General features: G+C 41.7%; 11 protein-coding genes and 1 long non-coding RNA gene across 13 annotated transcripts; 8 read left to right on the top strand and 4 right to left on the bottom strand.

The window, feature by feature from the left end:
* Positions 1 to 22,652: 22,652 nt before the first annotated feature.
* Positions 22,653 to 26,824, top strand: LOC128444775 (arylsulfatase A). The gene is made up of 8 exons (XM_053427431.1): positions 22,653 to 22,959; positions 23,610 to 23,850; positions 23,963 to 24,181; positions 24,253 to 24,422; positions 25,141 to 25,265; positions 25,386 to 25,513; positions 25,599 to 25,701; positions 25,793 to 26,824. Exons 1-8 carry the CDS (start codon positions 22,730 to 22,732, stop codon positions 26,086 to 26,088), a joined length of 1,512 nt encoding a protein of 503 aa, XP_053283406.1. The 5' UTR covers positions 22,653 to 22,729; the 3' UTR covers positions 26,089 to 26,824.
* A 2,225-nt stretch (positions 26,825 to 29,049) lies between these two features.
* On the top strand, positions 29,050 to 34,760 carry LOC128444776 (arylsulfatase A). 2 transcript variants are annotated; one of them, XM_053427432.1, is made up of 9 exons: positions 29,050 to 29,149; positions 29,936 to 30,210; positions 31,554 to 31,794; positions 31,905 to 32,123; positions 32,203 to 32,372; positions 32,584 to 32,708; positions 33,100 to 33,227; positions 33,328 to 33,430; positions 33,522 to 34,760. In XM_053427432.1, exons 2-9 carry the CDS (start codon positions 29,981 to 29,983, stop codon positions 33,815 to 33,817), a joined length of 1,512 nt encoding a protein of 503 aa, XP_053283407.1. In that variant the 5' UTR covers positions 29,050 to 29,149; positions 29,936 to 29,980; the 3' UTR covers positions 33,818 to 34,760. The 2 variants fall into 2 exon arrangements, with proteins under 2 accessions (XP_053283407.1, XP_053283408.1); XM_053427433.1 differs by having other exon boundaries at positions 29,067 to 29,149; positions 29,939 to 30,210.
* A 2,497-nt stretch (positions 34,761 to 37,257) lies between these two features.
* On the bottom strand, positions 37,258 to 64,864 carry mapk8ip2 (mitogen-activated protein kinase 8 interacting protein 2). The gene is made up of 14 exons (XM_053427125.1): positions 64,800 to 64,864; positions 52,257 to 52,362; positions 46,769 to 46,993; positions 46,572 to 46,650; positions 45,930 to 46,133; positions 43,031 to 45,278; positions 42,725 to 42,933; positions 40,920 to 40,995; positions 39,699 to 39,871; positions 39,490 to 39,599; positions 39,274 to 39,396; positions 38,729 to 38,799; positions 38,542 to 38,640; positions 37,258 to 37,330 (listed from the first exon to the last, which is right to left on the bottom strand). Exons 1-14 carry the CDS (start codon positions 64,862 to 64,864, stop codon positions 37,258 to 37,260), a joined length of 3,861 nt encoding a protein of 1,286 aa, XP_053283100.1.
* On the top strand, positions 55,025 to 58,182 carry LOC128444573 (gastricsin). The gene is made up of 9 exons (XM_053427126.1): positions 55,025 to 55,080; positions 55,165 to 55,306; positions 55,450 to 55,567; positions 56,261 to 56,379; positions 56,843 to 57,042; positions 57,132 to 57,248; positions 57,366 to 57,513; positions 57,688 to 57,786; positions 57,960 to 58,182. The coding sequence occupies exons 1-9, from the start codon at positions 55,025 to 55,027 to the stop codon at positions 58,113 to 58,115; spliced, it is 1,155 nt and encodes a 384-aa protein (XP_053283101.1). The 3' UTR covers positions 58,116 to 58,182.
* Positions 64,865 to 69,391: 4,527 nt separating the features above from the next.
* On the bottom strand, positions 69,392 to 71,568 carry LOC128444592 (zona pellucida sperm-binding protein 3). The gene is made up of 8 exons (XM_053427144.1): positions 71,088 to 71,568; positions 70,849 to 70,967; positions 70,596 to 70,699; positions 70,314 to 70,491; positions 70,087 to 70,204; positions 69,898 to 69,980; positions 69,673 to 69,797; positions 69,392 to 69,514 (listed from the first exon to the last, which is right to left on the bottom strand). The coding sequence occupies exons 1-8, from the start codon at positions 71,505 to 71,507 to the stop codon at positions 69,453 to 69,455; spliced, it is 1,209 nt and encodes a 402-aa protein (XP_053283119.1). The 5' UTR covers positions 71,508 to 71,568; the 3' UTR covers positions 69,392 to 69,452.
* Positions 71,569 to 74,545: 2,977 nt separating this feature from the next.
* Positions 74,546 to 83,410, top strand: chkb (choline kinase beta). Its single transcript, XM_053426415.1, has 11 exons — positions 74,546 to 75,431; positions 76,535 to 76,643; positions 76,808 to 76,921; positions 77,490 to 77,623; positions 77,705 to 77,809; positions 79,603 to 79,661; positions 80,420 to 80,507; positions 80,651 to 80,759; positions 81,567 to 81,667; positions 81,769 to 81,850; positions 81,953 to 83,410. The coding sequence occupies exons 1-11, from the start codon at positions 74,896 to 74,898 to the stop codon at positions 82,007 to 82,009; spliced, it is 1,494 nt and encodes a 497-aa protein (XP_053282390.1). The 5' UTR covers positions 74,546 to 74,895; the 3' UTR covers positions 82,010 to 83,410.
* Positions 83,411 to 87,693: 4,283 nt separating this feature from the next.
* LOC128444110 (uncharacterized) lies at positions 87,694 to 88,584 on the top strand. The gene is made up of 3 exons (XR_008339108.1): positions 87,694 to 87,827; positions 87,931 to 88,380; positions 88,458 to 88,584. It is a non-coding gene; the product is annotated as an uncharacterized LOC128444110 (long non-coding RNA).
* A 111-nt stretch (positions 88,585 to 88,695) lies between these two features.
* LOC128444109 (high affinity choline transporter 1-like) lies at positions 88,696 to 90,234 on the top strand (the record flags this gene model as incomplete). Its single annotated transcript, XM_053426416.1, has 3 exons — positions 88,696 to 88,858; positions 89,128 to 89,345; positions 89,421 to 90,234. Coding segments are annotated over 3 exons (942 nt in total), but the record flags the coding sequence as incomplete, so codon positions are not given.
* Positions 90,235 to 92,941: 2,707 nt separating this feature from the next.
* On the top strand, positions 92,942 to 100,493 carry cpt1b (carnitine palmitoyltransferase 1B (muscle)). The gene is made up of 19 exons (XM_053426417.1): positions 92,942 to 93,154; positions 94,759 to 94,911; positions 95,049 to 95,188; positions 95,328 to 95,499; positions 95,678 to 95,779; positions 96,270 to 96,407; positions 96,489 to 96,566; positions 96,792 to 96,899; positions 97,358 to 97,442; positions 97,685 to 97,880; positions 97,970 to 98,155; positions 98,247 to 98,352; positions 98,432 to 98,548; positions 98,625 to 98,789; positions 98,875 to 99,009; positions 99,390 to 99,542; positions 99,635 to 99,748; positions 99,829 to 99,921; positions 100,045 to 100,493. The coding sequence occupies exons 2-19, from the start codon at positions 94,771 to 94,773 to the stop codon at positions 100,177 to 100,179; spliced, it is 2,364 nt and encodes a 787-aa protein (XP_053282392.1). The 5' UTR covers positions 92,942 to 93,154; positions 94,759 to 94,770; the 3' UTR covers positions 100,180 to 100,493.
* A 337-nt stretch (positions 100,494 to 100,830) lies between these two features.
* On the bottom strand, positions 100,831 to 106,402 carry sephs1 (selenophosphate synthetase 1). The gene is made up of 10 exons (XM_053426537.1): positions 106,301 to 106,402; positions 104,346 to 104,468; positions 104,147 to 104,243; positions 103,789 to 103,892; positions 103,565 to 103,672; positions 103,264 to 103,418; positions 103,065 to 103,155; positions 102,862 to 102,961; positions 102,516 to 102,728; positions 100,831 to 102,104 (listed from the first exon to the last, which is right to left on the bottom strand). Exons 2-10 carry the CDS (start codon positions 104,439 to 104,441, stop codon positions 101,890 to 101,892), a joined length of 1,179 nt encoding a protein of 392 aa, XP_053282512.1. The 5' UTR covers positions 104,442 to 104,468; positions 106,301 to 106,402; the 3' UTR covers positions 100,831 to 101,889.
* Positions 106,403 to 107,788: 1,386 nt separating this feature from the next.
* On the bottom strand, positions 107,789 to 112,438 carry bend7 (BEN domain containing 7). Its single transcript, XM_053427716.1, has 10 exons — positions 112,375 to 112,438; positions 111,376 to 111,453; positions 110,932 to 111,294; positions 110,542 to 110,661; positions 110,119 to 110,471; positions 109,356 to 109,463; positions 109,075 to 109,192; positions 108,852 to 108,965; positions 108,612 to 108,653; positions 107,789 to 107,847 (listed from the first exon to the last, which is right to left on the bottom strand). The coding sequence occupies exons 1-10, from the start codon at positions 112,436 to 112,438 to the stop codon at positions 107,789 to 107,791; spliced, it is 1,419 nt and encodes a 472-aa protein (XP_053283691.1).
* Positions 112,439 to 114,151: 1,713 nt separating this feature from the next.
* Positions 114,152 to 120,359, top strand: prpf18 (PRP18 pre-mRNA processing factor 18 homolog (yeast)). Its single transcript, XM_053427487.1, has 10 exons — positions 114,152 to 114,336; positions 115,399 to 115,476; positions 116,786 to 116,890; positions 116,989 to 117,102; positions 117,303 to 117,449; positions 118,348 to 118,416; positions 118,638 to 118,778; positions 118,862 to 118,933; positions 119,024 to 119,179; positions 119,630 to 120,359. The coding sequence occupies exons 1-10, from the start codon at positions 114,271 to 114,273 to the stop codon at positions 119,708 to 119,710; spliced, it is 1,029 nt and encodes a 342-aa protein (XP_053283462.1). The 5' UTR covers positions 114,152 to 114,270; the 3' UTR covers positions 119,711 to 120,359.
* The last annotated feature ends 21,553 nt before the right edge of the window (positions 120,360 to 141,912 follow it).

Here is a 141,912-nt window from a genome sequence, read left to right on the forward strand (position 1 = left end):
AAAATAGAAGAAACTTCCTATATTCATCGTCTGATCTGGATCTGCACAAACATTTCAGACCTTATCCTTCCACCAAGTTTCATTGAAATCTGTCCATTAGTTTTTGATCAGTCCAGCTAACTAAATGACAAACAAACAAACAAGTGGCCGAAACTATAACGTATATCCCATTTGAATTTCACTGATCTTGCATTTGATCAAACTCACGTCTGCAGAGAAATAACCCCTCATGTCATGTTAAATAATGGTCATAATTAAGAATAACCTGCTTTCTAACAGTATCCCACCAGCACATCATCACAAACACGACCTAAATGTCATTTTAACTTCAGAAATGCTCACACAATACACAAGGAGTGCATGTGTGTGTGCTCTTTGGAGTTTAATTACCTGTGTTAATAGGTGTAATTGTGTCAGATGTTTGGGGATTACAGCTCCAGTCAAAGTTTGATTACTGAGCCGTTTCATCTCACTGGTTTTTCAGGGTGAAAGATTCTCAAGGGGTCGAAGATTCAACAGGGAAATCAAATTGCTGGTGCTGAGCTAAATTCTCATCAAACCAAGACCCTTTCGAAATTATGGAATGATTGTGAAATGAGCCAAATTTGGCACCAGACCTCAGTCCTTTTTTGGTAATATCTCTCTGTTTTTGTGTGTTTTCATGTGAAACCTGGGTCCTGGAGACACCTGCGGTACCACAGAGGCAGGTATTAATGTCTTTGAATAGATTTTGTTGACGCGATTAAATCTCAACTGTGTACGACAACGGATCTGGTCCTCCTCGACCCATACCGCATGTTTTCCCTAAGTTTTATGGTAATTTGATGTCCTGTGGTATTTACATACCCTTGTTTATAAACAAACAAACCAACCAACAGATAAACGGACAGGGGTAAAACCATTGGTACCATAGGTAATGGCAACTCAAGGGTCAGAACGTAAGTGGACTTATACACTTTACAGACAAGCGTCACAAAGTGCATTACTGTTTAAAATCATTCCACAGAATCAGCAAACCTTAGATATGTAGGTATAGGGAATCCCAGAACTCAAAAGATTCATCAGCACAAGTCTTTAGAAGGGAGCATGGGATGTGTAATAGATTTAAATTACTGGACCTGAGAGAGCAAGCAGATGAGTATAATAACTCATCAACAACTAGATGATGTTTTGTTTAGAAATCTACCTGTTTCCATTGGATTAAAAACCAACCAAGGATCTCTGTAATGGTAACAAATCACATGTACAAGTATAAGTAGCTCCTCAAGTGCAGAACTTCCGAAATTATTCAACAGCAGTAAGTTTCCAGCAGACGCCATCCTCTGACCTCACTGTCCGGAGCTGTCACGAAGCAACAAATGCTCTACACGACATACGGAGGACAGAATCAGACTCAGGGACGCATTTAATAAAAGACACACCGAGCTCTGACCTGTTCGCTGACAAAACTTTCCCAGGAGCATCTGTTCTCAAAGCCAACCACATACTGAGGTCAACAGGAAGACAGACACTCAGAGTGACAGAGCACACACACACACACGCACACACACAGACACACACACACACACACACGCACACACACACACACACACACACACACACACACACGCACACACACACACACACGCACACACACACACACGCACACACACAGACACACACACACACACACACGCACACACACACACACACACACACGCACACACACACACACGCACACACACACACGCACACACACACACACACGCACACACACAGACACACACACACACACACACACACACACACACACACACACACACACACACACATGAACATGATAGTTACCATTCTTATACAATCACTTTCCCAGGCCTGACCCTTACAGCAGCCATCCTAACTGTATGTGTTACCTATACCCTCACAGTCGACCTGGCCTGAAGTCTGACTTGTAACCTTCACCCCATGGGAAACAAACTCTGCTAATGAGGTCTAGAAAATCATCCTTGCATGCAATCACTTTTCGGAGTTTTCAATTGTAGTGGGGACAAGGTGACTCCGCAAGGACGAGCCATCTCCCCCGTCCCTCGGTCTGTGCGCTCTATCTCATGTTCTCTTTTGCTTCACACAGAGAAAAGAATCCCATCCGAGAGAGGGACGGAGCTTTAATTACTCGTCCTATCAGCCTCTCTTCCTCGACTCTGGCTTCACAGAGCTGTTGGCTGATTGTTTGGTGGTGTTGTGCCATTGAGAATTTTGCAGCCTCTGAGGGATGGTCTGGACCTCTGCCCAGCTATGTGATGAGAAGCAAAGGCTTCTATGTGGCCACTTCTGGCAAATCAGAGACAATGTAGGCCCAGATCAGATAAAGAGGAAATGCATCTGAGACAGAGGCAGATTAATCAAAATGATAAGACTGTGTTAGTCTTGCCCAAATATTTATTTCAGGACTTGAAAGGTTTGGCCGGGGTCTTTCGGTTTGAATGTTCTCAACTCTGCGTGGATTTTATTTAGGTACTCCAGATTCATTCCACGTCTTAAGACATGAAGTTTGGGGTTGGGTCAATTAGACCCTCTAAATTGACTGTAGGTGCGATTGTGAGTGTATATGAATATTTATCTTGATGTGTTGTCCCTGTGATACGCTGGTGACCTGTGTAACCCACCTCTTTCCCAATGTCAGCTGGGATTAGCTCTGACTCTTCCTACGACCCTTAGAAGGATAAGCGGTTATAATGGATGGATAAAAAGATTTAAAGCTAGCCAATTGACATGCATGTGTCGGTGCAATGTTAGACTGTAGATGTGAAAATCTTTAATTCAGTGATGCCAAGACTATTGCAGAAAACACATTTTCTTTTGTTTTTGGCTGAAAACCGTGAAAGGTCTTATGAGACATCTATTTCTCTGCCAGACCGACACCCATATCTACGTAAGATTTATGAGGTCTATCAACCCTGTGAGACAGGACTAAGCATTACTGAGTCATACATACACAAAGACAGACACACACATGCTTTATTTATTTCTGGAACTTTTTGCAGCCTCTCCCTTGAAATAAATAAAAAATCAACTGGAAGGCTGGAGGAGCAGTAATGAGTTTCTCTGTTTTCTTCGTTTTTGGCCAACAGCTGAGTCGTGATCAGAGCGAGTGTGCAAGCAGAGCACAGAGCAGGGAGAAGAAAAGTGCTACACAGATGAGACACATTTCTCTAACTGTATGCAGAGGGCAAGGCTTCAAAGACAAATCCCTCAGAACTCATCTCCAACACTGTTAATTAGGTTAGGCCGTTTTATATGGAAACAAAACACAGGAATTCAATGAGAAATTGAACGTCTCATAAAGAGGCTGCAATGTCCAAATTCATATTATTATCGTCATCTTCCATTTGTAATGGCCAAGAATGGTTGATTTTGCTGATATTGAAAGTGTAGCAACCTTAATGTTGTGTGTTCACCCCTGCAGTTCTCTGTAATTGCATTTATTTCTCTTGGTGTTTGTTTGTACACAGGTTTGTGCATGACTTCTGACTGTCTTACTGTTTCTGAGGGTACCTGACTGTCTCCCCTCTCCATACGACTAACCCTCTCCATCATAATACTATGGGCTGAACCCCCTGGAGCAGAGGCTCAGAGTTCTGACTCCACATCTGTGAAGCATGTAAATTGCAGCTCCTCAGTCACTGTCCTGCTGAGCCTTTTTCCATCTCTGAGTCCAACCACATGGAAGCGAGTGAGTTCATTCTGCTTGTAAACAGCAGGTTACAGCAGCGGCCTAACCTTCCATCAGCTCCGGCTTCGGTTCCAGCTCTCACCGATGTTAATGGAGGTACTTGTGATTATGATTTCATCAAGATCCCCATTAGCTGATTCAGAACATTAGCTACTCTTTCAGGGGTTGACGCAAAACACATCAGACAAAATATCCATATGTCACGAGGGTTGGTGCGTTCTACCTCAGTCCTCTTTTTATCCATCTGTAGCTCTGCATCTGTAGCAAGCGTCTTACGGGCCTCGACATCAGATTACTCCCACCTCTTATATTGAGACTGAGGAATTCCATCTAGACTTGTATTTTTCTATCTCATCGACCTTCTGGTGGTTTGTTTTCTTAGTTATTGACAAGAGTCATTCAAGCACTGGTGCAGTGGTTAGCACTGTCATTTCACAGCAAGAAGGGTCCTTCTTCAAATCTCCCCTTTGAATCTCATTCTGTGTGGAGACTGCATGTTTTCTGCTGGTACTCTGGCTTCTTTCCCCAGTCCAGAGATATGCGGATTTGTGTGGGGGTTGATTGGAGATGCTAAATTTACCGTAGGTGTAAATATGAGTGTAAATTGTTGTTGGTCTCTGTATGCTGGCACTGCGATACACTGTCCAGGGTGTACCCCTCCTCTCTTCCAATATCTGCTGGGATTGGCTCCAGATCCACCCCCCACGACCCAGAAAAAAACATTATGGATATTGGATGGATGATTCAAACTCGGTACTGATTACTATATGTCCTTTCACTTTATCTTTCACATACTTTTGGGTGAACTGCCAGCTGAACACAACCTTTCATGGCTCAATTAAACATTTTCATCCAAATGGAGCCACACAAGTCAAAGTTAAATTATCCTCTAAATTGATTCTGCAGAGTTAAAGATGTGTCGCTGCCATTTTAAAATCCCTCTCCAGCTCTGAACTGAATGGTTTATTTCATTTGGACATGACAAACTAGTTAGGGACAAACTACCACTCCGCACCTGTTTTCTATTATGCAGGAGAAGACCAGCAACAGTTTTCAGAGTGAGGACCCTTACACATAAAGCAAACAGTGCATGCTGAATAGACTGGCTGTCATCTGTTTTGCTGCTACACAAATCTGCTGCACAGATATTGCACTTAACAAACTGCTGAGGCAAAAAGGTGTGTGAAATGCCATCGCACACTGCAGAGGGATGATAGAGCACAGGCCCATATATTTGCATAACCAGAGACACAACCCTGTGCTGTGCTGGTGTCAGAGCAGGTGAGTGCAAGTATCTGACTTCACCCTCCTAAGCCCTAGAAGCCCATTAGAGGGTAAAACCTGTGTGAAATAAAACCAAGGTTGTGTATCCTTACTTTAGCTCAGTGCACAGAGGTGGAACCCCGAAGCGTGGCAGCTCCTCGGCTCACCTCAGACTCCAGTTAGAGTAAAACAACAATTTATAAAGGTTAGAGAAAGAAGGAAATCTTTTACATTCTTTAAGAGCCTGTAACACGGTGTTGGTGTCAATTACACTCAATTTAATTAATTATACCCATGTCACCGCAAATAACAAATATGTGTGTGAAAACTTAAAATCCAAGCGACTGTGTAATCTTTAATCTTTTGATTCATAGCATAGACTGTATATAAAGGATGGACAAAGTGAGAACTCCCTAAAAGTGAAGCCAAATCCTTTCAATTGTCCCCTGGTGGCTGGCTGCAGCATAGGTCATGAACCTTGTCTCCTCCATGTTAGTGGATCAGACAGGGATCAAAATAAAAAGTGCTGACATTTTTACTCTCAGTACCAGATGCATCAGAGAGACCGGGTTAATGAGCCTAACAGAAAGTAAACAAGTTATCAGTTATATTAAACTGACTAAATCTGAGCAGTCCTTGCAAAAATAAATGTTATAATCTCAACAAGTCAAAGTGGCCACAAACCATTAATCCTCATGTGGAGCTATATTGGACAAATATATCTAAACCTTGGCTCATCTCTCCAAACCATTGTTGTGTCTTCTCTAGTCTTTGTTTCTGAATGAAGGTCAGTGTCCTCTTGCAGAGTGAGTCACCTTCCTCCAGTTGTTATCTGTCTAGCTTTCCAACTCAACCTTGGCTCCTACTGATACTGCAATAGAGATTAGGGGACTCAGTGAATTCGAAGAAATTCCTCGGACTTAGTCTATGTAAAGTCCCCCTGGGTAAGAGAGGCCCAAAATAAGACAATGCATACCAAGTGAAAACGAAAAAAACCTAATTAACAAAATAGACTAAAACCGTCAGAAACTCCAGAACAGATGGGACCTTGACACCGTGGCTACAACACCACTGCTCAAACACTGGCTCCAAATGACGTCAGAAGCATTAGATGGTGGCACCCATCATTTTTGTAAGTGGAGGAAGTGGAGACGCGGCATTCAACAAGTCCATGATTCATAGAAGTATTTTTTTACCAGGTATAATTTCTGCGCTCATAAACTGTGTGGGAGGAAAAACATTTTTTTTTCTGTCCTTATACTACAACCCTCCCACACATCACTCGTACACAGGGATACACAAACCTGCTCTACGTCATAACAACATCATTCACACAAGAGTTGACTGATTGAGAACAATGCGTTTAATTACAACATGAGTGTTTATCACGACAACAACCTAGAGTCAGCCAATAACAGTTGTTTAATTATAATGTACGTTCCTGTGTCATGAAGTGAGCGAAATATAATGCTGGAGTGGTTGCAAGAAAATTACACTTCAAAAAAATCCATGACTTTATTAAACCTCTTGTTGTATTGATCTGCGTTATTAGATGTAAGCAGACATCAGCAGTTATGGCGCTCAACACGGTGTTGTATAGAGAGCACACACCATGCTACACCATGTCCAAGGTGGATGAAAAAGCTTGTCTAAATGTGAAATAAAATTCAAATGGAGGCAAAGTGGGACAGAAATCTGACACTTGAAGTAAGAAAAAGAGACGGAGAGAAGAAACAAAGGTAGAAAGAAAATAAAAAATGAGAGAGGGATAGACTGAGGCCCGGTGGCAAAGTCAACACTGTCATTACGGTGACGATTAGATCAGCAGGAGGGGTGAACCATGGAGCAGACACTAAACACCTCAGACCACAGCTGAGCGGTTCTGACACGACCTTCATGAATTAACCACCAATGCTGCTGGGACTCATGTGACCCTGCAAAACCAACACATATACCAATAACATAACAATCAGTCTCACTGAGGGGAATCAAAGGGTAGACACACCATACTAGAATGATGCAGATATGGAACAGCGGCACACAGATACCAGCGTTTTGGCATTATGCATGCATATTCTTTGTTGTTCGAGCAATGAAGGGAAGATCAGATATATTCACTGCACAGATAATTAGGGTACATCTGAGATTACACAGTGAATAATTAACTGTTGTTTTAAATGTTAAATCAAAGTAAGGTATACCTTTACTACTAATGGATGAGTTCATTGGGGAGAAAATGTAACATCAACCTAATTAGTAAGGAAAAGACTGCAATGGATTTTCTCCATAAATAAATATAGAACGTTTACTTATCCTGTATTTCACATGAGACTGGTTATAGTGGTTACACTGTATGGATAATAGAACAGACCATGTGAGGATGTGCTGCTGTTAAATAATTAGTCCCATCTTTAAATCTGCATGTTAAATTATTTAAATGACTAAATCAAAACTGTGAACTTTAAACCCTCCGTGAGGTCTCACAATCCAGATGAGATTATGTGACGTCTGTAGACTGAGGAAAATTAACGCAATCAAATACCATCTGTGGAAAGAAGAGGCTAAATGTCAGGTGAAATTTTGCAACTATAACCTCTGAAAGTATGTTTTTCAGATAAGGGTTTTTCAGGCCGTCTCAACCGGTTCTCATGAAACTGACCAGATTTAAACACAAGTTCAAATATTTCAGTCAAAGTTCACTTACGGTTTGTTTTCAGGAGTAAAACTAACGCAGCAACTCTGGATGTTCTGCTTACAATGATAAATCCGTTCTTTGTTGTTTTCTACAGCATCAGTTGAAATGTTGAGCTGGAGAAGTTTGTACTACTCACATAGCAGAAAAAAGTCAAGCTTTTGTCAACACACACACAGTGTTTAACCTCCTGCAATGATCGACCATAAGTCCACTGACCTCAGCCTTGGTGTTTTTGCTCCCCACCCAATGTTTGTGAGATCGTCACAGCAGTGAATGAGAGAGAGAGAGAGAGAGAGAGAGAGAGCTGAAAGTGACAGATGAGGCCCACTGTCGCCCCAAAGTGCTCGTCTCATCCTTGATGGGGGGGTTAGAGACAAACAGTCAATCATTCTTCACGATGGCTCCCCCTCATAGGCACCTATCAGCCAGTGAGCGATGAATTCACCAAAAGCTTCATGTTTGGAGGGAGAGAGACACCTCATCAAATGGAGGGAGAGTTTTTTCTGCAACCTATGTGAAGTCTAATTGCTTGTTGTTGAGCTGAGGAGATCTATAGAGAAGCGTGGAAACAAATTAGATGAAGCCTGGGTGTATATGACGCAGGAATCTTCTCCAGAGGAGGAGGAGGTTTGTTCTATACGTGTTTTAAAAATGTATGACGATTCCTCCCTCTATCGAGAAGTGAAGCCAAAACATCCAGGATACAAACACCAGGCTGTCTCAGCTTTCATTCATGACATATCACATCGTTAAATAAATAATTTTAAAAAAAGTCCCCGAAACATGATCTATAAAAGAACTATAAAATGACAAAACCCATCATAGAGAAAGAAGTATTTAGTTTGTTTTTCACCTCTTTAGGTTTTCCTACACACTTGCAAGTGGTTGGTGGAAATCTGTGACATCAACGCAAGATTCCACCAATGAACCCTCAGGAGGAAACATGAACATTCTTATCACGCACATTTCCTAGATCCTGTTAACTGCACTGATGCCTTTAATTGCAAAACATTTGCTGCTTCATATTCTGACTAACCTCTTATTACTCCTGCACGATGATCTAAGCTGTCTGCAGGCTTAGAAGTGACCAAAGTGAAAGAGTCATTAGTGTTTCTCTCGATACATCTCCTCAGTGCCGCAGGGAGAACATCATTTGCATCTTTTCTGTGTGACAGGGAGTCAAAAGAGCATCTGCCTCTGCTCTGATGGTGTCACATCCTCTATCACTTATCCCTCGAGGGCCTTACCACTGCTGTGCACCATTGGTTTACCTGGCTGTCATTCATTAGGCCAAGCACAAACACAGAGGGCATCTGTTTTATTCTAGTGGTGGAACATGTGGTTCAAACCTATCTTGGTTCAAGGCTGAAACACTTTGCAGGTCACACGCAGATGAATGGATTTAAAAGCTGATCGGTCGGATCACCGTCCTGAGGACACCGCCAGCAGCATGTTAGATTAGAGAGATAGACTCAGATCTGAAATTAGTCACTTTTACCTGTTCAGTTTGTTCTATAATCTCACCTCAGTGTGTCCTGGCTGTAACTTCATGTTTATTCCATCAAATCTTATTGTCGTTGTGCACAGATGTGCAGAGGTTTCAAGTTTTATCCTTTGTGTTCACTTTGAAAAATAGTTACACCACTAAGCCACTTGGTTACACCACTGTGGACAATTAAAAATTGATCTGAGCATGTGTGAGCATTTTATACAATTTTTTTTACTAATAGTTGTTTAAATGTTTTTATTCTTCCTCACTTGTATTTTGTATTGCAATACGAGGTGTGACCTTATAGAGTCTATGGGTGTGACATGTTTTTTTCAGAATTGAGCTTCTCTAACACAGCACCAGCCTCCAACTCGCACTGCTCAACATATTCTGCAGCACCCTCAGGTGCAGTGGTTTGCATGATGCATGTTCTCCCCGTGTCGGGTCCGATCCTCCGGCTTCCTCCCACAGTCCCAAGACATGCAGATTCAGGTTAGGTTGACTGGAGACTCTATACGGACTGTAGGTGTGAATGTGAATGTGAGTGGTTGTTTCAGTCCTGCAATTTACAGTTCCAATGTCTGTTGGGGTCAGCTCCCCCCCCCCCCCCCCCCCCCCCCTTTCCGCACTACCCTCCAAGCATAAGCGGTGTAGATGATGGATGGATGCAGCACCCTCCATTTTAATACACAAAGACAAAGTTTCATACATGCACAGCAGAAAATGGTGCAGGACGGGGCTCCAGTCTGTGGTCCGAGGGTGGAGGAGATAATCAGGTGATGACATGAGGGGGGGGTGATAATGCATGTGTATTTGTATGCCTTCCCCTGTGTCTCTGGTGATTTGATTGTCGCTGAATGCCTGTCACCATGTTCCCAAATGGCTTCAGCCTTCCACAAAGCTCCATCACTGCCATGACAGCCGCACGCTCGCACCTGTGACAGTTTTAACCGTGACAGGCCCAGAGTGAGTCCTGTTTGTCAGCCGCGTGCTACAGCGCCGCTGTACCTGCCACGCTCTGCCTGTGTGATCGACCTCTGTGCTCCACCCTGCACTCTGGCTAATTGAAACAGATGGAGGAGTTGAGGAGGGTGAGGAGGAGCCCTGAGGGCAGCGGTGATGAAAGGAGAAAAGAGGCAGAGAGCATGTCGAGGCCATCAGGCGAGGACGCAGAGGACCCTCTCCCTTTTCTGCCACATGTTAACAAACACTTTTACCTACTGAGGCTTCCTAATGAGCGGCCCTGAAGGTGTGAGACATTCTGCACAGCACTGAGGAATGCTTTTTGGGGGGGAAAGGTGAGTTCATGAAATTCTCATCACCGTCTATGAACCTGAAGATGTATTTTTAATATCAGGTATTGTTTTAAATTGTCCTAGAGTTATTACAGGTAACATTGAATCCAGCATGGGCTGTGGGCATTAGTCAAAGGCCGTTATTAAAGATCCTACAGTGTGTGCTCACAGAGCTCCGAGTTCAAGTCAACGCTGCAACTTTAAAGTTATGGAGCAGATGTCACAGAGAAGCTCTCCCTCTTCCCCACAGACTGTGTTTGCCTTATGGTTTCTCTTATCTATTGCACGTCCTCCTGATTGTGGCTCGAACAAAATAAACCTCAGGTCTCGTTCTGTTCCTGCTGGTGATTTAACAGCGATGCTTTGATATTGATGTAATTTCATGGGGGAACATATTTTTTCTGCTCATACCTGCTGCTTTTTTGTTATTCTGCAGCTTCCTATATTGAAGTTTGTTGATGATTCCAGACTAGTGGGAGCGTGTTTATTTATCCTGTTGACATTGATTACCTTTACATGGAAGCATTTATTCAGACATTGACCAGACTCATTCAATATTCTGAATAAGACACAGCCATTTTAAGCATTTTCTGATTAACTTAACCCGAATAAGCTCATACTCAGAATACACAATAATCCAATTAATGTTGAGTATTCCAACCTTGACATGTGTATAGCTATTAATTGCGTAATCACATCCACAGGTAATTACCAACTGGGTGTAAACAAGATGGAGCTTTTGCAATATTAGAAAGAAAACACCCAAACGGTAACACTGACATTAAACCATTTCCAAATCGAGTTTTAAAACTGGTTTAAAATCATGAGACGTAATGGTGTGAATTATAATCAGACAATTCTCTGTAAAAATGCAAATATAATAGAATGTGAATGTATTATTATATCAGCTACTCATGTAAACACCATAATCAAAATAATGTCCTATTCTGAATTAGGTCACCAGTGTCCATTAAGACATAATTATTTTCGCTGGCATTTTCAGTCCTTATATACTGTATTTGTGCTAGTTTTTCACTTTTGATCATATTTTCTGACAATGTAGCAGTGAGATGTTTAAGTGAATGAAATGTAAAATATAAGAATGTAGGCAACACTTTTGACCAATCTCAAGATGTCTGAGGTGAAAAAAGGACATTTAGTGACGTCATAATCCTTCCCCAGATCAGCTGGCCAGTGTGCTTAGCTATTAATCCAGTGCTAATAAGTCCAATACATACATACAATTCAATTTAATAGAGTGATGCACCCCACTTTGTGATAATTCAGATTGAAAGAACAAATATTGTTTGTTATGGCCATCAATCAATATTAGTCAATGAGAATCTACAAACATGAAACGAGACATTTTACCTTTAACATAACACTTGTTCATTCATTTGCTCCGTCCTACCTGAAGAGACAGATCCCAAACAGCAGGAGGAGAGAGCCCTGCCGAGTTCCACCAACAAAAGTGCAGGAGGATTCTCTAATGGAAAAGCAGAAAAGTCCAGCCACCACGAAAGGAAGATACGGTATCTGCTCCTCTTAAAGTCGAGAAAGAACTTGTTTCCTTCACAGCTCTCCAGGCAGACGTCTGGCAAACACGTGACTGCTGCTCTCAGACTGTCCGCCTGAAAACTGTTCCACCATGTGTGTGTGTATGTGTGTGTGTGTGTGTGTGTGAGGAGGGGGTAAGGCGGCCTCTCTTTGTTGATCACGGTAAGAGGATCCTGGCCGGTGAAACAGTAGCTGCCCATTCAAAAGGAGATGAACAGACTTAACTGAGTCATGGTGAGGAGATCTTAGACTAGACTAGAATGGTCATTCAGAGGCGGGGGGGGGGGGGGGGGGGGGGGGGGGCTGAATACCTCCTCTGTGAGAAATTGCAGGAGGCAAGCCTTTCAGCAACTGGCCAGTAATTAGGTATCAATGTGTGTGTGTTCTGTGTGTGTGCATGTGTGTGTGCACGGTTCATCATTGGGCAGATTCAAAGGTGCTCTTGTTAAAGGGGGTGATGTGACTGAGGGGGGTCTGATGGGGATGAAAGCAGGAACAGGAAATGGGGCAGATAGACCGGAACAGATCTGTTTTTTTGTGTTTTACCTGTGCCTAAACTCTCCCTCTCTGCAGATGTAATCTACACCTGCATTAATAATTGAGGAATGCTCTTTGTGTTGTGTGCCTGAGAGGAATCCAGCCATTGTTTATCTCAGCTGCATCATGTATTTTTTCTTTACCCCCCCTGCATTCAAAGACAGCAAAATTCTGTTACTCCGGTTGGCAATTTACCAGAGCTGAATTAGCAGATAAGGATTTACCTCTGATAATTACCACAATCTAGATGTGGCATGGCATCTTTATACACACACACACACACACACACACACACACACACACACACACACACACACACACACACACACACACACACACACACACACACACACACACATTTTCCCGTGGGCTTGCTCAACCATCCTAACATTCCTCTCACTCTCCCACCTGAGAAGGGCAGCGTCCGTCACTCATTTCAATAAGGTTTCTGGGTATTTAACAGTCTGCGAGTCAATTCAGATTGATCTCATCTGAAACGGAGCCAAAATAAAAAAGACAATTTGCATATTCACGGTGAGACGGAACAATGCTGACTAAATCTGATGAAGGTCACCTTCAAGGAAAGCTGCAGCTGCTTTCAGCCGATCAGTGTCAAGTACAGAGAGGGGCAAGAGGAGAACAGTTGGTGGGATGCTAATGTTTTTACATACTTGCAGCTTTATTATTTTCCCTCCGTGAAGTGTATAGGAAGGTATAGTATTAATTCCAGCACTAGAATAATTCCCCTAACCTTCAAATATAACTCAAACATCCAATTAAAGTTTTATTTCCAATACAAATTCTGCCTTTTTTCTTCCCTTAATCCATGTCAAAGCGATACACCACTTACTTCACTGCTCTCAACGGACCTCTTTGAAAATGTTTTACTCGAGTGTGTGTGTTTATACAACCTTAACTTTATCCCCATGTGTATTTTTTCCTTTTGTTAACAGTTTTTATGACAGGTTTTTTCTCGACACTGACAATTTGCCGTATATACCCATCTGTTTCAGCAGGGAGCACAGAAGACTTTGTTGTCAGCAAAGGAGATGCAGTATGTTCATAAGGGAAAATGTGGCACTACAGCCACTTCACTTTTGTGTGTGTGTGTGTGTGTCAGTAGCGCCAGCCATGACAAGTATTGATCTTTTTTGTTTGAAATAGCAGAACATCAGCATATTTGAACAGACAGGGGGGTTCGTAGATAAATCAGAGAAGGATTATTTCAAGTGTACTAAAAGTGTGCTTGCATACTTGCTGTGATAAAGGTTTACGAATCTCTCAGAGAATATTAATGGCAATGTGGCAATGACTTTTGATCTAAATTAGATAATGAGCATTGGGATAATACCATCAAGGTGTTACTCAGTACTTTAACCCCTGGAGAGGTACTGGGTCAAAAGTATCCTCATAAAAAAAAAACTCTGCTTTTTTGCTGCAAACATATAAAACAACACCAACTCGATTATATAAATTCTTGAGTGTGTGTGTGTGTGTGTGTGTGTGTGTGTGTGTGTGGGTGTGTGTGATGACCCTCTCAAAGCAGGCCTCTCCCTGCAGGAGCCTGATGGGAGGAGTTTGGTCACCAGGCAGAATCACCTCCCCTGGTCTGGCTACAGTAGCTTTACAAGCTGGTGGCATCCATTCATTCATTTCTTTAAAGTTGAATGTGACGACAATATTATCAAAACTTAAACTATGAAGTTAATTTATCTTTTCAGGCAGAAATTGTCCCCAACGCCAACCAGAGCTTTGAGACATTTATCAAATTGTGAAAAAGCCGGCGCTTTAAAGGTCCAGGAGACGAATGAGAAGTGGCTTCATTGCTTGGAGACAGACGGCGCAGAAAGACAGGGAATTGCTTTAATCGAGCGTGACACGAAGAAATAGAATCTGGGTTTGCAGGCATGGAAGTGGTTGGTTAATTGACTTAAGGATCGAGATCAGCTCCGAGGCTTTAACCCCAGGAACATTGTTGTATGGGAGCTGATACGCAGCGTGACAGCTTAAATACCCGCCTGACGGAGAGCGAGAATCCGCTCCGTGAAGAGTCAGCCCTCAAACACGATGCGGCTAATAGCTTACCATGCTAATTCAGAGTCAAAACTGTAATTAGACACTTTGTATGGCTATAGCTTTTAATTCATTTACAGCTTCTCTCTGCTTCCTCGCCAAATGAATTCCATGTGATTAAAGCAGTGTGGGACTGGATATGGTAACAATGATACTGCAGCTGAAGTCAGCACAGAGCCTCATTATGCAGCTGACACGAAAAGCTACGACTTCATTTCAACCTTCTGGCTTTGCATTTATACACGGAGTGAAAGCCATTCATAAACGGCTGGTGAATCCAATTAATTCCCCTCAAATAGAGGCAATGGTATTTTTCCACCTATGTATTTAATAAATATAAGTCATATAATTAGGAATGTGAAGTAGCAGCTATAATCACATGTGTCATGCATATATTTTGTATGTTTACAAAATATTATAAAAGAGCATGGTTATTATATGAAGTGAATAGAGTAAGTCGCTTTTTTATCATACTTCTATTTCCAGGGATGGCTAATTAACCTTATATTCAACACCGCATTCATAAAAAAGACTGTGAATGGTTTCTATATATGATCAAATGAGAGGAAAATCATCTTGTCTTATTAGTTATTAATACACAGCGATGCGATTAGTAATGCTTCATTGGAGAAGTTTGACTTGACAAATACATAAATAAGCATCTGGGCAACACAAGGTTAGCACTGCTGCCTCAGAAGGTTCTTGGTTCGAATCCCTGTCGAGTTTTCATGTTCTCTCCGTGTGTCTGTGGGTTTTCACCGGTACTCCGCCATCCCCCCACAGTCCAAAGGGAAGTCGATTGGGGTTAATTGGAGACTCTCAGTAGATTTATTTACTACAGGTGAGACTGTGAGTGTTAATGGTTGCCCTGCAATAATCCATCTATCATCCAACGTCAGATGGGATTGGCTCCAGCTCTGGCTAACCTCAAAGGATAAGTGCTTTAGATAATAAATGGATCATTGCATGTTATAACAAATATTATGATCTTTTTGTAATGCTTAAAATATTCATAATAAGCTGTGAAGTGTCAATAAAGAAAATAGCGATGATTCTCACATGCAAAACGACTGATGTGATATAGCTCGTCTCTCGTCTTTGAGCTTGCATGACGAGCACATTACATTACATTATTATAACGAGTCGCAGAGGAAGCCGCGTCTACCAACAGCTGATCAAGTTCAAATCTCAAATGGGGAAATAATCATTAAATTCAGCTCATTAGATTGCATTCATTACAGTGTGTGGCTCCAAAGTCATTAGGAAGGATTCAGTCGCATACTGTAACTGACTAAAGCACTGGAGTCGCTAATGAAAGCCAGTTTACATCTCTGACTGTGACATATGTCCTGTTTGTTCTGTAAATATGTTAAATGTGAAAAGATTGAATATAGCTTCCACATTGATATGAATGGGTACATTATTCCTCATCTCGGAAGCATGATTACTGCAGGAAAGGAAATTGTCAACCTGAGAACTGTAAGTCAGAATTTATTAAATCCATCCATTGCTCTGGTTTATTCTTTTTAATCAGGCAGAAGAAGATGGGGGAGGGGCAAGGTGCAGCTCAATGCGCTGGCTGTATCTGTTCCAATTACAAATGATGACAATGCAAAAAATGCTCTGTGAAAATTTGAGGAATCACAGTTTACTTTTGGCAGCAGAGTTTGCAGGAATATGGAAATGTGGACGCGAGGAGCTGATCTTTGAGATTATGCACACATGACAGATGAGACAGATGTTTTTCTAAATTCAGACAGAGCTGTTTACAATCAAAGCTGTAGCTTTCTGTCCCCGAGGACTCATCTCAAGGTGAGCTGAAAAGATAAATCTTAACATCCGTACACGTTTTTGAAGTTCATTTCACGTAATTCAAATCGGAATATTTTTGTGTTGTTTGGCCCTTAGCATGCATCAGTAATCTCATATCCGAATACATGCAGCATATATCTCCATTTGGTTATCATACTTACTGTGCAGGCCTGTTCCTCTGCGTGTTTCTCTCAGGTCTGCATAACAAGGTGCAGAGAAGATGCTGGAGTCAGGCCGAGAAAAGAATGGATCACTTGTGGAAGCAGCAAGGCAGCAGATGACAGCCGGAGGGTGGGGGGAGATGGTAGCGGGCACGAGGGCCACTCAGACTCCCCTTCTTTTCAGTAATGTTGCCAGACAGTTGTGAAGGAACTGGTAGCAGGGACAGGTCGTGGTTAATACCAGCAGTCTGTCAGCAGAACGAAGGGATCACATGGGGACACGTCGGCTGGGATCACAGGAGGTGTTGCAGTTGCAGTTCATAACTGACTGTCTGAGTGTGTTGTCGGGGAGCGAAGACAAAACTGGCAAAACCCTTAATTTTGACTGTGATGTCTCCTCTGTGTTTTGTGAAAGGCTGTTGTGTGGCTGAAAAACGTTGGCTCTATGTTTAGTACAACCAGATCATCCGTGTGTATGAGCCGAGAATGTCGACAAAAGTGCATATCACCCCGGCAGGTACTCAAACATTTATGAGTTCTTCAGCTCATGTTGCTCCGCAGAGGCCTGTTAGATTTCATTGCATAATTCTGTGCTCTGTTTCAGCCTCGGCTGTGCCAATGAAGCTCTGTTTATTTGCCAGGATGTTTTTGTGTAACTGCTCCCTAAGCTCACGAGCCAGAATAACAATGACTTTTCATCATCGAAAGGACCACTTCATCCCCAGTCAGACAGGAGATTGTTGCAAAAATGGGCTCGACGCAACCGCCCTCAGCAAACACTTCAGGCAGCCTTGACGGCATCATGAACTTAAACTCGCCGCCGAATCCAAAATGAAACCGTCTTTTTATACTTTTCTAATGCTGCACTGAGAACTCGTGTAATAACTTTTATTTATCTCAATGAACTGCAGTTTGTCTGGGGAGTCTATAATGAAAACCACAGGATCTGAAGCACTTTTGGGTTATTTTCAATTTGCACTTTTTCATCACTATATCTTCTCTGAGGAGCAACTTCAAAGATGTTGTGCTGTACGCTGCTCAAAGTGCATTTGCATGACGACAAGATAATAGTCGTCTCGCTGATTGAAGACGTTCTGCTGTCAGGGCAGCGCTACATCCAATGATTAAGAGCTGTCCATGGTTCTGAATCTGATTCCAACACCTATCTATCTGTCTATCTATCTATCTATCTATCTATCTATCTATCTATCTATCTATCTATCTACCTATCTATCTATCTATCTATCTATCTATCTATCTATCTATCTATCTATCTCTCAGTTTGCTCATCCTTCCTTCCTTCCACCTGTCTGTGCATCCATCCTTCCACTGATCCCAAGACCTACCTTTCTTTATCAATAAATGGATCTATCTACCACCTACTACCTCCACCCATGCATCCGTCGATCCATCCATGTATCCATCCATTCATCTTTCCATCCATCTGTCCATCAATCAATCCATCGATCGAACCATCCTTCCACCTGTCCGACCATCCATTCATGAATCCCAACACCTAGCTTTCTTTATAAATCTACCTATCCATCCACCTACCTACCTACCTCCATCCATCTATCCATCGCTAACTCTTTTTCTATTTCACGTTGCATATTTGAAATTCTCCTCAACTGTGAATTTCCTTAAAAACCTGCTTAAGTTAAATAGAGATTAAATGTCTTCGAGAAATGGCAGCAGGATGCAAAGCTGCAGAGGCAGATGTGAGGAAACTACATGAGGACTTGAACGAGCAGCTTTGCCCAGCCTCTAAATGTCAGAAAGCTAGCCTGCAATTTAACATGTGCTATCAACCCTCAACGACTCCATTACTACTCAATGTATTGTGCAGCACAGCCTTGGAAATCAGATTTAAAAGAGATTGTCTGCGGAACTAATGGTAAAAATCTGTCTTTGGCTAAGATACAAGGAATGCATGCAAAGAAGGAAGTGAGGGCCAACTGTGATCCAATGGTGCCCACTAGTGTTAAAACGTTTCCCCCGCATTTCTCATACACAGCAGCTTAACAGTTCACAGCTTAACTCACAGCTTCTGACTGTTAATAATGTGTGAAATGACAGCAAGAGGGGGAGGAGGACCAGTAGAATATTTTCACACAGTGGCCTGTTGGTGCTTATTAACTGTTGATTTACGTCCCAGTATTTACTGTTGCTCTTGTGCAACCAAATAAACAGAATCTGCAGGGAACTATGAGCATGATATTTTATTCCCACGAAGAAGAGGAGGAGGTGAGGGGAGGATGAGCGGCAGGCTGTGAAAGCAGATGTTACGAGTAAAAAGCTGCAGACTATTCACACATGCACCCACACACATTCACACACACACACACACACACACACACACACGCACGCACGCACGCACACACGCACCCACACACATTCACAAACACACACACACACACACACACACACACACACGCGCACACACACACACACACACACACACAAACACACAAAGCCTAAGGTAGGGACCCTTTTTTGACCCCAGATTCTTCAAGCTGGTTGACAGCAGATTCCATTTACCAACAGTTAAAGGTCAGATCAGTCACATTTTACTGAGTCACGGTGCAGCATGACTCTCAGGGTCAGCTCTGGTCAGGTAGGTCATGTTTTTATCTGCGTTTGTGTGATTTTCAATTTCCGCATGATATTTTGTGGAGGGGTGGGGCATGAAGGAAGAACCCATTAAAGTTTGGTTTTTGGTTTTGGCCGTTCAGGGAGCAGGTCCAGCAGGTTTTTTCTTCCATTAACCTGTAAGTTTTGCAGCATTGTCGTTGATGTCTCAGAGAATAATTCATGGATCCCATAGAAAAAAAAGTCAGAAATGTTCAGGGGACTGATATTCATGAGTGTGTGCCATTGGTGCAGATACGAATATAAATGGAGATGGAGTAAATATAAATGTGGTTTCATCAGGGGACTGTTGGGCCCTGGCGGAGGTATGAACTCTATTGAGTGAAAATCTAGTTAATAATATAATGCAAGGCTGTTTTTGTTGATGATGTTGTTATTGTAACCATGTAAAATACAATTAGCGACAATCTTGCAGAGCATTGATTAAATTTTGCGCCCTAGGCAACGACTGAGGCTTGTGCCCTGTCATCCATCCACAGCTGGTCTCCTCCTTCCTCTCTCTGACACTGTCTGGCAAAACCTCTCAAAACTTAAATGGTCATAATCCTAACTTAGGCTATTCAGCTGCTAATGATGGCTAATTGTATGTTTTCCAAAACTAACTGAAACACTGATAACTGATGTGTCATGATGCATGCTGCTTTGAAAGGATTGTGGTCTTAAATTCAAAAGGAATGGAGAGGCAGGAATGGTAGTCCCCCCCCTTCCAGGGTTGCAGCACCATATTGTTCCCTGCAGAGACGTTTCCAGAGCTCAGTGTTTCAGCTGATTAGATGAAGGGAGCTCGAGCATTGAGGCAATTCTTCAGAAGCTCTCTGTTATCTTTACCTTTCCTTCATGCACCAACTTCAATGACGTTTTTGACAAGAACATGTGTGTATTTGAATATAATTATGAGTTTGTGTTTGCGCTTTCTACTGTTTAGATGACTGGGTCAAGTATTGCAAGGTATTACTCGAAGGGAACATGCTTCTATTTATCTTAGGGCTTGACTGCCGCTAGATGGTTAGAACACAAACACAGTAAAGACACAAACACAGCACATACTGCAGACTACAATCGTGGTTACAATCCACCATGGGTGTGTGGTTGAGTGTAACATTCCCACAGCATGAAAAAGTTCAAGTCGAGAAAGGAAAATGCGGATAAAGAGAAAAACATGCAGTTGATAAAATTGCTTTAGTATTTTTGGAGCATCTCTCTCTCTCTCTCTCTCTCTCTCTCTCTCTCTCTCTCTCTCTCTCTCTCTCTCTCTCTCTCTCACAGTCAGGTGTAAGTTGTAGGCTCAAAATGTTCCTCACAAAGAAATCTTTGTAGTACACACACACAGACACATAGGCCTACATGGCAGCTGCTGAATGTAGGTCAGTACTGTGGAGAGATGTGAAAGTGAATAGTAAATCAAAGCTATCCATCAGCTGATGCCACAGCAGCGTTTCCCTGAGGCTAAACAGCAGAGCTGGACAGCACGTGAGCTAAACGAGTGCCAAACACACACACACACATATGATTTGACGTGTTGCATTATTAATCAGGACCAAAGAAAGCAGCTATTATTTGAATTCCAGTAGTGGTCCCCTCCTCAGTGAATGTGTTTTAGGTGTCAGCATTATTTTGCATACAATCACTTGGGAACCACATGAGAGTGTCCTGGTGATTCAAATTACATTTGTTGTTGGGATTTATATGCCTTCATGTCCCCATTGTATCCCTGCCTCGCTCTCGTAGACACACACTATGCCAGCTTATCAAAATGCAGATAGCACCTTTCTGTTCTTTTCTCCTGTCCAGCCGACTGAGGCTCGACTCAGAGAATAAATAAATAAGTGGGCCCGGTACTGAACTGTTCATATCAAAATCAACTGTGACGTCCATTTCTCCTCCAACTGGTGGCTTCTGCAGCACTGCACCACAGATTTATTTCTCCTCCTGTTTGTGTAATTGACCATTTGTCGGGTTGAATCAGTGACAAAATCCAAGGTTACCACTGAGGACAGAAGCTCAGCCGCAGGCCCCAACACTAACAGCTTCAGTCAAGAGGCAGATTAAACATCCGACGTGCAGGGTGCACAAAGAGCTCAGGACCTTCTGGACAGTCAAAGGACAAGCACGTTCTCACATATGCCATGTTGATAAAAAGTCTTGAGTATTAAACTCTAAGTGCTTAAAGTGGCTATTATTGGTACTTTTAAAATATTATTGGTACTTTTAAAATATCACATATCAATGTGAAAACATGTGAATGGACATAATGATGCAACTCCTGAGATATATGAACCAAGCTCTCCTGGGCTTTACACAGTTTTCTCTCTGTGCTGCTCTCACTGCAGCATTTTCAGCCACAGAAGGAAGCTACTATGATCAAACCCAACATTATGTGGATCCATGCTTTCCATATGAAGACTCATGTAGCACAAATTATATCCAATAAATAAATCCCTATCCCTCTCATTTTAAAACCACAGGGAACTGTATACAGTTTATATATAAACTATCAAGACACCTGTATAGCTGTATTTCTAATTGCTTGTCCCTGCATATGTATGATCACTTTTGAGATGTATAAGTGCTCATCAAACCATTTTCACATTATATTGTGATGATAATTCAGTTATTTCCTATTCAAAGGTGAATGTATTGATTGTCCCTAAGTGAAAGTCCAGATCCAGAGTGAATGTGTGTTGAATATCAAATCTAAAACTAACCGTGTGCAGAAAGAGACGAAAACCTAAAGCATGTGATGTACAGAATAAATGTATTTTTTAGAAGAACCTTATTCAAGACGGTAAAAAGAGTATCAATCAATCAATCAAATTTTATTTGTATAGCCCATATTCACAAATTACAATTCGTCTCATAGAGTACAAAGAAGACATAAAAACACTCAGGGTTAACAGCCAAAGAGGAAGAAAACAAAATACACACACACACGTTTGCATTTCTTCTTAAAGATAAAGATAAAGATAAAGTAGCTTTATTGTAAATTTCTTAACATGTTCAAAACATACAAGGAATCGATACGACGTTTCCCACTCTCCCACAGTGAAACATATAAAGTGCACAGGCACAACAGATAACACAAGACATTTCCTAGTAACACAAGACAACCTAAACCTAATTCTAACACCAAGTCTTAACCCCAAAACAGCCCATTGATAAAAGTGAGGACCGCTCAAAAGGTCCTCACACTGCAGGGTCTATGCTTAGAATGGTCCTCACAAAGATATAAGTACAGGAACAGACACACACACACACACATTATTTATTCATTAATTATACTCATTGTACATTATTATTATACAACTAATAATCATATATAATTTGTCTTATGAGGTCTTGTGTAGTCCATAATCCTACACGGAACTACATTTTCTAGTCGTGCGTGACGTCAACTCTCCGCGACAGGACACGTGACGTGTTGTTGTGGTTCCTGTTTATGCAGCAGGTTCCTGATCTTCTTCACTCAGCTGGAGAAGTTGTCTCAGGATGGACCTCACCTCCCTCCTCCTCCTCTTCCTCTCCTCTCTCGGCTGCTCCTGCTGCTTCGGGGTTGCTCCTCCGAACTTCGTCCTGGTTTTCGCCGATGATTTGGGTTTCGGGGATCTGGGCTGTTACGGACACCCGACCTCTCTCACCCCGAACCTGGACCGTCTGGCGGCTGGAGGACTCCGCTTCACCGACTTCTACTGCACCAGCCCGGTCTGCAGCCCGTCCAGGTGCCGGGGCTTTTTTACACTCACGCTGGAGAACATGGACAATGATATAATATAAAATAATATATAATATATTTTAGCCTCTTATCCAGATTTCCTATGCAAAGGTCAGGTTGTATTTTCTTTTAAATATAACTCACTGTTATTCAGAAGCTGTGCAGTGTGACAGGTCTACTGTCTCCTGTAACTAGAGGCTTCAACCCATTATCACCTGATACACAAAGCTATGACAACACTCAGTATTCAGATGCTTGGTCTCCTTCACCTGTTTGACAAAGGTTTGACTAATAGTTATTGTGAAAGGGTTGAAAGGGTTGTGGTTGGTGTGAGGATGACCTAAATGATCTGGGACGATTAGAGCCGTGGGTAGTTGATCACTGGAATCGTCAAGACACAATAACAGTTTTCCAGTGACAGATGACTCAGTCACTTTTCAGCTCTGACTTGTCACTAAGATAATTCGTGTTTTTTATCTGCAACCCAGACAATAAAGACCATTAATTCATCAATGCTTTTTTCTTCTGAACACACTGGAACTAAGCCCATCAACACTGTTTATATCCAGTCTGAAAATACACCCTTCTGATTATAAACACTTTCCAGTCCATCCTTGTTCTGTTAAATAACAGCCTTGTTTGGTGACGTCTTCTCAGAGCTGCGCTGTTGACGGGACGTTACCAGACTCGCTCCGGCATCTACCCAGGAGTGTTGTACCCGGGCTCTATAGGCGGTCTTCCTCTGAACGAGACCACCATCGCTGAGGTCCTGAAACCTCTGGGCTACGCCACAGCTGCCGTGGGAAAGTGGCACCTGGGATTTGGGGCCAATGGCAAGTTTCTTCCAACCAAGCAGGGGTTTGACCAGTACATGGGGATCCCTTACTCCCATGACATGGTTAGTGTGATGGAGTTTTAAGATAGTTTCTGTGATAGTATATGTTAAAGTATTTTTTTTGGGTGTAACATCCATTTGAATGTGTTTTTCTCTGTGCCTGTTCGTCCCCCAGGGCCCCTGTCAGAACTTGACTTGTTTCCCTCCAGATGTGAAGTGTTTTGGATTGTGTGATGTCGGCGCAGTAACCGTCCCGCTAATGTACAATGACGTCATCAAGCAGCAACCGGTCGACTTCCTGGACCTGGAGAATAAGTACAGTGACTTCGCAACCAACTTCATCACCACATCGGCCAAGAAGAATCAACCTTTCTTCCTCTACTATCCCTCTCATGTAAGTAGCACATGTTGAATGTATGTTTTCATAGATTGTGGAAACACTTCACTCTCCACTTTCTCCTCCAGCACACCCACTACCCCCAGTATGCTGGTCCAGGGGCCGCCGGGAAGTCTTTAAGGGGCCCATTTGGAGATGCCCTGCTGGAGTTTGACAACACCATCGGAAACATACTGACAGCCCTGGAGAAGACAGGAGTCATCAACAACACTCTGGTCTTCTTCGCTTCAGACAATGGGTTGGTTTGTGTTTTCTTCAAATTAATTGAAGGCCTGTATTTGCACTTTCTTAGCCTGGATGCCAGACGAACTTAGCCCCGCCCACAACATTTGAGGTCGGGAAGTTCGGTCTGGCATTGCTCCGTTGGGGAGAAACTATGCCCGAACAGAAGCTGTTCGGACCAATCAAATTGTCAGGGCGGGCTTTATACGATTATAGACAGATGATCAACAGTAACGTTATCAAACACGTCACCAAAGAGCGCTTGGGTTGAATTCGTTTTCAACAAACATGCCTGCTGCTGGAGAGCTGAGATGTGTAGATGCTGCCATTGAGTCTGTTTTAGAAGACATCGACAGCGCATTCATTTTGAAAGAGGAACAGAGAAACGCGATCAAGGCATTTGTAGATCGAAAAGGTGTTTTTGCCGTCCTTCCTATGGGATTCAGAAAAAGTTTAATTTATCAGCTTTCTTTTCCTGGTTCGGTTGAAACACGCCCTATAATCACAGCCCAATGGAGCAGTATCAGACTCATATTCTGACTAGAATTACGAGTATGACAACGTCAGGCTAGCACTTTCTTACTCTAAATTGAAAAGCTTTGGAACATTATTCTCTGTTCGACGGTCAAGTTCCATGATATCTTTAGATTTATCATCATATCTTTAGATTTATGGCCGTCTGGTTCATTTATTCTCCTTTATCAAACCTTTTATTTCTGTTGCTCTGTGTGCAGACCCGAGCTGATGCGTATGTCCCGCGGCGGTAACGCTGGCCCTCTGAAATGTGGGAAAGGGACCACATATGAGGGGGGCATGAGGGAGCCAGCCATCGCGTACTGGCCAGGGACCATCAAACCAGGTGAGGACTCCAGTTCAAAGACCATATTGATGGTTTTGCATGTTTCAGTCACATTACACCAAGGAGGTCTTGTCCCCCCCCCCCATTTAAATGTGACTTTTTCTGCGTGCCTCTCTTTAGGTGTGACTCATGAGCTGGCCAGCACTCTGGACATCCTCCCCACCATCTCAACCCTGGCAGGAGCCAAACTACCCCAGGTGATGCTGGATGGAGTCGAGATGACGGAGATACTTGTCCAGCAAGGAAAGGTAGCTGGTGTCATACCTCGCAGCAGAACCAAGATGATGTATTAGGATGAATTTTTTATGTTTTTCTTAAAATCTTGTTTTGCAGAGTAAAAGGGAGACGATGATGTTCTACCCCACAGACCCCAGTGAGATGTTTGGTCTGTTTGCTCTCAGGTTGGGGAAGTACAAGGCCCACTACTACACTCGAGGTAAACTAGGTTTAATCTGCTCAAAAGCAGAATCGCACCATCAGAACTGAGGTGGAATTGATTTGTGGTTCCTCATGTGTTTTTGCATCAGGTGCCTCCCACAGCAGCACGACCCCGGACAAAGACTGCGAAATATTCGCTGTTCTCAAGGCCCACGACCCCCCTCTGCTGTTCGACCTGGAGCTTGACCCCTCTGAGAACTACCCTCTCTCTCTGGAGGGGAAACCTGACCTCCAAGCCCTGCTTGAGAGGATGAAGAGAGTCAAGCAGCAATTTGAAGCCTCCATGGTGTTTGGGCAGAGCCAGATATCAAAAGGAATAGACCGCAACCTGGAGCCGTGCTGCAATCCTCAGTGTACCCCCAAACCCAGCTGCTGCCGATGCTGATGGGACAGATGTGTTGGGGAGGCTGAAGCTACTGGACTGATTTTACTGTACTAAGTGCTCAAAGCTCGAAAGATGTGATTTTGAAATTATGCAATTCAGCTACTTGTTTTTGGAATGTTAAGGTTTCAGTATTACTCATGCTGAAAAGTAATTTTGCAAATAATCTGTTTTCCTCAGTGAGGAAATCTTCTTTTTTTGTGTTAATATTGATTATATTTCAAATTAGAAGAGCAACCAGAGTAGGAAAAGGCTAACTCTATCTTATTGTGTTAAAGACAGTGGAACATTCATGTATACACACATTTATCTGGATCTACCCTTCTTTCGTGGGTCATTCCCGGCTCCTACACAAAATGTCAAATTTCAGTAGTTTTTGTGAAATCCTGCTAACTAAAAAACAGAGAAACAAAGCCAAAAGAAAACATATCCTCCTTAACGCACGATGAGGAAGATATGTTTGTTTGTCTGTTAGTAGGATCAGGCAAAAATGACTTCTGTCACCAAGAAACCTGATGGAAGGATGTATTACGGGTTTGGAAAGAACCCTTAAAATGTTCTGGGGGCCCATCCAGAAATGTTGCATTGTAAGATGGTATCTTCAACATTCTTTATCCTCATAAGTTAAAGAATGTGGATAAATAATATGGAGGTGTTTGTAAAAATGTTTTGCAGGACATTTCAAGCACACAAACAAAGTGTGGATATGAACAATAAAGACAACACGAAAGGTTTTGGACATCAAGCAAATATTTGATCCATAACATTTTCTTGTCAATTTTCTTTGTTTTTCCATTAAATTTTACAAGTCCTTGTTTTTGAAGATACAAGATAGGATATGTTGGTTCTGTCACATACGGTTTTGCTCTAGGTATACCGAGAAAAATCCTGTTAATCTTCTTAATGTAGTGAAGTCAAGGGAGGATAAACCTAGACAGTTACAGATCAGTGATGGGGATCGCTGTCGGGGCTCAAAGGAGATTATTACAATCTGTAATACAGTTTACCAGCGACAGCTGACCCAGTCACTTTTCAGCTCTAATTAGGGCCCAAGCACCGAACAGTAGGAGACAGTGGGAGGCCCTATATTGAAATTGTAAGGATTATAATTTTTATTTTTTTCAGACAAATGAATTGGCTTTTTGAGGGGTTTAAAATGCTCTTTGAGTGTGTGTAATGTAGAACTTCATAGAGCTGTTGGGCCGAGGTGAAAAAGTTGTATTTCCAGTCTGGGGCGAATATCATGAGGGGAAGTAAAAAACAAAGACGTAAGTAATGAAGGAAAGAAAAGAGGATTTCTGTGATTTGCTCTGCACTTACCTCACTGAAAGGCAAAATCTAAATGTGCAACGTAGATTAATAAAGAAAATATTAAAGGAGAGGATCAATAACTTCCTCTAAGGAAGAGGACAGCAAAAAACTCAAAATCCTACTGAGGTTAAATACATGTAATTACCTCCCACAACTGAGCTGCATCACTTGTCAGGCCCTGCGGTCAAGCCAGCCGACACTCGCGTCTCTTTGGTCAAATCACCCGACACAGAAATTCTACTGCACGCATATACTGACATTTATGGTAAACGCATCCAAAGCTTTTTTTCAAAATAAACTGTTAACATGGAGCATATAAATCGAAAAAGAAATGGATTGGATTATATTCACTAGAAGTATATATCGTTTCACGTGTCATTTTTATGAATAGCATTTTTACTGTATCAATTTAGAGATTTTACTAAATAAAAGTCACAAATTTTTAGCTTCAAGTAGCTAATTTCTGGATATTTAAAAGTACTGTTAATACACTTTGCTCAATTATTCCAGAGAGAGACTGATATGCCTGTGTTCAAGACCTCTCTGACTACCTACAAAGTGAATATCAAACATATTTACTGTATAGATTAAGAGATTTTTCAAAGTAAAGTCCAACATGAGTACAATCAAATCAGTTCATTTCTGGATATTTCAAAGTACTGTAAAACGACTTTGCTCAATAAGTTCAGAGAGAGACTGATATGCCTGTGTTCAGGACCTCTCTGACTACCTACAAACTGAATATAAAAAAAATTACGGTATAGATTAAGAGATTTCTCAAAGTAAAGTCCAACACTTTCACTGTTGAATAGATATTTCAAGAATACTTCAAAGTACTGTAAAAACACTTTGCTCAATAAGTTCATAGAGAGACTGATATGCCTGTGTTCAGGACCTCTGACTACCTACATACTGAATATCAAACATTTTTACTGTATAGATAAGATATTTTTCAAAGTAAAACCCAACATTTTCACTGTGGAATAGAACATTTCAGGATACTTCAAAGTACTGTAAAAACACTTTGCTCAATAAGTTCAGAGAGAGACTGATATGCCTGTGTTCAGATTAAGAACCTTTCTGACTACCTACATACTGAAGATCGAACATTTTTTACTCTGAAGACTATACCGGCGGGGGTTATACCCCTGGCAGGTACTACCAAGCCAGGCGGTTTTCAGGTTGGAGGCCAGTCTAAAAGCAGCTTTGCCATCACCCATTGGCACTGGGATGATTGGATGAAGATTGGGCCGATGTATTTGTCATACATATGAATTTTGTTTCTGCCAATGCAAATTATGACATATTCAATAAGTGTGGAGCTCATGTGCATTTTCAAGTTAATTTCACAAGAAAATCATAATACAAAAATTGTTGCTACTTTCATTGTGTAAAGTTTCATCTTGATAGGAGTAAAGGGAAAAAAATAGCCCCATTGGGTTGTATTGTTGCCTGGCCTTATTGGCCCACATTGATGAGAATTAAACATATTTCCTCAACTAGGATTTCTTAGGACTTTTAGTATGTTGTTCTGGACACCTCATAGAAATGATCTATGCTGAAAAATTTTACAATTAGTCGGTCGTAAAACGCTACTTTGCCTGGACTAGCGGTGCGTCGAGAAGAGCTGCATTCCTCCCCCTGGCTGCAGTGTGTCGGTGGGTGGAGTGTTCGGGTCTCAGCCGCCCTCCAGACTGAGCTCCCGACGCTGCGAAAGATCATAGCAGAAATTGAGAGAAGCTCGAATCCACAGGTGAGTGTGTTCCAACTCCTCTTTAAGGCCGCGCGCAGACAGGACATCAGGGTTAAAGTGACGGGACGATATTATGACATAGTTAACTCATGATTATGATACTGACTCCAGGGTCTGTCTGCGGGAGTGTGCGTTTCTGTGTGTATGTGTGAGTCCCGATCGTTCCGTCAATTTAACCCTAATGTCCTGACTATGCGAGGCGCGTAACGTCTCGTGTTGTGTGGAGCGGGGGACGTGCACACAGTGTTTAAACATGTGTCTCATGAACTCAAACAAACAAAGTTAACGTCAGTCCTGCACGTGTCCTAATAACTTGTGATCAGTGCTGGTGTTTATTGTTAAAGTGTGAAGTGAGCGCAGGTCAGAGGGGAAGTGAGGCGGAAACAGACTCCGACACATACAGGTCGACCGGACCTTTCATGAGCGTCTGTTCTGATCCTGGAGCAGCGCTGGTTATAATGACGCACATCGGTTAGACAATGAACGGAGCAGAAAACATGAATCGAGGATGTTGTGTCACTGACTCGATGCATCGTCGCTCACTTCCGCCATACAGGTGGCTGTCCGCTATGGCTGTCCTGCTCTGTTGCGCCCCGCCCACAGTCAGTATCTCATTATTATGACTTAGTATATATCTCATTATTATGAGATACTTAGTCATAATAATGAGATACTAAGTCAATATTATGAGATACTATCTCATAATAATGAGATAGTAAGTCGTGCGTGACATCGACTCTCCGCGACAGGACACGTGACGTGTTGTTGTGGTTCCTGTTTATGCAGCAGGTTCCTGACTCTTCTTCACTCAGCTGGAGAAGTTGTCTCAGGATGGACCTCACCTCCCTCCTCCTCCTCTTCCTCTCCTCTCTCTGCTGCTCCTGCTGCTTCGGGGCTGCTCCTCCGAACTTCGTCCTGGTTTTTGCCGATGATTTAGGTTTTGGGGATCTGGGCTGTTACGGACACCCCACCTCTCTCACCCCGAACCTGGACCGTCTGGCCGTGGGAGGACTCCGCTTCACCGACTTCTACTGCTCCAGCCCGGCCTGCAGCCCCTCCAGGTGCCGGGGCTCTTACACACACTGGGGCTGATTCAGGCTCACACTCATACTGGAGAACATGTACAATAATATAATATAATTTAAAATATTTTAGCCTCTTATCCAGATTTCCTACGCAAAGGTCAAGATGTATTTTCTTTTAAACATAGCTCACTGTTATACAGAAGCTGTGCAGTGTGACAGGTCTACTCTCTACTGTGACTAGAGGCTTCAACCCGTTATCACCTGTTACACAAAGCTATGTCAACACTCACTATCCAGTGCAGCTTATAGGTTGATTTACTACATTGTTATAGAGCTAGAGCAGATGATTGTTATGGACCTTCTTCAAAAGCCAGTGTTTAAAGTGACTGTCACGTTTTAAGTAGACATGCTGTGGTCAATATTGTACAGTCAGCAGTGATAGTTGGAGCAACTACCTGTAATTGAGACTCTAAATCATAAGCCCTGCATGATTAACAAAGTAGGAATGAAAAGGAGGTTAAATGTGTCAATTCTAGGTCTCTCTGTAATTATATGATCATTTTTATGACCAATTTTTGTCCTGTATTGACAGAAAAAAACTCCTGGAGAATAATTTCGCAGAAAGACTGGAAACCCTGCTGAAGTTATTTACTCTCCGTCATTTAGAAGAAAAATCTGACTTTAAAACTGCTGGAGAAACAAATCAGCACATATTTTATAACTTTAGGAACTTTAAGAGTATATGAAAAGCTGAATTTACCTCAAAGCAAGTGGTTAAACCTCTAAATCATTTATTTTAGTTAAGAGATGACTGATAAATATATGCTTTATGTGTGTGACTTTAAAGTTATAGTAGTAAGATGTGAAAAAAGATGCAAAACCTCTCTAATGGTTTTTATTCTTCTTTCGAGCACAACACCTGCATATGAATGTCCTCTATAAATCTATGTAGACCAGCATGTGCTTGTGGCAGTTGTGCTTGCCAAGAGGCTCCCCCACACACAGCCAGAGACGGAAGTGCTGCTTCTTAACTTTATTGATCCACCACACACATGTGAACAAACGTAAACTTAACAAAAGTGACAAGCTTTGCAGCTTAGTCCGGCTTCTCTCCAGTGTCTGAGGCACCCTGAATCAGCGGAGACGCTGCCTTTTAAGTGTGAGGACCAATCAGCTAACAGCTCTCACTTGCGCTGATTGATCCTCTGTGGTGCAGGTGAGGGTGCTCTCCCAGCCCCCCCCACCTCCATAGTGTTATGCAACAGGCACCTAAGATAAAGTGGTAATATAAACTCAGAGCTTGACTTGTTGTGTGTTTCAATGTGGCCAGGAAACAGAGACACATCTATTAAATGCCTTGTTTGGTGACGTCTTCTCAGAGCTGCGCTGTTGACGGGACGTTACCAGACTCGCTCCGGCATTTACCCAGGAGTGTTGTACCCGGGCTCTATAGGCGGTCTTCCTCTGAATGAGACCACCATCGCTGAGGTCCTGAAACCTCTGGGCTACGCCACAGCTGCCGTGGGAAAGTGGCACCTGGGATTTGGGGCCAATGGCAAGTTCCTTCCAACCAAGCAGGGGTTTGACCAGTACATGGGGATCCCTTACTCCCATGACCAGGTTAGTGTGATTGAGTTTTAAGAGTTTCTGTTATAGAATTTGTTAAAGTATTTTTTTTGGGTGTAACATCCATTTGAATGTGTTTTTCCCTGTGCCTGTTCGTCCCCCAGGGCCCCTGTCAGAACTTGACTTGTTTCCCTCCAGATGTGAAGTGTTTTGGATTGTGTGATGTCGGCGCAGTAACCGTCCCGCTAATGTACAATGACGTCATCAAGCAGCAACCGGTCGACTTCCTGGACCTGGAGAATAAGTACAGTGACTTCGCAACCAACTTCATCACCACATCGGCCAAGAAGAATCAACCTTTCTTCCTCTACTATCCCTCTCATGTAAGTAGCACATGTTGAATGTATGTTTTCACACCCCCCAAGATTGTGGAAGCACTTCACTCTCCACTTCCTCCTCCAGCACACCCACTATCCCCAGTATGCTGGTCCAGGGGCCGCCGGGAAGTCTTTAAGGGGCCCATTTGGAGATGCTCTGCTTGAGTTTGACAACACGATCGGAAACATACTGACAGCCCTGGAGAAGACAGGAGTCATCAACAACACTCTGGTCTTCGTCTCTGCAGACAATGGGTTGGTTTGTGTTTTATTCAAATGAATCGAAAGGCCTGAATCATTCCTTCCTACTGTAAATTGAAAACCAGAAGCTGTGGAACATTAGCCTCTGTTCGAACGTCAAGTTCCATGATATCTTTAGATTTATAATCATATCATTGGATTTATGGCCGTCTGGTTCATTTATTGTCCTTTATCCAACGTGTTATTCCTGTCGCTCTGTGTGCAGACCTGAGCTGATGCGTATGTCCCGTGGCGGTAATGCTGGCCCTCTGAAATGTGGGAAAAGCACCACATATGAGGGGGGCATGAGGGAGCCAGCCATCGCATACTGGCCAGGGACCATCAAACCAGGTGAGGACTCCTTGGTCAGCTTTCCACACAGACCATAGCTGGTGCCCATTTAGTCTTTGAAGGAAGCTAAGCCAATATCAGTTCAAAGACCATATTGATGGTTTTGCATGTTTCAGTCACATATACAAAGCCACAAGACACACCTGATTGCCACAAAGCTTCAGTCGGAGAAGAAACATTTTGGTGTGGATAATTCATGGATCTGGATGAAAAAGGATAAATCTGTCACATTTAGGGAACTGATATTTTTGAGTGAGTGAAACTTGGTGCAGTTTGCTTGGATTTAAATTGACTGCTTGGCCTTGGGGGAGGTATGTGCTCCGTAGGGTTCCACTCTTTTTTTTGTATAAATCCCATTTAAATGTAACTTTTTCTGTGTGACTGTCTTTAGGTGTGACTCATGAGCTGGCCAGCACTCTGGACATCCTCCCCACCATCTCAACCCTGGCAGGAGCCAAACTGCCCCAGGTGGTGCTGGATGGAATCGATATGACGGAGTTACTTGTCAAACAAGGAAAGGTAGCTGGCGTCATACCTGGCAGCAGATTTTGTGAAAACCAAGATGATGTGTTATAATGAATTTAAATGATGTTTTTATTCTTAAATTCTTGTTTTGCAGAGTAAAAGGGAGACGATGATGTTCTACCCCACAGACGCCAGTGAGATGTATGGTCTGTTTGCTCTCAGGCTGGGGAAGTACAAGGCCCACTACTACACTCGAGGTAAAAAAGGTTTCATCTGCTCAAAAGCAGAATCGCACCATCAGAACTGAGGTGGAATTGACTTGTGGTTCCTCATGTGTTTTTGCATCAGGTTCAATCAAAAGCAGCACGACCCCGGACAAAGACTGCCAAGAATTTGCTGTTCTCAAGGCCCACGACCCCCCTCTGCTGTTCGACCTGGAGCTTGACCCCTCTGAGAGCTACCCTCTCTCTCTTAAGGGGAAACCCGACCTCCAAGCCCTGCTGGAGAGGATGAAGAGAGTCAAGCAGCAATTTGAAGCCTCCATGGTGTTTGGGCAGAGCCAGATATCAAAAGGAATAGACCGCAACCTGGAGCCGTGCTGCAATCCTCAGTGTACCCCCAAACCCAGCTGCTGCCGGTGCTGATGGGACAGATGTGTGGGGGAGGCTGAAGCTACTGGACTGATTTTACTGTACTAAGTGCTCAAAGCTAAAAAATATGTGATTTTTGAAATTATGCAATTCAGCTTCTTGTTTTGGAATTTTAAGTTTCAGTACGACACATACTGAAAAGTAATTTTGCAAATAATCAGTTTTCCTCAGTGAGGAAATCTTATTTTTTGGTGTTAATATTGATTATAGTTTTAATTAGAAGAGCAACCAGAGTAGTTAAAAGCTAACACTCGATCTTACTGTGTTAAAGACAGTGGAGCATTCATGGATACACACATTTATCTGGACCTACCATTCTTCTGTGGATCATTCCCGGCTCCTTCACAAAATTTCAAGCTTCAGTATTTTTTGTGAAATCCTGCTAACTAAAAAACCGAGAAACAAAGCCAGATTCCTCCTTAGCGCAGGAAATAATGCAAGACAAGGAAGGTATGGTTCTATTTCTGTTAGTGGGATCAGGCACAAATTACTACTGTTACCAAGAAGCCTGATGGAAGGATGTATTAAGGGTTGGAAAGAACCCTTAAATTGTTCAGGGGGCTCATCCAAAAATGTTTGATTGTGAGGTTTTTAAAAAACGTTTAAGTTTATTTCCCACATGAATATCAATGGGTCTTGATTTAAAAAACCAGGCACTCTGTGGGGACTGATCAAGCGCACATCAGAAAAAAATCTGGATGCGTGAATAATTTTTTTTTGTAATACTTTCATAAGGGGATTTAGGGCCTTGGTGGAGATTTGCAGTCTTTAACCGCCCCTCTAGTTTTAATTGATCCATTATGAAATGTTAAGTTCAACATTCTATATCATCATAAGTTTTTCAATATTTATGGAGGTATTTGTAAAAATGTTTTGCATCACATTTCAATGACAAAAACAAAGAGTGGATGTGAACAATAAAGACGATACGAAAGGTTTTGGACATCAAGCATATATTTTATTCATAAGACCAGATCCATGACAAGGCAGAATGACTTTTTTTTGGACATTTTTTTCTTTGTTTTTCCCTTTAATTTTACAAGTCCTTGTGTTTGAAGATACAAGATAGGATATGTTGGTTCTGTCACATACGGTTTTGCTCTAGGTATACAGTGAAGAATCTTGTTAATGTAGTGAAGTCAAAAGTTTGGTTTAACTGTTAATGTATGTCTCAGCGGCTAATATGGGACGAGATCATCCTCAGAGGTGGTTTTTGTGTAGCTGAAAGTGAGGAAGGATTTGTAACAAGGTAGAAAATCATAATCGGAAGCAAATAGATACAGATCGGAGCTCAAAGTTGATTATTACAATCGGTCATAGAGTGTATCAGCGACAGCTGACTCAGTCACTTTTCAGCTCTAACAGCTGATAGGTCAGTAATCTGGTGGGTGTGTCACGTATTCACGAATATGCCCTGAATGTGCTGCTGAAGCCCCGTTCATAGAGACCTTATGGAACCCAAATCCCACCTGTGTGACAGATACTGGGATAAACACCTCATGTGAAAACATAAGACACTGAAATAAAATTATTGCAGATCACAGATATTTAACGTGTTTTTCTAATCTTTCAGGGCCTTTTGGTCTGGTTGTGATCTTTTATTATTTTTTATTATTTCTTTTAATTAATGTACATATTAATTTCAGTAACATACTCAACATAAAGGACACAGCACTATCTTAGATTCGCTATTGTATATACATGATCTAACTGACAGCGATACATATGCAGATAACACCCTGCTTCCCTCCTGCCATATCAACATTCAGTGAAATCCTGCAGATAATATGAGGTGCTTGTTTGTTCTGGTCAACTGTGACTGAAAGCAGCAGAACAAGAAGCCAAACAGAACCAGCGATTGATGAGGACGGTCGGGAGAGGTCAAACCTCAAAGCCTAACATGTCATGTAGCAGTCGCCTGCGGTGAATGCATCGAGTTCTAGATCAAACCTCTCCCCTTTGTAAGGTGCTATAAAATAAGTAGGTTGTTGTGTAACGTGTGAACGATGCTGTAATCCTTGATCGGACTAAAAGCAATAAATAAATAAATATGGGACTGCGTCGCCATCCCTCCTGTCCTTCATAGTTAAAAACAGATCAAAGTCTAACCATTTACATAACTACAAAACTTCATATTCAACTCTTCATTAAAGGTTTAATTCCACTTTGACACTGAGCCTGAGAATTAAGCAAGTCGCTCTCACTGCACAGTAGCCACAACTCGGCCAAACAACTTCACTGCCACGTGGTCAATCCAGTCGTTCCTTTTCCGTCGCTGAAACCGCTAAGTCAAAAGCAAAGCGGAGACTAGAGCGAAATCCAACAGTTCAACAGTCAGAGGTGGGAGGATATGGCTTTTCAGAGGACCTTTGACCTTTCTGCTTTCTTTGACCTGAAAGTCACATCAATCATTGCAAAGCACACAGTGACGAACAACGGTTTAACACGGTTAAATGATTTCCTGTGACGGCTCCCCACTGCAAAGCTCACCAAACATATTTTCAGGACGGGGACAAAAGTAAAAAAAACGGTTCTGTCAAATCCCTACGGATGTGCCGACAGGTAGCGCGCTAGGGCTGAATAAAATGTCTGCAGGGCTAATGACATTCCAAGTTCAATTTCGATCATTACAACTTTTCAAAAAGAACCAGTCGTAAATAATCTCTACTTACTTCTGTCAGTCATTAATACCTTCAAGAGAACTCAGAAGAAAGTCGCCTCCATTGGTCCTAAATGTGAGCGTCTCTTAATTAGTGTGGATGAGGCGCCTGTATGTCTACTCTCTATACATGTATTTACAACACACACTACGTCTTGTTTGCAACAGAGGGGTAAGCTCGGACCAAGGACGGTTCACTGTACTCTCTCTACTTTGCTCCAATGTCACTATCAGTAGAAATCTAATCAGCAGTTTGTCAATATTGAACAAATACATATTTACAGTTAATCAAACTCCCGGCCTCCTGATTCCACACCGCTCCCGTACTGATTGTTGAGCTGCTTGCTATTCACTTGGATATGTGTACTTCTTGTGTGTGTCTGTGTGCATTAACCCTACTAGCCATGCATTGAAAAGTGAAACAGCAGTAGTAGGTAAGATCGTTTTTTTCTTTTTTTGTCATTTCAAAAGAGGAACCTTTAAATAAACAGGTGCTCAGCGTCTTGGTTTTATATCATAGAAAAGGATCAAAGAAACAGGCAATCAACCCATTGCGGTGAGAGAGACAGAGAGAGAGAGTGAGAAAAAGAGAGAGAGAGAGATGAAGTAAGTCGCATACTGTAGAAATGAAGTTCCCAGTATTTAGAGGGACACAGAAGAGTATTTTTTTTTTTACGATGGAGAGAAGACCCCCACTCACAGTGCCCTCTGGTGGCAAACTTGATGAACATACACAAGCTGTAGAGGAGGAAGGTGGTCGTCGTGGCAACACTTCTTACTCTAGGTAAATGTCCTCAGTCGGGCAAGCGTACTCCAGGTGTTCCTGGTAGTACTCCTGGAAGGCTCGACTGCAGGAAACACAGATGAGAACATGATGACATTTCTCAACAATGAAACGTAAATTAGGTCATAAATATGACAGATGACGTTTTGAAATGCTTTAGAATAGTTGAGAAAAGTGCAAATGTGATTTTTTAATGAAAGGGTTTAATTGTTATTTATCTACAACAAAACAAAGAATGAGAATCCATGTGCAATGACGTCAAAGGTGCACAGCTCCTCTCCTTCATTTTTGCACTTTTTCTATTGTAAATTGTTATTTTGCGCTTAACAGCTGCACATACTCTCTCAATTTGATTCTGTCTCAATTCTACATGTAACTCATGTACATGTAAGAAAAAGTTTGGTTGAAGAAGTAATTTTGCCTGAATTCAATACTTCAGATTGTAAACTGTGGCTCAGGAGGGGCCATTTACCAACAGGGGGGGTCAGTGGTTTGATTCCCTGCTCCTCCAGTGACTTTGGACAGGACACTGAACCCCAATTTGACCTGCTGGCTGTGCCATCGTAGTGTGAATGGATGAGTTAACTCTTTCCTAATAAATGTGGAAACACAGAGCTGATCTCTTTGAATCAAAGGAGGGAAGCTTGTTTTTCATGTCTGCCTTCGCCAGTCGGTCTGGCCCTGAGAGAGAGAGCAGGATGAGAAGCTGATAGATCATGTGATCAGCTCAGCTCTTATTCAGCTGCCTGCTCTCACTCCATCCAGAGACAGACATCTTTAATTATTCAAATCTGACCTTACACACAAGCTCACATACAAAAGAACCTGGATCATTGTGTTCTTATCGAGCTTCTATATGGAGTAAAAATATTTTCTAAGATGTCAACATCATACATGAAGACCTGTAATTCAGGCTTGATATTTTACACTTTAACAATAAACTTTAAACACAAATGCAATCAAATATATAGAACTTGATTTGGATAATAAACATAAATGCACACCTCTTTCTGTATTGTTAATTATGTCAATAAAAGTTTTCATATAGGTGCCATCGAAGAACACTTAAAAAGGGATATAAGCTAAATATATTTGGCATAATTTACACTCTCTTTTATGGACATTTAGCATTTCAGCATCTTGGCAATTACAGAGCACTTAGAGTTTAAGTCGAGTAAATATGTCGACTCAGACATGATTCACAGAATAAAAAGAGCATTACTGTCTCATGGTATGTGCTTGATGTATAGTAACTGATCCAATGATGTAACTCACCCAACACACTCTGCTACAGGTCGCATGGACTCCTGGGAAACAAACACATGGCAAGCAAATCGGCTCAGCATGGGGTGCTTGGTGATGAAGCCGAAGTAGCTGCAGAGAGAAGGAAACAGCGTGATGCAATCAGTCGGCTGTTCCAAAGGCAATCTGCAAACAGCACGGCAGAAGCTTGTTTGTTTACCAGTTGTTCCTGGGATGGCAGCCACAGAACGAGATGTTCTTCATCTGGAAGAAGTGACTACATCTGTCGTACTGAAGAGGTGCGAGAGAAGGATTCAAACTCATTGTGTACAGAAAATATGAATAACAGTTTGCATTCACAGTCTTTACATACTTTCTATCTTAAATTGGTTGAAATTACCTTGAAACTTGAACAAGAAATGACAGGAAATGGGCCGCTAAATCCATCGGATCAATATGGTGAGATCATTTTTGGTTTTGGGACATTTTCACAGATTTCTCTGAATAATTCATGAATCCTGATATGATGCAGATCCAAATGAAAATCATGATCAAGCAGTTTTAAATGTGGTTTCATAAAGGGACTGTGGGCGGAGGTATGACCTCGACTAAGTGACATGATACATTTATTTTGTTATGCTTAACTCTACATAACGGGTTAATTCAACATACTTTAAACAAATTGTGGTAACTCGTCAATAGAGCACTAATCCAATATCATTGCATTTTAAAGGAATTACACTTCATTCATTCGTTTTTCCATACCTCATCGAGGGTGTCAAAGTCATCCTCCAAGCTCATGATCAGTTTCACTCCCTGCAAGCTAATCTCCAACTCACACAGGGAAGGAGGTCGCACGTGTACCGTCCGTTTCCTCGATATCGCAATCTAAGCATCGGAAAAACCTCCATGTTAATAAAACATCATTTCACACTGGAAGCTGTACGTGAACATATTTAGTTTTTTTCCCACTTTGCTTACCTTCTGCATGGCAGCACAGAGAATACCGTTTCCTTGGTGATAAGGTACTTCAACAGACCCCAAAAACTGAACGTTGAAGGTCTCAATCCACGCTGGATTTCTTTTCATTCCTACGTATGATGTGGACACACATGCACAACATGAGACTCCTCTGCCTTTCATAATGACACAGGTGAAGAGACAGTGGGTTTGTATATTTGTCCACTCACCCAACAACTCCTTAGACTGGCCCATGACCTCATGGGCATAGAAGGCAGGGAAGATACCCCTCTCCCCTGTCCGCATGTTGTAGCCTCTGTACCAGTAGTCATCCTCTTCTTCCTCCACGTATAAAGGATCGTCCACGTCCAGCTCCAGCTCATCCGCGTGTCTGGGAATGAACCTGCAGAGGGCAGCAGAGAGGCGGAGTAACAATAATCAAATCAACTCTGACACCATTTGTCCTTTTATGGAATCCTTGCAGCTGAGCATCCTATAGCCTTGATCCTATAGCATCTATCAGGGTGTCAGGTGACTCCCAGTGGGGAGCAGAGAGAGAGAGAGAGAGAGAGGAGGGATGAAAGAGCTGACCAGGAACGATAATGGGGTGGAGAAAGAGAGAGAGACAGAGAGAGAGAGAGAGAGAGAGAGAGAGAGAGAGAGAGAGAGAGAGAGAGAGAGAGAGAGAGAGAGAGAGAGAGAGAGAGAGAGAGAGAGAGAGAGAGAGAGAGAGGGAGCTTTAAATGTGGAGACGTGATTACTGACAGTGGGCTGTGGTAAAGCAAATGCATAATTAAACATGCACAGGGTGTTGTTGTATACAAGAGAGGAAAATGAAGCTTACTCTCTCGTGCACATTCACATCGCACAAACACAGATGGTGGTGTTACCGGCAAACCTTCAGCCCTGGTGCCCAGCTATAGTTTGGACATCTACCCACAACCCTAACATAATGAGTGATTCCATTATGCTGCATCACAACACATCGAAAGCCATTAAACATTGAAGGGACAGTGTTTTAAGAACGTCTTTAACATTTATACTGATTTCCATGAAACTTGGTGGAAGGATGCAAAAGATATTAAGATTTATTTTCCATTTTCTTCAACATTGCAAGATATGATGTTTTTCTAAATTTCCATTCATCGCTCAGAGAGTAAATCATGGATCTTGAAGGAAAAATCCCACTCTCCTCTGTCAATTTGAGTTTCCCTGTACTTCAGTTTTGCTGGTTTGTCCTCATTTCTCATCTGTTCATAATGTTTCAGCTTTTCCCTGTGTTGCCTGATTTCTTTTGCTTTCTGTAATTTTTCTGAGTAGCCACTTGGAGTTGCTTGTTTGGATTATTTGCTGCCTTCCTGTTTGGTGTGCTTTTGTGTCTGCCAGTAACACAAAACATAAAAAAGCTCCCATTGTTGTCCTCTTGTTGGAAATAACTGTGGTGGTCTTACCTGTAGACGGCCCTGTGTGTCTGGTCCTTCTCCTCGCCATCGATGGTACAGGAGAAAAGTCCAAAGGATTCTGTACCTATCAAGCGAAGAGACAGGAAAAAGCTTTTAAAATTTTCTGAGAGGAAGTCCAAATTAAAGTTGATTGGATTTGTCAAAAAATAATAAATGGGGCTGTACGCCTTCTAATGAGCCTTCATTATGCAAATCACCCTTCATTAGAGATACAAATCTTGAAAAGAGAGCACTGACTGATGGTGGTTGTACTGGGAGGCAGAGACCTCCCATTCATCTTGTGGGATCTTCCTGACATATTTGGAACAAATGTAAATGCATCATGCTGACAGTAATGAGTTAAACTCTAATAAAGAATATTCATCCTAAGGACCATGGAGGGATAACTGTACCACATAATGCTAAAAAGCTTTAACATGTCGGATATGTAGTTTCCACTGGCTTGAGTTCCCGGTTTTGGTAAATACAGCTATTCACTTTCTTGCACAGAGTTAAATGACATCATTACTCTCATGTCTGTACAATAAATGAGGTCACAACCAGGCAACGGTTAGCTTAGCTTTGCAAAAACCCTGGAGGCAGCAGAAAACACATCCAACGAATCAATCTGACCGTGAGATTCTTTCTTCATCAGTGACACCGAAGTTGCCATAATAGACATTAATATGTGGAAAAAGTACAGCTAGGGATCACATCTAAAACTTAAATTGATTAAAAAAGAGTTGCCCCATGATATAATAGTAATTTTATGAAGTATCTTTGCATCCTATATAGGGATGCACCGATATGGAAATTCTTGGCCGATACCGATATTTAAAATAACAATCTGGCCGATAGCCGATACCGATATTTGTTTATTTTCTTTTTGTTGTTATTCATTCACCCTTTTGTGCCAGAAAAATAATTAAATCATTATTTAGAAAGCACTATTTAACATTTTTTATGATTTATGAAACAATCTTTGATTTAACTAAACTTTATTTAACAGAGACATATTATGCCCATTTTACCGCAAGTTGAAATGGTTCCTTGGGATCTTAATGAAATGTCTGTAACATATTTTGGTCAAAATACCACGAGGGTAATTTAAAACAGCACCTTTTTACCCTGTCTAAAACAGCCCTGTTAAAGTATCATTATAGAGAACGCTCTTCTCATTGATTTACGGTAGCAGTATTGCCCGTTTATTAGATGTGTTACGGCTTCTGTGTGTATAACGTATGTTGTCAATTCCCTTGTTACCTGTGCATGAGACGGATGAATAGAGCCGGTGCACATGAGAATAAAGTACTTAAACAGACGCTACGCTCATACTTTTTACGCCAAGTTACACTGCGTGAGTCAAGATAACTTAACAAGCCCTCCTCAGTTTGACCTGTTTTGAGTGTCGGGCAGAAATCACATCGCGTCAACACCCACCGTGGCCCTTCGCGATGCTTGTTTTAATTAAACAGTCGGATTCCCCTGGTCCGCACCAGTTCTCAGTCAGCTGCTAGGCGCCAGCCGGAGGGTTCCCCCAGCAGTCGCCGTAGCTGAGGTGATCCGCGAGAATATAGGATTTTAGACCCGACCTGGTGCTTACATAGTTTATGATGATGTGGTTTAAATGGCGTTATTATGACAAGGGCACTATTACAATATGACATTGTCATTTAATCTAGAAAGGGCCGACAGCAGTGCCCTGCTTGTGCGCCTATACTGATGCGAAGGAGGCCTCCAGTCTTTATGCTAAACTAATTCTAGTTTCAGACGGACAGAGTCATGACTTTCAAACAGCATCGTGTGGGACTTACTGGAGGAGCGGGAGGTGCTGTTGACGAACACGTTGAGGAACTTCTTGGAGAATGGGAGGTCAGCTTCAGGGGAGGAGTCCTCGGAAGAACTGAGAAGTTCTGACCTCACCTTCTCATCATCTCGACCGTAGCCCACCTCCCTCCTTCCCAAAGGCTCGTCGTCACATAGCGTGGAAAGCTCACTGTCATCACTCAGAACGGAGGTGCACCTGGTAGAACAAGATTCGTCAATTTCTATCTAATATCTAATATCGAAATGTAAAAAGACTAAGAGTAACATTATATTCTTAGCTTGTCACAGCGCACCTTCTGAGGCTGACTAGCTCCAGCGTAGTATTTTCATCCACCACTAGTGTGTATTTCATGGAGTCATAGGCCAGTTCATCCTCTTCATTCGACGGCCTCAGAGCCAGATCTTTCTCACACAGTGGGAGGTCATGGTCGGATGAACGATGGTCTTGCACACTGGAATCGATTGGCGGTGAACTGTCCAGCTCCAAGTCACTACCTCTGAAGGACTGCTTCCTCAAGTCACTCACGAATGGATAAGAGTCCCCATCGTCCTCCTCTTCGTCATTGTCTGTGGAGTAGGTAAGGCTGAAGCAGCGGTTGGTCTGGGTGGTTGGGATGTCGAGCGTCAGGCTATGTTTGACCTCCGTGATACGCTCAAGAGAGGCTGACGAGCGGCTCCCCGGCCTGGGCTCTGTCTCTCGACCTTCGTCCTTGTCGCTGGCCACACTCTCACTGAAACTGGGTGAGTCCAGATCCTTCCTTTCCTTCAGCATCGTCAAGTCGTTATTGGGCTCCTCATCTTCCTCCTGTCTCCTGCCATTCTTCGATGTTTTTTCCGTCAAGTTCTTCTCAGAGTCTTTAGTGGAATACAAGGAGCTGAAATCGGCGATTCCACTCCCATTGTTTGTACAGCGCTCTAAAATAACAGGGGTTGCTGTGTCACCAGTAGAGTTGCTCATATACAGACAGGGGCTTATAACTACCCCTTCGTTTGAAGACTCCACACTTCTTCTTTCTCCAGGCTCCATCCTTTCCATTCTGTACCCTTCACCCTCTCTCTCTTCTTCCTCTGATTCCTCCATCTCTGCTTTCCTCTCTCTGTCCTCATCATTGAAGCCATCTACCTCTCCAATGTCTGAGGATGGTGAGATGGTGTCTGACACTGACACCTTCCTCTTGAAGCACTCCTCGGGACAGCTGATTGGGTACGAGCCCTCTGAGATCATCCTGTTGACCAAGTTGCTGAGCAGCCAGGGTGAGTCGGAATTCTCACTTAAGTCGTCCTCACTTTCTGATTCTGAGTCTCCCTCACTTGTTCCATCGTATTCATCTGAACTTTGAATTAGCCTGGGTCCCACTGGAAGGTAGAAGGAGCGTTTGAAGCTCTCCAGGCTGTGGTCTGGTTCTATCTGGAGAACCATCTGTCTGGACAGACTGTCCTCGCAGCTTTGGGCCGGTGGCAGAGTCTCATCTGGGTCAGCCAGGTGCTCGCAGGACAGCTCATCATCCACATTCTGCAGCCCCATCAGAGCTTGACCGTCATCATAAGGCTCAGGCGGTAAGATGGGCGAGTCAAGAGGGGATGGTGTAGCCATTGTGGGTGAGGGTAGAGGGGAAGGAGATGGTAGAGGAGATCCTTCTTTGATTGGGTCGGGCTGGCCCAGAAGCAGAGACGCTTTCAGTCCAACAATACCACTGTCCTGCTCCAACTCGGTGTCTAGGTCCAGTTCCTGGTCTGATGTAGGTGAGCTAGCTTCCTCAATGGAGTTGGTGAGATGAGATGAGCGTCCACTGCTACTTTCATCACTGGTAAGGTCCAGCTCTGTCTCTGAAATGGAGGAGATCATGTTTGAGACAACAGGACCTCCACAGGCAAACGCTGCCTCCAGCTCTCCTTCAATGTCAGAGTCAGACCCCGGAGAACTGAGGTCCTTTTCCTGGTCTGAAGTAAAGTATCCCCGCTGGTTCATATCTGCTATCCCTGGATCGGAGGATGGAGAGGTGGAGTCGTTAGCTGCTGCCTCTATGGCAGAATTTGCTTGAGTATCTGTACTGTTGGACTGCTCAAGAGCCTCTGAGTGGCTGGAGGACATATAGCTGGAGAAGGAGACAGGCTCAGAAGGTTCAATGCAGGGGAACTCGATGTATGCTGACTGATTCTCCTTACACACCATATCATATGTCTCCTTACACATGAACTCCACTTCAAAGTCCTTCTCTAGCTCCTCATCGGTCAAGGGTGTGTCAGCGCCATCATTGGCTCCCATGGGTGCAGTGGATGACAAGCAGTGACTGGTTCCATCTGGGTCTTGGTCATTCTCCGGCTCGATACCTGACTCGCTGGTGATTGTGTAGGTGTCGGTGGTACACCGGTTTGAGTGTTTGTGATTGTGGTGGCTGTTGAGGTCATGGTCCACCTCTGTGTCTGAACACTGGGAGTGCTCGTCTACGGAGGGAACTCTGGCTGTCTGGATCAAAGGGTCAGCTTTTGGCTCAGTGACATCACCGGAACGCGAGTGGGACTTAAGTTGACCGAATGAACCTGCAACGATAAAAAGGTGGAGAGAAAAATGAAGGGGCGTCAGAGAATAAAAATAGACAATGACATCTGCTCTTCATCGGCTATTGTGCAACTCCAAATATTTATGATGTTTAACATTTTATTTCTTTTGCATGTTCTATTTATTCTGTTTTTTATGCTTTTACTTTCATATTTTAATCCTGTTTAGCAATTGTCTCCTTCTTCTTCTTCTTAGTTCGGTTTATTGGCGGTTGGCAACCAGCATGAAGGTGCATTATTGCCATCCACTGTGTGTTTCAACATCCTACTTCTTCTTCCCCTGAGTTTGGTTGTTTTAAACATGCTATTTAAATAACTTTGACTTGCAAAACATAGCAAAAAGAGAAAGGAGATAGGTCAGAGGACTTGTAGAGGTCACACATAGTAAATATAGAAAGAAAGGACATAAAGACTAATGAACGAATAGACATGCAAGATGTAGATCTCTTTCACAAGTTGATGATGGATGAACAAGTTCAGCAAACTCTTCTTATTTCACTAAAAACACGAATTTCATTTCTTGATCCAATTTGGTTTGTAAGAATACTTTGCTGAACTTTTAGTCAAATTCACAGCACGACACTAATGTGAATGAAACGAGCTCTGATCTCGCCCGGTGGGCCTTCGTGTTACCGTATTCCGGCCTCTCGCGCCTGTTGCCCTCACTGTCGCAGAGTAGGGGCCTGTGAGGGGACTGGGGGTTCCCTCCCTCCCCTGTCTGTTTGTGTGGAGTACCTTTGGTCTGAGACCCTGGTGCCTGGGAAACTGGAGAGACTGGGCACTGGCCTGTCACATGGCTGCCATCCTCCAGACATGAGTGAGTTGGTGACAGACGACCTAGAAGAAGAGTAGATGTTGTAAATGGTTATTATTAATAATCACCAGGCTTCATTTGAAGGCAACAAGAAAATGGAATAAAACAGAGTGTGGCAATTTCAGAAACATACAACAGAATATAATTGATCTTTATTGTAACATATACTTATTTGTATTTTTTGTTTTCCTCATTTGAGCCAATCAATGTCATTGTATTATATTATATTATATTATATTACATCATATTATATTGAGAGACATTACTCGAGAAGTTCGATCAGGTTGAAGTAGTAAAGACAATCAGGAAATTTCTCCCTAGGTCAAGAGTTTTCCAACTATTATTTAACTGATTAATTATCAATTATCAATAATATATTTATCTTGTGAATATAATGAAATTATGAAAACATCTCCACTGTCCACACCTGATTTACAATAGCTAACTAATCATGTACTCACCCTGTGAGGTGGGGTTGCGCAAGGAATCCTGCCAGCTTCCTTTCTTTGGGGACTGACTGCTGTTGTTGTTAAGAGAATCCTGGTAAAAAAAGAGAGAGGAAGGTCTTTCACAAGCTTATTGATAGTTATTATTTAAGTCTAAACATTAAGTATAATCATTGTTTATGTTTTCGGGAGAAGAGCTTCTGTTTGCTCACCTGCGACACAGCAGTGGTGAGGTTCAGCGTGGTGGGTCTGCTCTTTATAGTGCCAAGGGTAGGGGAGAGAGGAGGGGAGGCAAAGGGGGATGGGGTCGCATCGGGGTCATCCTCTTCCTCCTCGTCATCGTCGTCTTCGTCATCAATCATCTCAAACTCTTGGAAGTCGTCCTGGAAGGAGCAGATGGGGTGGTGCATGTCACTCTTCTCCAGAATGAGGGAATCCTGAACCCAGAAAAGAAAGAGAGCGACAGAGTTAATGATGGAGAAAGAGGATGAAGTACAGAATGTATTTACACACACTGATTACATGTCGGACGAAAGATAATTTAATGAAAGCATCCTTTCTTCTGACGGCACAAGGGAAACTAGTTTGTAGTGAACAAACACAAAGGGTAAATGGCTGCTACCTTGGATTCACTACACACTTCTTCCTATTTCATTAAAAAAGTTGCCAAGAATGAACCTGTCTGAGAATGAAAAGGAGTTGGAGAGTACAGATGGACGACATGGCAACACAATGTTTGACACACATACACACTAACCCTGTATATATGTACTTCTATAGTTAGTCATAACTACCCCAACAGTAGATGCCGATATAAACAACTTTATTGGCAGAGGTAAAATGTGACATCACACTCTCTCGCTGACGTTAGTAAAAGCCGCCACAGCATCAGTATCAGTGTTGGTGGGTTTGCTTGAGCATCTTATTCTTACTTTAAAGGTAATTGACAATTCAAACATCAGGATTGATTCATCTGGTTTGCAGGTTGAACAGCGCTGCAGTTTCTGTGCCGCCGTTCCAATGGACAAATCAAAGCTCATCCTCTCACCGTGCACAAATCTGCTGACACCCGGTGCATCCACTTTATGCCACAGCACCAGAAATCTACTCTCAATTTATTACCCAGAGAGCAGACATGAATATTCAAAGTCAAATAAATGTTTCCCTGTGATTGAGCCGGGAAGACGTGTTCTGAAAAAGTTGGCGGCATAGATCATTATTTACAGTTAGTTCACAACCTAATGTCAAGCCTCACTATGCTGTTTCCCCACACCAGCCCATTATAAACCATCACTGGGGCGATGTGACCTATAATATGACGGTGTAAACATATCCTGCCATCCATCAGCCGGGTTGTGAAAATGCCACATCTGCTCGGGAGAATAATCTGCGCCGTCAGGAGACGTTCTGCGAGGCCGACTGACAAACAGGCGAGCTCGAAGAAAAGAGAGAGAACTATAAAAAAAGAGTTGTGTCATGGCGAGAATCGATGCCCATGGTCTGCGGTTCCCAAGGGCATCCCATCCGTCGCTGTGCCTGTCGCCCAGCAGCCTCATACAAGCATCTCCTCCTGCTGGCAGCGGAAGTGAAAGAATTTAAACCCTCTCCCACACTAACAAGCATCAGAGAGCGCTAATGTATTATATTCAAATGAAGTGAGTCTGAAGGAAAACTGGTATTACTTGTTTTGCATGAATACACTCAGACCCATACAAACTGTACTGATCCGAATAAAACCTTATTACCTGAACCAAGGAGATTATGTTTTTCATTTCCATTTGTTAAATGGTTTGTTTGTGGGCTTTATTATGAAAAACTAATGGACAGATTACCATGAAACCTGGTTTACTGCAAGCAAGGGAATTGTTTTCTCTTGATTTCTCAGAGAACAGGTCATGGATCCTGTTTTTTAAGAATCAGGCATGTTTAGGGGATTGTTCTTTATGAGTGTGTCCAATGATCCAGATTCAAATAGAAATCTGGATCTAGGGGATTGAAATGTGGTTTCATAACGGTACCTCGGTGGAGGTATTTACTAGACTGAGTCAAAGTTACTTAAATGTCCTGTAAATGGCTCCTTCGTTGTCAGTTCTGCTCTATTACAGCTGCTCAATAGAAAATGTCTCAGGCTCAGGAGGTAGAGTCAGTCTTCAATGAATCCGAAGGTTGGTGGTTTGATCCCTGGTTCGTTCGGTCCACGTGCCGAAGTGTCTTGGGCCAAATACTGACAAATGCATGAATATCCAATGATGTAACATTAGTGTTTGTGGTGTAAGTGAAGCACTGTTTATATTGAGCTATACGAATGGGTAGTTCTGGATCTGGACCCAGTGGGCGAGCCGTGGGGTACTTCCTGTACAGGTCATCAGTCCATTACAGGGCTAACAAACAACCTTTCTCTCTCATTCACACCTAAGGTAAATTTAGTCTTCGATTAACATAATCCTGATCTGCATGTTTTTAGACTGGGAGGAAGCCAGAGTACCTGGAGAAAACCTTCAGAGACACGGAGAGAACCTGCGAACCTCACAAAGAATAACCTCAAACTGGGATTCAAACGCCTTCTTGCTGTGAGTTAACATGCATTTCACCGCATCACCGTGGATATCAGACCACATAGAATCCATTAACCATTTATTGAGCAGTGCCTTTGCATGCTGCTGAGTTAGCAGATAAATATTCCTGTGACAATTAGAAGATGAAGGCAGAGCAACGTTTGATCTCTAATGAGCAGAGCACGGGCTGGTTCAGTCTAATTCTGTATCTACTGACTGTGCTGCTGCTGCCGCACATCACAGAACCATGAGATGGCAGCACCACTGTACAGCACTGGCCTCAGCAGCCGATGGAGCTGAGGCTTCAAGTCAGAATTTTGGGGAATCCTGGTTAATAAGCTGATCAGCTGACGTAGAGAAACTGAGAGAAGGATCCTCAGTCGAGAATCGGCTTCACGGCTTTGTGGGAGATCGTAAAATCTCGGAGAAGAGAAGTAGAAGCCGGGAATTAAGCAGTGTTTAAGATGTAAGAGATAGCAGTGGGTCAGAAAACTAAAAAGGATAGTGGTGCCACAACTGTTTATTGACCACGTTTGCAACGCTGTCCAAATAGAGTAGATATGACGATTTTCTGATCCTTAATGACCTTTAATGAGACCATGTTGCCTTTGTTCATCTGCGTTTTTTTTTTTTTACATTGTGGAAGCTGTCTATGTCGTGCATAAAATCCCTGGTGCATCGCTGGGCATATTTTATTTCGTTTTTATTGTATAATTAAAGCAATTGAAACAGAGTTAGTTTGCAGCTAATTTGCATGTGTTGTCCCTAGGCAGTTAAAACAGGAAAATAAAGAAATAATAATATCCTTGAAAGTCATGAGCAGTATTGATTCAGTAGATAACTCATTACAAAATCACCAACACTGCAAAATATCTATTTGTCTGAACAATAACACTACTCAATGTGCCCAGTTAAATCAAATGTAGCTTGTAAGGTGGTTTAGCTTTATGCTGGAATTTATGACAGATGCAGATTTGTCTCCCGTTAATGGAGACCCCCTAGGGAGTGATGGCCTTCCACCTGACTCATGTGGGTCCTAGTGGTCTTCACGTGAAAAAGAGGAATCAGAGAGAAAACGAGGCAGAAGCCGCAGGGACAAAAGCATGTGAACTTGTTATGTTTCAATGCTTTGAAGGTCAAGAAAAAGCCAAATGACTTGTGAAAACACATTGATAGTCCTGATCCCCAAATAGAAAAGAAGGACTGAACTAGAACTGCAGAAACATTTTGGCCTTTGACCTGAAATTACCATTTGCAAAATGAGACATTGATCGTGAGCGATCTTTAACTGCATGCCCTCTGCTTCAAATGATAGATGAAGCTATTTTAAGGCACGGTGCATGTGTGTGTGTGTGTGTGTATGTGTGTTTGTGTGTTGTTTGCTTTCACATGCCATAACGAATTGGAATTAATCAGAGCTGGGGATTGGGGCCGGAGGATAATCCCACTGTTTAGATTGGCTGATCCTCGGGAACATCAAAGGCATGCTGTCCAGTATGAACGAATCTCACTGACACAAAAAAGCAAAACCATCAGCAGAGGTCAGGGCACGAAGGAGGCTGACGAGCTGACAAAGTGTCACAAGCCCTACTGATGCAGGCAAGTGAAATAGCCTCTGCATAAAGCTCTGTCTCGCTCTCCTTCCTCTGTTGTTCAAACATGCAGCTGGACGTGTCTCCGATCCATCGCACGTCAGCAAGATTTCCTCCTCTGGGCAATAATGAAACATAACGAGGACCGACACTCTCTCGGCCCTGTGCTTTCTCGAAGTGAGCAGCCAGGGCCTGTGCTGATGTGTGTCTGATGTGTGTGACTGCATGTGGGAGGCAGAGAGGTGAAAAAGGGCACTGATGCCTGGTTCACTACTGTAGGACCTCTCTGGCATGAGAGGGGAAAAGATGACTGTCTAAAGTCGCACTCCCTCAGGGGTCTTTCAACATCCTATCGAAAAAAATACAACATCATCGCAACAGAAGGGCTTTGCTCGCCATCCATAATGTGTTTTTGTTGGTGGATTAAAGTGAAGGGAGCGAAATATCCAGCACAGATTTATGCCGAGAGCTAAACCCTCAGAGCCAACCATGCCTGAGCTAAATCACGTCGGCGGAGAAGAGCAAAAGGGAGAGGGAGAAAATCCGGGGAAGGAAATCTGTCAGGGGGAGGAAGGGGTGGTGTGGTGGTAGAGAACAAGGGAGGAGGGAATCTAAGCTCTGTCTCCAAGCAACACTCTGCTTAGCAGGGAGGGAAGACATATAGGAGGGAGGGAGGGAAACACGGAAGGAGGGAAGGAGGGGGATGTCTCTGCATAGCAGCAAACTGCACTGGGTCACCCACCCTCTGCTGCAGCTGTGGCTCCACGCCACCAGCATCAAATATTTACATCCAACAGGATGGAGAGCGAGAGGGCGAGGGAGGGGAACGAGATAATAGTTCAACATGTGTAATTGTCTAAGATGGTCAGACATGTAGGATGATGCTTTGAATGTCTTGTTATTTGCATATATTTCATAACACAGTGATTTGAGTAGCACGCCTTGAGGACGTGATGCTTAGAGTCAATGAATGTACGTGTGGCTGTTTGCTCAGATCCAGAGTGAAATAATGCTTGATAATGATCTGTATGATCTGAGACTGCTGTAGAAGAATCTTCCTGTTAACACATTATCCAGCTCGCCATCGTTCTACCATCACCCTCCGGTGGTTTTTAATCCAACACGATACTGTCAATTGAGACACGAGCTGTTGTCATTGGAATCAGTAAACAGTCTATTCAGCCAACAGTGAATGACACAGTAACTTTTGTGAGTGAAAAACAGCTGATTTCAGTGAAAAAATTATATATTTGAAATAGAACTGACTGACAGGAGTATAATTATATATATAACGTATGTTCATGTTTAACTGATGCACCTTGTTACTGTGTTTTGAAAGGTGCTTTATAAAGTAAGTTTATTATTTTGTATCAGTGCATATCAGCAAGCAGAGATACCCTTGATGTCTGTGAAAGGCCCAACTGATAAAATAGATCATATCTATGTAAAGTTTTTATAAATGTCGATATTATATACAGGTTTTCATGTTTACATATAAAAGACACAACTCAACAAATGGGTAACGTATCAATGACAGGATCAAGCAGCCTCACCTTCTCGTAAGGATCAGAGTCATAGTTGAGTCCAATCCCACAGTCATCTGTAATTTCGGAAAGATCTTCATCATCAAACTCCTCAAGGCTGATGTCATGGGATGGCCTGGAAACACATGAGAAAGAAGCTCACTACATGACGTAGAAACAGAACGCTGATACAGTACATGATATAACATGTCTGTTTCACCAGTGAACGCTCCAGAGGGGAATTTCTCATCGATATATGCCCGCACACGGAGCCCTGATCTCAGGGAAAACTACTGTAAGTGATGGCCTGTCATGTTCTAACTGGGTCTCAGTCTCGTATACTGGAACCCACACACCTCAATCTTCTCTTCTCAAAAACAGACACATAAAGGTGAAGTGAAATACTTATAATTAAGTTGATTTGACTGTGAGCTGTTTGTGTAATGTACAGAGTTGTAGGTGAAATATTGGTTGTTGCCTGTTTTTTGTGGTAAAGTTTCCCAGCTGCCATTTACAGCTCCATTACATTACAGCAGGAAGTGAATATGTCTCTTTAATGAGCCGTTCTATTGCAAGTTGGTTGATGAGGCTCCATCTCATCTTTGGCCCATTAGTTTCAGCAGCCTCTTGCTTCTACAGCAGCCGGCTCACAATGTCTGGAGGTAAATGCTGCATTGCAGTTTTCCTGCTATGGAAAGGACACTCGACTTATTACGTATGGTTGCAAGCTTACATCACAAACACACACACGCACACACACACACACACACACACACACACACACACACACACACACACACACACACACACACACACACATACACACACATGTGTATATATATATATATAGGGGTGTTATCTATCTACACAATGTCAAATGTACCAGGTAACAAATGAGAATGTGCTGAAGCATCTAAAAGTGGAACATAGAAGGTGAAAAGTCACAGAAGTCTGAGTGTCCCCATGCTACTGGACTGTTCTAATGCACAGCGAGGTGCTACTGAGAGAAAATAATGGGAACTAATCAATAAAAGGGTAAAAATGTTGTTTACAATTAAAGTTTTGGAGTGTAAAGAAGAGTTCATTTTCAAAAGATTATAAACAAGTAATTCTCAACACACAGCTCATCCTGAACCTCGGTGAGGTTTTGTCACAGCAGCCGTTATTAGCCTCTCAGGAGAAGTTTGCTTTCCAGGTTTTATGCCAGAAGCTTTTTTCTGTCAGAAAAGGTTTCAGGCTCTTCAGGATAGAAAGCAGCAGAATCTGAAAGCGACTTGTAAACAGGTTGTGGTGGATGAATGGGTCAACCACTTTCATCCAGGACACTGGGGTGTACAAATCCTGTAATATCTTTGTTTCTCACAAGAAGCCTTTAAGGTAATGCTAGTGCTGAACACAACCTGGTACATGTCTAATAGTCCATGGTCTGGGTCTCAGCAACAAAATAAAACATAACCTCTGACACATTGCCAACTGGAGGTGGTGCTCACAGAGCAAATGAAACCGCATACTGAGTTACACTGGGCAAAATGCAGGACTTACACTGTGAAACAATGGGTAAAACTGAATACTGAGGGAGACTTAATACAGTTAAACACTGAGTAACAATAACTAATGTTTCCAGGGGGGTGCACTTCCCGAATTAAACTAAACCTGTGTCAGACTTTGAGCTCTGTGAGTCAGGTCTGCAGTGAGCTTGATGTAGTTTCTCTTAAACTCTCTTAAACAAAACGGCTTTATTCTCTAATGACCCTGTGAAGCTCAAAACACTGGTATGTACAAGCTCAGGAGTGTAGTTGTCTGGCAGCGATTTTCCAAGATATGATCTTATAAATGTTTAATATTTGCCCATGAATGGGTTGTTTTCGTTGCAATTTTTAACACTTTACACTTTACACAATTGCACATCCATTACAGAACATGGCTTTTCTTCAACCCCAAAGAATAAAATGTTATTAGGCTTTGAAACATAAAATATTAACAAAACTTTTTTTATAAATCAGAAAAATCTAATATAATAACAAACATTGTATGATGTATGAAAAAAATTTATAATCTTAATTTTATCAGAGGGAAAGAAAATGCTATCAAATGTCAACATATTAAAAGTTATGATAAGCTGAAGAGCACAATAAGGTTATGATAAAACTGTATGGTTATGATAAAACACATAGATTTCCCATTAGTGGAAAATGTTGGTCTCCTGAAAACTATTAAACTTGACCTTGCTGTTGATATATATTTAAATAATCAGATAAAACTATTCTAAAGTGGCTCTCAAGGATTTAGTACAGAATAGAAACAGAAAACCTATATTGTCATCGTGGTCATCATCACCAAGAGCATGTAAACAATTACACAATTAACTCTTATTACAAATGGTTTAAATTAAATCACGATATCGATATATAATACGTAGCTCAAGCATCAAGAAAAAAAGATAGAAGCAGTTTCTGTAATATAAACATGATATTTTGAAGTGATGAACCAACGTTTTTACTGTGACCACAATATTATTCTACTACCCCAACTGTAAAACTGTTTACTATGTGGTTGTTATATAATATATCTATTTAGGACGGTTTTTTTGTCAACGTTTGTGCAGCACAGAGTGTTACATGTACAAATAAACTGTGCAGCTGTAGAAAACAACTCTGAGGGTCACCCTGTCTTAACTGATACGACTGAAATCTCGATAAGAGCCTGGCTGATATGGGACCACACAGGCGTGTATATAAAGTGTGTTCAGATCTGGAGAGTCGGATCCACCCAGGAGAGCTGTGTGTACAGGAGGGATCATGAAGTGTCTTGTTGCTGTTCTGGTCTGCGCCGTGCTTGCAGAGGGAGTCGTCAAGTAAGGAATCTGTATTTCCTAATTCTGACTTCGGAATTCTAGCATGAGAAGACTTTAAGGTTTTGCTTCCTTCTTCTTCCCCAGGATCCCTCTGCAGAAGCACAAGTCGATGCGCGAGGCCCTGAGAGAGAAAGGCATCGAGCTGCCGTACCAGGACCCGGCTCTCAAGTACCAGGCCAATGAGTTTGCTGGCTCGGCCAACATGTACATCAACAACTACGCTGATGTGAGAACGCCTGGGTTTACACCACTTTTGCATAATGTACACCCCCAAATAAAAAAGAAAGGTGCTCTGAAACTAATGGACGTGTTTAACCCTAACCCTTTTTTATTGTGCTCCCCTCTATCTCCAAACAATGTGTTGTCCAGACCACCTACTACGGAGCGATCAGCATTGGAACACCCCCTCAGTCCTTCCAGGTGCTGTTTGACACCGGCTCTGCCAACCTGTGGGTTGACTCCATCTACTGCAGCACTCAGGCCTGCAGTGAGTACAAACCTACAGGATTTACACTCTAAATCCTCATCTGTCACGTTCCTCAGAACATATGTGCATGTGAAGAACGTCTCCAGAGGACTTAAAGGTTCAGTGTGTTCGATTTAGGTAAAAGGGATCTATCGGCAGAAGTTGAATAGGAAAAAATCCTAGTGATGTTTTTACTTGTGTGTTTCATCTAAATTGTACGAATTGTTGTTTTCTTTGCCCGACAATTAATATTTACATTGGGAGCAGATTGTCTCTATTGAGGCCATCATGTTTTCTACAGTAGCCCAGACCGGACACCTTAGGAGTTTTTATGACAACTGAAGGCTTCTCCTTCATGCTTGGAAGGGGAGGGCGAGGGATATTCAGCTGCAATATGCAACTTCAGCACTAGATGTCACTAAATCTTACACACTGAACCTTTAAAGCTGATACAGGCTGAGCATACAGTACATACTTATGTTGTATTTTTTCAGCTTATTTCGAAGAGATCACACATTGTATAAACACGGTATTTTGATATTCTGTGTAATTACAGTTATGCAAATCAAAACTACTAAGTGACTACTCTAATTCAAATTCAGCTCATGATTTCTAAAATCAAAAGAATTACCAGAATGTGAAAAGGCTCTGCTATAGACATAGGGACAGCTTCAGAAAAATGGCTGCAGAAATTAATCCAGATCTATTTTACAGACGCACACACCAAGTTTGACCCCCGGCAGTCGTCCACCTACTCTGCCAAGGGTCAGACCTTCTACCTGCCCTATGGAGCTGGAAGCCTGTACGGAACATTTGGATACGACACTGTCAATGTAAGTCAAGACATCGAGAACAATCAGTTCAACATGTGAATGGTTGCCATGTTTTTCATTCACTTTTAGCAGACTACACAGGACTGAGTCATACTGAGACAGACTCTCACCAGGGAGCAGGCGTACATGTGTTGCCTCGCAGCAAAAAACATCCCTGTATTAAGTTGGTCAGACTTGCATCATGCGGGAAATGGTTTATACCCAAAGATCAGTGCAGGCAGTCTTATGTGTATTAAGTATTAAACCTGTATTTTAAAGTAAATGGATTTTTACTCATAGGATACTCAGGGAAGTCGTGGTAATAAAATAATATAGAATTCAAATAATAATTCTAATCAATTAGTCTTGGAGCAAAATAACAGTGGGCCTACCAAATTCAATATGCTACACATTGATTATGTATGTGTACAATCTAAAATTTGCATCTTCTACTGGGTCTTATTTGCGGGTTTTGGACCAATAGGTTGGCGGGATTGTGATCAAGAACCAGGAAATTGGTCTGAGCACAAACGAGCCTGGCCAGAACTTCGTGGTGGCCAAGTTTGACGGCATCCTCGGCCTGTCCTACCCCTACATCTCCGCCGGAGGAGAGACCCCCGTCATGGACAACATGATTTCTCAGAACCTGCTGGGTGCCAACATATTCGCTTTCTACCTGTCCAGGTGAAACTGATCAAATAAGAGTTTTAGTGTATGATACACATTCTCTCCTCATAAGGAGCTTGCAGCTGAGTTTTGGTTGTGTGGTTTAGGGAAGGACAGCAGGGCAGTGTCCTCTCTTTCGGAGAAGTGGACAACAGCCTGTACCAGGGCCAGATCTCCTGGACCCCAGTGACCTCGGAGACCTACTGGCAGATCGGTGTTCAAGGGTCCGTGCTTTTCCAACATTTAATCAACATAAATCAATCTTCTGTTTTTATCGTGAAGTTTATGTGCTGATATTTGTGCAAGAAAACACAACTTTGGGCACATGCTTCCTCCCACAGATTTGAGATCAACGGTCAAGAGACAGGCTGGTGCTCTCGGGGCTGCCAGTCCATTGTCGACACTGGAACCTCCTCGCTGACAGCTCCAGGCCAACTCCTGCCTTACATCATGCAGGCCATCGGGGCCCAACAAAGCCAGTATGGCGAGGTAAGACAAACTGAGGGACAGACAGGCAAACAGACAATCACTCACCCACAAAGCAAAAACAATCAGAGAGTAAGCCGCTGTCATTATTTCCCTGTTTGTATGCTGCACCTTTACATTCACATATCTGCACATGAAACCTCTCACACACTTTCTCTTCGTTGTCCTGATCTCTAGTACATGGTGGACTGCAGCCAGATCAACAACCTGCCGACTCTGAGCTTTGTTATCAGCGGTGTTGCCTTCCAACTTCCTCCTTCTGCTTACATCATCCAGGTAAGTTACTACATTCATGTCTGATAAGATTCATCCAAGTCATGATATATCCTTAGATTTACCACATTCTTGCAAGCATGTATCTCTGTGGGTTCATACACCCTTAACGGTATTGCTTGAGTGTATCGGCAGTAATGTGAAAATTAATTTTTCTCCACCTCCCATTAAAACAGAATGGATACCAGTCCTGTTCAGTGGGCATCACCCCCACCTACCTGCCCTCTCGTGATGGCGAGCCCTTGTGGATCTTTGGAGACGTGTTCCTCAGAGAGTACTACTCCGTCTATGACCGCACCAACAACCGTGTCGGCTTTGCTTCAGCTGCCTAAGTCTTGATGGACAATATGGGTTCATTTCAGTTAACATATTTGTTAGTGTGAAATTTACCCCACTACATATAGCAGTGTACGTCTTTTAAATCTTCAGATTGGTGTAGAAAGGTCTTGACAAACATAACCTGGCTACAACTGTATATTCAAAAAAGAAAGGACTTTGATGGGAAAATGAAATAACATAAATATCAAGCAGAATAAAGGTGAAAATCTGAGATTCAAGAGCTTTAATCTGTCTTAATGAGTTTTCTTTATCGTAACAGCACAAACCCTGGGATGTTACAGGGGTAGCCTTCCTTTTTAATTAACCTTGGGCCTGTGTGTATATATGTGTGTTTGCGTGTGTGTGTGTGTGTGTGTGTGTGGGTGTGTGTGTGTGTGTGTGTGTGTCCAAGTACTTCTTACGACAAATGGTGATTTTTCAAATATCATACAATCCAGGCACATACAAAGACTACTCTTGAAAAAGCTAATCAATGAAGGGCCAGCATTTAAAAGGATCCATTGGCAACTTGAATATAATTATCTTTTTTTTAAAGGTAACATCACTTTAAACTAAGAATCCTGTGTTTTCTTAGAATGACCATTTATATCTACATTGGACGGGGGTTCTCTTATAAGGAGTCCACCAAACTGCACCACCATGTTTCTACAGTAGCCCAGAATGGACAAACAAAACACTGGCTCTAGAGAGGGCTTGTCATACTTTTGACATTACCTGAAAGCTAAAGTAGATTCTCCTACCCACTTAAGAAGGGAAGGGGGAGGCGAGTGGTATTCACGTGGTTTCAATGTGCATCCTCGCCTCTAGATGTCACTAAATCCACACTGAGCATTTAAAATGGTTTTCTCAACCTCCCAAACCTAAGTGTGGTGTGTGGGGGTGATTAGAGCTTCGGAACTCTTGCCACCATGGATACACACACACACACACATAAACACACACACACTCACACACACACACACACACACACACACTCACACACTCACACACACACACACACACACACACACACACACACACAAAAGAGACTGTCTTAAACCAGGAGCAATAAGGTCACTAATGAGCTTCTCGACTATCCGAACCTTCAGGGAATCTTTACTTGTATGTGTGAGTGTGTGAGTGTGTGTGTGTATGGTTCACAATGGAAACACACCACATCAATGCACCTTTAATCCAAGGCAGCTTGTAACCACCGTACAATATCTCACGTTTGATTGTTTTGAATGACGAGTTAGAGCAACGGAAGCTTTTAGGAGGAAGAGCTGAGATCAAGTCAGGAAGACGAGAATCCTCAGCATGTTGTTCAAGAGAATACAAAATCTGTGTTTCATTACTCAAAGCAACTTTCATTGTGAAAAGAAGCATTGCAACAGATTTGGGTCCAAAGTGCAGACTCAGGAGGCTTTTAATGTTGTTTGTGATGGTTTCCTTTTGAGACTAATCATGCTTATGTCTTAAAATGGACGTGGTAATGATCTGCTTACTCAAAGACGCACATGAAGTCAGTCATCCAGAGTCAGTGTCCCTGTCACTCTGGATAATCCCACAGAACACACTCACAATGGATACCCAAGATTATTTCATGGGTAGAAAGTACAATAGTGTCAATCAGAACTGAACCACAGTGACACTACAGACACTATAGTGACAGTGTTTCTGGAAAGGGATGGTACTGGTGAATTATTTCAAAGGTCATTTGTCAATGCTGTGAGCAGAATAAAATAAATTAATTCGGTGCCACAGAGTTTGAGTGGAGATGATTACCTCAAAATCTGGATGAATACAATTAAAACACAGAAGATTGGCTTCATATCAGCCGTACACACTTGGAAGGATTTGCCCTTTAATTTAATCTGTCCTCTGTCGTTCATTTACTTTACTTTGGTCATTGTCTGGTAACCTCCATGACTTCCAATTTTCGACTCCATTTTGTTTGTGTGCTTATCTGTTTTGGTTCTCCTCTGGACACACACACACAAACACACACACTGACACACGCACACACAGACACACACACACACATACACAGACACACACACACACACACAGAAATACTACATCAACTCCAGTTTTCCATTCTCCTACTTTCTCATTTTATCTTACAATAGATGTGCTGTGTCCTTTTCTGAAATGTTCTCCAGTTTTAATTTCAGAATCAATATCATATAAATATAAAGTGAGATGAGAGTGAGACTATTGTAGTGTTTGCATTATGTCCATGTCCCTGTTGGATGTTTAGACAACGTGCAAGTGAGCGTGCAGTGCCTGTCACAGCGCATTGTGTTCTGCTTGCTTCATACCAGACACTCTGACACCCTGTTTCCAGCATCCAGTCCATCTCTGCTTGTGATTGTTCTTAATAATTCTGATTTGAAGCTGAGGCTTTGAAGCTGAGGAGAGAAACATCAAATTCTCTTCCACAGTTTTAAGCTGATTTAAATCAAATATATCTTATACCACTATATTGTTCTATTAACAGCCGTGATACTAAAGATCCTACACAGTTGCACTTTTGGCCTCTATGCTGCAAAAAATATGGAACACTTCAAATATTAGACTTAGTGGACAGTTTTCAGTGACAACTGATACACCCCATAACTCACAGTTTTTTGTTATTCAAGTTAATTGCTATTTCTTTTTCATAAATAGTACTAGAACCCTTCATGTGTATGTGTCTGGATCTAAAGAACATGCAACTATTCTAGTGGTGACATGCTGAGAGAGAATCCTACCACAAGAAAACCAGTCAGCACAAAATTACCATTCACTGATCCTGCACATGTTGCTGCAATGACACACCCAACTTGCACCAGTGAGAGTTTTGTTCTAGATCTCCTCGTCTCCTCAGGTCTCACTCTTTCTTTGTATTTCTCTCCTCTCCTCTGTCAGATTGAAAACAATCTCTCCTTCTCGCATTCGTTCTGACAATTTCTCTGTGACACAAGTTCACAAGTTCACGTAACTGTCACATTGAGTTAGGCTTTATTTAACTTTTAACAGGGTCGAGTTTATAAGCCTCGACACAATAAATCATTTTAGAGCTGCAATAATTAATTGATTCACTTCAAATGTAAATATTTTGATGATCAGTCGATTTTAACAGTCAATAAAATCTAGCATTTGATGATTCCAGTTTCCAGAGAATGTTAGGATAATGGTAAACTCATTATCTTTTGGGTTTTGGAAACAAGATATTCGTAAATGTCAACTTGGAAAATTGCATGATATTACATCAGATATTTTATAGACCAATTGCAAAAACAACAACTAACTAATGTTCACTGGTTGCATCCAGTCAAAGATCCAGACACTAAGGATACCAAGCAAAGCAAATATATTTAAATAAATTGCGTATGTATAAAAAGCTGAATAGTAGATATATGTATTTAAAATTTGACAAGAGACAAAATTGGTCATTTTGGTTTATTTCCTATAGTTGTTACGCTGAGAGGAAATGAAAAAGACACTCTATTCACGATACTAAAACAGATTCAAGGAGAATCAATGATGTCACAGTGAAGCTGCCTTTGACTTTATTTATTGTTTCCATGTGAAAACCATGAGCACCTGCTTCACAGTGACATCATTCAGGGACAGTTGATGTGGTCACTGAATCATTAAGATCAATTTCCCAGGCTTTTCACCCACATCAGTCTCCGGTAATACCACACGCAAACACCGCAGGCACACACACACACACACACACACACACCCACGTATGAGTCATACATTTAACCTAATGAAGCACCCTCTGTTTTCTTTGTCAGATCCAGACCTGGAAGATCGCGCCATTTTTAAATTGAGATGATGCATCGGTTTGCTGTTTGAGGGGGAGTTGGCCGGATGTGTATTAATGAAGTCATCAGATGTGAGGTGAATGCTGCAGATTTGTGCGAAATGTTCACAAGTTGATGGGAAAACAATCTCTTGGACTGTGTAACTATAACTTATGTCATTATTGTTGCATGGAAAACCATAGCTATAGAAGCTGGGAAGATTTGACGGATGAAAACATGGCAAGAGGAAATATAAAACCACCACGAGGGAGACAGGATAGCTTAAGCTAAAATGAATCTGTATCTGATTTAAGCCTCTTACCCCGTGGTAACCAAACCCATCACCACCCAGCTCCCTCCCTCTGCCTCCTCCAGCAGCCTTCAAAGAGTCAGAAGGCAAAGGTGGAACATTGACTGCTCACTATATGTAATTCTAAATATGAGGGGTAGAGGAGTTGGTGGCTGATAAATCTGTCGAAGTAAAAACCCAGAAAATACTGAGGAGCTGGAACCAGCACGTTTTGCTCCTTTTGCTTAAGAAATGACTTAATTGATCCATTATGTCAATTTTATTTTGTGTTGCTAACTAATTGATTCTTTGACTGATAATTTTAACTCTCGTAGAATTTGCTTTCCTCAGTTGTATATGACCAGATTTATAAAAGGCTTCACCATAGCTCTGGTTTTGTCAGATCTGTGAATGCATTAACAACGTACATGCTCTATATGTTCTAATTCTATTTATTCTAGTTCAATGCAAATGTTTCATACATCTTGAAATAAAACTGGATCCAAAATTGAGCCTTTACCATAGAGGTGATTTTTAGTTTAATTTAGCCTAGTGAATAGATGCTTTTATTCCTACCTAGAAAATGTGGATGGTCTTCATTTCTGCAAAATTAAGTCAAATTGAGCATTAATGTTTTCATTTATTATGTTCTTCCTATTTATATGGATCCATGTCACTTAGTTGAAGCTGAAAGGAAGAGTGCATTCACATTTTCTTTTGGCAACAGAGGACAAATGTAATGTTAAATGATTAGTACCATGGCATACAGCATGTATCTGTGTAAACGCTTGTATTTTCAGTAGGGAGAGTGCGTCCTCTGTTCAGGAGAAATTAGAGTCAGTCATAAATTTCTGGTGCTCTGGGAGAAACCAGGCTCTCTTAAGGATTATGTTTCCCATTGGAAACCAAGGTTATGTAAAACAGATTACTGTCGGCACCATCACAATGCAGGTGGTTTCATCCCTAAATCCATGAATCAGTCACATATAGAGATGAGACACATAAACATATACATGAGGAAAGCATGGATGTACATACAAAAATCTACAAATGCAGGTTTTTTTCCGTGTTCCAGATATAAGTATTTAAATATGATTCATTAGAATTTTACTAAATCTTCATTTCATGGGATTTCTCAAAAAATGTCATGCAAATCAATGGAGGAGCTTTTGCATAATCCTGCAGAAATATAAACAAATAGAGTCAAAGAACATAACCTCCTCCATCATTCTCCACCTTATTTACATAATATTGACACACTGTAGAGACACGTCTCATCGGTGGTCTATCACACTGCCTTCTATTTTGAACAGAGAAGTTAACTGAATGGTTGCATCTGTTGTGGTTGACACAATGCCCAAGCACGTCAATGGTGTGCATATGGAATGTCCTGTACCCATTAATCCGCTGATACTACTAAGATTAGCTGGCTCAGGCACCTTTTTAAATGCTGTAGAATTCAAAATGTTGATGTAATGGACCAAGCTTTGCTCAGTGCTATGAACTAAGGTCAAACAACAACTCAGCTTTACAGTATTGATCTGATATGATCCTCTCATGAGATGAAGCTACAGTCTGTAACTAAATCCATGCATGAGTGCATGTTGTGGATAAAAAAATCCCACTGGGAGTTGCTTCTTAATGTGATTGCACTCTGTAGGACATTGGACATGTGGAGACAGACACACGGACAATGAAATGCAATAATGCGGAGAGCGTCCACTGTCCATTTGTTTCTCTTCGTCCTAACACAAGTGATTTTATATAGATGTAATGATAAACAAAAGCACAGAAATCCCATTGTTTCTTCAGAGGAAGGCCTTGCATCAGGAAGTGTAGCATGAGACTGAGGAGAAATGCAATGAGACGTGTCTTATACTCAACATATAAAGAGTCATCTGAATATTGCAGCAGCCTCCACATAATTTCAACCAAACCTCACCACAGACTTGCACTATTTCACCTCTTTCCAGGCACTGACTATCGTCCAAAGAGCAGAACCTATAAGACCCGAACCATGCAGGTCTTCTAACATATAACGACCTGGGTTATTGATCTCTGGTTACTGGAAAAACCTCTCACGGTTGTGCTGAGACGAGAAGAAAACGCCAGCAGATTTGTGCGTAGCAGAGGTCACATCAGAGGCGTTTTTGAAACAGCATCAATATCAATGAGACTTCCGTAAATCATTGTTCAGCACCATGCCCTTGTCTGGGTTGGACTCGACAGGGCGTGGGCCTCGCACAGAGAATGCGCAAAGCTGGGGACACCGCGACAGCTAAGGATCAGTCATCTGCCACATATTTCAAAATCTAGCCCCAGTCTTCATGCTTCGGTGACAAAATACAGCACCTGTCGTTTTTTCCATCAGTTCCCAGACACAGACAAGCGGCAGTGTTGAGCCTCAGCTTCTTCAGGCAGGAGCAGGCCTGTCAGGTTTTTAGAATATCAGGCTGCTGCCCAGGTTTTATCATGTGCGCTTCACCACAGTCATCAAAACAACACTGATGGGTGCGTTTCTGCTCTTTAGTGGCTTTGGTGGCCTCTCTACACCCCTGCACATCCTCCCCCTACCATCCCTCCTCTGTCGCTCCCCCCGTGTCAGCTCTTACCTGCATCCGGGAGGAGACAGGGAATGGAAAGTGGAAAGGGAAAACATCTCAGCCCTGTCCGCCATCTTCTTCCACAGACGAGTCGCGAGAGCTAATGCAGAAAATCACAGTGGAAGCTCAGTCCATTCACGATCGCGGGGCAGCGGACTGACGCGGCCGTGGACAGAGGTGTTTTTCTCTCTCCCTCTTCCTGTCTGCGGCCCCACGGATAACCTCCTCCCCCCCTCCTCCGCTTCCTTGCCGCGAGCCTGTGATCAGACGCGCCCGCACAGCAGCAGCATGAACTCTGCAGCAGTCCACCATCCACACGGGCGGGATGGAGAGAGAGAAGCGGGCGTCGAGGCTCTTCTGAGACAGATCGGTGCACCACAGAAATGTAACAGACTGTCCTACGTTTCGCCCCCAGTGCGCCCACACGGAGCGTGAGCGCGCAGTGTGCGTCCGCAGTCCGCGTTAGAGCTCTTCAAATGTCCGCTGCTGCTAGTGCTGCTGGTGGTGCTGATGCTGCGATGCTGATGCTGCTGCTGCCTGTGACACACAACGGGTTGGGGGCCAGCAGTGCGGAGACAGAGGAGGAGGAGGAAGAGGAGGAGGAGGAGGGTGGTGTGGAGCATATAACGTCAGTGCCTTCACCATATGAGCAGGCTGCACCGAGGCAGAGCTGGAGCTGGCAAACAGTGGAGTTGAAAAACAAGAAGTGTTCACACTGACATCACACTGACAGGGACGTTTGCATACAAAACAGTGGGACAGCGCCATAAAGGCCCCCCCACTTACAGGCCACTTATATGTCCAACATCCACTCTAAATTCCTGATTGAGAACATTTCGAAAATTGTTCCTTGTGCAAGTTTCTTGGGTATTTTTAAATAAAAGCTTAGAAAATAAAACAAATGGTCATACACACGTGGACAAAATTGTTGGTACCCTTCCGTTAAAGAAAGAAAACCCCACAATGGTCACTGAAGTAACTTGAAACTGACAAAAGTAATAATACAATTTTTTACTGAAAGTTAACTAATGAAAATCAGACATTCCTTTTGAATTGTAGTTCAACAGAATCATTTAAAAAAAAAAAAAACTAATGAAAATGGCCTGGACAAAAATGATGGTACCCTTAACTTAATATTTGTTGTACAACCTTCTGAGGCAATGACTGCAATCAAGCAATTTCTGTAATTCTCAATGAGACTTCTGCACCTGTCAACAGGTATTCTGGCCCACTCCTCGTGAGCAAACTGCTCGAGCTTTCAGGTTTGAAGGGGTTCTTCTCCAGACTGCATGTTTCAGTTCCTTCCACAGATGTTCAATAGGATTTAGATAAGGGATCATAAAAGGCCACCTCAGAATAGTCAAACGTTTTGCTCTTAGTCATTATTGGGTGTTTTTAGCAGTCTGTTTGGGATATTATCCTGTTGGAGGACCCAGTCCACTTTGGCTCAAACAGCGACGGATGGTGCGATCTGACACTGATGAACCTTGACCTTGGAGTTCACCTCTATCTCTTTGGAAGTTGTTCTGGGCTCTTTGGTTACCGTTCGTATTATCCTTCTCTTCATTTTGTCATTAATTTCCTCATGCGGCCAAGTCCAGGGAGGTTGGCTACAGTCCCGTGGACCTTAAACTTCTGAATAATATGTGCAACTGTAGTAACTTGAACATCAAGCTGCTTGGAGATGGTCTTATAGCCTTTACCTTTAACATGCTTGTCTATAATTTTCTTTCCAATCTCCTGAGACAACTCCTTAGCTTTCTGTGGTCCATGTTCAGTGTGGTAGGGGAGAGCAGGGTAATGTGGGACATCGGGTAATGTGAGACACCCCCTGTATCTAGGCAACGGAACACATTTGTGCTCATTTGACCATTATGTTTTCAAGCCCTTCCCATTCCCCCCTTGCCATGAAGATGAAGTTGGTGCTGGTGCTGTGGAAAGTATGTTTTTTGTAGAAGTAAATTTTCTTGCTTTGAACTTAATCAACTGTTGTGTCAAAACAAATTGAATCAGGTAGAAAAACTTATATCATACATGTTGGTGAACTTCCATCATATAAAACCATGTGATTGATACTAGCTGAAGATTAGCCTGAATGAGATGTTGTTTTTCTAAAACGGTGGCTGTGGGGTAAAACGGGACAAATGCTGTTGGGTAAAGTGACACTGTCTCACTTTACCACACCATGAAGCACAAGTCTTAAGTTTAGTTTAGTTAAGTTTAGTCTTAAACATATTTTAGTGTTATTTCATTATATATGTTTTATTTTTAATGTCATAAACATTATAGAAAAGCCATCATGCCAAGAAACTATACACCAGGAAGACAACTTGAGGCCAAGCACCCCTCACAGAGATGGAGAGTGCAGCCGCTGAGGTCATGCAAGGAAAGAAGTCCTTAAGAAAAGCTGGAAGGGATAGAAATATTGATAAGACAACCCTCAAAAGAATCATAAAGAAAAAAGAGAAAGGGAAAGTAAAATCAGTAGCCTGGGGTGCAGTAGCTGTGGCCAAGAGAATATTCACAGATGAGATGGAGGAGGAGCTTCCAAACATTTGAAACAACTAGCTGACCAGTTCCATGGCCTTGCTCCAGTTAAGTGCCGTGAACTGGCATTTGAATACGCAAAGAAAAACAACATCCCTGTCCCTGCCAATTGGACAGAGAAACAATGTGCAGGTAAGCTAGGGTGTGCAAGAGATCACTCACATGAATCATAATAATCATAAATGTGCTTAATTGACCAATCCCCATGATTCTGTTACTAGTCCGATATTAGTGGTTGTCAATCTAGCTGTCGGGATTTTAACTATTACAACATGTGTTTTCAGTAGTTTTAAAGTGGAAAAAGTAAGCCGGGGTAAAGTGGGACACAAGACCACTTTTTTTAAAACAATCATATTTTCACTGCCCTTTGTCCCGAAGACATTCTGATCATTTCCATTGCTAGAAAACATCCTGAATTAATGGGAAATGTGTAAATTTGACTGATATATCATTTTAGCTCGCCTAGAGGGGAGCAAATGTAAACAATTTCCCACATTACCCCGCTCTCCACTACCATCATTTTTGTCCAGGCAATTTTCATTAGTTTGTTATTTTAAATTAATCTGTTGAACCACAATTCATAAATAATGTCTGTTTTTCATTAGTTAATTTTCAGTACATTTTTATTTATATTAATTGTTTCAGTTTCAAGTTATTTCAGTGACCACTGTGGGTTTTTCTTTCTTTAACGGAAGGGTCCCAACAATTTTGTCAACGTCTGTATGTGTTCTGACAAGAAAGGGGCACTTCAGATTCAGCTGGGGGCCAGTTCTCCCCATGCCCCAACACAGACCATGTGTTTCAATGTCTCGTTTTTTTTCGCCAATAGCTCGATGGGCATAGAGCCTAAATATAACACAGCGGGCAGACAAAAAAGCAAAGACAGAAAAAGAGTAAAGTCCGCATCAGATCTAAGATTTTTCTGAATCAGCGGCCATAATTTACACAGAGGCGTCAATTATATGTTCAAATATCCATGCACATCCTGATTCAGTGAGAAGCTCATTAAAGTATTTTTTTATAGTTGACTGTTAGCTCTGTAGCTTTGAGCAAATTGTGTGTTTCTTAATAAATCATCATATTAATTGTTAGTAAGTGATTCAAAAAAGACTACAGGCACACCAGGGGCCAATCGGATTTCAACTGGGGCAAGGGGCGCACCTCGCCCCTTGATTTGCACCAGTGGACCAGGGGGTCCTCTGGAACAGCATCCACAGTTTAAATGATTTGAAAGTAGCCTATTGGTAATGGATGCGATATTTTTTTAATTTCCACTATGGGTGTTGATCCTAAAGAATAAAGAGCAGTCAGCAAAAAACAAGAGCCAAAAAGGTAAAGAGTGACAAGCACTTTGGAGCTGTTCACTCCCGTGGTGCTGAAACTGTGAAACCTGCTAAGTTGTAATTGACCATATGGACCACAGGAGGGTGGTGAGTACCCGCTCAGTGGGTAAAAAGCTTTGAGTCAGCAACAACATTTGTATTATGCTTTAATGTCAGACCTCATTCGCTAAATATCCTGCATGTAAAACTGACAAAGTAACTTCATTTTAATATTTAGATTTTGTTCTAGACTCCATGAATTGAAAAGTAATAGTGTTGATGAAGTAGGATATATACGAAAAAAATGTAGGATCATACAGGATACTAAATGCTGTAGCTTTATTATATTTACTTGTATATCATATAGTCCATTTCATTCCATATCATTGTTATGTACTTCACATTCTGTTTAAAGTTTGAAGGAAAAAGGGGAAGGAAGATTTCCTTGACAATTTTATCACACTTTTAACACAACTGCTTTTTAATTCATTAAATGGAATGATTTACGGTTTATGAACGGGGGAATTTGGTCATAATATAACATATATGATTACACAGAGGCCGAAGTAAAAGCTGTTACACTTTCATCTGGAGGATTTCTTTTTTCTCACACTTTTTTTATTGTTCGATGTGTCAAATTTGGATTATATTTGATGGAGTAAATGGGGTTACGTTCCTTGTACAAGCTGAACTGTTAACAAAAAGAAAGAGAATCACATATACAGACAGATATATGAACCATTCAGAATGTTTATTTCAATGACCATAGTGGTGGCAGGGCATTGAGTAAGCGCTATTGGGGCTTTTCTTTAATGTGGATTGGTCCCAGGGTGACTTGGCCTTCCCATTTGTAACCTGAGAAAGAAAAACAGAAGATGTGTGTTACACTATCACTATGGTTTTCTCTAAACCCAGATAAGTACACCCTTTGATAGAAAGTTTACAAAATGCTGGCTTTTCAATTTTTCCTATATGATATCAAACTATTATATAATTATGTAGGAACAACATACTTTCACTGGACTCCTGGGACACGTCACGAATCTTCCTACCAGGGCTAGACAGACCTTGCCCCGAAGCTGTCATTACATCACAGGATTCACAGACTTCATTAACACCGCTGGCCTCCCTCCACATCCTGGGAAGAAAAGGAGGTGTAGGATAAGAAGTCCCATATCAATTCTCCTGTCATGCTTTCTAATTCACACACGTACATATAGGCACACTCGCAGACTCACCCATTTACGTAGGAACAAGCTCTTTGATCTGTAGTAAAGCCGGAGGCAGCTGTTGGTGCTTCCAACTGGCAGGTAATGTAGATCTGGTTTGATTATCAGAGAATTAAGAATGTTATTAAATCCAATATTGCAGATTTGTATGCTTAATAGAAAATATTTTATACTTAGGTTAGGTTTGGAGATACTCACTATTCCACTCTCAACATTCTGGAACCTGAAGGCCTCCAGCTGGAACCTAAGCTTGTTGTCTACATGGCGGTCAAGGAACCTTGAGGAGGAGTCTGTGATCCTGGCATCAACCAAACACCTGAACACGAGAAAAAACATTCAAAATTGCAGAGGGACATGCTGGGTGTTCGTGGTAATCAATTGTCAATCTGCAGGAGAATTCAAGTGAACTTCTTAAACTACCTCACCCATTGTTTTCAATGAAGGCATATCTGGGGAATGAGGACACATCAGAAGAAAGAGTAGCCACACAGTTGTTCACAAAAACACGGAGGGGCGTGTGGAAGAACTGCTCGACGGTAGCCTCAATATTAATCGTATCTCCCAAGAAATACATGTTGCTTGGTCTCTCAAAGTTGAAGTCATCTGTGCATTTAAAAACGTACATTTTACTAACGCTGACACAATCATATTTTTAATTACAGTTCCATAAATATATAAATACGCAGATACATGATTCTGTAACTCACCAGTCAGAAGTTTCAGTGTGAAGTATAAGAACTCCTCTGACACCTTAACTGCGGAGAATGGGATCCACAAAGGTTGAAGAGGAAGGCTGCTCACATCTTGCTTCCTAAATAATGAGACAGGTTTCCTTAGTATGCAAGCACCTTAACTTTGTTCTATTCCACACTGAAATGGATTAGGTCAAACGCTATATGTTAAGATTTTGTTTGTGTTTAGTTTCTTTATTGCCCCACTTCTTGTTGATCGACTACATACCTTTGATAGTGGCACTCGACAATTACAGCAGCTCTGCTAGTCCTCACCACAGAAGAACCAGGCAGACTTTGTGGAATATAGTTCAGAGTGAAGGTGTAGATAAGGGAATCTTCTGTCAACTGGCCAGAGATGTAGAGAAATAAATATTAGTAACAGCAAATAGCAATATATACAAAACATATTTTCCCATACTAATAGTTAATAGTCATCATAACAGATTTTTTCTTTTTTGTGCTTACTGCTAATGTGCTGCCACAATTAGAGAGATCGGATTGATAAATCAACACTTGGGCAGCTTGGTCCTCTCCGAAAGCCGGACAGGTTCCCAGGGTAAGGTCAGCAGGATTGATCAACTTGCCAATCCCAAACAGGTCCCTCTTGACCTCCACTACAGCATCCCTTTCTCTGCACTCGACAGCAACAGATGCAGCAGCAACCGGAAAGACCAGCTCGAAAGGCACTTCAGCCTTGGGTTCAGGCTGGGGATCTGCAGGGTATCTCCAGGTGAGAGGTTTCTCAAATGTCTGCTTTGCCTGTTGGGGGTCCTTAGGCGGATGTTTGATGGGCTCCTGCATCGCTGGCTTCTGCTGTGACCACTGAGCATCACATAAGCTGCCAAGCAAGGAGAGTGCCACAAGGCACACCGCACTACACTTCATCACTATGGCTTCACAACAACGAGTGTTCTGCACACTTCACTGGATGCTGTAAGGAGGGTGGATATGTGCACATACTTTTATACCACGTGAATATGTTTACTCCCATTACATTCCCGCCCCTTCAACTGGGCCCTCCTCATCAGACCTAATGAGAGTAAACCTTAGCCAATGACATAAGTGCAGCTGTTGACCAAAACCTATGACATAGATGTGTTGAGACATTTTTAGCTGAGTTCAGATTATTTAATCTCTTGATACATAAAATGTGACTGTGCCCTAAATTGTATACCCTATTTAAGAAGTCTACATACATCTGCAAACATAAATCAATGTGAGGATAATGTACCAAATTGAACAGTATCATGCTAGTAAATTGAAAGGTTATGTTAACTTTTCTTTAAGCAAATGAGAAATATGTATAAATAGTTGACAACCATGTACCAAGTTATGTTGACCGTGGATTAGGTCTACCTGCCCTTAACATGAAATGTCAACTTCTGCATTCTGCCAAAGTACATTTCGGAGAATGTTGAAAATCAATTTGGCTCCAGCAAAGTCACAAAGAGGAGATAACATTGTTCCAACACATTAAGTCGGAGTTTGGAGAAAAGTGAAATGACTTTATGTGAATATACTTTTTAATGTTACAAAGCACTGAATGGACCTGATGATGATATTGTGAGCTTAAAAGCAGCTGGTGTTTTAAATCAGTGTGTGTGACTAAATAAAGATCTTTAATACGTATCTGCTTCTTACTCTGGCAAATTCCAACCATTATTTGAACACCTAATAAATGCTGCACCACTTATGCTGTGGCAAGACCAAAATTTGATTCAGGATTTTAGTTCAGGTCAAGCTAAGTCAACAATTAACTCACGATTCATCATCTCCCCTGCAACAGATACCGATCTTCAGTCACTCCCTCACATTTTTTTGTAAAGCCCATTGACTTGTCTTGTTGTGGAAATGTGTTTTTACAAAAAGACGTCCTCTTCCTCGTCGCCTTTCATTTTAGCTTTTATGTTTCACTCACTTTATTTTACCATTATTTTTAGTTTGATGTATGTCAACAACACAAAAAGCCAAGCTATTTCTTATGGTTGTTTGCCTTTTAAATACTGAGTAAACTGCAACATGCTGAAAATGAAGTTGACCACTTATATTTTTAATTCAAGATTTAACAGTTTAGCTCTGAATAGTTTCCTTATTAAATAAATATTTATTAAACACATAACAATTAAAGACGTTTTTGTTATATTTTTGGATGTCTAAAACTAACTTTTAATAATTGTATTAGTCAAAATTTAACAGTAAATGTTTTTTTAATGTATGATATAACTCATCCAAGTTTTTTTGAAGGGCTTGAAAACAGTGACAAGGGTCATGTCAGACCAACCTGAATTAGCAAACATTAAGCGTCTTGTGTGCACTTCCACAGGCAAAGTTCCCAGAATCTTTTTTTTGCCAGTATTTTTGATGAAATTAACTATATATATATTACACATATCCCATACATACATATCAAAAGTCATTTTAAGAAATAAACCAATTTCAGTAGCAGTTATTCTGTCACACTGTAATTAGGATGTACAACAATGCACTGGTTCAAAAGTTATATAATGATAGTTAGTGGCTTGTTACTTGAATATTCTCCTGATTATCATTGTCTTGGTAGATTTTTATACAAAAAATAATTTTGTTTTCAGTTTTAAATATACGCATGACTCCAGCTGAAGATTTCTTTAATTCAATTTTGAATACAATCAAGTGTAAAAAAAAGTTACAAATCTGACATTCATGACGATTCTGATCTACATTAAGGATTTGCTGAGTCAAAGAGGAACCTTCCGCATATCAGATGCGGATCCGTTACATCTACTGAGTACTACACTGTACTAGATGCATACTCTAACCACTGTAATTCCTCTTTCATCTTGAAAAATCTGAATTGTTCACTTGATGATTCTGTCAATTAAATGTCAGTGCATATTACAAGAAGAAGGATGGGTAGTTTTAGAAATGACAACTGCACTTATAGATGCAAAGAGGTATAAATTCTGATGGTGAGTCTACCTGTTTGGCATTATCTTGAATCTCTTCATTTTTCCACCAAACACCGCCCAGTAACCGGAGCATTTCATTTGCAGTTGCAGGCGGCCAATAGGATGTGAGATATTGAAAAGTCTGTCTTTGCAATATCTGATAAAAGGCAGCAACTTTGCCCCACATTTTTCACAGTATCAGGTGTTCTTCATGAATCCCTCTGCTGTGAAGCCACAACAATGAAGTTGATCAGAGGTTGTCTCCTGGCATTGGTCCTTCTTGGCTGTCCGGCTGATGCTCAATATCCCAAGCCCCAGCAACCCCAGCCGCCCCAGCGGCACCAGCAGCCCCAGCCGCCCCAGTGGCACCAGCAGCCCCAGCCGCACTAGCCGCACCAGCAGCCCCTGCAGACCCAGCATCCTCAGCAGCCCCAGGCATCAAGATATGCACCACCATAACCACCTCAAAGGCCGCCCTTAACGTAACAGTTAGTATATCACTCTTGTGATGTGGCTGAACATTACAAGATACAATGTGGGGCTTTCAGCATTTCTGGCCAAGAGTGTGAAGCTATAAGCTGCTGCTTTGATGGATGCACCTGCTATTATGGCAAACGTCGTAACTATTTCTGTATTGCTCAAAAAAACTCTTCACTTCTGGTACACTTAAACACTTTTAAAGTATATAAGCATTTGAGCAATTTGTGGTTGTTTTGAAAACAATCATAAAGCATCTATGGGTTATATTTAATGGAGTATTTCAAAGATAATTGGGCTGGGACCAGAGTACCAAAAGAAAACAAAAATACATTAAATATACTAGACTACAATGTGATCACCATCTTTCTAAAACATACCATAAACAAAAAGGAACATGGTAGATTTATTTGAGAGCTGCTATATTTGTCCTGTATGTACCTGAGGGGCTGAACTCGAGGGACTTTCACCGCTCACGCCACTCTCTCGTATAAACACTTCATTTCCCAGTAGCCTTTGGGGTACGAGGAAGCTACCGTATCGTGACGCAAAGCCCAAAACAACCAATGAGAATAGAGAAAGAACGCACACACGCATTGTGATTGGCCACTGCAGACACCTGAGGGGCTCGAACTCGGCAGGGCTGTCACCAATCACGCCACTCCCTCAAATAAACCCTTCATTTCCCAGAAACCTTTGGGGTACGAGGAAGCTGACGTATCGTGCCGCAACTCCCGAAACAACGAATGATATGACAGAAAGAACGCGCACACGCATTGTGATTGGGCATCGCAGACGTCAGTTCGGCTCAGTCCGGAACGCTCCACGCTGTCGGTGGACGTCAGTAAGTTGAGTGTTCTGATAGTTTAATGCTCGATTTAACCCCCCCCCCCCCCCACATGCTGCTATCACCGGCTTGTTATGGTCGCCTCTTCCGGTTAAGGAGCATTACCGGTGCCCTGCGTTCCACAGCGAGTCCACGCTGCCGCCTCACACCGACACTGAACAACCGCCGTCCTCTGCTCCTCGCCCGCAAACTCTCGATGCAATCGAGTGGAAACGCGCAAACCAGCCACGGAGGTCGCCATGAGCCGGGCCCCGGAGGAGCAGGCGAGCCGGGCCCGGAGCTCTGCGGCAACATCCCCTCCATCACTACGGAAGACACGGGTCCTCCGCTGGCGAGGAGACGACAGGATGTCGTGGTTGACGAGAAAAACTTAAGGACGCCGAGTCCTCTTTTCGACGCCAGCGTGGACGACGACTCCGAGGCAGAGTCGTACCGGGGCGGGAGGACCGAGGATGTGGACCGGGACACCAGGAGCCGCGCGTTTGCCTGGTGCCGGGACTTTTTGTCCGGGTCGTGGAAGACGATCCCAGAGGAGGATTTTGAGATCAGCATCGTCAGGTGAATAATAAATAACACCGATGTAAACAGCACCGCAGTGTCCTTGTAATGATGGAGGGTCGTTTTGTAGTCAACTATTATGACGACTCTGTAATGACCGTCATTAACTGTTCCCTGTTATTATTTATACAAACAATAATCATATTCATAATTAAACGAGAGCAAAAGGAGCTACGACACTAGATCCATAAATCAAACCAGTAGGGAACGAAACGTGTCAACACGCATTTGTGTTGCTATTTTTATAAGAGTGCATTTGATGGATTTAACAAATAACGTAACCTCATTGATAACACAGGTAAAAGACGGCTTGTTATTTGTTCATTTGCTACAATAGATAATGATATTTACCAATAAGATTAATAATAATAATAACCATGTCAGACATAGTAGAATTAAAGTTACCCATGGAAATACATACAGGAGACATGTGATGTAGCATGTGCCTCTGATCATGATCAATGCAGGATATGGCCTTAGTTATAGGGATTTTACCTACAAAATAGAAAATGTTGTATTACATGAGTTCCATACTGACTAACCTTCTTTCTGTGGACTCTTTGATAAGTAGTTATGGTCCCAGATTGGAGCCACTATCTTTATGGTTGTTCTGCTGCTGTTTTAATCTTTTTGGGTCATATTTTCTTATGTAATGAGCTGTATCCCCCGCAACACAATGGGAGACTTATAATTTGACGTATAGTGTGAACACATCACGACTGTTTGCTGTCCTGGCTCCTAATTGGCGGAATTAGTTCCCCATTGACATCAGTACAGCAGAAAGATTATACATCTAAAAACACACCCTTTCTTGGAAGATTGTACTTTCTTGATTCTTGTTGTTATGGGTTTGTACCCTCACGCACTTATTGTAAGTCGCTTTGGATAAAAGCATCAGCCAAATGAAATCAAATGTAATGTGGTTGGGTGTGGTGTGTTGAATCTGTTCTATGACATTAACTTGCCAAGAGCTAAACCAAAACACAACAGCCTCCCAAGACAAATCTACATGTTGTTTGTCTTCTGATCGTCCTGAGAGGTGGCCTGTGGGGTCAGGTTAACCTGCCTCTGAAATGATAAAACAGCGGTTTTTGTTTTTGCAGTGGTGGACTGAGTAATCTGCTGTATCTGTGTACATTGCCTGAACATGTGAACTCGGTGGGAGAGGAACCTCGCCAGGTGCTCCTCAGGATCTACGGTGCCATCCTACAGGTTGGTCTGTTTCAGCGAAATCATATTAATCCATGACCCGGTGTGGCTGCACATATTTAATAATTATGGTGGGGAAATGAAAATCAGATCAAATGACATTAAAAGCATTTAAAAAATGATGATATTGTGTCTGACGTTCAGTCTTGTCTGTGTCTCTGTCACAGGGTGTGGACTCTCTGGTGTTAGAGAGTGTGATGTTTGCCATCCTGGCAGAAAGAACTCTGGGACCAAAACTTTATGGCATCTTCCCTGAGGGACGCTTGGAACAATACCTTCCAGTATGAAGCACACACAAGAGAAATAAACTGTGTCTCTGTTGGTTCACACTCCTGTCATCTTCAGCCAAACCATACAAGCACAATTGACATAAGGTTATTTTGGATGTTAATGTGAAATTAAAGCCCTCAAAAAGCCAATTCATTAGGGTTACAATAATAAATGGTGATAGGACAATGCACAGTGGAATTATGACAACATTGTTGTCAGAGATACAGAGCATCGTGTTTTGATGGTGTGTAATCAAACTTTCAGTCATACTTTGTGATGAAAAATCGATCTATGAGTTAGTTTGTTTCTCCATCTTGTTAAGATGACACTCATGTCAATTTGAAGTTGATCTGATGAAAGCCCTGGGACAAGTTCGTCAAAGTAAAAATGTGAAAAATGGCCACTTAATGTTAAATGGCAGGCTTCCTGTTGCGTTTCTCTGGTCATGATACACCTGTGTAAGCCCATTAGGTTTGTGGAGATTCCAAGGTCCGGCTGCCGTTGCTTGACCTATAGTTCATAATGTTAAAGAAGCATTCACAGATATATAGTCATTTCCCCGTATCTCTGTTCTCCCAGAATACCCGCATGAACACAGAACAACTTTCAGATCCTGCCGTCTCAGCTGAGCTCGCAACCAAGGTGGCACGTTTCCATGAGATGGTTATGCCCTTTAACAAAGAGCCTAAGTGGCTGTTTGGGACCATTGACAAGTAAGGACCCCCTAAGTATCACTCTTTGTAATACTATAACTTTTTTCTACTTATTTGTATCGTCTACTTTATTTCTTTTAGATACATGTATCAAGTGATGAAGCTTAAATTTGTCCGGGAAGCACATGTGAAGAAATTCAAGAAGCTGATGAAGTTTGACCTGCCTGCTGAGCTGCAAAGCCTCCGGTGAGTCCTGCACAACATTCTGTATGTTGCATGGAGTGGCTTTATATGTATTTTTATATATAAAGCAGCTATTAAGATGTTATCGGCAAAGAAGGTGGGATGCAACCTTTTGTATACCCTGGCCCCTCTTTTCCATACCACGCAGTGTCAGTGAGAGACAGAAAGCGAGGAGAAAATAGCAGAACGATGATGCAATCCTTATTGCTCAAGCGATGGGTGCTTACATGTAGTTCCATCACAGCCGTATCATATTACTCACTGTAATCACCAGCTCGGAAGGGTGTCAGTGTAGTCTGTTCAACTTCCCATGTTAAAGGGCACTCACAAAAAACATGGAGAGTGGTTGTATTGTAATGATCATATCGGAGAGTGTTGGTGGGTGGTTAGCCTCTTGTCTGCCAATGAGTCGCGGAAGTTACTGTCAACACGTGGATTCAACAAATAATGAGTTATCCTATCATATAACACGTTAGACAGAGTCAAGCTTAAAGCCTTGTTGATTTTGTGCTCTGTATATAAACTAGTAAAACAATCCAAATACCAACTTACAGATTTGTTGGATACAAGTTTAATCTGAGGGAGAGGACGAGCTGTCTGTTTCCACTCTGAATGCTGACCTTTGTTCCACTTTTGCCACAACCTCACTGCTGCGTCCTCCTGACACTCTGACCTTGGCAACCAGTAGAGTTCCAGCGCAGTGTTTATTGTCTGTGTTTATCTATGAACACATTCGTCTATCTAGTAGATAAACCAGTCTACCACTGAAGGAAAACAGGCCAATGCGCTGTCATCACCTGACAGACGTCCTCCTTCTTATCGGAGCTCATAACATGTGTTTTGTTTAGACAGATATAAGATATCAGAGGGACATTGGTTTCTTTCTCCCCTCAGGATTTATCACTTTAATTTCCGCAAGGTTTAATTATATTCCCCAAAACCTCCTTTTAGAGTGTTGAACACCACTTTGACCAAGTTTGAATGTATAATTCAGGAGCTTCCTCATTCATAAACACTATGGAACTTTATAATGAACAAAGAGGCAAGAACAAACAATTACCATGTGTGTGAGAGACCGGGTAACACAAATAAAGAAAACAGCGAATATAGCGATTATGATGTAATTTTTGAATTTGCTTCAAGATCAATTGTATAATGACAAGTATTCAGACCACAGCTGAGCATTTGAAGAAAAGTTTACATTTTAAAAATAATTATTGATATATCAATTTCCCGCTCATGAAGACTATGACACTGGTGTACTGCCCAGCTCTATTTGCTTGGCCAGCCGGGTTAGTAGCTGATTTAAATGGCGTCATATGTATTACATATGAAACCACTGTGTTTACCTGCTATCCCATACCAATAAACTAAAATATGGAACATTATGTTAGATGCGGTTCCCTTGATCCCCTTTCCACGACCTCTGCGAATGAGGTTATGTTTTCATCAGTGTCTGTTTGTTAGCTAGTAGAATTCTGCAAAATCTCAACTGATTTCCATGAATTTTTAGGTAAGGACTGGGACAAGACCAAAGACATTTGAGAACAGATCCAGATAAACAGTCAGAAACAGTGTTTCGTTTGGGGGGGAAAGGGCATTTAACTTGGCAGAGGAATGCCCTCTCATACTGCCCTTGTAATTTTCAAATATTTATTTCTTTATTACTTATAGCAGTATTATAATAATGCTTGAGTAACCCTACTTCAAAGTTCAGTACTTCACCATCTCTTATCTCTCTTCTCCCTTTTTCTTTATCACCCACTCTTTTCATCCGGCTCTCATCTCCACAACAGTGCACTGCTGGCAGAGACACCATCACCAGTGGTTTTTTGCCACAATGACGTCCAGGAAGGTAAAATAAACTTCTCACAAGTTTGTCTGATTGATCCTTGTCCCCTGTCCTGTGAGGCTCTTCTGTCACATTTAGAACGAAGAGCAGGATATTGCATAAGTCAAAAGGGAGGATGGGGTCTCTATTAATAGGGACAGCTCATATTCTTGTGCATCCTCCTATGGGTGAAAATGAGTCATGGACGTAGATGAGGTGACAGCCGCTGATTTAGTTTTCTAAGGAATGAGTGTTTCACAGAACAGAAACTCACTGAAGCGGAGCTTACATCACATGGCCAAATGTATGTGGACACCTGAGCATTATACCTACCAATGTTAATTCCATGTGCATTATTATTATTATGCTGCCTTAACAACCTGCCCTCTTCTGGGAAGCGATCTGATTTGAAACTCGGTGGAACAGGAATCAAAATGTTACCCCAATGCTATCAATTATCACTTATTATTATTACATTCATCCTCACTTAGAAGCCAAACCCCAGAAATAAAGTACAGTGGATGTTACCACATGCTTTTGTGTATTCCTTACATACAGACTTCTCAGTTACTGACCACACATACTGAATATCTATTACTTTTAATAACGGGCAGCTGAAGAGAGTAGATGCACCATAAGAACCCACGTTATTTCCACACACGGGGTATTTACGCACGCTCAGTGTGTGATGGCGGCTGCTCTTTGACTGGCTCATTGTTACAGAAATAAAACCACTGATTAGATCAAAGTGGTTTTTCTCACTTCTTGTTTTTCTGTTGCAGGAAACATTCTGATACTGGACGACAGTGGCCAGTCCTCATCAGACAGACTCATGCTGATAGACTTTGAATACAGCAGCTACAATTACAGGTAATGTGTGAAGTCTGAGGAGTGGAGGGATCAATGAGTCATACATCAACACTGCTGAGGCCTTATGGTTAGAAGTTAGTGTTTTTGGGCTGCAGTTTTACATCTTTCCTCTGCGTATTAACATAGAACATGTTATTTTTTAGGGGTTTTGACTTTGGGAACCACTTCTGTGAGTGGATGTACGATTACACCTACAACCAGTGGCCTTTCTACAAAGCCTCACCAGAGAACTACCCCACCAGAGAGCAGCAGGTCTGTCTAAGCGTTTTACAGCCCTAGTGTAAAAGGCAGCTACTTTTCTTTGCTTCATTTTTTCCATCCTTGGTCTTCACAGAGGTTTATAAGCAGCAATGGCTGTCATGTGCTCAAATGATTGTCTCTGCTGATAAGCTGAACAGTGCATTGAATCACTTTCTAATCTCTGTGAAGCTCAGACAGCTCCGTTGTTTAGGAAAAGGTGATGGAAGTGTCTTGGTCTCACAATGCCCTCTAGTGGTTTTATTTCTTAATACAAGTGGACCATAAACACAAAGTGTTGTCAAACAAGACCCAAATGTCTTTGTTAGTTCTACACTTGTGTTATGTTAAGTCCACATTAGCAAGATGTATAGAATGCACGCACACTTTGCTTGTTACACACACAGAATATCTGTTTGTGAAAGAAGTGAAACAGTTTTCCTCTGCAGAGAAGCGTTCTCTCTCTCTATCTTCTGTACAATAGCAATCTGACATGGTGTAAACGAACATATCTCACATTTTCTGCTACAAATCGGTAATTTGTCCCACAATCGTGATCTAGAAATGTGTGATCAACAATTGTAATGAAAAAGCATCTTAATTAATAACAGTTTTGGTACAATTAACTTATTGTTTTTATTCATTTATCTGTTGCTGATATAATGGGTTAATAAGAACAAAATATGAGAAAACAAATGCTTATGTAACAATAATTTATTAAATGGAACAAAGATGAAACTAATTAAACAATCCATCATAACATCTACAAATGTAATGAAGAGTACATGTGACTTGTCACAATAATGTTCATTCTTTTTGCAGCTTCATTTCCTAAGAAGTTATTTGTTAGAACGGAGAAAATATTCAGACATTCCTGAGGACCAGACGAAGATCGAAGAGGACATGATTATTGAAGCCAACAGGTGATTATTTACAGCATTGGTGTGCAGTCACAACTTTTGGCAGAATCACAGTAACCCTGGCAGTGTTGTGTTATTTATTGTGTGTTTGGTCTGATTTGTAGGTATGCATTAGCTTCGCACTTCCTCTGGGCCCTGTGGTCCATCATTCAAGCCAAGATATCCAAGATCGAGTTTGGATACATGGTAAGGAGAATAGTTTTTGTCTGATGGAAACAAGTAAACATGACATTTACTTAATTTTTCACTCAGTCTATGCCCTATAGTGATTAACATAATTTTTTGCAGGACTATGCCCAGGTTCGATTAGATGCCTACTTCAAGCAAAAAAAGCTCTTCTCCTGAATTCCACCCTGTCGGGATATTTATTTTCAGCAATGTGTTATTGAAACACCAGCTCTATGCACGTCAGCTCATGACCATCTGTGGTTTTTGAAAAGTGTGAATTTGCAATTTAAGACGCGTGCATAAGCACAATAAAAGCTTTCAGGCAATCCAATTTCTCAAAGTACGTGCCTCTCCAAAGAGTGGAATGTTGTTGGAGCAGATTTAGCTCTGTAGCTCTGAATGTTGTTGTGAATCATGTAATGTTCAGATATGCTGTTTTATCATTTTTAGATGCACTTAATATTTCTGGACCATTTTTTGTGACATCAATAATTGTTTAGCTGCACTGTCTTTGCATGTCAGTGATGGACAATCCTCGTTGCCAGAGTTTTCATGTCTTTTCATTTTAGACTCTGAATCTTACTGTAGCAATCATGTTGTATTATTTCACTTGTAGAAATTAGTTCTTCATTGTGGGAGGCTTTTGTATAACTCGTTGGTTCAGTGTTTTCATTCCACCTTACCTCTTTCTTCTGATGTTCATTATGTATTTGGTCGCATAGGTAGATCCCATGATTGCAGATTGTGAGGGAAGACTGAAAGTAAATATTCTCACCTGCTGCTCCAAACTATATCATGTGTCAGTTAGTTTTACTGCAGAGTTATTATAAAAGTTTACCTATATTGTTAACTTTTCACAGGGGCTATTTTATACATTATCATTGTAGCAAACAATACTTCCAGTTAGATTAACCATCAGAAAAGTTATTAGACGTGAGGCACTTAATATTGGATCTTGTCACTACTTTGGTTGCAAGGTAATGTGTGAACATTACTGCTGCTCCTCTAATTGTCCGCCCATGTTCGATTCAGGTTATATTATCTCTTGTCATATATGTGTCACTCTATGCTAATGTCAATGATTAAAATGTTTTCTATTCATAGTGTTTTTATTTGACAAGAATAATTCTGTTATAATTTCTATATGGCACATTAGTGTAGCCACATTAAATTGGATGGATTAAATAAAATTTAACAGTGATTGAAAACAGTTTTGGAATAAATTCTTGACTTAACCATATAAAAACATGTATTATTTATGACTTTCCTTCTAACTCAATTGAATGTGAAGTGGGGTTTTGACATTTATTTGATTTTTTTTTTTATTCGTTTGTACTGTCTCCTGGATTGGACTGAATGCACTGCCATCAACTTTAATGTCGATATCTTTGTTTCGTGCATCATCAGTTTACTCTTGATATGAAACTACTGAAAAAGAATCCGTGCCTCATTAACTGTAGCTGTTTTTACAGCAGAGTTGTCCCTGTGCAGTTTCATTCTGTTAAACTTTCTCTTTATTCTTTCGGTCCTATTTGCACTACTAAAACATCATTAAAAAATAAATGTGCTTGGAAAATATACTGGTGGACTTTTTTTATTTATGTATTTATTACCTGTTCGTTAACTAAGTATTCAAATTAATATTATTTAATAAATGTATTGACACACACTCTCATATAACTGCAAGGTAACTTGAATGCCCCATGGTGACGTAAGGGCGATCCTTCACTGTGCCAGAGGGACGACTGTTGTCCTACCTCCATGTGCCAAGAATAGACCGGCAGGAACAAGAAGTCTACTGCTCAGAGATCGAGGGGAAACTTTAGAATTAACTGCAGAACAAACAGGAACTCTGAAGCCAAAGTTTGATCTTAACCAGCCTTTTATTTACTGTGCTTATCCTGTTAACACCGGGGTCTTAAATCTTTGCTAACTACCGTCTGTGCTGTCAGAGGGCACGTGTGTGTGACTGAGAGCTGAGGCAGGGCGAAGTCAAACTAGAGGAACACAACTAAACTGACTCTTCCAACCACTGCTCTTCCATTGTGCTGCAGCTGTTTGGAATTCTTTGGCGGGGGGCTTGCCTGACCTTATATGGAGCCTTTAAAGCACCATTCTGAGTGTGAGATTATAACAATGGTAGTGTGAGTGGAGCAAAGACCTTTTTATAGTTTTCCAAATCTAATAACAGTAATATTGACTTATCCTGTTGAAATAAAGTGAAATGTACTGAAATTGATGCAAATTGTTATTTATAATTTCCTGGATAAACATTCATTTCAAGTTCATCTCCACCAAGGTTACCAAGTACAACTTGACAAATGTATGTTGTGTTTTTGATGACAGATGTCTAGGATGTACAACACATGTACAGAGTATGATTTTAGTGAATACCAAAGCTCCACTCAGTTAATACACCAGCCAGTTCACTTCATCTGCAACAGGAGAAGTTCTATTAATTTTGTCTTTAAAATTTTCATTTAACTTGTCAAGAAAAGACATTGAGAGAACAAAACAAAGAGGACAAAAACAGTGAATACAGGACAGTTAACAGAACGGAATGACACAGCAGTGTGTGTGTGTGTGTGTCTTCTATATTTATAAATAAGTTACTATATATATAATTATAATAACAATACTAACAAAGTCCTACTACTACACACACACACACACGCACACACCACTAAATTATAGTGGTTGAACAATCTGACTGCTTCTGTCTTGATACCTGTGCTCTGGTCTTCAGCTAGGTTTTAATTAATAGGCTGTATACCTCATTTAAACACTGCTTTATCAAACAAAATGTAAAAAATGTATATAAATGTACTAAATTCTCATGTATTAACAGTATTTGAATTAATAGATTGGTGCTAGTCCAGTTATTTAAGTCAGTATCGGACCAATATCCAATAATCAATCGATTAATAATCTCATCACTGCATCCTAAAGCGACTTTAATCTACACTCTACTGCGTTTATTTGACAGCTCTATCTACTCACCAATATCACAAATGTAATAATATATATTTTTGCTCCCGAGTGAAAGTTGTGGATTTAACTTTTCTTTATCAGCACAGAATGACAAACACTTAATAAAAAGCAAAAAAAATGTATGAATCTGAGCTGAAAACATTAATACAGGAAACATATTATTAGACATTATCATACATATAGCTGAAATTACTATCCAAAGAAGCCTCCAATAGTGCCACCTCAAGAAACCATTACGTTAGAGTACCACTTAATCCATCATGAATAATGACAGGGAATATTTTGCAGAATTAATACTTTTACTTTTTGATATTTTAAAACATTTTCTTAATGATGTTTCCGTCATTTTAAATGTGAAGTTTTAACTTGTAATTTAGAGGGTTGAATGCTACTTTTACTTTCGTAAATTAAATTAATGCAACATCCACCACTGATCATTTAATAAATATGTGTATATAAAAAATATATTTACCACTTTAAGATATACTGTATGTCATCTTAAATAGATTTATTTTGTACGGAGACACCATCAACTCTCTCATAGGGATTGGCATTGCGCTCTCTGGTGTGCCAGTTTACTATGTGGCCTTTTACCTGCCTGAGGACAAGAGACCCAAGTTCATACAGAAATTAAATGGTAAGGCTTTTTAACAATAACTTCTGTAGTCCCGAGCAGTTTTGTGTTTTATTATGGTAAGATTATCAATTAACTTCAGTGGTTGTTTGGTCATTTCAAACATGTAAGGAAGAAGTGATAAAGGGAAAACAGTTCCCCTTTGAGATACTGACCTTTATTCAAAGACATGAGATTATGCACGTAGTAAAATAACTGTTGATCATTACATAGTTTGACTTCCTTACACAGTCTGTCCCATACGTCACTTGGCCTTTCCACTCCCTCTGTCTCAAACACAGCTTCCCTCTGAGCAGCCCTGACATCTCAAATAACTCACCACGAGGAGAGAGCACTTGAGAGACTGCAGACTTACTTTCCTCTGCGAATGTGACACACTTCTCTTCAGACAACAAGGAGTATTTCCTACGAGGATTCAATAAAGGTTCAAGCTGACATTTTAATTAGTGTTAAGATGTAGATCTTCTGTGTGCTTCACTTAATAGGCCTGGGTTTCTTTATTTTAATTTAAATTAGGGCTGTGAAATGATTAACATTTTTAATCAAATTAATCACAGGTTTCTATGGATTAATCATGATTAATCACATTACCGATTTTCTCGGAATATTTTTGTGAAAACAAGATTTATGACATTTAACTTTTCTTTTGTGCTGCAACTCAGCAGTTCTTCAGCAGTTATCATTGCTTTTCCATATGGAACATTAATATAATCTTCATCCTAAACAATATTCGGGCTCCTTAGCCATTGTGTGGTTGAATAAAACTTTTTTTTTTTTTTAAATCAAACAGAAATTATTTGAGCTTCTTAGCCATAGGATGGTTGACATTTTTTATATTTTTTGTCACACAACCATTAACCACACCATGATACAATCTAATGCCTCTAAAGGCCCTCTTAGCTACTCGTTCTTTAGCCAGTTGGTGAGGCAAACTAACTTGTTCAAATTCTCTGACAGTAAAGCTGACCGCTTCTTTTGCACAATGTGTCCGGCGAGTGAGTCTGGTTTGGCGCATTCCACTTGAACGCCCCTCGCCAACCAACACATGCTTCGCGTTGCGGTGGTTAGGCGGGTATTGCTACGTCGAAACGATAACTTCTCGCAGAGTGTGCATATCACCTTGGTTTTACTGAATGTTCGATCTTTGTTTTTTTGGAACACGATCTTCCCGTCCAGAAGGTCCTCAGGTTCATCAGAATTATCCATGTTGTTAGTTTGTTTGAATGGCAGCGGCCGTCTGACTGCATTAGAGCGGCGACTAGTGCAGAGGCGGCGGAATTGGAAGGTCCTTCTGCGCATGCGTTAAATGCGTTAAAAAAAAAACGAATTAATCATGTAATTTAATCATAACGCGTTAACGCGTTATTTTTCACAGCTCTAATTTAAATATAATAAAGAACCAGACTTTTTTGTTTGTCTGTTCATGATACACCTGTGTCTTCGAATTTTGTGAAGATCGGTCAATGTGAACGTGTTCCAGGGTTCTCGGGGGGCGCCGTTGAGCCATTTTTCCACGCCGATTTAAAATTACTCCAGATTACGTAATTTTTAACGAAGTTTCAACCCAATCGAAATCTAATCCTGCCCCTTTGGTCTCCTCCACTTCCTGTGGGATGGGCTTACTAGACCACTTCCTGCAGGCTTCAGGCTTTTTGCCAGGTGAGGAATGTATATCTTTCAAAGTTGTCAATGTCGAAAAGGGGGCGAGTTCAAACAAGAAATCTGCTATTCCAGTTACACTCGTGTTAAATAAGTTAAAAACACATGCTGGTGTGAAAGACAGTCACCATTCTTCATCATGGCAGTGAACATCCCAGGAGTGATATTGATGGTGCTCTTCTACCTGATGGTCCTTGGGATCGGCATCTGGGCTTATTTCAAGTCCAAGAGGGAACAGAAGAAAAGTGGAGCCAATGAGTTAGAGATGACGTTACTGGGAAACCGGAGCATCAACTGGGTGGTGGGGATCTTCACCATGACAGGTGAGGACAGCTCAGGTGAAGACAACAGGATGAAAACTGTCTGTCGCAGGCATGGAGGCAGAAAGATCTGGCAATTTATAAAAGAAGTACTTTTACAAGAAAACATCATGAATTTTTGTTTAATATGAATAATAAACAGCCAAATCAGATTTGACTAACAACAGTCTTGGTTGGGTGAAGTCCTACTGGTCCCATTGATCAATAATATGGAGTTATGATCTAACCTTTAGTCTTTGTACAAATATCTGCTGTGTGTTGATCCATCCTGCAGCTACATGGGTTGGAGGAGGCTTCATTGTTGGCACAGCTGAGATGGTGTACACTCCGTCAATGGGACTAACCTGGGCAGCCACGATGTTAACCGCATACAGCTCATCTTTTATTCTATGTAAGTTGAAGTTGGCCATTTTACCTCATCAATTCACCTTAAGTTGAATCATTATTATTGTGAATTCTTGATATTATCATTAGTTTCCCCTCAATAAATTAAGGTGGCCTGGTGTTCGCTAAACCACTAAGAGAAATGAAGTGTGTCACAATGATGGACCCTTTCCAAATCAAGTATGGAAAAGTTCTGACAGCTGGACTGAGCCTGGCCTGTATTCTTATTGATATACTATGGGTAGCATTAACACTGATTTGTTTAGGTAAGTGACAATATACAGGAGCACTTTAACCAATCATCATATGTGTGTGTGTTTAGATCAGTTTAAAAATAAATGTATTTGAAGGAATACGAGTCAGTGATAATGCTGTATTAGTATAATTCCACTGATACAAGGTGTTTAACAGGAGGCACCATGAGTGTGGTCCTGGATTTGCCCTACACTCTGTGTATCTGGAGCTCTGCTGCAGTTGTCATCATCTACACTCTGCTGGGAGGTCTCTACTCTGTGGCCTACACTGATGTTATTCAGCTTGTTCTTATATTCATCAGCTTGGTGAGTTGCTGTTATTTGAGGTTTTATAAAGTGCTGGAGTCCTTGTCCATTACTTACATTGGTATTTGTCTCTGCAGTGGCTGTGTGTTCCCTTTGTCTTGACAAACCCTAACTGCTTGGACATCAGCAAGACACTTATGAAGAACACCTTACACGCTCCCTGGATTGGTGCAACAGGACGGGAGAAGACCGGGATCATGATGGATGAATGTTTGTAAGACGGAGCAAAACTGAGGCTGATGTCAAATGTACTTCCATTGTGTTGAGAGAAATCCTCAAGATAAAGACACATGACTCGTATTTTAATTCTGTTTCATTTTCAAGTCACTGGGAAATCTGGGATATCAGTGTTTACACCAGAGGACGTTGGCAGCTTCTTCATTAGCCACAGCTAAGCTCTCGTGCTTTGCCGCTGCTTTCCTCATACTTGTGTTTGGAACACCTCCAATACTGCTTGGGGCAGCTGCTGCATCTACAGGTACTGACAACTTCTACATACCAATGTAAACTGTGAAATCTAACATATGCTTATCTGTTGGATTTAATGTTACCGAAAGAACAAAACATGTTAAATCAATGGTTAAATCACAGGAAACCACGGAGCAACATCTTTGCATAACTTATCTTATTTAACCAGCCTTTGAAAAGGAGCGATTGTGACGGTTGATTACTTTATCCTTGATCACTTTATACATGTCCACTGTAATGTTTTGTTTTTGTATGAATTTTCTTTGTTCTGCTCCTCAGATTGGAACCTGACGTCTTATGGTTCTCCATCTCCATATGAACATGGCGAAGCAGCTCAAGTCCTGTCCATCACCTTACAGCACCTCACCCCGTCTTTCATCTCCATAATCGGAACTGGATGTGTTGCTGCTGCTGTGATGTCATCTGCTGATTCTGGTTTGATTTCTGCTGCTTCTGTCTTTACCGCCAACATATACAAGAACATCCTGAGGCCACAGGTGAGAACATTGAATTATAAGATAATAGTTCGTATCTCAAACCTCTTCACATCCTCCTCTCTACTTTTTCTCCAGGCATCAGACAGAGAGATTCAGTGGCTGATCCGAGTTGCTGTGATGGTCGTGGGTTTGGTTGGTACATCACTAACCAGCAATGAAAACAGTGTCTTACTCTTCTGGGTTCTTTATGCTGAAGTGTCCTACATCATAATCTTCCCTCAACTGGTCTGCGTCCTCTTCGTCGATATCTCCAATGGTTACGGAGCTGTTATGGGCTGTGTGGTGGGACTGATGCTCAGAGTTCTCAGTGGACTCCCATCACTCGGGCTGCCAGTTGTCCTCCATTTCCCAGGATGTTTTCTTGAGGATGGAGTTTATGTCCAGTACGCTCCAGTTAAGACCATCTCCATGCTGTCTGCCATTGCTGCCATTGTGTTGTTCTCCTATCTGACGTCTGTGCTCTTCAACAAAGACCTGTTACCTGAGAAGTGTGACGTGTTCAAGGTGAAAGTCCAGCAATCAGCACGAGAGCTGACACTGGTACATGGGACCAAAGAAGACAATGAGAAAGAGACACGGGATAACACATGTCCTCAGACTGAGGCCTCAGAGCCAATGATAACCTCAGAGTGTTAGAGTCCCTGAATATATGTTGTTTGAATTCTAACACAGACCAGGAAGTGTGAAAAAAACACCATGTTGTGTGTCTCTCATGATGTAAAATGTGATGGTGAGATACAAAATCAGATATCGTAATGGTCGGAAATTACTCCTTTATATTGCTGGCATTTTAATCTGTGATGTTACAGGGCACTTAAAATATTTTGTATTTACACACTTTCATTTGAACCACTTCACCATAATCGTTTAATAAAGTTGATTAAATGATCATTGAATCTTTGCAGCTGGATTATTTAAAAAAGACAGGACAAAAAATCGTGACTATACTGGCTTCAAATTCTGAAACAAAATCTTCCATTTGATTACAGTTACATTATGTGTTGACCTCACTTACCCAGAATAAGATTCATATCAACAAGAAGGAAATAAGGGATGGAAAAGCAAGAGGTTACAAGCTCATTATATGACCACCTGTCTCTAGTTGTACTTTGAAAGTTGCTGAGCTGGATCCAAATACAGACAATCAAGATATACAGCAAGTAGAGGATATAAATATATATATATAAATAAAAACTGGCTCACACGTAGAAGGATGGCAAAAGAACTCGAGTGATAAAAACCGAAAGTATAGACAACAGGAAACACAGGAGCAGGACGACTGAATAACCCCCCAGACTGCTAGGAACCTGGGTGTGACACTCTACTGTCAAGTCTCCATTACTGCAACAAACCGTTCCTGTAGATTCATGTTGCACAACATCAGGAGAATATGCCCCCTTGTCACTCAGAGGGCGTCACAGGTTCTGGTCCAGGCTCTGGTGCAGGTTCTGTTTAAGACTGCATGACTGCACCACAAAAGTGAAGCCCCCCTACCAATGATGGCTGGCTGCAGTGTAGGTCAAATACCTGCCTTCATGTTAGTGGATAGGACATGGGTTTAAATAAAACTTCCAATTCATCTAAACGTCCAATACATTTTTCTCATAGATCATTTCTGTCATTCTAGGTAGTTCTAATCACACTGATGTTTGTTATCGTTTATTGGTTCAAGACATTTTGTCTTTTTTTCTATATAACACTAATTAAAATGGTCCCAATCTGTTGCATCCAAAGCGCATAAGACACTTCAGTGCAGTGGGCTGTGAAGGCTGTATTTACGCTGTGGGGGGCTGGTACTTGGACTCCCTGGTGACTCCCGACTATGATACATGGGAGGACGCGTGGATGTTTGTGTCAGTGTGAACCGGTTGCCAGGTTCGGGCAGCAATTTTCTGTCTCCACTTGTTCGAGTCGGAGAGAAAAATAGCCAAGCCCTAAGGTTCTCCCTGATCACAGACACGCACAATGTAAAAAAAAGTAGATATCCCAGCCAATGGGATCTAACCCTATCTGAGCCCGGATATCATTTAAAAAATGTATACTAACCGGACTTGAGTCGGATATCCACACTCTATTATGTAGCAGCACATATCTCAGGCTTTTCTACCTGAAATGTTTCATACTGCTGACTGAATGTGATTTCTGTGCTAGGTTGGTATCCTCACTGACTTCCATTCAGTGTGTCCCTGTCACATGACGTCCCCCTTGCTACAAGTCTCGGACACTGTGTCTATGTGTTGGGGAGCATCCAGAGGACCGGGGAGAAACTGCTGCTACAGTACAACACCAGGCAAGGTACAGCTCAGTCCACGTCCCTCAGATTTACAGTTCAGATTGGACTGTTTCCCATCATGCTCCTCAGGACGTATTAAAAAACAGCGCTTCTGTATTTTCTGTGCTTTAGACTCCTGGTGTGAGCTGCTTCCCACCCTCACCAGAGCAGATGCAGACCTCCCCACTCTTTACTTCCTGGGTGTCACTGACACGATTCTTGTGATTGGTGGAAACAACTCAGAGAATGTGGTGACATCGTTCTGTTCTGATCGCAGAGATGGGGAGAGGTAAGAATGGAACAGAGATCTGAAACTGTCAATCAATCATTCTTGGATTATATTCACCTGAAGCACTATTATTCTTTCCAGTTGCACAGGGCAGAGAAAGTGTCCTTGGTGGGACAGGGGACAGTCGCAGGTGACGGTGTCTTCATACAAGTATTGAACGCAACGCTGTTATGAAACTAGATCTCGAAACTCTCTCCCTCAGAGCTTTTCCTCCTCTTCCAGTTTCCAACGATATGAATCTATCTTTTATCTTCACTTCTCATGCTCTTGCTTGTATGTGAGATTAAAAATCGTGAATTCTTTCTTATTATTGCTATCTTGAATTGTACTGGACACAACTAGTCACACAATTAAGACAACATATGTAGTTATCTGTCTTCTCTAGTATTTAATCTGTTTACGTTGTGTATATTTTTTAATATTTTTTTATATTTCCCGTTTTCTGTCGCTTGCAATACCAATACAAAAAGCCTCACCACTCCTCTCTCATTTAGAACGAATCACTACGGTACATGATCCAGTTACTACATCAACTTGGATATACCCGACACGGATTCAGGTCTTATGCATTTTCAAATGGAATCAGCTGAAGTCTCGCATTTCCCTTAGTGATTTTACATCTTCATATTTTCCATGATTATTGAAAAGGTTTTCCCTGTTGTGTTGCTTTTATCTATTATGTATTTTAGGATTGTGTATTTCACCTGGTCTCAGGTCTCTCTTGAAAAGAGATTGAAAATGTCCACAAGACTGCCTGAGTATTCAGAGATTAAAGATTTGAAAATATCATCAGATATTTAGGCAACATTTACAAAATTACCATTTTGGAGAGGTGACCAAGTGTTCCATGCTGTACATCCTGACACATCACTATAGCAGAATCAGTTACAGAGCAGAGACCCGGTGGCACGTGAGGTGAGGCTCAGTCTGTGTTTGGTGTCCTGTTACAAAAAGAGGCATGAGAGGGAGAGAGGGAGAGAGAGAGGGGGGAAAGAGAGAGAGAGAGAGAGAGAGAGAGAGAGAGAGAGAGAGAGAGAGAGAGAGAGAGAGAGAGAGAGAGAGAGCATAGGGAAATGAACACTCTGATCTCACCACCTGAGAAATGCCACTTGAAGGACACTGGAGTCACAGACACAAACACAGACAGACCCAGGCCACAGCACAGAGCAGTTTCACTGCCTCACTGACACAAACCAGAGCCACAGCCCGTCGTTGCCTGCGTGGATTCCACTGACTGGTCTCCCAAAGGTAAAATATGGGCCTGCTTATTTTTCTGTTGTTCTTACTCTTATCTGCAAGTTGTTGTATTTGCTGCAGACCTTTTCCTGATTGATTCTTTTAGATTAAACTCATCATGTATATATTGTTTTGTCTTGTACTGCAATCCAACATTAATGTAAAAACTTAAGATGAAGAGGAGCTTTAATTACATATTGCTGAAAATTTTATTTTCTAAAATAACATTTCCTGTAATCATTCTGTATTGGTTCTGCCTTTCACCTACCAGATTATAACAGTTAATGTTATGAGAGCAACGGTTTACCATTTAACTCTGGGCTGTACTCTGTGTTTATATTTTCATCTGAGGTCTGTGCACATGCTCAGCCGGTACACCACTATATCTGGCCAGTGAACCTTGTCCCACTTGGGAACTGCTCAGTCATATGACATGGAAAAAGAAATCCTAGCCCTGCCTCCCTGAACATTACATGGAGATGGATTTTACGTAGAATTTCACGTTACATATACGACAGCTTTAAATATATGTATTAGTGAATTAATCAAGAAAATGTTTTAATAAGTAAACCAAGTACTAGGTGAAAAAAGGGGTTTGAAAAATTATCAGTGGCCTCTTTTATCACATTATGTGCAAACAGTGCAGACAAATACTTCTGCTTGTCTTAAAAATATTTTGCCCCTGAGAGTCAGATGTGGCAAAGTCAGAAGGTTTCTCTTTATATAAATGTCAGCAAATAGCTTTAACATGCTCAAATTCTTACAAAAATTTGCAGAAAATTTGAAATTGGTGAAAATTTACATATTCTGGAGTAACTTAAATGGGTGTGGCGAAATGGCTCAACGGCGCCCCCCGAGCCCCCCGAGCTCCCCGTAATGCGTTCGCATGGACCGATCTTCACAAAAATCAATAAACAGGTGTATCATGATCAGACGAACAAAAAAGTCTGAAGTGCAATTTGAAAAACGCAACAGGAAGCCCCGCCATTTTGCATTTAGTGGCCATTTTCGCCTTTTTTTTTTTTTAGGTACTTATCCCAGGGCTTACATCTGATCAACTACAAATTGAGATGAGTGTCATCTCAACAAGATGTAGATACAAACTAACTCAAGATCGATTTTTCGTCACACGTTGTGACCGTGGCGTGGCGTCTAAGTTTGATTACAAGCCATTACAGCACAATGTTCTGTATCACGTACATACATGGACCATGAATCCCTTGATGCTGAACCGTAAACAACAACACTCCTGCAGCGACAGTCTCAGTGGTCATAGGTCAAAGGAATCTTTGATGTCTTGCAAAGGTGACGTCTCTCGCTCTCTCTTCCTCTCGGAAATTGGGACATTTCCTCAAACCGTGTAAACATTGAGGTACGCCGAAGGTTCATCCTATGCAAAAGGAGACCATGTTATCATAACTCCACTGGACATTGTCCTATCACCACCAAACTTCGGTCTCATGCCCAGAGTCCAAGCCTGAACAGCTCTATGTGTCAATATATCCTCAGGGTCATAGCGCCAACTACAGTGTAAAAATTAAGTTGTTGTAACATTGTTGTTGTAACAACCCTAGTTATAATTTTTATAGATAGTTTCCCTTTGCTTTCCATGGTAGTGATACACAGAGATGGCTGAGGCACATCAGGCGGTGGGCTTCCAGTTCACCGTACGGCCCGATGGCGTGGATCTTAAACTGAGTCAGGAGGTCATCAAAAACATCTACCTGTCAGGAGTGACGGCATGGAAGAAGAGAGCCATACAATTCAAGGTATAGTCCCATATTGTCATGGAGTCACTCACGATTGTAGTGTATATTCACAGTGTATAACTTTTTTTTTGTGCATTGTCTTCATAGAACATAGGACACATCTTGTCCTGACACTAATTCTTGTCTTTTGCTCACAGAATGGTGTGTTGGCCGGAGTCTATCCAGCCAGCCCGTCCAGCTGGCTGATAGTTGTGATCGCAATGATGAGTTCCCTGTACATTCGCATGGACCCGTCTCTCGGTATGATTGACGCCATCAAGGACTACCTTCCACAAAGGTCAGAAATCCCCCATAGTTCATGAAGGAAGCTATGCAGTGCTCAGTATTCTGCTGGAGCATTTGGTTTTTTGGGGGAATGGCGCTATGTGCACAAATCAGCTGTTTAAGATTGACAGTGTTGTGCCTTCTCTGAACAGAGACTGTATATCAGCCCAGACCCGGTTGGTGCTGAGTGCCATCCTCTTTGCCACTGGACTGTGGCTGTTCCTCATCTACCTCCTGAGATACACCCTCAAAGCTCTGCTCTCTTACCACGGCTGGATCTTTGAGTCCCATGGAAGAATGAGCACATCTACCAAAGTGTGGCTGGTATGAATGTGTCCCTCTGTCTTTCACACACTGCCTGAATCTTTAATTCCACTGTGTGGTTGTCCCTCCCTCAGTGCAGAAGATATATGGTTGACTCTGGCGAGAATTTGCTATAAAGTGCAATCTGTTACACTGCATGTGTAATGATGTATGTATGGTGTTGTGTGTTTGTAACCAGAGCCTGGTGAAGATGTTCTCTGGACGCAGGCCGCTGCTCTACAGTTTCCAGGCCTCATTACCCAGACTCCCTGTGCCCAGTGTGGATGATACAGTTAACAGGGTGTGTAATTACACAGATTTTACGTGACTGCAAACACACAAGGCCCAACAATTTGTTGAATTGCACGGGAGCATGATAAAGACATTTTAATCATGTGATTAAGGTATTTGGACGGCATGTAGTCTTGTGTACTTAAAACTGATTTTAATTGAGTTTCCAGCTCTGATTGAACATACTGGGAAATGTATGGGTAGAAGGCAGCCAACTTTATTCAATAAGGTGAATATTTAAGTCATTGCTTGTTTACTGTTAGCTCTATAGCTTTGATCAAAGCCACACATGATGACAACACCATGATGTATGTTGCGGCCTTGTGAAAGTTAGACAAGGTAATACGATGTTAGATTAAAAACAATCTGTCTCAGCTGCATCTGCCGGTTGTCCTCCAAAGCTTTTTCAGTGTGTGTCTCAGCGGCTCTATTGGATCAGCTGGGTTGGTATATAACAACAGTGATTCGCTCTGACCGCACACGCCATGTTTTTCCCACAGTACCTCGAGTCAGTTCGTCCTCTTCTGGACAGAGACCAGTACGACCAAATGGAGATTTTGGCCAATGACTTTAAAGATTCCCAAGCAGCCCAGCTCCAAAGATACTTAAAGCTAAAATCCTGGTGGGCAACAAATTATGTGAGTAAAGAGGTGATTTATGATTATGATTGAATTCTCAGTCATAATGTTATATATGATATTAATCTTTATCTGCTCTAGGTGAGTGACTGGTGGGAGGAGTACATCTACCTCAGGGGCCGGAGTCCCATCATGGTGAACAGTAACTTCTATATAATGGTGAGTGTGTTAGTAATGCTCAAATTATTTTCATGCATTCAAAGGTGGGGAATGAGTTCATACAGTATAATAGACTTAATATTTAACAAATTCCTTAAATTCTCAAAACCTCACCTGTCAACATGCCAGTCACAGTATTTGAAATACATTTTGGGTTTCGATTTATAGTTTTTTTGGATTTGCGTTGATGCAATATGTCTTGTTCGTGTGTTCATTTGCGTGAAGGACCTCCTGTACGTGACCCCGACCCACCGACAGGCTGCCCGCGTGGGGAATGTGGTCCACGCCATGCTGCAGTACAGACGCAAACTGGAACGTGGTGAACATGAACCGGTATTGGTTGTTATGACATCACAGTCATGTAATGACACGATAACATCACTAGATTTTCTCCCTGAATCTTCTCTTTAGCCTTAGCATGAATATCAAACCTTTGAAATGAAATAGTTATGTCTGCATAAGTAAAAGTTAAAATAAAGGGAGTTTAACTCTCTAAACCTCAAGCGATCAATATGTGTATAAACAAAACAAAAAAAAGACTGTTATCAGATTCAGATTTGAATATAACCCTGATTAGTAAATATCTTTATACAATATCAGCTTTTTTCAAACTGTGCCACTATAAACCATCAGGAAGAAAGCAGTCAAAGACACAAATGCAGAAATCTCTCAAGCAAAATCACATAAGCTATTCCAACTGAGGTAGAAAAAATTGTTTTCATATGGGCCTTTAAATCTATTAATATTCTTTCCTGATTGGTTTTAAACTTCACTGTCTGTCTTCTCCCCAGCTGAGGGCCTTAGGGACCGTTCCAATGTGTTCCTCTCAGATGGAGAGGATGTTTAACACCACCCGCATCCCTGGCATTGAAACAGGTGAGATACACGTTTCTTTTTAGGCGAATTAAGGCTCAATAACATTGGAATAGATGTTGCCACGTTTTCCATTAGCAGTAAAAAGATGAACACCTGCTTTGATGCTGAAGAATCCTGAGAATTATAACCGGCGTATGTGTGTGTGTCGGTGCTGATCTGACAACTTCACTGTGAGCCCTCAGGATTCATCTGTTCAGACACACAGACTAGGGTTTCTAATTCTATTTTTACTTTCCCTGCAGATATTGTGCAGCACCTGACCGACCGCAAGCACCTGATCGTTTACCACAGGGGCCGCTTCTTCCAAGTGTGGCTGTACACTGGAGGGCGCCACCTTTTACCCAGTGAACTTGAGACACAGTTTCAGAGGATCCTCAATGATACAACAGAGCCTGAGCCAGGAGAGCTCAAATTAGCTGCCCTGACTGCAGGAAACAGGTATTCTCTATAAACATATACAGATGACACACACACTGACGTAGATATACAGTACTTGGATAAATGTGTCACACTTTCACTTCTTCTAGAGTCCCATGGGCTCGGGCTCGGATTAAATATTTCAGCCAGGGGGTAAACAGAGTATCCCTGGACGCCATAGAGTCAGCTGCCTTCTTCCTGGCACTGGATGACGAGCCGCAGGGTTATGACCCCACACAGATCAACTCACTGGACAGTTATGCCAAGTCCCTGCTGCATGGAAAGTGTTATGACAGGTAACCAGAGAAGGCCTCGGTTCGTACCATCAACACAGGTTAGATTTTGTTGTGCTTTGTTGCCCTGAAGGTTTTATTCCTTGTCTCACAGGTGGTTCGACAAATCTTTCACCTTGATCTCTTACCCAAATGGAAAAATGGGTATAAATGCTGAACATTCGTGGGCGGATGCGCCGATTGTAGGACATATGTGGGAGGTAAGACGTGTGCACAGTTATTGCATGACTAAGCATTAAGTTAGCGGTCATCTTTAGCTGTCCCTTTCTGTCTGTGTAGTATGTCCTCGCAACGGACTCCTTCCACCTGGGCTACACAGAGGAGGGACACTGTAAAGGCGACGTGAACAAGAACCTGCCCCATCCCACTCGGCTACAGTGGCGGATTCTAAAGGAGGTACAGCAGAGCCTTGCATCGTTTATTACAATGAATACACTTAGTGTCCATCACAAATTCATTTTCTCCTCTTTAGTGTCAAGCAGTCATCGAGACGTCATACCTGTTAGCCAAGCAGATAGCTGACGACGTGGACTTCCATGCTCATCTGTTCAGTGAGTTTGGCAAAGGCCTGATCAAGAAGTGCAGGACCAGCCCTGATGCCTTTATCCAGCTCGCCCTGCAGCTGGCACAGTTCAGGGTACGACTCAAATCCTTCTCTGCTTACGTTGCCTCTCTGTACCATCCACCGCCATCATGTCACACTCTTCTCTCTGCTCTGACAGGATCAGGGAGTCTTCTGTCTGACATACGAATCGTCAATGACCCGCATGTTCCGGGACGGTCGGACGGAGACCGTGCGCTCCTGCACCTCTGAGGCGGTTGCATTTGTCAGAGCCATGGAGGACACAGGTGCAACAGTAAGCAGAACGCATTAACACACAGAACCACTGGAAAGCAACATAAAAAGCTCCATTACATAAAGTTGGGGTTGGTTTAAATAACGCTGAGCTGCTCATAAAGGAATTGTAGTTGTGAGGTATTAAAATCCTTTTCTGGAGGGAATAGCTATATATTTTTTGCATATAATTTGACCTATCTGGTGTCATAATGTGATGTGAGGGGTCACATCGTTCTGCTGAGGACTTGGTCGATGAGACCAGAGATAATGTGTCTGTTTGTGTGTCATTGCCCTGGACTCTGAACGCCCTCATGTCACAGGGTTACACTGACATTCATGTGAACAGAATTTAGGTCATTTTGATCTGATGGTGTGTTTGCTCGTTTACTCTGTGACCAGAACGCCCAGAGACTTGCCCTGTTTCGGAAGGCAGCTGATAAGCATCAAAACATGTACCGTCTGGCCATGACTGGTTCTGGTATCGACCGCCACCTCTTCTGTCTCTACTTCGTTTCCAAATACCTTGGTGTTGACTCGCCATTTCTTAAAAAGGTAAGAGCGCTGATTCACAAGTGTCCTGTTAACCTACATACCACAACCTATCGGTCAGTTTCCCATACAACATTCAATGTCTCTGATTCAAGGTGCTCTCAGAGACGTGGAAGTTGTCCACCAGCCAGACCCCACAGCAGCAGCTCAATTTGGTTGACATCAACAAGTTCCCTCAATACGTGGGAGCAGGCGGTGGATTTGGACCTGTGAGTTCAAAGGTTAAATGTTCAGAATGTTTTACCCTAATGTCCTGAGCTGATTAATAGCATCTCTACTGTGCCCCCAGGTGGCTGACGATGGTTATGGTGTGTCTTATATCATTGTGGGGGAGAACCTCATCACATTCCATATCTCCTGCAAGTTCTCCAGCCCTGACACAGTAAGAGCACAAACTGAGAGCATTGGCTATTATTGATCAGTTATTTATACAGTATCTTTCAAACCTCAACACTCTCTGTATTTCTGTCTCACTCTCACTATTCCCTGTCCGTGTGCCATGCAGGACTCAAACCGGTTCGGTCAGAACATTCAGAAGGCCATGCTCGATATCCAGGGCCTCTTCAAGCCAGAAAATGATAAGAAGATGGTGGATGTTGGAAAGCATGCACAGATTGAAAATGGTAAAAAGCACATATAACGGACACTGTGGGACGGATTCACCTGAGAGTCTGTCTTTGACACGTTTCATTCATATGTAGGAAGAAGGTTCAGGTTGCACTTAAGATCTTTTTGATTATCCGATGGGTCATTTTAGAAGCCGGCTATTCTTCTCACAGTTGGTATACCTGTAATTTATTTTTATTTATATTGTACTTGTCGGAGGAAATGTTGTGGTTCCAAATAGTGGTTTTATTGCAAACAATAAACCACCATTGCTGGAGATAAATGAACCCACCACATTTCTCCAGGTAACGCAGGACTGTATGTAACATAATAAATCTTTATACAATATTTGTTTGGTCTTTGGCTTTTTAATTTGATTTGTAATTTTTTCTACCGAGGCATTGAGATTTAAATTCTTAATCATCTGCCAATAATTATGAATTTCATGATTATGAAATGATCATACTAGTAACTTTCCCACTGATTATTGTAGATCACACAATGTTAAAGTGAAAAAAATTATCCTAGATCCACCCTCTCACACCAAAATAAAATTTCCCCTGACCTGCAGCACATCCTCTCTACGAGTTTCCTGGAAATCAGTCCTGTAGATTTTTGTGTAATGCAGCTAACAAACAAACAACAAACTCTTTGGCGGAGGTAAACAAAGACTGAAACAGGAAAGCACTGTTATAAGAGAAGTTTATTATTAGAGCTGGGGTGGAGGTTATACCTTGTTTATGATATCCACATGAACATTTACAGAGGTTCATCCCAACAATTAGGATGAACAAAACAAAGTTCTGTTTCAAGTGAGTGCTAAATTAAATGCAACGGATCCTGAACCAAGGCAACAGATTCACAGATTAGAGCACATGTTGTCTGAAAAACTCTTTTCCTCTATAACAGTCGCACAATTTTTTATCTGACATCAGGAATGCAGAAGGTTCATCTCCTAAGAGTTTTGTAGATTTTCTCAGCTTTGACCTAAAACCAGAACTCATATTAGACTTGGTGGAGCACCATCCGCTGTTCATGTAAAAAAAATTCTATCTGAAGCTCTATGTAAATAAGTAGATAATGTCACCTTGTATTTGTTTATTCACGTAACTGCCACTCCCAAACGGCGAGAACAAAACATTGTCTATTTTATTATTTATTAGTTTATGTGGGGACAATACAAAAAGTCAAAGTAATAAAAAACAAACCATTCTGGTCACACTCTTTCAAGGCATCAGTTACAGCAATGAACTAAAACTAGGCTTTTTTTAACTGTACAAAGTGAATGGACAAACAATAACACCAACACATCACCTTGATGTCGCTTGAAGAGAGCAATTTTTAAAAAGAGGCAACGGGCTCCAGACTTCCTAAGATTCAAAATGAACCAACATTATCAGATATCGTCTTGATCACTCTCTCACCAGAAGCTGCCTGCCACTCAAGCACATTTAACGAAACATACTTCAGACACAAAAGGCATATGGATTTTAAGTACGCTCTATTTCTCACCAATGTTTCTTAATGGGTATAACATCAGGTTGAGTCCATAGGGTGGTGACATGCTCCCCACGGCCACTGTGTGGTGCAGTTTTTCCACGTAGATACACACCAACCCAGTCTTTTCTGTGTACGTACTATTGTGTGTATATATTTCAACACTCTAGGATGGTTTTGTAGTTTATGTGTCTAAAATCACTCAACAGAGCTGTTGGGTTCCGGTCTATGACTCAGCAGAGGAGGATTAAGAGGTTGCACCGGGAGTTGGGTTGACATTCTGCGTGGCGACCTGTGGTGCCACCTCTATGATCCGAGGTTTGTCAATGATGCGAGCAGTGCGGTTTCCTTTCTCTACAATCCCGATGATCCACGCTTGGTGGCCCTCTCCGTATTTTGGTGATTTGATCTCGGCACAGAAGCGAGCGGCCTGCTCCCGCGGCAGACAGATTAACAGGCCTCCTGTAGATGAAAGGGTCTTAAATAAGGATTCTGATGTTGTAATGATGCTGGAGATATATATATGTGTTTTAATCATCACAGAAATTCTCATCATCTCTCTGACTATTTAGACTCTTTAGAGATTTATCACTTTCTCTCCTTTGGTGTCCCTCAGGGCTCATTTTCTTGAAGTAAACTGGCTTCCCTTCTTTAGGTTCATATAAATAAAGATTACAATTTCAGATTTCATTCATCGTAAATCTATAATACACTGACAGACTCAGGGGCTTTGAGTTTCCCTTTTGGAGGAAGGGCAAACTGTGACTGAATCTTTGGAGTTATACAGCATTAATATTTCCCTGTGTTATGTTTTTTGTCATCTCCTCCTCAAGAGACAAAAGTTAAATGATTAAATTAGGAATACACACATACCTGATGTTTCAGGGCAGGTGCCATGCATGAGACCAAACATGTTCCCACAGGCCTTGGACACAGCAGCCATCTTGGCGAGCACTGGGAGGTTGTGGATGACAAACGACACTTCACTTCGCTGTTGTCGTGCCAACGTCTGGGCGTGGCCAAGGATGCCAAACCCTGTGATGTCGGTGGCTGCGTGGGCATTGAAGGTGTGCATGAGACCCGCCGCTACATGAGGAGACAGAGAGAAAGAGAGAGAGCTGGTTTATACTGGTTGTTCTATTTAAAAATAATGACAACCAAAAGTTCAAATACACTGTAATCACTGCAAATCAATATTGAGGATAAATTCATCATTTACCTGTCCTGTTGAGCCGAGCCATGTTCATCATGGCTTCATGATAAGCCAGTTCTACATCTTCTTGAGTTACCACAAGTTTTATTTTGTTCCATTTCTCAGGCTGAGTGATTTGAAAGAAAAAACATATACATGGAATTACTGTCTATCCTAAACAACAAGAAGTGTGATGACATAATTATTCATGAGTGAACAGGCAGACTTACGATATCTAACCATTGATGTACAGCAACGGCAACTTGCGTTCCAAGTGGCTTCGTCAACACCAACACGTCTCCTGGGACTGCATTGTCTGGCCTAAGAAATGTCCAACAAGGTGTGATTAGTTGCATCACAATACATTTATACATTATCCTTAAGCAGCTGTGAGTAACTCAAACCGTTTGAGTAAGAAAAGAGTCCTACATGATAAATTCGTTGGGCTGGCAGACTGTTGTGGCTACTCCTCCCATCACCACCCAGGGGTTGAGCACCGTTTGTCCTCCTGTTACAGACGTGCCTGCCTCCTCTGACGCATCCTTGAATCCCTGAATGATCAGTGGCATGACTTTGTCTCTTTCCTTTTAAGCGAAAAAACAAAAAGTCAGAGCGGCAAAATAAAAGAGGAAATATTTACGTGTGGTTTTTTAACAGTTAACACAGTGGGTTCTTTGCAGATATTTGCACTAAATCCAAAAGTGAATGCATCGGCTGACGTGACACTTACCTTCTCTGACATTTTGTTGCTGACTCCTAAAAGCATCAACATGTTGTCACACTCAGTCACTCCCATGGCGTACAGGTCACTTAGAACATTGGCACAAGCAATTCTTCCCTACAAGACAGAAAAATTAAAGCTAATTGTAATAGTGTCACCATTTTATTTGTCCCATTTATATATAATCAATAAGACCACCTCAGTGCACTCAGTAAAAAGAAAGACTTCCATACCATCATGTACGGGTCATCCACAATGGGGTAGATGTAATCTGTCGTCTGGACCAGAGAAAGGCCTCCATGTCTGAGGGGTATCACACAGGTGTCCATGCCTATGCCTTCACAGAAAACAAAAAGGGCAGAGCTCAACAACTTGGCTTTAATATAGAATTTCATGAAAATTGTTTTTATTTTAGTTTGTCTTTCAATTTCAGAACTAAGGGTCAGGTTGTATTTAATACAGAAATTATATTTTATACTAACGCACTTCTTTCTACCATTCATACATGCCTGTATCTTTTTGTTAAACATTACTACTAATACACATTTAGGGTGTTTATCATCATTATCGCCATATGAAGGTCATTAGTACCTAATCGGGGCATAACTGCCCCCAGGAACTGTTCATCCTCCTGATAGTGGTTCTCCTGTAGGGTTTCTAGCAGCTTCTGTAACACATCTTGAGGCACCTGTGACCAGAAATGACCAATTATCAACAACATATTATTTAAAAAATATATATATTCCTGATCAGGGGGAATTTCCTATAAGAGATATTAATGACAACCAACCTTGCAGCCTGTGCCCTTGAGCTCAGCAAAGCGTGTGAGTCTGAAGTTCTTGTCCAGCTCGTAGCTTTCGGGGTTGAAGGACTCCCGCACAGACATGTCTGTACAAACTCTGGGTCCTCACCACTAAGACCATGTTAATGACAGGACAGAAAAAATATACTTGTGATTGGAAACAGGGTCTGATGTCTCGGGTAGAACATTTTGTTAAATGCACAGCCTTAAAATCAACTAATAAAAACAGCTGATTCGTCAAACTGCAGTGCCATCTGGGTTTATTCATAAATATTCTCTTTTGTGCCTCCTTTCAAGTGAATCACACACAAGTCCAAATGATCTGTACAATCTGAAGCCCTGCAATGCATCCTGCCTTTAAGCTACACAAAGAAGGGATTCATTTCACTTCTGTTGATATTACATTTTTTGTTTTATTTGCTTATATCTGCAACTCACAATTGTTTTCATCATCACTTTAGCTACAGATTTTGGAAATTCATTATGCACTGTAAGTGTTATAATACAATTGAAATTCCAGATACATCTCCAAAGCCCTGGGTGACAGCTTTAAATGTTGAAGGAATTGTCTGACTGAAATCTTGAAATATTGAATTTAAAGATCCTCACAAAGAAGAGGAAAGAAAAAGAGTCAGACTTTAAAATACAGTTTAAAAACAATATAATTCAATAATTCATTTAACCTTTAAGATTTAAGTGCTTTTAATGACCAATATATAAATCATCTCTCTAGCAAGTAATGACGAGTATATGTCTGGTTAAGTGTGTTGTACGGTGTTAAATTAATGGCAGGCAAAGAAAACGTAACTATAATGACCTTTTAGTAAAGCACACAATAATGAGTACCTATGTGCCCTGGTAAAGAAATTACGATTGCACTCACAGTAGCATTGTTGCACCCAAACCCACAAGCAGTTACTATGAATACAAGCACTTTATACATATTTTAATCGCTGCTTCTTTTCATGTGTGTCTCGTGTATCTTTTGCATGATCTGTTGGTAAATGTGTATTTGCCTGTGGTAAACAGCTCCTGATGCAAACTGCAAAGCACCGCCTTGGACACTGTTTGAATTCCACAGCTCCCTGCACCACACTCACTCTCCACTGACAACATCCACCATCACAATGAGCTGCAGCGTGTTGGTCAATTCATTCTCATAGTTTCCCTGAAGAGAACTGAATGAAGCGCAGTAGCTTCCCGGCGGGAAACACCTGACAAGAGAAACCATTCGAACCATTTCCTCGAGGTTTGAACTGCTGCAGGTTGCACAAAGTGGGCTCGGTCAGTGAACTGTGGGAGTGTTCAAGACGCAAAACGCTGCAAACTTCATTCAACCCTCTGTCTCTGGCTATAGTAGTGCAAACAACAAGTCACGAGTGTCAATACAACCCACGTCGCGCTCAGCTGTGACACTTTGAGTCTGACGGGCACATCCGCGTGTTTCATGTTGTGTTTGTTTTGATGGGAAATGCAGTTTTCGCTCGGATGCTAGCTCTTGCTAGCAAACGCCGATCCGTGCACAGTGTGATGGGCATCGGCGACTCTGAGCAACAAAAGAGCGGGGAGCGCCCGAGCTGCTGATCTGCGCCTCATCCAAACCACAACAACAACAACACGCTGCTGCACAGACGTGGCGCCAGCTCGGGAGAAACTGCGCCGGCCCGTTGCACACATCTAAGTTAGAAAGTTGCCGTAGTGCACCGAGCAAAAATGTCGGCGGCGGAAAAAATTAACCCCTTCCTGCCCGTCGCCATGCGAGGTGGTGCAACATCAGCGTTAAAAGCAATGAAAGCGGAGTAAACACGCCACGTGTGTGGACTCTGTGCTGGTGTGGTGCAGTACACGTGTTTACAGGAGCCCTAAACACGATATTAGGGCCAAAGCGGAGTTATATTCTTTCTACATTTCCCCTTTAATTGCTCGGACCAGTTTATCCTTACCAGCTTCACGTTAGCGGTGGATCCCCGACAGAAGAGCGGGGACGGGACCACAATGCACTGCGGCCAGAAACGGGCGTCTTCACAGAAAGCCTGACGAGAATTCAGACATATTCGCCCGCAAAGTCGGGACTGGACGGTAAAAAATGAGAACTATCACAAACATCGACCGAGCTCTGGATGAATGAGTTGTCGACTTCTCCTTAACAGTCACGAAAAATATTTTGGGTTGACAATACAAAGAGGAAAGTGACGAGCTCTCAAAGGGTCCTCCGCCTGAGCTGTGGCTGCTTCGACATCCCCTTTAACGAGCTGTGGAGTCTGGCAACAAAATCTCTACAATGGAGTGTACCTTTAATTTACAGTTTTCCCTCCAAATCTACGACCCGAGCGAGCCCACGACAGCCCTGCCTGGTTGGAATATATAAACATATTCATTGATCCATAATCTTACACTTTCCCTTTGCACTATCCCTCCCCTGGTGCTCATAGTATTTGTTATATTAAATGTTTGTTTCCTATGTATATATATTTTATATTTATACCTGCACAAATACCTACACCACAGCAAATCCCTTGTATGTGTTAACCTGCTTGGCAATAAGACAGTCGGAATTTTTGTATTCTTATGAACATATTTTTTAATCAGCCCATCGCAATAAATAATTTCAAATGTTTTATTTATTTTTTACTATAAACTCAATTTCCTTATTATAAGTCAAACCTCTGCAGGAAGGAATCAATTATGCTTTCAGGTGTTCAACAGAAAAACACAGTTGTGAAGAAACAATATTTATTGATGGAAACAACCATTCATTTTAATGTGCACTGCATTTTCATTTGCAAGGGGGATAATACAGTATTTCCATCCCGAGATTTACAACAACAAGTCAAAAGAAACATTATTTTATAGAGTTAAGTATATTTTTTTATTTTCAGCTCACATAAAATATTTACTTTTCAATGTAATATTTGAACTTAAGGCTGATGCTGCACTGCACATTACACCCATTGAAGTACATGTCACTTTAAAGGCTTAATCCACAGTCGGCAACATCCCATAAAACGTCATTTGTGCAAAATATATGAATACTGTACTGTTGCAGTACTTTGTCCCATTTCAGGCTTTTGACTTGGTAGCCTAAATATCGTATGAACTACAGGCGAGTGGGCTTTTATAGCTGTCGCCCATAATGTAAACAGTAAGTTACTTCTGAACATGATAATAACCTGACATTTCTTCTACCACTGTATCATCTGCTGGTTTAGAATCCCAGATCCAAGTGGTTTACTCCATGTCAAATAAAAATTCTGAAGGACCACAAGTGTGTGTGTGTGAGAGGGAGGGACTTCCTATACACGTGGTCCTTTTTTCCCCTCTACATCCAAAACACAGCAGTTAACAACTGCAAAAGAAATATCAGAATAGGCTGAATGAATCAAGTTAGAGAAGTAATGATGACAATCAGGAAATCTTCTGCAGCCCTCATATCAACCTGTCATGTTCACCACTGTCCCCTTCACACTTGCAGGTTTGCTGTAGTCATAACCTGTAAAGAAACACAATATACAAATTAAATACCAGAACAGCCTCAATGTGTTTGTGTGACAGTGTATAGGCAACACATCTGTCTGTGTTTTATTACAGGTCTCATTGCCTTTTTGAAAGGTTAACTGAGATGGGCCTTTCTGACGTGAACAGTGCACTAGAGAAGTAAAAGAAGGGATATGGAGCATGGTGTGTAGATAATTAGCTGACATTTTGAGAAGCTGCGTGAGTATGTCAAATGTCACAGAGACGCGTGACAAAGACATATGAGCCAATAAGCAGGCCAGCAACATCAGTTTGCGTTTGTTGTCATGGCAAAGTGGGGAGAGGTAAAGATGCTGTGGGCTCAACGGAGGCCTGATGGAAAGATGGAGTAAGATGAAGTGAGGGGAAAGATGGAGACCATAGCTTGTGAGCTACAAAAAAGGGAAGTCGAATTGCTATCTGGTGACTGGCAGCAATATAGGTCATAAACCCCACCTCCTCCATGTTACAGGATGGGACATGGACCTAATATAGTTGCTTTCACAAGTTCTTATCACACTGATGTTTGCTTGTGTTCATATTTCCACTAAGTTTGGTTTTGTTTGAGCTCCATACCCCGATCACCAGATGGGGGCTTTCATATCTTGAATATTTTTGTGGTGAGGGGGAGAAAGTGGAGATGCATCATCCATCTGTATATACAGTCAATTGGTGCAGGCAAGGAAAGATGAATGTTTACAAGAAAATAAATGAGTCCCTGTGTGTGTGTGTGTCTCATACTTGTTGAAGGTCCATTTATGACTTCTTCTGCCTCTGCAGCATCTGAGGAGTCAAAGGGACATGACAACTTACCTGACACATTCACGGACCACAGTAAACGTATTACTTAATGATAACTATTCGCTTTAGTCAAAACTCACAAAACTGTTAGCGTGATAATATAAGATTAAAGCAGTAGAAATATGACGCCAGACCAAATATGAAAATAAAGTATTACAAGAAAAGCCTAGCAGGCAGTACCTCTTTTCAGCCTCCTCCTGGCGAGCTTGATCTGATCTTGAAGGATCTGAACCCAGTCCCTAGGCCCGGGCAACTTCTCTATTCGGTGTTCGGTGCAGTATTTCTCTGTAAAGACTGAACACAGTTTACACGACTTTATTAACGCTTCCTTGCTGTGTCGTGATTGGTGTACACAGCTACGAAGACCAATGCTTAAATCCTTTTGTACTTTTCTCTTGCCTACCTTTAATGGCACCTACAATATTCTGGTCCAAGCCCTTACGATTGTCATTGAGTCCTCTCTTCCTTTTACCATTTGGCAGGGAGTTGGCCAGGGTAGGATCATCAAAGAAGGCACAGACCTAAAATGTAATCGCACGATGGTAAAACATTGCGGAGCCTTTCGTTAACTCAAGTTATTATTAAAGTGAATTGTAAACAATTACAAATGATTGTTAAGAAAATAAATATCCAGTGGTTTTAATTAGACTAAAGAGTTTGATGTGTAATGTTGTAGAAACACACCAGTTTCCGAAACAGCAGGCTCCCAGAGCGTGTGTAGTTGACGAGGATGGAGTCCAGCTGAGCTTTTGAGATAAACACATCGTAATCCTTGGCAAGACGCACCTCAGACTGAAAAGGAATCAAACAATACACAGTATGAGTGGAAAACACATCATGGGAAAGATGAGAAATGAACACTACTTGAATCATTTCTGTTTTTAGAGAGAGAAAAAACTGTTCAACAGAAACCACTATCATAATAAGATCCCTGATAAGTCATAATGCTGTATATTATTATTCAAAAATAAAGGATGAGGATGATCATACTTTAAAATTATGATGTGAGTGAGTCTAAGAGAGCACAGTGGTTCTGGAACAAAACCATAAACTAGATTATGGCTTCTGATATACACTTTTAAGTTTATTGATTTGAAATGGCTTAAATGAAGTCAAACATGATAAAGAGCCCTTTTCTATAACAGAATACACTATGTCTTATTTCTGTATCTTCATACAAACTTGGAAGAACATTAACCATGTGTACTTTTTATGGGGTTTGAGACATATGTTAGAATGGGTTGAAAAAAGTATCAGTATATTTTGTAAGTTTAATAAAGGAAACACATTCATTCAAAACCGTATTGAGAATCAAAGACTAACTTCAAATGCATAAGTACTGTTTCAATGGGAAATAGTGTAATACACTCACACAAGTATAAATCACAGCTACAAGCTAGTCACAGAAACTGCACAGCACATTCACTTACACTAACATGCAGTTTACCTCTAATGACTGAGGTTCCCTTAACTGGTTCAGTAGAGGACTCTGTGAGTTGTTAAAAGCCACTGGATTGTTCCGAGGTGGCAGCACAGAAAGCTCAGGGGAGACTGGATGTCTGTTGGCTGCCGATGCGTCCCGCTGGTTCTCTGATTCCTGCCTCTTTCCAGATTCTGCAGGTGCAGCTATAAGTGGCGAGGCCTCCAGAGGGCTAAGAGTAGCTCTCCTTGTACTAGACACACTCAGCGGTGCCACTTTATAGATTGGCCTCCTCTTGCGCGGCCTGCGGCGAGGAGCAGGTCCTGGACCGAGACGAGGTTGGCATGGTGATGCTGTCTGTTCCTGCCTTTCCAGCGTCGCTACAAAAAGACAGACACACACTACATTCTCTTTCCCACCGTGTGTGAGTATTTGTGTTAACCCACTGACCTTTTTGTGCCTGCATCAGCCTCCGCATGGCACGCAGCTCCTGCAGGATGGCCTGCAAGGTGCCCTTACAGTTACACAGGCAGCAGGGGGCCTCTGACACAGCAGGTGGTACCACATCTGCTGGAAAATCAGTAGTGTGCTGGTTAGTGATTGTTCTCTGAAGTGTTTGTATTTCTTTAGGGACAATGTGCTTTAATGCCATATCTCTGAAGAGAGCGTGTACCCTGGGAGTATGTGCATCTCTTTTCGATCCATTTGCCAAGAACACTCCTAAGTGTCTGCTTCACACTCAAACACACACAACAAAACACTTCAACACTAGAGAGGATCTCCTTTCTGTTTCATTACATTTTTTTCCATCTCCTCTTCACACATGCTTGGGTACTCTACCGTTATCCTCATTCACTTTGATGACATCCTTTGTGTGGTTGAGGATCCTCAGGGCCTTGGAGCGGGTGCTGTACTGGGCACAGCCTGGATCGTTGGGGATGGGAGTATATATGGTTGAAGTCGTTGCAGGCCCCATGTCCGCTGCAGAGCTCCAGCTGTTGCTCTGGTGGTCCTCTGATACAAGAGGCAAAGATGCAGGCTGATGTAGCCAGGCCCGACAGTCTACCTCCGGGGGCTCCGTCGCTGAGCTGTCCTTCTCTGCTCCCACACGGTGATAGGCCCTGCTGCTCTTATCACTCAGGAGCCGCATCATTCCTGTGATTTGCCTCTTGATCTCCATGCCTTCATCCCCCAGCCAAACTACTTTGAGAGAGAAGAGTTTCAGTCAAAATGGGGAGATCCATTATGTTATATCAAAAGATGAATCCTTGCAGTGACACATACCTTCAGGCACAGCTGCAACCTTAGGCTCCACATTGGGATCCTTATAGCTGGGATTCATCACACATGAAGAGTCATCATCTGCATGTAAAACAGCAAGGTTTTGTCAAGAAAATGGGGTATTCACCTTACAAGGCACGGTTTCACAACAGCCACTGTTAGACCGTCACTCAGGCCATTACATACCTCAACGAATCCAACCGCCTCCACGCCTTTTACTCTGGTGTGCAACAATTCAATGTCCTTTGGTGCAAGAACTAAGAACTGCATAGCCTTTTTTTATATTTTGTGTATTTAGCAATAGTTTTGTGCTGGTCTTCAATAAGCCCCAAATCTATACCTATCTATCTATCTTTCTATCTATCTATCTATCTATCTATCTATCTATCTATCTATCTATCTATCTATCTATCTATCTATCTATCTATCTATCTATCTATCTATCTATCTATCTATCTATCTATCTATAACAAGAATTAGATAAAAGCAAAAACATATTTGAATTGATGATTGCAAGAATGGTGCATGTTGGCCTTTTGTTTTGCATGTTTATGATGAGGGTTGTGCAGACTAGCAGGGATTGTGATGTCAATGAGGCAGACCACCCCCCCCCCCCCTCCCATCCCATGCAGAAACCACCACCTGTAGGTGGTATGAAGAAGTGTAGTCAGAGAGGTGGCCTGCAGCTTACAGCTTCAGCAGAAAGTGAACAATCAAAGGCTGCATGTTGCATGCCCAGAATGCATGCGCAACATGTTTTCATATGTTGCACCGTTCGTCTCCTTAATTAGATCTTATTGTCAGGAGCTATGACGGGTCAGATATTGTTTTAAGTGTAAGGTGTGAATCATTCGCTGCTTGTTTAAAATCGATGCAGGCATTGTCGTGGCCGTGGCTTTTGTTTACAGTGTTGCCTCTGCATGGCACACGGCGCCAGACAAACACCCCAGACACAGACGCGCGTCTCCTCACGGTCCTGCATCCATTCATCCAGCAGCCTACCTTCATCCGTGACCAGTTTGAAGCTGCGAGACTTCCTTCTCCTCTTCCTCTCCCCAAACTCCATCTTCAGAAGGATTTGTTCAGTGAAGTAGCGCAGTGGGGGGAAAAATCAGAGCGCAGGATTCAGATACAGTGAGCAGGACACAGTCAGTGTCCGTCTGCCTTATTGATCACTTCTATTCCTCCTCAGGCTGAGCTACACAGACGCTGTCATCCGCACATTTGCACCGTGCTGTGGTTCCATTCATCTGATAACCGCTGCTGAGTAAGATCTGCTCCCGTCTCCGGCGTGATGCTGGTTCCTCCCTTGCGCCATGTAAATAAATTAATGACTATAATATTAAAAGATCGTCACATATCCCTTTGCGCCACCTGATGGTAACGTTGTCGTCTGAAAGGTCGAGTCAGACACTGTGGAGTCCAGACGTGCAACCCAAAAAGCAACGAGACCAAACACACTCACACAAACTTTTCTTTTATAGAAATTCTCTATTTATTATAAGGAATGTAAAATTACTAAATGATCTCATGTTTACACATTTAATGCCTGACTGAAGTGAGAACTACACTGGATAAAATACTACTACTAATTCTACTACTACTACTACTAATAACAATAATAATACAAACTATGACATAGATAAGGAACAGAGAGGAATATAAGTACTAAAGCCCCGAACAATAAAATAAAAAATTCTCTTTTAAAAAGATATGATGAGTTGGTTGTCCAGCATTTTCTTGTTCCATTTGTTAGAATAAAACAAAGTCTTCTCATAGCAGGCAAGAGTCCAATAAATCCATCTTCAAAAGGCAAAACTTTTCTCTCCAGTCATGACCTCACCTCAGGCAACTGTATAGGGTAGAAAGGAAGTAGTACAGGCCCCAGTGAGAAACAAGTGCTGACCAGTGAACTAACTGGGGTCACTTTTCCTTATAATTTTCTTAATTCTGGTAAAGAAAATTTTCAAGTGGTCCGTGCATGAAGTATTATTGAGCTGCAGTTGTTCACAGCCTATATTAAAAAATGTCACTTTAGGGGGAATAATCTAAATTAATTACCTTTCGTGTTAAGATACAAATGATTGTTAATGGTGCTTATGCAGAAAAAATATATATCCCCATTTTCTTGATCACCTGTCTGCTTGCAGATAGAGCTCTGAATTGGGTTAGGCTTGGTTTGGCTACACAAATGTTTTAACACAAAAGTGAAACATGAATCATCTGGGCTCTCAAATAAAAAGTATGTCTCTCACACACACACATACACACACAAACACACACACACACACACACACACACACACAAACACACAGACACACAAACACACACAGATACACAGTTCAGTCTAAGCAGATTCTGGTCCTCGGCATACAGGGCACCTACATTCAATTAGCCCCCGTTATCAGTGTGATTAAATAATGTAATCACATGTAAATAGTTGTTGTAAATGTAAATAAGAAAAAGTGTTGTTTGTGGAAACCCAAGACATACATTTTTAACTTAAAAAAAAAACCTTTAGTAAGTTAATATTTGGATGAAATATTTGTTCCACTTCACTTATAATCAAAATAATAACAGTATGTCTGATGTTATCCTTAAAGAGGAGTGTTTGGTTTAAGTATTATGAGCTGTAATGTGATTTATGTGAAATCTGTTATAAACAAAAATAACAGGTAGTAACATTTTTTTTTTCTTGTTAATGTATGTGTTTCTTTTATTTTGAAACATTATTAATAAAACGGAACCACTGAGGGACTCTTAGATTGAAATGCAGTGTTCCGGGGTGTTGAGAAGAACTTCCGGTGTTAGAGTGGCGTCACTAGCACCGCAGCTACTGTTTGTTCCAGTGGTTTTTGTTGGAAATAGAGAACTAACCACCTTCATCCCAGTTCAGACATGGATATACTGAAAGCTGAAATCGCCAGGAAGAGGAAACTCCTCGAAGAAAATCAGCTTGTTGACGTGAGTCGCTGATTCAGCCTTTGTGTTTGTTAGCTTGTTAGCCTCGTATGCTAATGTTGAGAAGCATTAACTGTGCTCAGGAAACTCGAATTACAGTTTCCTTTTCTCAACGCGTTTCCACGGAGACGAACTCGTTTGATTCATTAAAATAAAACAAGATGCGTCGCACGAATGTTAGTAGATTATCACCGAGTTGTGTTGATCATCTTTAACGTTAACTTCGGGGTAGATGGCAGTAAAACTCCAATGAGGCCTTTGGGATTATACACATGTATGTAACAATATATATATGTCTTCACTTAACTACATTTATGAACTAACTCAAGTTAGTTTAAAAAACAACACACGCGTTGGTCTTGTCCTTATTGAATAGATCGTTCAATTAATCGCAGTGTAGAATTGGATTAAGTTTGTGAATCCCACTCAAAAGTTTATTGGAGTCTGGAGTTTGCAAACTCAGAGTCCAGACAGTGAAACACGAGAGGAGGTGACGGTTACAATTATTTTATAAACCCTCAAATTACTTTGAGTTATCTGTTCTGCCTCGAAGGAGACTTCTGATCAAGGTTATGTTACAGAATGATATAAGGGTGGCTGTCAGTGATGTAGCAGGGATTTGACCCCATCTGCTGTAGAGTGACCTGCCACAAGGACAGGCTGCCAGAGTCCAGACCTTCACTCAGTAGAAATGCCTGTCAACAAGACATCCTAAGAACATGGCTGAAGTGAAGCTCTTTTGAGAAATGTCGTGCAGGTCTGATCCTCAACCATAGTAAACATTTATTTTAGGATATCGCTGTCAGGGTTTGGTCAGTCACTCTTAAGGGTTCCTATATCTTTTTACATCCAAATGCCTGTTTAAAGTATGGATTAAACAAATAAATATGTTATGTGCATTATTAGATTTTTACCTTGCATTTGTCTGCACTTCTGACTTTTATTGTATTTTATGACCAATTAATTCTGAAAACCAGGTCATTGTACACAGTGGACTGTTTTTCCTTGTCACAGTATACATACAATGCCCTGAAAAAATCGAACTAATTGTCCCTCTGTCCCCAGGACTCCAAACGGTACTTCAAAAGGTCGGATCTTGCTCGCAAGGAACAAGAAGATTACTTCAAAAGATGTGGATATAAGGTTGATACCCTTCACTCTGTGTCTACTCACACTGTCACACAAAGATGCATAAATCCCTTCAATGCCTTCGGTTCTTCAGTTCAGTTATTATATCATATTTAGTCAGTCTAATACTCGGAATTAACCTTTTGTAAATGAAATAAAGTCAGGCAGTACTGCTCAGGTGAACATCAGTGTTTCTATCTGTGTTTATTGTGCTGTTTTTTCCCAACCTGCCTCTGCTGCCTGCATCTGTAGGTTCAGAGAGAGACTCCCGAGAGCCAGGTAGGGGAATGCACAGTGAAATGAGCAACCAGGATGCATGAGAACGTACAGTGAGAACACACTGTGTCCCAAAAGCTTCTGCTTCCTTGGCATCCTTTTTGTAAGATCATTTGCGGAAGCCAGTGAGCCTCCAGAAATAAAATAAATTCCTGTGTCTGCTGGCTGGGCTTGTCAAACTGGTAATTTTGAAAATGAATTTAAATCAATTGTTTTTTTTAACTTAATCATATGTGTAATTGTTAACAGAGTCAGCATACACTTTACTGCTTGTAGCAAGGCAACAAAGAAAGGAAGCCACAAAGCCGGAGTGGGACACAGCCAGGATGTGGATTTCAGCATGGGATTTTAAATGGATATTAAAAATATATTTCTGTTGTCAAATTGCGTCTCTTTTTTTGCACATAATCTGGGACAGCAGCTTCAGTAGCTTTAATATTTCGGCCAACTTTGAGTTTTCCTTGGTTTTTGTTTCACTAGTTTCCATTGCATTGTAACAGTCGCTCTACAGAAAACTGCATTTCTGTTCCATTTTGTGCCAGACCTAAGACGCTCATGCTGGATGCTGCGTTTATTGGAGCCAGGGCCATTGTTACTTTGGAAGGTGTCTTGTCGTCAGTTTTCTGTTGGTTATTTTAGATTGTGTTGCTTAAGCCACAATCTAAGAGTAACAGGATGCATGGGCCTAAAATCGCATGACCTTATTGTATACTTTGAGTTTCTTTGTTGCCAAAAAAAAAACTTTTTGCCTGTATTTTGACTTTGGGTGGTACACCAGCATTCAAATTCCTGTAAATGGATGTTATGAGGTTTATATGATATTCATCATGCCTGCTTTGATTGTTATATTATTGAAGCTTGTCTTTATTGAAGAACTACATGTATGTACAGTGAAATATTGTTTCATTGAGACACAGCAGTTGCTTTTACATATCTGAGTTGTATTTCTTTCTTTTGCATCGGAGCAGAATGAAAAAAATCTTTTGATATTATGTCTACATCCCTCCAATAACATCAGTACATCTGTTTCCTCCATGTTTCCCTGAAGATTGATAAGGATAAGGAGGAAGATGAGCCGTTCAGCGCAGCAACCCCAGTTTCAGAAATTGAGCCATCAGAAGAGAAGCTGCCGATGACACTGTCACGACAGGAGGTGAGTAAATATGTATAATGCGACGCTTGCCTCTGAGCATTTGTCCTTCAGATTTGCATTACGTATTATTAAATATGTAATTTGCTGTGTTTATGTAGGTAATTCGCCGGCTCAGAGAAAGAGGTGAACCAATCCGAATGTTTGCAGAGGCGGACTATGATGCCTTCCAGAGACTCAGGAAGATTGAGATTCTGACCCCAGAAGTGAACAAGGTACGAAAAATTACATACACTACTGTTCTAAAGCTGTCACCATAAAGAAACATCATAAGCTGATTGTTTTCTTTTGTTCAGTGCCATTCACGTCTCAGCAATGCGGCTGTCATGTTCAATTCAAAAATGGTTCTACTGTCCGGAATTGTGCTGATCAACACTCCTTTAATCCTTGTATTTGCTGCTTTCTTTATGTTTAGGGTTTGAGGAACGATTTGAAAGCAGCCATGGACAAGATCGACCTGCAGTACCTGAATGAGGTTGTTGGAGGGACAGAGGCAGGAGAAGTGGACACACAGCATGACCTGAAAGTACATGAGGAAAACACCACTATAGAAGAACTGGAGGTACGTTGAACAGTTCACTTTCCCGTGGAGGAATGGGTCTCCTGTCGTTAGATAGTTTTGTTAAAGTCAGTTCAAGCTATGAGTAATTTGAGTAATAAATACTTTTGTACTTTTAAATAAACCCACACTGAGGTACAAAAACCTTTTACAGCTGGTGTGTCCATAGTCCAGCCCACTGGCCAACCGTGACCTCATTTTAAATTATCCGTTTAATCTCTCAAAGATTACAGTACGTGGCCTGCTACTCTATATTGATTAATCCAGAACAATCACTTTGCATTTTAAATGTTCACCTCATGATGGCAGCACTATTCTACAGTTTGTAGACATGCACCTTGTAGATCCTACTTGATGGGTGAATACAAACCGAAGTATGAGTGGAATAAATGCTGGTGAAATAACACATTTCTATAAATCAAAAATGAAACAAGCAATTGGCATTTCTTGACATTCCGAAGCGTAATTCATCAGAGAGTAACCTGCACTGAATGGGGGGGAGTGAAACATCCTAATGCTAGCGTAGCCTCTCAGCAGCTCGAGGTCATTGAGCTGCAGCGCTTTGATGACGACAACCGCAGCTCTCTCTCGTGAAATTCGAGCAGCGGCTGGATAAAGACTGGTTCCCCCAAAAGACAGACACTTGTCCAGCTTGTTGTACATGTGTGAACAGATGTTCCCTTTATGAACCTGAACAGGAACAGCTTCACATGTCTCTGGGCAGTGTTTGCTGTGTTTTGATAAGCTTGTTGAATACCTGTTTGTAGTGTACAGATAAAATCCATAAAGAATAATTTTATTGTATGTCATGATTTAAATTACCCAACAGATTTTTACATTATATGTTTGTAAATCAAGGTTATGGTTTATTTTGCTCTCTAATATTGAAAATCTCCTCCAGGCTCTTGGTAAGACTCTGGGAACCGGAGACGATCTTGGAGACCAGGAACTTATTGACAAGTTTTTGTGGGTAAGACCAAAAACATCATGCTCTGCCTTGGATCTAGGAGGAGCTGTTGGATAATTGCAATTTGTGTTGTTTTTCATCTAGTTATATTATATATTATTATTTGATGTTTTTTGTTCTACAATATCTTACAAGTCAAGAGTCTGTCAAAATCAAGTGGTTGCCACTGTTATGATTTTTGGTACTATTTTTCCTGATAGACAGTTTTTTTGGTTGTGTTCCAGTTTCTTCTTGGGGTTTGGGCGAAGGATCTGAACAAACGAGAAGACCACGTGAAGCGCAGTGTTCAGGGCAAGCTGGCCAGTGCAACCCACTCACAGACCGAGTCTTATCTCAAGCCTCTCTTCAGGAAGCTCAGGAAGAAGGTATAGTGTTTGAGCAGACTAAAGCAAGATGTGAGTTTTCATGCTAGAGTTTCTAATGATCCTAATTTCTCTTTCTCTTTTAGAATTTACCCGCTGACATCAAAGAGTCAATCACAGACATCATCAAATTCATGTTGGAGCGAGAATACGTGAAGGTGTGTTGAGTATTTGATCACAGTCGTCTCTTAATTATCAAAAATTGACTTCCCCGTGTTATAATCAATCTGCATCTTTTTTTTCTCAAGGCAAATGATGCCTATCTGCAGATGGCCATCGGAAATGCGCCCTGGCCTATTGGTGTGACCATGGTGGGTATCCACGCCCGTACTGGACGAGAAAAGATTTTCTCCAAGCACGTGGCGCACGTTCTCAACGATGAGACGCAAAGAAAATACATTCAGGTGAGACTCTAATATCAATTACTACAAATGGCATCGAAATCCTGATTAAGTGGGATTATTTCTATATTATTAAATCTAATACAAACTAATAAACATGACAAAATCCTCACACTGACATGTAGTGATGATCAATAGACATCATGTTGTCAGGTTTCAAAGTGTCAGTATTTTTCCACACTGGACATATATATACACATATTTATACACAGTAATAAATGTGGAATTAAGGTCTAAAACTAAGCCTGATATGTTGCCTGTGAATTCATTTAATTTATGTTTCCACCTCTGCCAACAAATCTTTCACAGTATTTGGTGAATTTATAGCGTAGCTACCTCATCCTGTTCCCGTCCATAGCATGAATTATACTAAATTTAGGATAATCTACGATGTTTTTCTCATTTCAGTCAAAGTGGAGCTTTCTCACCTTGTTTTTATTCTTCTCACCACAGGGACTGAAGAGGCTAATGACCATCTGCCAGAAACACTTCACCACTGTTCCATCAAAGTGTGTCGAGTACAATGCTCTTTGAGTTGTACTAAGCACGTCTGAAGCAGTTCTATTGTATCACTGTCCGAAGTGGTTATTTTTCACTGCAGCTTAATTAGGGGTTCTGGCCTGATTGAAGTGTTGTTGAGGCAGAACATTGTATATCAGTTGCTTTCAAGTGCAAATGCATTTCACAGGATATATGTGTAATTTAATTAGAACTGTAATATACAGTCAGAAAGATTCAGACTCCTTTTCTAGAACAACTTGTCAGTTAACATGGGAATCTAATTTGATTTGTCCTCGTGAACTACTGGAAAAGCTGGTGTACATCCCAGGCCAATGAAGTCATCGGTCCTCCTGGGAACATGTATGTTTATTAGGACCCAAAACTATTTCTGAAGAACTATTAAAATGTAAAGGGGTTAAGTTTATTTACTGCTCTTGCTCTCGGCTATAACATGATAATACTTTAAATACTGGTTTTTCAAAGGTTTGTTTTCATGATGTAAAAGTAAAGTTTCTTGTTTCTGAGATGGAACAGTTCTTAACACTTGGTTGTCCTGCTGTCTCCACTGCAGTCAGTTTTATGTGCATGTTTGAGTTGTCATGTTTTCAGCTGATAATGGAACCTATCAACTTGTCTCTATTCAATCTCTGTGAGAAAATAAAGTCTTGTTAAATACCGGCAACCGTCCTGACAGTAATTTGAATGCAGTGTGACAAGTTAATTTTCCCTTTCAATATAAACTGTGTCTTTATTATCAATCTTGGCTCTCTTGTCCTCTGCAGCTGGTTTTCTTGACAATGTGTTGATACGAACACAGTTTGTAATTAATGTCTCTCATCAGCAAATGTGCCAAGACATGCTTCAGTTAAAATTTTGATGGCCCACAATGAGACTTAAGAATTCATTAAGAACGCACTTGTCAGATCAAAATACGCAATTAAGGAATCATTGTGCTATTATGCGCTCTACTGGGCAGCTATTGGGAAATAAACTAGATTTGCAGCCACTGATTATTGGTGGAAACCTTCCAGTAGGGTGCTAAGATGGCAACATCCAGCGTCACGCACCTACCTTATTACACTGAGTAACCATGGTGATGTGATCTGGTCATAGTGTGTTCTCGGCTGCCTGAACACACGTCACTGCAGTTTCGGTCTGTGGGCTCTGAACACGTCACTACTTGAGACTCAGATGGACAGGACGACGGCTGGCAGAGCAAACACCATGAACGAGTGTGGGATTTTCCACTTTCACCACCCGCATCTAACACACAGTGCAAGAAAACAGCAAAAGATCAACACTGGAACTCAAGAGCAAGAGGATGACCTGATGAGCAGTCGTTTCATTTGTCCAGCGACGGAGGCATTTCTCCGTCTGCCCTTGAGATGAAGCGCACCAAATATTTTGGCTGTTGTCCAGTCTAATCTGTTGTGTTAGTGTGAGCTGTGACGTCTGCTCGGCCCGAGGCCTTGAGATGACCATCCAAAGTATTTGCAGTTCATTCAAAATGATCGGGAGACTTCCTTGTGTGTTGTCACACCTGGGGGGGGGTCATTGAGTTCTGTTCTCTCCCAGAGCCGTGGTATGTCCAACAGAGAGGATGTTTATTTGAGTTGGACATTTGGGAAAAATCATTATGAAACCACAAGATTAATTTGGAGATCGTAACAGCTACTCCGGTGCCTAGTGGAGCAGTGGTAGAGGAACTGTATAAATGATTGAATGAATGAAACGACCTCAGCACAGGGAACGAGGAACCAATCGCAGTGCTCAAGCAGATACCGGAGTGATCCCTCCCAAACGTTTAGCTCCTCACGCTGATACACCTTGTATCAGACTAACTGCTGTGCTTCTGTGACACTCTGCCCTCTCTTCAATCTGTAAACAAGATGCACTCACACATGCTAAGTCGCCATCTCCGTCCCCTGAGTGTCCTCTTCATTTCACCTCAGCTTGTTCAAACACACAGAGAGGGTCTACAGACTGCAAACGGAATCTGTAAACTCTCCCGGCGAGTGCCCCCACCGTCTCCCTGTACATAGATATACTAGTTCAAAGCCGCCTGAACTCCCTGACAACAATGAGGGTTTGTGTTCATTGTGTGGAGGCCTAATGTTTTTTCCCCTCTCTAATGACCTAAGACCTATGCTAAGCCCTGTTACTGAGCTGTAAGATGTGAGCTGATAAAGACCCGCTCTCTATGCTCCTTTTGCTCGGCCGTAGGATTGTGTCAGAGCGGGACGTGTGAGGGTTCCGCTCAGTGTCATTAACACATTCAGATCCTGAGGCTTCGTGGATGGATTATCTCCATAGCCCCTTTGTAACTGCATGAATTAACACGCTGATGTGGAAATCAAAGCAAAAGTGTTGCAAAGATGTGCAATTGTTTTCTTCTGCATTATCTCTCAGGGCATTATATCAGGAAGGATTTGAGGTTACCATACATTATTTAGGCTGGATACAGATGTGTCTTACATGCAAAACAAATGGAAGTGGAATCTATTTTTACCAAACCGTGCTTTCAGCTCACTCTGCATTAAGGTGAAGACAACAGTTTAGTTCCACAAAGTGATCATTGGAATATTTCAGCTCCTGGCTGTGTTTCCATGTGACCCCTCTCCATTCTTTTCCATGAAAAGGCCTCGTCTATGGTTGCCGGCCAGCTTGCAGGTCTTTGCTGTAATTAGAGCTTCATTTCTCCTTTCACCTGGACTGTCTGAGCAGTGGCATCGTTGCTAGGCACCTGAGCAGAGGTGGAAACCAAGGTGGAAAGCATAATGTATCAAACCAATATGACCACCTCCCTCTCCCTTCTCTCTTTCTCTCTCTCTCTCTCTCTCTCTCTCTCTCTCTCTCTCTCTGTGTGTATATGCTCTCTTCACTTCCTCCAATTCCCTGGCAATTTAAATTGACATATGGATTAAGGCACTTTTCTTTTTAATAGTGAGATGCAGTGATGAATAACCTGTATGAACCTCTGTCTCCTGTGAAGAGTCATTTAGGTAAACTGATGACATCACCACCTGGGAAATTGACTTTTTTATTGAGCTCTAATGGGGCTCAAAGGTCAGCACTATGATAAAAATGCAAAATAATTTAATGAATGTGGTGCATTGAGGTTTTTAGGAGAGGAGTGATGGGGAATGGTTATAATTTCCATGAGAGAACATGACACCAACTAATATCCATTTGAAAAAAAAATCTATTAATTTAGTCTGCTCCCTTATTTGTTCTTTCTTTGTTAACTTTATGTAAATGAGCCCAAACCACCCAGAGGTATAGTGAGGTCATTGAGGTGTAATAAGGCAGCAGCACCGTCAAAAACAGCAGCACAGAAATACATGATTTCATACAAACTGGCCTTGTCCTCTGAGGAGCCATCACCATGGTGAAGTGACCACACGGTCACTGCCTCCTTTTCTTTCAAAGGAAATGAAAAAGGAAATTGATCCGTAATGTAATGGTCAGACTCAATTGAAATTGAACTGAATGGCACAGAGGGATAAAGTGGAGATTAATGTGAAGCTGCTTATCAGCAGATGTGATTTGTGGGAAACATGAACAAGCATCTCTTGTCCTCTGGCTTTTTTTCCATCTTTATCTTTCGTCTGCTGTTTTTGTGTAAATCTGTGAACCTTCATCACCCAGTTCAGTTCCCAAACTGAACATTGATCACAGGAGTAGATGTCTGTACACTTTGTGATTGATTGTGTGAGTACTTATATCTTTTTGAGCATAGCTTTCGATGGTCCTCACTTAAGGGCTTCCAGAGCATTCACATTTGCTTTTAGGGTTAGAATTAGGTTTGGGTTAGTGTCCTCAGATAGAGGATAAAAGTATGTGTGTGTTTTTGTCTGTTGTGTGTGTGTGTGTGTTTGTGAGAGAGACACAGATAGAGAAAGAGAGAGAGAGACATTTAAATCGACCTCTCTTTTTTTATTTAAATCGACCTCTCTTTTTTTAGCATCAGAAAATCAATAGTTTCTCAGAGTAAAAACAAAGCACATGTTCATTCCCCACAGTTTGGATCTATTGGATTTTAGAAAAGGATACATACCTATGTAGGTGTAGGCATGTGATTAAAATAAGTCAATTTATATTATATCATAACTATAGTTTTTACATACAATATAACTATATCGTTTACCACCGCCTTTCTGAAGTCCTGGCACTTGCCAAACATGACAGCTGAGGGGTCTTTACACTGCTCACCCTCCGGACTCATGTCACTTAAGGCTGGACGAAAGAGAGAGAGAGATGGCAGAGAGAGAAAGAGAGAGAGAGTCCAGCGTGCAGCAACAACTTAACGTGCAGAGGAGGGATTTGGCAGATCTCAGCTGGTGTGCGTGTGCACGGATGTAAACCCTCCTGCTGTCTCCAAGTGAACGCACAGATGACGAGAGGACGCAGGTCTGGTGGATAGAGGAGCCCACACACCACAGTGTCATCACCGCTGGAGCTATGGACGCGCTGCAGGCGGAGCATGCTGGAGAAAACCCGGAGGAAAAGTACCGTGCTCTGGCCTATGACACGGCTCTGAGCACCCTGGTGGCGGTGGCCGTGTACGTGGTGGTGAAAGTGAGCCTGGACGGCATCAGACAGTGGCGATCCCGGATCTCGGTGCTCGTCGTGGGCTCGGGACCCGTGGGGCTGACGGCCGCGCTGGTCGCTGTCCGCTCCGGGAAGGTGCTGAAACTGACCGTGCTGGACGAGCGGTACCGGAGCGCGCTGCTGTGCCGGCCCCAGCAGATCGCGCTGGATCCCCGGAGCGTGAAGTTCCTGCTGGGACTCGGGGTGGACTTTGACAACATGGAGGGCTGCTGGCACGACGAGCACTTCTTCACCAGGATAGGCGTGTTCCAGGAGTACCTGCTGAGCATCCTGGAGCAGAAGAAACAGAAGGTGGAGGTGAAGGTGCAGCTGGGAACCAAGGTACAGCTTTCTCTCCGATGATATTTCTCGTGTACAAATACTTTAAACATTCACACACTTTTCCATTGTGTTACAAACTGTTTCTTCAATGTTGTAAATACTGTTATTTTACTCATGTTCTCAGTTACATGCAGCATCTATTGCACTTCTGTGCTTCCTCGGAGAGGGATCCATCACATGTGGCTCTCTGAGGTTTCTACGTCCCCCCCCCCCTTTTTTGGGGGGGGTGGGGGGTATCTTTCCGTACTCCTGTTGAGGGTTAAGGGCAGAGGATGCCACACCTTGTCAAGCCATATGAGACAAATTGTAATTTGTGATTATTGGCTATACAAATAACATTTGATTAGTTGGTTGATTTAAACAGTATGCATTTAACAAGTGTTGTATCAGCTCAACACAATGTTTATAACAACTTGCAGAGAGGTAAATAATCCGCGTGCTCTATTCTCAGCTATACATACTGTGTTGTACAGGTTACGTTTTCTTTCAAACTTAAATTGATCTCATGCAAAGCCACCGATCTGAAGATGATGTGTGATCACTTTGATCACACATCATCTGATCACCTCCTTCCTTTTCTGACATTTGAAAAGCCTTTTGAATTTGTTTGTGTTACTTTCAACATGAGCCACTTTGCCCTTTAAAACACCTAAAAGAGATTTATACTCAGTTTCACTTTTCACAAGCCTTCTTCAGGAGCAAGCCATTTAACAGTTGGCTTTCCGCAGATCTATTTTTCTTATTAACAGACATATATATGTAGGTTTGATATTATATAATTCCTCCAAAGCTTCTTCTTATACGACATTGTATTATATTAGACTGAAAGCTGGCTCATCAGTGGAAATAACCTGTTATGTAAGCTGACCTCAAACCTGAGGACATTTAGGTCATGTGGGATGTAAGAGACTGAATTTTAGTAAACACTTTCCAATCCAAGCGTTTTACAGCATCTGAATAACACATATATTAAATTGCAATCCTGTTTGAATTAAACATGATTCCAGAAAGGTATTTATTAAGGGCACCACCTGTATCATAGTGTATACAAACAGATACCCGATTTTCAGATATCAGACTAATGTTGATCTTAGCATGATGATAAAATAACAGATGCTGTCCTTGTTTTATTAAAAAGTTAAGTTTATTAAATACCCCTCGCTTAGTAGGGCCCACATCCTGAGAACAATAACATCACATTGAGCCTCTCTCCTCCAGCCTGACCTCCACTATAGGACAAAGAAACCTCTAACTGAAAGACAATGACTCAATGCTTAGTGAATATTTGTTTCATTGCTGAGAACCAGAGTCGACTATTTTCATCCCTGCTCCATTAAACTTGACCCCAAGCGTCACTCAGGACAGTGAGACCCGGTTTTATTGAACTTTGGTGTTTTTTCCTACCATCAATTACACAGTAGTAAACATAATTAGCTATAAGCTGTACACTTTTATGTTGCTACTCTTCTCTCTGCTGTCATTCCTGTTATCAGTAGCTAACCTCCCTACTATCCACCAACTTCATGAGGTGGAAGACAAGGTCCAGAGGATCTTTGATCACAACAAACTTCAGTTTCGTTCAGAGTCTCGTCAAGTTCTCCATTTCCTCTCAAGTAGATAGGACACTGGTGTTTGATTACATGTAAAAGGGATCTTATAAATCCCCTGTTCACTGCAGTCTGAATGGATTCAACTTAGATATCTGTTAAAGACCCTGCTAAGGCCCCTTTTTATTCTTCCTTTCCCCCTGTCAGTCTGTCCCCACCTCACTTTGTCCTGCTCTTTCTTGTCCTGTGCACAGACAAGTGCCTGGTGTTTAACTGAGGTGCAGCAGTGCACACAGGCATAATAATAAATCTCTGTAAGAGATGCACTGCTGCAAAGACAAGTACATTCTCTGGAGTATATTGTAACAGCTTGTATGGGAATAATACAAAGCATCCCATATGTCTCTGAAATTGATACAAATCCTTTGATGTATAAATGTAAACATTACTTTTCGAAGATTTATGTTAAATGAAGGAATCTAGAAAAAAAGATTTCCCAATTTTTAAAAAGTGATGCTCTAAACCTGTAAATTTTAACAATTAATCAACAATTACCTATTTTTTTTTTGGTAATTATACTGACAATAAAGTAGTTATGTTATAATAATGTAGGTTTTTGTATTGTCTGAGCATTGTGATCCTGATTTCACAAAATAATGAACAAACATCCAAAATCACACCCACTTCCAGCAAGGTGAAAAATCTACATTTACAAGTTTAGCTCCAGCACAGTGAATGCAAGTTGTTACGTTCTTCCTCTATTAATAGCTTGATCCTCTTTCAATATGAAACCCTGAAATCAATCGTGTTTTTGTTTGTTTGTTTGTTTTCTTCCTGTTTTAGTTCACTGAGGAGTACCTGCGCCGCATCCCTCAGACCGAGTGGCCGAGTGTGATCGTGGTGGCTGACGGGTCGTGCGGCGACTCGTGTTCGGTGCTGGGCATCAGCTCCGACTACACCGTGGATTCCTGCCATGTCTATGGAGCTAATGCAACAATAGAGAGACTAGACCAGAGACAGGTCATTGCACGTGCACACACACCAGGCCACACACGCATGCACGCAAAGTCACACGTGCACACACACACTAACAGATGCATACACTCATGTGCACACACTGAGGCAATAATCAAATGTTTGCCGTTGGAAAGAATGAAGGAGTGGTAACAGGATATTGCAGTGAAGGTGACCTTATTCGCCCTCATAAAGCTGATCGGAGCAAACAGTGATGAGGACCGGCCAACAGCAGCTGAGCACAATATCGGGTTTCTCATATAAACAGCCAGATTTCAGCTGGCAGGTTGTTTGGTCCTGTCACATTCAACCCTGGCAACATTTTGATTTACTCATTGAATCTGATAAGAGCAGCTGATGGAGGCAGGTGATGACCACGATAAAGCTCTGGATTCATTGCGTCCCCCTGCTGAGACTCATAATCCGTCCCCTGGTGTGAATATGAATGACGATATCGACACATCAGCTGCACTGTTTTCACGCGGTGCATCAAAGGTCATTTGTTATTATATAGGCAGATGGTTCCTTGAATGATGACTCGGTGTCACTGCAAGATCCATAAAAGACTGAGTAGAGAAATAAGAGACAACTCCACAGAGTAATCGCCTCTAAAACTGCCCCTGAAATAATTAAATTAATTCTTTCTTTGACTGTGTAATATTATATCAGCTTTGGATTGAGACATAAAATAGAATAGAAATAGAAAATGAACCGAGAAATGTGTGATGTATGGAATGTGGTTTACAACAGACCAATCGCCCTCTGATGATGAATCAGCCTCCTGGGGCAGTGGCCGATATTTTGGGCCTTCCTGTGTAGACAGCAGATACCCGAGCCAAGACTCTGTACACGTTTACAGTCCGACTAGTTTCTCTTATCACACAAGTCGTACAGTTCTCCACACAAACCCAAACAGAGTTACTTTCTTGTAGGTGTCGTGTCCAGGAGACATTTTGACTCATCTCTATAAACGGCTGTCTGAGTATGGTTGCAGATAAATTGAAAAACAAGATGAAATGTCTGCTTTCCACACGGACTGCTAACCTGCGGGCAATCGAAGCCTGCTCAAACGTGATTGGTGACACTAGAGATGAAAACCAGACTCTTGTCCCTCACCTCGAGATTCTGCACATTCACATGCAGAAGGTGTTTATAGAGGTTAATAACAGCCTTGGGTCGCCTTTTACTGGCAGGAGACAAATGATATTTACAGCAGTGTCCTGCTCCTCGTCATTAACTATCTGTATAGTATGACTTTTGTTGATGACAGGTTGGTTTTGGGATTATATACAGTGATAATCTGTCCGACAGGGAAGATTAATTTGGAGAAATAATCACATTGAGGTGAAAAAAATCCCCAGGCTAATATTTAACCAATACTGAACACAGATATCATCTCCCTTGCTGTTTTATGCCACCATAACCATTGATATCACATTCTCTTCTGTGCCTGTGTGGCTGCCTTTTATTGGCCCCCTGTCTCCATGACTGTTTCCTGTAGTGATTGAATTTACCCCTCAGGATATGATCTGGTCGGCCCCGCCGTCCCTTCCATCCCAGTCTGCGCTCCGTTCCCCCGCTCGTCTCCCTCGGCTGCACTAAGCACTGTTTCATCTCACGTGGCTGCTTTGTGACATTAAAAAGGAAATTGATCAATTCTGGCTTGAGGGGAAACGGGGCAGTCGATGCCAGATTGAGCCACTGAATAAAAAAACAAGCCATTCTTAATCTCCGCTCAAGTGACAACAGCTCCACAGGCAGGAAAGGTGTGTAGGTAATGCTCAATGTGTTTTTACCACAGACACATCATATGGTGCATGTATGTTATGACATAGACCTGCTGTGAAAATATATTGCTCATGTCAAAACTGATGGTCACTGATTGTACCTGAATATCTTTACCACATCTCAAAATATCACATACGCTAAGGACGTTATCTTTTCACCCCTGTTTGTTTGTTTGTTTGTTTGTTTATAAGCAAGATAACATAACAAAAAAATTATAGATATCCATGAAACCTGTAGGGGTCAGGGAATAAGCCATTCAACTTTAACATAACGAAAGTAATTTACATTTACATTTAAACAGTTTTCCCAGGGATTAATCCATGGGTCCTGGTGAAAAAATTATCAGGTATATTTAAGGAACTAATATCTATGAGTGCCTGAAATTTGTATAGGTCAATTCAGTTTAAGACGACTGTCTGGCCTTGGCGGACGTATGCAGGGACGGCTCCTGGTACAGGCGACATAGGCGGTTGCCTAGGGCGCAAAATTCCGAGAGGGCGGCACAAGAGACTGATTTATCATGACGTGACACATGCAATGTAAAACAATACAGTAACGTCACACCATCATCCTCTAACCCCGGGACGCACCAGAGGTAGAAGCGCCCTGAAAAGCGCTCCGCCTCCTTTCCTCGCCCATGTTAAATACTTGGGCTGTTCGCACCAGCAGCGTAGTGCCGGGAAGAACCGGGAAGCGCCGCAGCCACACACACACACACACACACACACACACAAGCACATAATCTCCTGTGGGGGGCGGCTACAGGCTTGAGTAGCTCAGTCACCTGTGAAGACCAGCATCATTCACCCCTGAACCAGCGCGGAGAAATGCGCTCCCTGGGCCACAGGGATGAGCCAGCCCCACGCCACTACGCTGCCATGGGTGGAACCAGGACACCAGTGGACACAGGAGCTGGGTCCGAACTCATAACTGATTTGGATTAGGGCGAAACAACTGTTGCACCAGTTGTGTCACAAACATTTCAAAAGAGAGATTCGCCATCTCGACTGTATTCAGGGAATCTTTTCAAATGGAACCACGCTGTTTGACTCATTACGGTAAAACCAGCTTTGTAACTTAACTTTCACAATTCGATCTTCAAACACATTTCACGCAGTCTTTTAAGGTTGTTTTTTAGTTTGTTTTATTTTTATTCATTTATCACCAAACACTTTTCAAAAGCACAACTGAATGCAACACTATGTCTCGTCTCCCTGGGGATAACGGTGCATATTTTCAAATGATAGCAGTCTTATAAAGTAGTTCAGTTTACAGTTATTAAACTGAGCATAATTCCACCTATCCTTAAAATATACACTCTCTCACTCTGTTAGTTTACTACAATTCAAACTCTTTCCACTTTAAAATAGGGAAATTACACTTCACTCTAAAAAAAAAAAAAAAAAACTGCGCACATGTGCGCAGAAGACCACTGCGCACATCCTCAGAAGCCCACTGCTCACATGTGCACAGAAGACCATTGCCCACATGTGTGCAGAAGACCATTGCGCACATCCTGCGCAGAAGCCTACGCACATGTGCGCAGAAGTCCGTTGCGCACATGTGCACCGTTGCGCACATCCTGCACAGAAGCCTATTGCGCAGGAATTGCGCGCGCAGTTTTTTATTTTTTATTAATTTAATAAAAATTAAATTTTCCTTTATTTCTGTGTTTATATGTAATTAATTGAATTTATTACAATAAATCTTGCCAATTTTAAGAGTTAATTTTATTGCCAACAAGAAGATGTGAAGGAATGTGACTTGAACCCTAGACCCTCGTATTTGAAGGCCATTACTCTACCGACTAGGCCACATTAGCTGCTGATTTAGACAAGGAACTAAGCACTTATCTAACATTGAAATATTATCGTCTGTGTGTGTGTCTATATTTGACAGCCTTAATTAGAAGTTACTTTTTATATTTTGGGATTTTAGATACTGGATGATTTAACATGCTTTAAAAAACTATTGTTAGAGAATAACTCAGTAGTTTCCAACCTTCTTCGTCTTCTGACGCCTTACAAGAATCACAGTCTGCTGCAGCTTCTTTCCATGTGATGTCCTGAGGCTGCCCCCTGCTGGCTGCTGGGTTCCTCTGCTGCTCCTGCTTGGTTTGTGCAGCTTGTGATTAACTAAAGTTGTCCATAAAAGAAAATCTTTATTATCCTTCAATGGCAATTTGATGTACAACCAGCAACCAGTGCACGACGAAAATAAACCAATATATACAATGTAAATAAAACACAATATAAAAACCGTATAGACTAAGTAGCAGGGGGAAATGAGCTTTTAATAAATTTATTGATAAGATAAGATAAGATGCATTTATTCGTCCCAAACACATGCACAGTAATGCAAAGGCACACTCATACACGTAGGGAAATTTAATCTCTGCTTTTGACCCATCTGGTGCAGTACACACAGAGCAGTGAGCAGCCATGTACAGCGCTCGGGGAGCAGATGTTGGGGGAGTTAGGTGCCTTGCTCAGGGGCACTAGACAGGGTAGGGAGACTCTTGGATTTTTGGACAGAGTCGAACCAGAGACGAACCAGAGCGTTCTCTGCCCATAGTCCAAGTTTCTGCCACTAGACCACCGCCTCTCAAGTCGACTAACAGTAAATTTACTTTCAACTATTTAGATATTCTAGAAACATTTCATTCTACTTTTAATTTACAGTATGTGTAGTGTCCATGAATTAAACATGGACACTACAGGGGTATATCAGGCAGTCCATGCCCAACATACTATATTGCAATCTTTCTGCAGCACAAACCTGAGAAACGAGAATACATAACACATCAGTATCATTACTTAGGTTTCCATGGCTGTGACCAAACAGCTGCAGTCCAGCTGTTGTGTGCTTTGCTAATGAAAGAATACTGCATAGTCACATGCAGTATGCGTTGAGAGCAAAGCATCCTGGTTTAAATGTTACTACCAACACATCTCCTTTGGTACTCTGTGTGCATCAATCATACTGAGTCAGGGTGAAAATTAAGATGAATTACACTACATACAGTACAAGCGACACAAACGTGTTGTACTAACAGGAGAACACTTCCGTCAAAGTCGAACACAACACAATATGGATGATGGGTACACAGTTGTAGCGATGGTGGATACTTGTGTATTCAAAACAAATGAGCTGTTAAAAGACCTACCTCGTACATAGCTAACCGTCAAGTAGATAAACTACAGGTCTATTAGAAGAATTTAGATAAACCATTCATATTAGAAGAAGAGAATTTCCTTCTCTAACAGAGAAACTGTCTCTGTTTATACTTTAATCCTAATATAGCTTAAAAACCCAAAGCAAAGAATTAAATCATTTCAACATGCATCAGCAGACATTCAATTATCTGAAATAGTTTTAATAAAACATCCACTTGTCGTAGTGTAGGTGTGCTATGTCTTGAAAAACAGCTTCAGATTCCTATCACTTGTCTGTGCACATGTACTAACTTTCTGGAGGCCAAGTATGAATTACGAAATGTGAAAATGGGTTTAAAAAAAAGAACTGTACTTGTGTAACTGTGTATTGTATATAGGTGCATCATTGTCAGCTGTAAAGCCAGTTACAGTTTATAAGTATGGTCGCATCGAAAAGTAATTTCACGTAAAAATTAAAAAAATGTATCTTCTGCGCCATATCAGCAAACAGCTCCAGAAGGTTTTGAGGTATGAACAGATACTCTGAAGGTACATCAAATGGAGGGATAGTCCAAAGGAAGCGGAGAAACAACACATCAAGGCATAGCATGAGAGATGGATGAAGTTGATGTGCTTATAGTCCAATAAAACCAAGTATATTATCAGGTGGACAATTCAGAAAGCAATGCTATCAGTACAGCTGATTTCAGTCTCTTTTTATATTTTTTATTATATATTTGTATTGTTTTTTATAGCTTACAATTTGGTCTGCCTGTGTGTGCATCTGTATACAGTCCAAACTTTCTTGGGGATGCATGACAGATGTTGGGGGGCGCCAATTTGAAATCTCGCCTAGGGCGCCAACATTGCCAGGGCCGGCCCTGGATGTATGAGCATACCGAGTGCCTTTCTAGTTTACCATAGCATCTGTCCTTCTGCCATCTCTCATAACCTCAGGTACCCACTCCTGAGATCCGTGCCCACAGTCTCTACTTTGACCTGTCAGCTTACGGAGTGGAGGCCCTCCGCGAGCACCGAAACCCCACCACCAAACCCGGCTTTCACCTGAAGATCTACGGCACCTTCAGGAACCGCTACATGGCCCTCGTCTGCCCCACATCGGACACCAAGATGGTTCGCTTCCTGCGGCACACGGCCAACTCTTCTGTGAGGCTCTCCATAAAATATTTTTTTCAAAGGTTTCAATTGCTGCTCACTATCGTTGATGAAGTGTGAAGGCTGTGAAGCTGTGTTTCCATGTTAACTTCAAAGAGGCCACAGTGTCATGATTCCATGCATATTCCTCACCTTTCATTTAGCAAGTGGCCTTTGACTGCAGTATTGTGGGAGTCCATTAGTGGCTGTGTGTGTCTGTGTATGCATGTGTGAGTGATTCTGTGTGTGTGTTTTCAAGTCTGTGGACCTGCTTGAGTTTGAGTGTGTCAGAGTCAAAGAGAGATAGGAGAAGAAAGTAGACCTCCCCCGAGTGTTTGTGTGTGTGTGTGCATGTGTGTGTAGAAGCCATCTGCACCCTGCTGTTACACATCAGTGAACAAACGGAGGGCGGCATTATTCCTTCCTGTGCTGAACACCAGGCGGCTGGTGTTTGATGTAATCTCTCTGTGTTTCCATGTGAAGTACACAGCTCTGATGGTGTGTAGCCTGTAGCCACAGTCTGCAGCGTAGTACTCACTCACAGGTTTGAGGCGAAAGCCTCCTTGGAACGCGAGTTGCTATGTGGGCGGCCATTCAGATGCACTGTTACTTGGTAACAGATGACTGTGCGAGTATGGGTCGAAGAAGAGCAGAGCAGAGAGACGGAGCCAGAGACGCTGTTGTCACTCAATATCAACAATTACTGTGGAATAAATGAGGAGGCACGAAGCAACGGGAGCACACATTTTCATCTCCAGCTTTCATACTTCATCGTGAAAAGATAACATTCTTAACATAGGTCATCACAGATGGTAAAATGAGCAGCATATCACTCATAGTACATGATTTAAAGATGAATTTTAGCACTACAGATAATGATTATTTGTGTTATTGATAAATCACATTATTTTATCCTTGAATATTCATTTAAATGTTTCATGTATGAAAAAAATGCATCTCATTTCCTCAAAGCCCAAAACAACGCCTGCAATTTCCTTGGTTCAGCCAACCCCACAGTTAAACAGCCTATGCAATGTTAAATCATGCGTACCAAGGAGAAGCAGAAGATGATCACGCCTCAGCAGCTGGAACCAGAGGAGCTTTTGCATTTGCTTGAAAATAATGATTATGTGTCGCGATAGTTGCAGATTAATTTACTGTTGATTGACAGTTGATGAGTCATCTTTATGTTTTTGGGCTCTAGTTTGCATCAGATATGGGATCAGTTATGATGCATCTTTCTCATACCAGTGTTCACATGAACATGTTTAAAGTGATCAACTTCACAACAAGTGTATGTTTTTACAGACTGTTCAGTTATCACAGTTGTAAATACATTGCATTACATTGTATGTTTGTTATCAGAGCCTTCATTTGTAAATGTGATCCTATTTATGGGAAGATGATATCATGGTGAAATTAACTAAAAGGTCTTTTAACTGTCCCCGTTTTGTCGTCCAGATCATGAAGAACATTTTCCATCAGTCCTTCAACGCCTACAAGACGGACATCGAGCCTCGTCTCAGCGATGTGACGCACCACCACATGCAGTGCAGCCGCCGTCTCTTTGAGATCCAGCTGTCGCACAGACGCATCAGCGCTGCTTACATCGAGGGGGACAACGTGGCGGTCACTGTGGAGGGGGAGGCAGCCCGAGTCCTCAACTTCGACACTGGTACATTTCTGTGAAATATACCAGTTTTTACATCGCTAAGAATAGAAGGGGACATTTGTCTGAAAGCACAGTACTGTTTTCCATTATATGTGTACAAGTAGCTGAAGGTGAGACGTAACATCAAAGGTCCTTTTAGCTGGAAAACAGAGCCCTTTGAATACATAGAACAGAGGGAGATGCAAATGAAAAGAGAGTATATATCATTTTTATTCATTTGGTGTGTGTGTGTGTGTGTGTGTGTTTGTGTGTGTGTGTGTGTGTGTGTGTGTGTGTGTGTGTGTGTTTGTGTGTCTGTGTGTGTGTGTGTGTGTGTGTGTGTGTGTGTGTGTTTGTGTGTGTGTGTGTATTTGTGTGTGTTGATGGGAGGGTGACTCATTACTGCACACAATGGCCTTTCGGCAGTGTTTATGTATGTGCTGTCATATTTTTCATCTCGACTATAACTGTGACTTCAAGGTTATACAGTTCAGTATTTGTCTGTAAAATGGGGAACAGAACTTCTCATTAATATGTGGTGTGCAATACCAAGATAAATTTAATTTGATGTGTGTATAATGTCTATTCTTCCATTCCTTTTCTCTTCCATCTTTTCTTTCCCCCTCTCCTCTCCTCATCCTCCAGGTTGTGGGGTAAATCTAGGTATGCGTGGTCTGGAGTCGATGGCGTCGTTCATTTACCAAACAGCCACCGCCGTGGACCAGAACGATATTCTCGAAGCGCTGTCGGCGAAGATGCAGCACTCCAGACAAGTGGCTGAGACCTTCAGGCAGACGGGCCTGGCTGAATCAATGTATGAATGAAGCAGAGGGACATCCTGGTGAATGCATAACACCAAGTTGTGGAAAGTGCTGGTCAATCATTGATGTTTACAACAAATGTTTACATGATTCACGAGTCTCAAGCTGGAATGAACCACTAATGGTTTCCCGCTGAATGGAGCTGAATGAGCAGTGAACAGCTGGATAATGGATGTAAACATGTGGCCATAAGTCTTTGTGACGTTCAGTGAATAGATCTGCTCTTAAGGGAGAATAGAAATGGCTACATTTTTCCATATGTGCTCTTCGGATTTTCAGCTTACAAAGCTTGATAATACAGGAAGAGATGTATAAACTCTTACAGCTGCAGTGAAACACTATCGGCTACTTTGAGTTGTAATGGACTGGATTTCTCTGTAAAGTGTTCGTTTAGTGGGAATGTGGAAACTCTGTGATCCTCATTATATTCACTACTGTCATCTTCTACTTTTATGAGGGAGAGAAGTGACTGGATTTTCAGAACCAGTTCGATTTGGTCAGGGGACAATAAGGGAACACACATGTGGAGTCAGATGACGTGAGGGTGCAGCTGCGCCAAAGTTATATCACCGAGCCTTTTGTCTTTTTGTTTGTTCGACAATGTGCTGATAATCGCGGTGATTATGTTGTGAGTCATTTGCTGTAGTGGCTTATTTTATGTGCAACTTTTATAAATGAAGGATTCTGGCACATTAAAAAAAAAATGGACTGGAACAATAATATGGAGAAGCTTTATTATTACAGATGTATATTTATTATTCAAATTTTCACTTTTCTTGTAATCATTTTCTCAAGGGAATCTGAAAGGACAATAGAATCACCTATTATTAAGTATATTATTTCAGATGAAGGAGACTGTGCTGATGACGGTGTCCTGCTCCTGTTGAAGCGCCAATAAAGATGAAAACACATCGATTTAATAAGAATGATATGGATCTTTACACGAAACCATTTCATTGGTTTAGTCTTTGATAACATTCAATTAGTATCTGATATCAAAGTTAAAACAAAGAAGATAGTAAGGTCAGAAAAAAAGAAGGATTTACTTGAATTAACTAAATTGTTACGATATGTATCAATCCACCTTTATAATACAAGTTTACTGTTTAGCCAGTAACAGAATTTGGCTTTGTAAATTAAGATAAAACATTGAGTTGGAAAATAACAGGCTGAGTTGTATGCTATTGAACTTATGTTAATATATAATTTACCTGGAAATGTTTCTATTATTGGAGTTTTAAAAGCCCTCGTACAGACACAGTTTTTGTCAACACACCATTTCCACCCTGGCTGATATGAAGCAGTACTGCCCTCTAGTGCTGTCATCTGTCAGGTACATCTGTTCAGACTCGAGTTATTTCAGTCACGTTTTAATGAGACAAACTATTTAGTATTTAATGTATGAAAGCAGATGATCCTTCAAAGATAAGATCTCTTGAAAATTATGTATAAATAATCCCCAAGAATTGTTTTAATATTCAAAAAAATTACAGTATGAGAACATTCGATGTCAAGTGAAATAGCTAATATTAGGTATTAACAGTAGGATGGAACAAAAAGTTTACCTAGCAACATTTTATACGTGAACCTGTAGTTAAATAAAATTGTGTTTGCCAGGATTGTTTTTAATGTCAAACTTTACAAGGATGATTAAAACAAACAGTGCAGATTTTTGTTTTTTAATCATAAGGTTATTGAGTGTAAATTCCCAATCTGACACAGTCACTTCATATTAATCACTGAAATGATGCAAGAGGAACTTTTATAAAATGTCATTTATTATATACAAAAATGAAAAACATGACATTTTCCCATATAAATTCATAGATGTCATTAGTGTAGCACGCATTGAGTACTTGCCCCCCATTAAATTCAGCATTAAACAACATTCTCCAGTAAGGTTTAATTACAAATGTTTATTGTGCTGTGAAGAGTACACTGGAAACATGTTTATCTTCTCACTGTATTGCTACCTCCTAAGATCCACAACACATTATTTTTCATTCCACTATTAACTGTCCACAATGGAAATATAAACAAGGTGAAGAGCAATAAATGCGAACATAAAGTCTGAATCTATTATCTTGTGAGAAGTAAAACAAAACCAGTTTTATCTACCAAACGTGGATCCAAGGTGAATTAACATGTTTATATTTACAAGATGTTTTATTATTTCTTATTCAAAGTAGTGTAATGGAAAAAGGCTACAGTTATATTCTTCATCCGACTCAACCAGTGGGCGATTTGTTAAGTTTTACTTGGGGGGTGTTCAAATACAACTCTACAACGCATGGATGGAGTTTCACCAAACTTCATGTAAATATTACTTTGGAGTGTGTTTCCAGATGATTAACTTTTGGAGCTGAATAGTTGGTGGTGGCAGAGCGTGGGACCACACAGGCCTCAGTAGAGAACAATGTGAGTTTATGCTGAATCCTGCTACCATGGACTGTAAACTCTTTATGGATGTTTTAACAGCCATCACACTTGTGGGATTTTTCCTGATGGTGCTGATGGTCAATCTAACAGTGGCAGGAGGTCTGGTAGAAGACTGCTGTTCTTCTTTCAGCAAATAACTACTGGATTTAACAGAACAAAACAGTAAAACTCAAAATATAATGAGTCCGAGCAGAACAATACAATAAGTAAATGAATATCAAGCAGTTAAAAGGCTGCATGTTAAATTAAACGCCACTTGAAGACAGATATTTTTTCAGAGCTCCAAATGGTGATAAGTCTTGAGCTGTAGTCGATAGAGGTGAGAGACGGTGACCTGCGGAGATCCATTAAACTGCTCCGTGCCAACCTGTCCCAGCCCTCCGACAGACAAGTTGAGGCTCTCGCTCCCGGAGCCGTTTGCTCCGTCTAATTAAAAACATTCATCCGCTCGCTGTGCCCTCCAAGGTCAATAGTCCAGACCTCTGAACCGGCCCTCGCACTAGCACGAGGCCTTTCATTAGATTAAACACATTAATGAGAAAATCTTTTATCTTTGTATATAATTAAAAGTGGGATGAAGGACAACTTAATCAATGATGTGGAATGACGGGTTCGTAAATGAATTAGACCTGCCAATGGGGATGGGGGTGGGGGGGTGCGGGCCTGCAATCGATGACAAATGTTAAACAGAGACTGAATGGATCGTCGTCGCAGCAACAGGCATCCATGTGTCCAAACCAGCAGATGTGATGCACAGACTGAGATGTCACTGATCAACATGCGGGATTGTTAGTGTTCGCGGCATCAAGTTGGCAACTGTAACGCTTTTTTAATTGTGCATTGATTCATTTAAACTTGTAAGGAATTTGTGCACCTGATCTGCAGCTGATACTGATAATGATGTGTACTCTTACCCTTTTTCTTGGATGACCTCCATGATCCCAAATGGTTAGTCAAGCACATCTGGATGGCAAATTTAATAGCATCGTTCAGCCATAGGAGGGCAGTGTTGTCCTTTTAATTAGCCTCCAGGTTCCCTCTGAGTTTATTAGGTGGCAGAGGGTTGTAGACGGAACGGATGGAGACTGTGTGACTGCTGTGTCTCACACAACATCCATTAAGAACATATTTATTTGATAAAAGCAGAATAGTTAATACTGTGGTGTTTTGGGGAAGGATAATCTCAGTGAAATTCAAATAATCTAATGCAAAAACAAGTTCTACCTCCAACCATGGTTCCTCAATTTTTCATATTCATACTAAGTGAATAATAATAGTTTATATGTATTAAAAGAAAGTTTCATTCCTGGATAAGTTTGACCTGTGGTGTGGGAGGACAGAAAACTAAAGAGAAGAAAGTGATTTTCCCAGTTTCTCCGCCGGCCCCGTGAGTTTGTGTTTGAGGAGATGGGGAGGGATGTGAGCACGAGGTTGTATTGACAAGCCTTCACTTGCTGTCTGACACACAGACAGGAAGTCACTGTCACATGACTGAGATATCGGCACCTTGTCCGATTGCACAGAGGCCCTCTTATGTTTGCTGCCAGCACAAATACAGACCAAGTCATTCATATACACACACATAGAGAGGGAAAGAGAGAGAGGACGAGGACAAAGCCAGAGAAAAGGAAATGGTTAGAGCTTTGGCGGAGTTGGTTATCGAGGGAGAAATGTCTCATTGGTGATTCTTGAAATATTCCTTTCCTGCTTTCTTTTGCCATGAAAGTTGAGGGAGTCGAATCCTGCAGCTGGATTTCCACCTGACTTGGGCCTCTGTCGAACAATTATCAGCTCCCCTATCTGTTGAGCTCCTATCTGTCCCATCACATTCACGCCCAATTTCCCTAAACTGTCACAGCCAATAATTGGGCCTCTCTGTCAGGAAGGAAATCAGGACCACTGTTCTGACTAAAACACACATCCCTCACTCCTCCCTTTATCCCTCCCTCCCCCCTTTATTCCTCTCCCCCGCTCTTGCTCCATCCTCCATCGCCCTGCTCCCCCATAATCCAGGGGAATTCAGCTCCCTAGATAGAACACAGCCACCTCCTCCTCCCTGTCCTCTTCTTCCTCCCCCCCGTGTGTGTGTGTGTGTGTGTGTGTGTGTGTGTGTGTGTGTGTGTGTGTGTGTATGTGTGTGTGTGTGTTCAGGGGGGTGTACGCTGTGTGACAGGGGTAGCCTCAGGGCCTGGTTGCTGTTGACAGGGACGAGGGTCTCTGATTTGAGGAGAGCCGTCATACCATCGACTGCAGCTGCCTCCCCGAGTGACACCTCCCTGTTACTGGGGGAGATGTGGACACGTGTGTCAGTGTGTGCGTGTCTGTATGTGTGTGTGTGTCTGTGTGTGTCTGCAGTGTTGATGGCAGAGTTGATGGACTGACTGGCTACCTACAGTGCTCAGGACAAACAGGGAAACTTTGCCTGATGAGCTGACAGGTCCTCGTGTTGAACACCTGCTGTAACTGGGCCCTGGTCGGTGCCTGGACAAAATGCAGAAGAGGTGAAGGCAAGAAGGACGAGAAAGTGAAAACAGAAACCAGGCAGGTCGGGGGAAATAAAAAAAAGTGGAAGTAGGAAACTAAACAGCATGCAGTCCCTAATATATGATGCTAGTGTGCAGTGTGCCCAAATGTCCGTTTGGCTTTGTGTGTCTGTGTGTGTCTCCAGAGTCCAGGTTGTGTAGATCACCATTCCACCTTATCTAATTTCATTAATGTGATCCCCTGTCCATCCCCTGACGGCTTAATAGCCATTATTTGTGGGTCCCTTCAAATAAAGGCTCGGCAGTAAATTGCAGTCTGTGGAAATCGAGATATAAACGCCACCCTGCATTACTGTATAATATCTTTCCCTTTAATTAACTGAAAGCCATGCTGACATTTATTGGATTGCAAGTTACTTGTTAATGGCAATAAATTGCGAAACAAAAAAAAGAATCATTGCTTATTTTACATCAATAATTTGTGGACCTTTTGCTAATGATTATTCATTACTCGCCTATGGGGTTTGTGGTGTTTGGTGAGCTAAAGTGAATGAAGAATGTAAAGATTTAAGTGGGCAGCGTCTACTTAGTGTTATGGCTTTTGGGTGCTGTGCATTGGACGTGGCGCTCGGCTTGCCGTGCCCTCGCCCGGTCTTCTGCTTCTGACAAGAACGTGTTGGGGGAAATTTATCGAGTTCGTTCCATCAGACTGAAGCACTTTGAAGAGAAAGAGGCAGAATTCAGAGCAGCAACGTGTTGGCATGGTGATATTCTCATGTTAATCACCACCAGCATATTGCAACATATTAACAAACTGAAGATGAGCAATAAATCCAAACAATTAAATTAAATTACACAGTTGATAGCTTGCAGATTAATTTTATGCGGAAAAGGGAAAATAAAAAAAAATCTTTAAAGACTAAAGTTTAATGGCATTTTTTTTTTGTTTGGTAATGAAGAAGGAATTGAACTTCTTATATTTAAAGCGAAAGAATCAACAAGTTGTTTCTGTTTCTACAAAGCAACATTCAGACCTCAATGCCCATGAACCTGCTGCCTCTAGTTTGACACTACTTTCAGCAAAAAGGCTTCCTGTGCAGTGAAGGAGCTGATTTCCCTCCGCGGTGCCACTCCGTGTGTGCATCAATTAGTTGCTACCAGCTTGCTATTTGGAAGAACATATTCCCTGTCGTAGAGGGCACCCGTCAGAGGGGCGGGTGGCTCTCATCAGGCGCTGCCACTTGCTCAGT

The sequence above is a fragment of the Pleuronectes platessa genome, chromosome 7 (assembly GCF_947347685.1).
Source record: "Pleuronectes platessa chromosome 7, fPlePla1.1, whole genome shotgun sequence".
NCBI lineage: Eukaryota > Metazoa > Chordata > Actinopteri > Pleuronectiformes > Pleuronectidae > Pleuronectes > Pleuronectes platessa.

Excerpts from the sequence above, each read along its gene's own strand:
- LOC128444775 (XM_053427431.1), top strand. The coding sequence starts at position 22,730 with ATGGACCTCACCTCCCTCCTCCTCCTCTTCCTCTCCTCTCTCGGCTGC. Across the intron at positions 24,182-24,252 it reads TCCTCTACTATCCCTCTCAT|CACACCCACTACCCCCAGTA; the intron begins GTAAGTAGCACA and ends TTTCTCCTCCAG. Across the intron at positions 25,514-25,598 it reads TACTTGTCCAGCAAGGAAAG|AGTAAAAGGGAGACGATGAT; the intron begins GTAGCTGGTGTC and ends CTTGTTTTGCAG.
- LOC128444776 (XM_053427432.1), top strand. The coding sequence starts at position 29,981 with ATGGACCTCACCTCCCTCCTCCTCCTCTTCCTCTCCTCTCTCTGCTGC. Across the intron at positions 32,373-32,583 it reads TTCGTCTCTGCAGACAATGG|ACCTGAGCTGATGCGTATGT; the intron begins GTTGGTTTGTGT and ends CTCTGTGTGCAG. Across the intron at positions 33,431-33,521 it reads GGCCCACTACTACACTCGAG|GTTCAATCAAAAGCAGCACG; the intron begins GTAAAAAAGGTT and ends TTTTTGCATCAG.
- LOC128444573 (XM_053427126.1), top strand. The coding sequence starts at position 55,025 with ATGAAGTGTCTTGTTGCTGTTCTGGTCTGCGCCGTGCTTGCAGAGGGA. Across the intron at positions 55,568-56,260 it reads CTGCAGCACTCAGGCCTGCA|ACGCACACACCAAGTTTGAC; the intron begins GTGAGTACAAAC and ends TCTATTTTACAG. Across the intron at positions 57,514-57,687 it reads AACAAAGCCAGTATGGCGAG|TACATGGTGGACTGCAGCCA; the intron begins GTAAGACAAACT and ends CCTGATCTCTAG.
- mapk8ip2 (XM_053427125.1), bottom strand. The coding sequence starts at position 64,864 with ATGGCGGACAGGGCTGAGATGTTTTCCCTTTCCACTTTCCATTCCCTG. Across the intron at positions 46,651-46,768 it reads TCACCACTGCTGTGTCGCAG|GATTCTCTTAACAACAACAG; the intron begins GTGAGCAAACAG and ends TTTTTTTACCAG. Across the intron at positions 37,331-38,541 it reads CCTGTAGCAGAGTGTGTTGG|TCGAGCCTTCCAGGAGTACT; the intron begins GTGAGTTACATC and ends TGTTTCCTGCAG.
- LOC128444592 (XM_053427144.1), bottom strand. The coding sequence starts at position 71,507 with ATGAAGTGTAGTGCGGTGTGCCTTGTGGCACTCTCCTTGCTTGGCAGC. Across the intron at positions 70,700-70,848 it reads GTCGAGTGCCACTATCAAAG|GAAGCAAGATGTGAGCAGCC; the intron begins GTATGTAGTCGA and ends CTCATTATTTAG. Across the intron at positions 70,205-70,313 it reads GCCTTCATTGAAAACAATGG|GTGTTTGGTTGATGCCAGGA; the intron begins GTGAGGTAGTTT and ends TCTCGTGTTCAG.
- chkb (XM_053426415.1), top strand. The coding sequence starts at position 74,896 with ATGCTCGATTTAACCCCCCCCCCCCCCCACATGCTGCTATCACCGGCT. Across the intron at positions 75,432-76,534 it reads TTTGAGATCAGCATCGTCAG|TGGTGGACTGAGTAATCTGC; the intron begins GTGAATAATAAA and ends TTGTTTTTGCAG. Across the intron at positions 81,851-81,952 it reads AGATCGAGTTTGGATACATG|GACTATGCCCAGGTTCGATT; the intron begins GTAAGGAGAATA and ends AATTTTTTGCAG.
- cpt1b (XM_053426417.1), top strand. The coding sequence starts at position 94,771 with ATGGCTGAGGCACATCAGGCGGTGGGCTTCCAGTTCACCGTACGGCCC. Across the intron at positions 96,567-96,791 it reads ACAGTAACTTCTATATAATG|GACCTCCTGTACGTGACCCC; the intron begins GTGAGTGTGTTA and ends ATTTGCGTGAAG. Across the intron at positions 97,881-97,969 it reads GCCCTGACTGCAGGAAACAG|AGTCCCATGGGCTCGGGCTC; the intron begins GTATTCTCTATA and ends CACTTCTTCTAG.
- sephs1 (XM_053426537.1), bottom strand. The coding sequence starts at position 104,441 with ATGTCTGTGCGGGAGTCCTTCAACCCCGAAAGCTACGAGCTGGACAAG. Across the intron at positions 104,244-104,345 it reads TCAAGGGCACAGGCTGCAAG|GTGCCTCAAGATGTGTTACA; the intron begins GTTGGTTGTCAT and ends TTCTGGTCACAG. Across the intron at positions 103,893-104,146 it reads GGCAGTTATGCCCCGATTAG|GCATAGGCATGGACACCTGT; the intron begins GTACTAATGACC and ends TTTTCTGTGAAG.
- bend7 (XM_053427716.1), bottom strand. The coding sequence starts at position 112,438 with ATGGAGTTTGGGGAGAGGAAGAGGAGAAGGAAGTCTCGCAGCTTCAAA. Across the intron at positions 109,464-110,118 it reads GGGAACCTCAGTCATTAGAG|TCTGAGGTGCGTCTTGCCAA; the intron begins GTAAACTGCATG and ends ATTCCTTTTCAG. Across the intron at positions 107,848-108,611 it reads CATAAATGGACCTTCAACAA|GTTATGACTACAGCAAACCT; the intron begins GTATGAGACACA and ends GTTTCTTTACAG.
- prpf18 (XM_053427487.1), top strand. The coding sequence starts at position 114,271 with ATGGATATACTGAAAGCTGAAATCGCCAGGAAGAGGAAACTCCTCGAA. Across the intron at positions 114,337-115,398 it reads AAGAAAATCAGCTTGTTGAC|GACTCCAAACGGTACTTCAA; the intron begins GTGAGTCGCTGA and ends CTCTGTCCCCAG. Across the intron at positions 117,450-118,347 it reads CCACTATAGAAGAACTGGAG|GCTCTTGGTAAGACTCTGGG; the intron begins GTACGTTGAACA and ends AATCTCCTCCAG.